At 45.4% G+C, this 142,015-nt stretch overlaps 10 protein-coding genes and 2 long non-coding RNA genes across 33 annotated transcripts; 7 read left to right on the top strand and 5 right to left on the bottom strand.

Annotated features, from left to right (window-relative positions):
• Positions 1-48,511: 48,511 nt before the first annotated feature.
• On the bottom strand, positions 48,512-51,076 carry LOC120702921. 5 transcript variants are annotated; one of them, XR_005686577.1, is made up of 6 exons: positions 50,930-51,076; positions 50,391-50,479; positions 50,178-50,249; positions 49,710-49,775; positions 49,495-49,604; positions 48,512-49,024 (listed from the first exon to the last, which is right to left on the bottom strand). It is a non-coding gene; the product is annotated as an uncharacterized LOC120702921 (long non-coding RNA). The 5 variants fall into 5 exon arrangements; XR_005686576.1 differs by having other exon boundaries at positions 50,391-51,071; XR_005686578.1 differs by lacking the exon at positions 49,710-49,775 and having other exon boundaries at positions 50,391-51,071.
• Positions 49,021-49,708, top strand: LOC120702922. The gene is made up of 2 exons (XR_005686580.1): positions 49,021-49,486; positions 49,580-49,708. It is a non-coding gene; the product is annotated as an uncharacterized LOC120702922 (long non-coding RNA).
• A 6,186-nt stretch (positions 51,077-57,262) lies between the features above and the next one.
• On the top strand, positions 57,263-59,442 carry LOC120702920 (phosphopantothenoylcysteine decarboxylase-like). Its single transcript, XM_039986915.1, has 3 exons — positions 57,263-57,418; positions 58,201-58,552; positions 58,637-59,442. The coding sequence occupies exons 2-3, from the start codon at positions 58,214-58,216 to the stop codon at positions 58,958-58,960; spliced, it is 663 nt and encodes a 220-aa protein (XP_039842849.1). The 5' UTR covers positions 57,263-57,418; positions 58,201-58,213; the 3' UTR covers positions 58,961-59,442.
• Positions 59,443-60,006: 564 nt separating this feature from the next.
• LOC120701836 (transcription factor Maf-like) lies at positions 60,007-75,524 on the bottom strand. Its single transcript, XM_039985648.1, has 2 exons — positions 75,000-75,524; positions 60,007-60,066 (listed from the first exon to the last, which is right to left on the bottom strand). Exons 1-2 carry the CDS (start codon positions 75,522-75,524, stop codon positions 60,007-60,009), a joined length of 585 nt encoding a protein of 194 aa, XP_039841582.1.
• LOC120702919 lies at positions 75,371-76,508 on the top strand. Its single transcript, XM_039986914.1, has one exon. The coding sequence runs from the start codon at positions 75,648-75,650 to the stop codon at positions 75,999-76,001; it is 354 nt and encodes a 117-aa protein (XP_039842848.1). The 5' UTR covers positions 75,371-75,647; the 3' UTR covers positions 76,002-76,508.
• A 3,005-nt stretch (positions 76,509-79,513) lies between these two features.
• LOC120702918 (polyadenylate-binding protein-interacting protein 7-like) lies at positions 79,514-83,950 on the top strand. Its single transcript, XM_039986913.1, has 6 exons — positions 79,514-79,797; positions 81,047-81,847; positions 81,919-82,306; positions 82,770-82,840; positions 83,075-83,199; positions 83,457-83,950. The coding sequence occupies exons 2-6, from the start codon at positions 81,116-81,118 to the stop codon at positions 83,734-83,736; spliced, it is 1,596 nt and encodes a 531-aa protein (XP_039842847.1). The 5' UTR covers positions 79,514-79,797; positions 81,047-81,115; the 3' UTR covers positions 83,737-83,950.
• Positions 83,951-85,362: 1,412 nt separating this feature from the next.
• Positions 85,363-93,340, top strand: LOC120702916 (pentatricopeptide repeat-containing protein At3g18110, chloroplastic-like). Of its 12 annotated transcripts, none has more exons than XM_039986905.1 (8): positions 85,410-89,095; positions 89,192-89,410; positions 90,063-90,153; positions 90,869-91,487; positions 91,619-91,715; positions 91,982-92,042; positions 92,816-92,887; positions 92,964-93,340. In XM_039986905.1, the coding sequence occupies exons 1-4, from the start codon at positions 85,593-85,595 to the stop codon at positions 91,403-91,405; spliced, it is 4,350 nt and encodes a 1,449-aa protein (XP_039842839.1). In that variant the 5' UTR covers positions 85,410-85,592; the 3' UTR covers positions 91,406-91,487; positions 91,619-91,715; positions 91,982-92,042; positions 92,816-92,887; positions 92,964-93,340. The 12 variants fall into 12 exon arrangements, with proteins under 12 accessions (XP_039842844.1, XP_039842846.1, XP_039842839.1 ...); XM_039986907.1 differs by having other exon boundaries at positions 91,582-91,715; XM_039986909.1 differs by lacking the exon at positions 91,982-92,042 and having other exon boundaries at positions 89,210-89,410; positions 92,756-92,887.
• A 428-nt stretch (positions 93,341-93,768) lies between these two features.
• LOC120701835 (pentatricopeptide repeat-containing protein At4g33170-like) lies at positions 93,769-96,343 on the top strand. Its single transcript, XM_039985647.1, has 2 exons — positions 93,769-95,708; positions 96,059-96,343. The coding sequence occupies exon 1, from the start codon at positions 93,769-93,771 to the stop codon at positions 95,503-95,505; it is 1,737 nt and encodes a 578-aa protein (XP_039841581.1). The 3' UTR covers positions 95,506-95,708; positions 96,059-96,343.
• Positions 96,344-96,397: 54 nt separating this feature from the next.
• LOC120702915 (pollen receptor-like kinase 3) lies at positions 96,398-98,645 on the bottom strand. Its single transcript, XM_039986899.1, has one exon. The coding sequence runs from the start codon at positions 98,574-98,576 to the stop codon at positions 96,489-96,491; it is 2,088 nt and encodes a 695-aa protein (XP_039842833.1). The 5' UTR covers positions 98,577-98,645; the 3' UTR covers positions 96,398-96,488.
• A 9,598-nt stretch (positions 98,646-108,243) lies between these two features.
• Positions 108,244-110,939, bottom strand: LOC120705028 (protein GET1-like). Its single transcript, XM_039989570.1, has 7 exons — positions 110,794-110,939; positions 110,506-110,585; positions 110,327-110,397; positions 109,937-110,007; positions 109,774-109,855; positions 109,160-109,209; positions 108,244-108,794 (listed from the first exon to the last, which is right to left on the bottom strand). Exons 1-7 carry the CDS (start codon positions 110,872-110,874, stop codon positions 108,708-108,710), a joined length of 522 nt encoding a protein of 173 aa, XP_039845504.1. The 5' UTR covers positions 110,875-110,939; the 3' UTR covers positions 108,244-108,707.
• A 4,778-nt stretch (positions 110,940-115,717) lies between these two features.
• LOC120702914 lies at positions 115,718-125,650 on the top strand. Of its 7 annotated transcripts, XM_039986898.1 has the most exons (6): positions 115,804-115,835; positions 116,002-116,108; positions 116,634-116,725; positions 118,758-118,972; positions 124,980-125,101; positions 125,174-125,650. In XM_039986898.1, exons 4-6 carry the CDS (start codon positions 118,825-118,827, stop codon positions 125,492-125,494), a joined length of 591 nt encoding a protein of 196 aa, XP_039842832.1. In that variant the 5' UTR covers positions 115,804-115,835; positions 116,002-116,108; positions 116,634-116,725; positions 118,758-118,824; the 3' UTR covers positions 125,495-125,650. The 7 variants fall into 7 exon arrangements, with proteins under 7 accessions (XP_039842831.1, XP_039842829.1, XP_039842828.1 ...); XM_039986897.1 differs by having other exon boundaries at positions 115,718-116,108; XM_039986895.1 differs by having other exon boundaries at positions 115,718-116,158.
• Positions 119,284-124,834, bottom strand: LOC120702913. The gene has a single exon (XM_039986890.1). It carries the CDS (start codon positions 124,252-124,254, stop codon positions 123,046-123,048), a length of 1,209 nt encoding a protein of 402 aa, XP_039842824.1. The 5' UTR covers positions 124,255-124,834; the 3' UTR covers positions 119,284-123,045.
• Positions 125,651-142,015: the final 16,365 nt, after the last annotated feature.

Here is a 142,015-nt window from a genome sequence, read left to right as displayed (position 1 = left end):
GTTCGAAGTATCATATCCGAGCCTTATTGGGAGAAGCAATGCAATGCATCAAATATTTTTATTGGAGTGACTTGAGCATTCAAGGACAGTTTTGCAAGATGATTTGGAGCTCTAAGTTGCTAGCTCAAGTATGGATTTGCTCAAAGAAATGTTGTGCAATATTGGAATCCCAATGGTGAAGAAAATCAAAGTATGGCCAAACTGAAATAATTCAAGACTCAAGTGGTTGAATAGTGTTTGAAATTTAATCAAAGTATGCAACATTGATTGATTGACACAGTCAAAAGTGCTCATAGGTCACCCCAAGTGAGAATCTTGAGAGAAAACCCCTGTGAACTAACTTTGTGCTACTTGGATGATCAAGTGTTGACTTAGTGGACCAAGTGGAGCACTTAAACTTGGGTTTGGGCTTCTCTGGCCCAGACTAGTCTGGCCGGTCCAGTCTGACCGGTCTGGGGTCTAACGGCTAGTTATCCAAACAGACCGGTCTGACCGATATGCACTGACAGTTACAACGGCTAGTTTTTAGGAGTGGGGTATTTATACCCCTTAGCCCCCTCTTGCGTGGGTTGCTGGTTCCCTGACTTTTCTTGAGCTTCTTTAAGCAATTTCTTGACAAGCAAGCTCTCCCCAACACTCTTTGTGAGTTAAGTCATTTAGATTGCATATCTTTGGATTGGGTTGAGAGATTGAGCAAGTGTGAGATTGGTGAGTATTGTGAGAGCTGCATTTTGAGCAACAAGTGAGCAACCACAGCTTGAGCACTTGAGATTTGTCAAAGCTTTCAAAGTTCGCATTTGTTACTCTTAGAGGTTTGCCTCCTAGATGGCTAGGCATCGCCGACTAGCTCCCAACATTGTGGTGAGCAGTAGCAAGTCTGTGCGGGCGTGATCTTGCCCTCTTGGTGGAAATGATCAAGATAGTGGAATCGGAGAAGTGGTTGAAAGAGACCCAACTCAAGGGATTGAGTTGAAAGAGACTCACACCCAACGAGTTCCTCAATGGAGACGTAGGATTCACGGTGGTGAATCTGAACTTCGAGAAACAAATGCTGGTGTCTCCTTTGTGGTTTGCCTCACTACTTTGAGTTCTAGCATTTGTTTTACAATTCCGCATCGATCTACTTTGGTGTGTTGTTTTTGTGTGTGCAGGGACTTGCAATACATTCAAAATCACCTGTAGGAACACTACATCAAGGTATATTAGTGCTAGAGTTCGAGGAGGGGAGAAACTCTGATATTTGTGCAAGTTCTGCGTAGGACCGGTCTGACCGGTCACTCCAACCGGTCTGACCGGTTGCCTGTACTACTCAGCGTCTAAGTGTTAGACTGGTCTGACCGGTTTGACCGGTCAGTGTGCTGACAATTTGGTTTAAGTGTTGTAATTTGCAGAATTTATTGAAACGCCTATTCACCCCCCTCTAGGCGACATCCAAGGTCTTTTCAATTGGTATCAAAGCTTTGATCTTCGAATTGAAGCTTTACCGCTTGGAGAATCACGATGTCGACTACTTGTGAGGTACCATTTGAGCCGCTATCTCTAGATGGCTCAAACTACTCTTTTTAGTCAGCTCATATGCTTAATGTTTTAAGGTCTATGGGTCCTTCCTTTGAGCAGATTGTTGAGTCGAGCATTCTTCCCGATGACTTTGACAATTTGTTCATATTGTCAATTGAGGAGTTGAAGCACTCGATTTGCAATCGTCGTGTCGTTAACCTCTTGTTTAGGAACATTGACAGAGAGCTCTCAGATCTCATAAACAATGAGGACAAACTGAAAGAGACACAAATTGATGCTCATCGTCTTTGAAAATTTATTGAGTCAATATGTGTAGAAGATAGCGACGATGAGGATCAAGAAGAAGATGAGGAGTTATTGGAGGAGTGTACTACCACAACAACACACACTCATCGTCTTGTGACTCCTCCAGAAGACCAAGAAGCAGTATAAATCAAGTCTGATGGTTCCCTGGTGGAACCAGTCATACCGGTCACCCTGACCGGTCTGACCAGGAAACAGAGGAAAAAGAGCAAGAAGTGCTCCCGAAGGCAATCAAGACAAGCAAGAGCTTCCGCAAAGTCAACATCTTCCAGTGATGTTGATCACAAGTGCTTGATGGCCAGAACAGATGAAAAGCCAAGGAAGATGAAGTTCAAATTGAAGCTATCAAAGCTCTAAATAAAGAGCTTGAAAAGATCAAACAAGAACAAGCTTCTTTGGCACAAAGGTATCGTGAATTGTCCAATGATTATGCTAATGCCAATAACTCAATTATTCGTGTAGCATCATTGGAGAAAGAGAATCAAATGCTCAAGGCTCAAGTTGAGAGTCTCACTATGCTAGAAGTTGCTCATGAGGTTGTAATAACATCGGTAAAATCCTATCAACCTCTCTCCCACACATGCACATGCTCACAAGCTTCAATTATGTTATCTTGTGATAAACTGTGTTGCTCCCAAGCGACAAATACTTGTGTTGAGTATGTGGTTGCAGAATCATGTGATGACCTTATCATGGAAGAAAACGATCAACTCAAGCGAGAGGTCGAAGTGCTAAAGATTGAAATCATCAAGTTGAAGAGCAAAGGTCAAGTGCAACCTTCTCAAGATAACCGTGATGATATGGTGAAGAATCTTGAGAAGGGTTCAAATCTCACTACCTCTGGTCCTCAGCAAGGTCAATCAAAAAGGAAAAGTCTTGTACAAGTCAAGAAGCCAAATATGGGACAAAAGGAGTTCACATGTCCCATGCAACCCAAGAACAAGAAAAAGCTTTCAAGAAAAGGAAAAGCAATGTGCAAGAACTAGGGCATGCTTCAAATGCAAAGAAAAAGGTCATTTTATTGCAGCATGTCCCATTTTAGAAAGTGAGGTCAGGTCTGACCCGACCGGTCAGACCGGTCACCCTAGACCGGTCAGACCGGTTGGTTCCCAGACAGCTCAACCTCATCCCTATAAGAGCAAGCAAGTCAAGGATACAAATGTGATGCCAAAAATGAAGCAAGTGCTGAGCAATGGAGATAATGTTGAGTCAAGAAAAGCAAAACATCGCACTTGCTACACATGTAGAGAAAAAGGGCATCTAGATAAGGATTGTCCAAAAGGTAACCCACAAACCTCAAATCTTGTCCAATATGATTTCACTAAGCTTAGGAATGACAAAGCAGGTACTTGTGCTATTAGAGTGATTAAATCTCCTCGAACTAGCATAAGAGCTATTTGGGTTCCTAAGCATCTCTTAACTAACTTGGACGGACCCAACAAAGTTTGGGTACCAAAAGATACTTGCTGAGTTTGTAGGGCAATGGAGATGCATTGGAGACTCGGTTGATGAAAGAAATGACATGACTCAAGATACAACCAAGTGCAAAGCAAAATTGATGAAATCCTTCTCCAATGACATCTCGGTATCATGTGCTAACTGACACACCTTTGTCACTATCAATCCTTGGTAAACAAGTGTGTTTCACAATTTTAGTAGTTGTGAGACATTTGAAAGTGACTTAGGTTCATTTCCATGAGTGTTAAATCCCTATGTGCCATATGATGCTTTTAATGTCTCTCTAGTAGAGAATTTGCCTTAAATGTGCAGGAAATAAAGATCATATCGTGAAATTCACCAAGACAAAACATTTGGAACAACATATTTTTGGAGATGATATTGTACAGGGTCGGATGATCTGATCCTAGGTCGGATGATCCGGTCCATGTGCCAGTTTGTCTCTGGAACATGTTGGATGATCTGGTCTCATGTCGGATAATCCGGCCTTGGGGACTTAGTATCTGTCTCTGAACAGACCGGTCTGACCAGTCTGACAGACCGGTCTGACCGGTTTGGCCCAGGGCAGTGCTGTGGTGTTGTGGATGTGATGAAAACGCTTATCAAGAATCTATTCAAGTACATTTTCATCCTTGACATATTTTTGGGTATACTAAAAGTGACAGTAAGCATCTCAAGAACAATTTTCATTGAATATTATTTGTGTGTGTGCTTTGACCAAATTTGTGAATAAGTCTTCTTATGTCCTTAATTGAATAAAAGTGCTTTGCATCTAAGATATTCAAAATCTTAAGCACTAATTAAGGGGGAGCTTATTCTCAAATTTGTGTTATTTTGGGACTAACAATTTCTTCTAGTAAATTTGAAGTCTCATGCAAGAGTCTCAAAAGCTCTCAACGTGGAGTATGCTATGATGTGCTCAAAAGAGAAAGTGGTAACTTGTTCACATCAATTCAATTTATATGTTACTAACTCTTGCATAGCTACTCTTCATAATATAGTTTAAATTTCTTGAGTTGTATTTATTTGACCAAATTGGTGCATATGAACTTGCCTACCATATATTCATACATGTGCACTAAGAATTGAGGAATTTAGCCTATATTGTGAGGTTTCATCTTTTGTGACCCTAATTCTTCCTACATCAAAGGATCACTAAAGTGAAACTAGGGTCTCGTGCAATTAACCTCGTTTGCTTTCTTGCGTTATGATCGACTTAAAAATTCATGAAAAAGAAAGTTGGATTTATTATTTAAAATTGCACATGACTCTTGGCTAAATGGCAAAGGTATGCTTTCTTGGACACATGTTTTACATTTGTGCATCTAGGCCATACTATCTTGCTAGTGTGTGCATTTTCATGCTTTGGGTGGCATATGATAGTTTCTTTCAAAATTCCACTAGCATGATAGAAAGTGTGAGTGTATAGGATAAAATTTAGATTTTGGTCTTTGTGACCCAATTGAGCCATTTGTGACTATTATTATACTTGATTGCTTATTGGCTAGTCATAATTGGTGCAATTTTCTCAAGTCCATAAAACTTCAAAATCTATCTCTCTCATTCTGTTGGAAGTATCAAGAAAAGCTTGGAACAATGGAATTATGATCTATATCTATCAAGGTTCTTAGCCTAGATCTCATCTCAAAATTCTTCTAAGAGAAAACAGCCTTAGGACTTAACTCCTGGCTGCTAGGGGGCAACCGGTCTGACCGGTCTGACCGGTTGGCCCTGGCAGTTACCATTTACCACCCTCATGGGCCACACAGTAAAAACCTTATCTCTTTCACCCTCCACCGACGCCTCTTCACCCAGCTCTCTCTCCCTCGCGCAGAAGGCGCCCACATTGGCGATTTGGAGTTTCAACCAAGGAGAAGGCGATTCCTTTGGGGATTTGGTTCACTCCACCGGCCTGACCGCTTTCCCAAGCCGATCCTTCGATTTCTCCTTCAAAATCCCGTTCAAAAGGTACCCTATGGCTTGTTTTGTCTCGATCTACTTATCTAGGCCATAGATTCAAAATGCCTCTAGTAGAACATCTTCTGCAACCCTATAGAACCTATATCTAGGAGATCAAACACTTTTGTTGGGTATTTTGGAAGATCCCACAACTTAGGGTTGGACTGGCATGACCGGTCTGACCGGTCTGCCTAGTGAAACCCTAAGTTGTGATTTCGTGCAAAATATTTGACACATCTTACCCTAGGAATGCTCTTAACCCCATGAAATTCACTCTTGATCAAATCCTAGCTCACAAATTGGTATTGGAGCCATTGGCTCTGTTCTGGGGGTGACCGGTCTGACCGATTGCCCAGATCGGTCTGACCGGTCTACCCAGAACAGACCCAATTGCTTTAATTTGTTCCTAATCTTTCTCTATCTAAAGCCAATCTTTTCTTGTGTCCTTATATATCTGTTGTACATCTTTTTGGACTCAGGACGAGTAGCAGGATGACAGGGGGTCATGAGAGGAGAACAAAGCGTCGGCAGGATCCTACTGATATTCACACGACCAATGCAGATGAGGGTGGCTCTAGCTAGGCAAATGTGGTCAGCGGCAGAGTTTTGAGGCCCAGAGGACAAAAGAGAGCAGTGGCAGATGACACCATTGGAGGGGGTAGTGACGACTCCTCCAGTGATGATGATGTTGAGGATGAGGCATATAGGATTGATCGGAGGCATGGGAAGGGCCTAGCTCAGGAGGAAAGTGAAGAGGAAGAAGAAGATGATGAAGGTGATGAGGAAGAGGATGATGGAAATGAGGAGAAATCAGCCAAAGCGGCTGTGTCCGTGGTTTTTAGGCCCCGATATGCTTATGGCACAGCACCGACAAATTATTTTAGTGATGGGATGACAGTGAAGAGGCTTAGGGGAGAGAATCCATATGCTAGGGATAGGACTGCCAGGGATCTCAGATTTTGGAGTCGGTTCCAGCAGGACTTCTACACCACTGTCATTATGAAGAAGTCCAAAATCACACATGAAGCTCAGTGTGTTGATTGGGAGTACATGAGAAGGAAGAACAATGTCATATTCAATGAAGTCCTGGCTGAATGTGAGGAGAAGAGAATTAGACATCTTATGGGATTCAAGCATGGGTGGAACAAAGAGATCATTGCTCAGTTCTATGCCACAATATTCTTTGGATATCATAATGAAGAAAGAGCAATGTTCTGGATGACTGAGGAGCAGAAATATCACATCACTTTTCAAATTTTGTGTCTCTACTCCGCCTTGGTACTGCTGATATTGATCTTCCTAAGCTGCATGATGAGGGAGTCTTGGAGATAAAGGATATGCACTTCATGTATCCAAAGAACATGAGAGGTAGCTGGGGCAAAGTGAGTGGCCTCTACACCTACTATAGGGTCCTGAACAGACTTTTCAGGAAGACATTGACTGTGGCAGAACCGCCATAATTAATCTGATTAAAGTGCATTAAACCTAACCATTAGAGATGAAATAATTAATACGCACTTCAAACGGAGTAATATGACAGTCTGTCGGGTAAAATCCCGATAAAACCACTATATTTCGGATCGAAACAACATACCTCACTCGAAGGTGAGCCCAGAGATTACAATAACCATAAATTTTATAAACCTCAACAGTAATTGTTATTACAAACTGAGTTTGAGAATTCAAACAGGGTACCTCAGAAATTTGAAGTAGATAAGTTCTTCAGAGCTTATAAACAACGAAAAAGAAACGATATCTAGCAACGATATATGACATCATGATGAAGCCCGTACATGACGTCAATCTCATCAAGCATTCCAAAGATTACCTGAAAACAAGGTCACGAGCAAGACTGAGTATACTAATACTCAGCAAGACTGACCCGTCTAAGGGTATATATTAGCCCTTTAACTAGACATGCAAGGCTTGTGAAGGCTCTGGTTTTCTTTTGCTGAAAAGCAATAAAGAGTAGGTCCTTAATTTCAAGTTTTAGCTTTCCGATTCTAGTTTCATTAATTATTCTAGGTTTGCACCTATCTATACAAACATGGTAGAGGAATTATTTGCATCCAACAAGATTGAGTATCATCATGGTTCCACTTCTTACTCTATGTGGCAAAGAGATTAAGCAGTCTCAATATCCGTGAGAGGCGGAACAGTTCGAACCGAATTTCAATCCTTGCAAGGTAAACCTAACACACACGCTTGGAGTACCATTGAGTCACTCTCAAGCAACCTTTGGCCTTTCATTCTGGTTCGTGGATCAGCGCCACTCTCCCCGACTACAGAGAACCGCCATTCTCTGCACCCGTGGTTGTTGTAACATAAATTAACTTTCAATATATTTAATTTCCTATCTCTAAGAGAGAGTGGAAGGTATGTCCACTTGCCGGGCCGATTGGTTACTAGGCTTGCCGCGTACCATATTTACGGCATGTGGCTAGTACTTTCAAACGCTTACTCAACACTACCACACACTGCGGCCTTATCAAGTTTTATCAACACATACGGATTTCCACCATGAAACTTGTATCTCAATCCGTCCATGGTCCTTATAGTGATTGCAGAAAATAAACAAACAACTCCTATAAAGCTTGCGAGTGACAGGCAATCACTCGACTTTTACCGGTTCTATTAGCATAGCATCTAGTACGGACTCAGATCTAGTGTTCAATCAATAGGTATCTAGGAATATGCATCTAAGGTTTTCAATCAACTACAATAACTTAAATGCACAGGTAAAAAGTTGCATAATTTAAAATAATAGAATTATGCAATGGGGCTTGGCCTTTAATGGTGTTTATAGAGTTAGTAGTCTTTGACTCTTCCGAATTGGAGTTCGGGACTTCAATTAATTCCACAATGTTGGTCTGGACTTCAGAGAAATCCCCGTCTGGTTCCTGGATGAGTTCATACGTTCCGTCGACTAGCGATATGGTTTCTATATGCAATGCAGTAGATGGATTTAGTGGAATGCTTAAGTATAGCTTTCCTTCACTAAAGAGTTGAAAGCCAATAAAATAAACATTTAAGACCAAGCTTAAAAGTGTTACTTTACTGGGCAATCGCTTGTAGAGTAAAAGTAAACACAAATAATTTTCATAAAATATCATGGAAAAAGGGAGTTTTATTTCCACACAACAAACAAGTATAAATCTAAACCTAATGCTAGACAGAGCTACTATTGTTGCAAAAATTACCAAAGCTTACACATGGCTAGTAGAGGTTAGCATAAAACTTTCAGCTACAAAAACTAACAGGAACAAGCCTCACAAAATAAACATGCATCAAGCATCATATATCAAAAATATTTAAGAACCCATGCTAGGGGCTAGTATTGGGCGTACAAAATTTATATAGTTCTACTCATAGCATGGACAACACATGGTTCAAAGATCACAAACAACATAGTGTTGAAACATGAGATATAAATAAAGCATGAAGTTCCAAGCATTTAAAATAAAACACATGAAATAACAAGCAAAAGTAAAGCATTAAAGCCACAATTTTTACACAAGACTATACATGGTAAAAGGATGCTAGGTTCCAAAAATCAAGCATAACACAGCTATGGTTAAAAAGATATAAATAAATCACTCATTTCTTAACAATTAAACTAGAGTACACAATACAAAGTTTCATGCAAACTTTAGTAGCCAAAGTTATAGATCAAGTTAAGAGGAATACAAGAAAGTTAATTTGGCATTTTTCTGATTTTTCTACATTTTTCTAGGATTTTTCAAATTTCACAGATTAAAAGAAAAGGGGCTCTGGAATTTTTGCAGAAAGGACCCTAGGAAGTTTTGTAAACCAAGCAATCAGGTCCCTGGCCATGGCCGACGGCAGGGGAGCTCTGTCCGGCCGGATTTTGGCAAGCTTAGGCCATCAGAGCTAGGGGAAAGTTAGGGGAAAAGGAGAGGGAGCCAGCGCGAACCTATAGAGGGGCTTGGCTAGGGCTGGGAGGGCGTGGGGTGGCGGCGCTACGGGAGCAGGCGGTTTGTGGCGGCGGCGCTCCGGCGAGACAGAGAGGGGATGGCTGGGTTTGGAAGGTTCAGTGAGGCAAGGGCAAACTTGTTGGCTGCTCAGTTTGGGCAATGCAAAGGAGGAGGAGCAACTCCACATGTGGCCGGCGAGCGGTGGTGCAAATGGTAGCCGGCGGTGTGGGATGGTCGGGAAAGGGGCTCGATCGGGCCAGTTTTATAGGCCGGGAGGGAAGGGGATAAAGGAGGGAGAGTGCTCGAGGGATTAACTCGCCGAGGGAAGCGAATCCGGCGGCGGAGGCGGCTATTCAGCGGCGGGCCGACGAGGTGGCGTTGTGCGGCGGAGGCGGCTATTCAGCAGCGGGCCGGCGAGGAGGCCATCGAAGGCGGTGGAGTGGCGGCGGGGTGCTTGTGGGCGACGCGTGGAGGCGGTGCTCCATGGCGGCGCAGTCATCCTGGGGGCGGGGAGACCGGCGGCGACCAAACGGCGGCGAGGGGCAGCGGTGCCCCTGTTTTCCAGAGAATGGAGGAAGAAGAAGCTGTGGGTGGACCTATATGTGATTTTCCAGAAACCCAGGGGTCTAACTGTAAAATAAAATTTCCCGTTGATCTAGATCTCAAATGAAAAAGTGTTCAACATGAAAGTTGTGTAGTTTTTGAAAATCTACAACTTTCATGTTGTACAAAATTCACTAGATCAAAGGATTTGAAATCCGTCAATTCTTTTAAAATGCAAAAGAACACAACTTAAGTTTCAAAATTGCAAGGGTAGCCCTAAGCATAAAAATGTCTCTTTATGAGAGTAAAAGTGAAAAACAAAATGTGCATTTTTAACCCCTCATAAAATTTAAAAATTTTCCTTTTGCAAAACTATTTTGTAAAAAGGTCTTTGCACTTTTTCAAAATTACAAAAATACCCTTGCTATGGAAAACATGGTTTAAATTTTTAAATCAACACAAAAATTATATTTTTAACCCCTAAAACCTAGATTGTCACATTGACCCCAGAGATGGAAACACCTCAGATGTTACACTTTTCCAGAGGAACTTGATGGCTGCAATGAGACCAGGGGAACCTCTGTTTAGTGTGGGGGATTTTATTTGGCAAGAGATCAAGAACGTGTCTGAAAATCCTCAGAAAATTTGCAGCTCTAGTCCTTACATTATGTTTTTGATCTGGAAAGTGACAGGGATAAAATTTCCAAATGATGTAAAGCACAAACCTCTGAGGCCTCCTGTGAACAAGAATCCTAGGCTACCATCACCTCCTGCAACAGAAGAAGAGGAGCATGAGATTGGTGAAGAGGATCAGCACCAGCAGCATTCACCAGCTGCCCAGACTAGGACCGGTCTGACCGGTCACCTATGAGGCAGCACACTCACAGGCACAGCACCTCCCCGATCAAGAAACTTATTAATCCGTTGGATGGGATGTGTAGAAGTCAAAGGGACATTGAAGTGGAGCATCAAAGGCAGTGGAGGGCCAGCAAGAAAGAGCGAGATTCAGTGAAAATGATGCACAATGCAATGAACCTTCAGCCGCCTCGCTCACCCATCTCTCCTTCACCTCCTGAGACTGTGATTCCATCTGTCGAAGAGAGAGTGCAAGGATTTGCTGATTCCGGATACTTTGAGCAATATGGGCATATCTTCTATCTGGATGTTGGTGGCTCTTCTTATGCTCCTCCACCTCCACTGCCTGATTTTTATGGAGCCAGAGCATCTTCAGCAGCTGCACCTTTCTATGCTCCACCTCCACCACACTTTGGCAGCAGCAGCTTTGGATCCGCTTCTAAGTCGACGATGGCACCTTTGCATGGATCAGGTCCTCATCTTCCTTCTGCAGGAGAGATAGCAGCTACCCGTCTATCTGATGCACTCTTTGCACCACATTTTGGTATGTCTAGCTCTATATCATCTTTCTCTAATCCTTCGCTAGACATAAGTCCAAATTCTCTTGAAGCCACTACTCTGCCTGAAAATGCTTATCTGGTTTCAAATCTTTGGTTAGACACTCATGATTGGAATAGACAATCTCCTTCGGGTGGCAATGGAAGTGGTGGCGGCAATGGACAGTAGAAGATGAGTTGAAGCTGCTTCTCCCAGGCCCTTTCTGGTGATAGATGACAAAGGGGGAGAAGAACATGGATTAAAGCTTCAAAGTGAGTGAAGAGGAGCAGTTTTCAAAGTTGGAGCTTCACTTTTTAGCTTGACCGATCTAACTGGTCTCCATTTCTGTAAACTCTGCAAGTCTGTAATAAATTATAAATCTATTGTTTGTGGACTTGAGAACTTTGTAATGTGTGCTACTGTGTGTGAAAGACTTATTTATGCTAATTAAGTGGATTTGTGTTAGTTTGATGCATAATGGTGATGAAATGTGTTTTGGCTGGCTGGCTGGGACAGACCGGTCTGACCGGTCTCACATGGATTAAAGCTTTAAAGTGAGTGAAGAGGAGCAGTTTTCAGAGTTGGAGCTTCACTTTTTAGCCTGACCGGTCTGGTTGACCAGTCTGACCGATCTCCATTTCTGTAAACTCTGCAAGTGTGTAATAAATTCTAAATCTATTGTTTGTGGACTTGCGAACTTTGTAATGTGTGCTACTGTGTGTGAAAGACTTATTTATGCTAATTAAGTGGATTTGTGTTAGTTTGATGCATAATGGTGATGAAATGTGTTTTTGGCTGGCTGGCTGGGACAAACCGGTCTGACCGGTCAGACCGAGACAGAGCCAAGTTCTTTTCTGTTTTGATTGATTTGATCTATCTTATCATATGCATCACGTGTAGTATTTTTGCAGGCACACATACACTTGTTGCACCCCATGAATTCTGAGATTTAGGGGGAGCTCCTATTTATTTTAAATATGTTCAAATGGCATTTGAGGCCTTGTTTCATGAATTCAATTCAAAGCACATATTTAGGGGGAGCTCATGATTATATCTGAGAATTTGAACTTTTATTTGATTCATTTGTAAGCTTTAATCAGGGTTGTTATCAATCACTAAAAGGGGAGATTGAAAGTGCATCTAGGCCCCTAATGGGTTTTGGTGAATTGAATGACAACATGATTAAAGGACTAATGTTTTATTTGAGATGTCATGAGCAGGGATTTACTTGTATATCATTATGTGTATTGTCTCATGTATCAAGGAATCAAATAAAAGAGAGCTTATTATTGAAAATCAAGCATGTTGTGATGAGAAATGAGAAACAAGTATTCATGCAATGACAATATACGGTTTCAAAGCAAGTGAGCAAGTGAGCAACCATAGCTTGAGCACTCGAGATTTGTCAAAGCTTTCAAAGTTCGCATTTGTTACTCTTGGAGGTTTGCCTCCTAGATGGCTAGGCGTCGCCGGCTAGCTCCCAACATTGTGGTGCGCAGTAGCAAGTCTGTGCGGGCGTGATCTTGCCCCCTTTGTGGAAAGGATCAAGATAGTGGAATCGGAGAAGTGGTTGAAAGAGACCCAACTCAAGGGATCGAGTTGAAAGAGACTCACACCCGAGTTCCTCAACAGAGACATAGGATTCACGGTGGTGAAGCTGAACTTAGGGAAACAAATCCTTGTGTCTCCTTTGTGGTTTGCCTCACTACTTTGAGTTCTAGCATTTGTTTTATAATTCCGCATCGATCTACTTTGGTGTGTTGTTTTGTGTGTGCAGGAACTTGCAATACATTCATAATCACCTGTAGAAACACTACATCAAGGTGTATTAGTGCTAGAGCTCGAGGAGGGGAGAAACTCTGATATTTGTGTAGGTTCTGCGTAGGACCGGTCTGACTGGTCACTCCAACCCCGGTCTGACCGGTTGCCTGTACTACTCAGCGTCTAAGTGTTAGACTGGTCTGATCGGTTTGACCGGTCAGTGTGCTGACAGCTTGGTTTAAGTGTTGTAATTTATAGAATTTGTTGAAATGCCTATTCACCCCCCTCTAGGCGACATCCAACGTCCTTTCACCGGCCAATGCCTATTGGAACAACCCAGGTGTTGCCGCAAAGGGTCCGTGCTACAATTGTGGTGGCATCGGCCACATCTCCAGGAACTGCCCCTCTCCGAGGCGTGGCGGTGCCTCCAATGCACCTAGACCCAATAATCCTCCGCCTCAAGCATCGCGTCAAGAAGCCAAGCCACAACAAGCTCCTAAGCGTGGCCGTCTTAACTACACCACCGCTGAAGAAGTTCCGGAGGATGCCGAAGTACTCATGGGTACGATCCTAATCAAGTCCCACCCTGCAATTATTCTTTTTGATTCTGGGGCAACTCTTTCATTCATCAACAAGAAATTTATGCTGCATAGTAAACTTGAGATGCAAAACCTACAAGTGTCATACCATATAGAATCACCGGGTGGAAAATAATTGCTAGACACTTTGTTAATGAGGTTCCAATTCTCATTGAGGGAGCTACTTTTCGTGCTAATCTTCTCATCCTTGATAAGATGGGCTTAGATGTGATTCTGGGGATGAATTGGTTGGGTAAGCATGATGGAGTTATCAAATGGCCCCGCACCATCGATCTTTTGCACCCCTCTGGGAGTAGCGTTCTTCTCTCTTTTTCCCAGATGGAATCTCATTTGTATACTTTGACAAGTACCAAATCCACTGTATTGGAAGATATTTCTGTGGTTTGTGAGTATCCGGATATCTTTCCAGAAGAATTACCGGGTATGCCTCCTGATCGTGAGGTTGAATTTGTCATAGAGCTCAAACCCGAAACAACTCCTATCTCTAAACGGCCTTATCGAATGCCTCCTAATGAGCTAAGGGAGTTGAAGGAACAACTCAAGATCTTGTTTGACAAAGGTTTCATTCGTCCGAGCTCCTCTCCTTGGGGATGCCCGGCTCTTTTTGTGAAGAAGAAAGATGATAGTTTGCAGATGTGTGTTGATTATCGTCCGTTGAATGAGGTCACTGTCAAGAATAAATATCCTCTTCCTCGGATTGATATCTTATTTGATCAACTCTCGGGAGCTCGTTATTTCTCCAAGATTGATTTAAGGTTAGGTTATCATCAAATCAAGATCCAGAAAGAAGATATTCCTAAAACGGCTTTCTCTACTAGATATAGTCTCTATGAATTCACTGTCATGTCCTTCGGCCTCACCAATGCACTGGCTTATTTCATGTATCTGATGAATAGCATCTTCATGGAGGAACTTGATGTCTTTGTGAACATCTTTATTGATGATATTCTCATTTATTCCAAGACCCAAGAAGATCATGCTCGTCACATTCATATTGTCCTTTAAAAATTTAGAGAACATCATCTTTATGCCAAGTTTAGCAAATGTAAATTTTGGCTTGAAGAAGTATCTTTTCTTGGTCATATCCTCTCCAAGGATGGTATTGCTATAGATCCTAATAAGGTGCAAGATGTTCTTGATTGGAAGCAACCTCAGAATGTCCATGAGATCCGGAGTTTTTTGGACTTGCAGGATATTACCGCCGGTTCATAGAGAACTTTTCTAAAATTGCGAAGCCTATGACCGAGTTACTGAAGAATGGGGTCAAGTTTGAGTAGTCCCCAGCCTATGAAGAAGCCTTTCAAACCCTTAAGGATCGTCTCACTACAGCTCCCGTTCTTGCTCAGCCAAATATTTCCAAGAGTTTCGATGTCTACTGCGATGCTTCTCGCATCGGTCTTGGCTGTGTTCTTATGCAAGAAGGCCGAGTAGTGGCCTATGCTTCTCGTCAACTCAAGCGACATGAAGAAAATTATCCTACCCATGATTTAGAGCTTGTGGCCGTTGTCCATACTCTAAAGATATGGCTTTACTATCTGCTTGGCAATCATTGCAATATCTACACCGATCACAAGAGGCTCAAATACATTTTCACTCAATTAGATCTCAACATGAGGCAACGTCGATGGATTGAACTGATCAAGGATTATGATATTGAAGTGCACTATCATCCCGGTAAGGCAAATGTCGTCGCCGATGCACTAAGCCGGAAGGCTCAATGCAACTGCTTGACCATAGCCCCTCCTTTGCATACCCTTTGTGATGATCTCCGGAAACTTGGAATTTCCATAGTCAAATAAGGCTATCTTGCTACTCTCACAGTCAAATCTGACCTTTATGATCAAATTAAGGAGGCTCAAAAGAAGACTAAAGGTATGGCTCGAATTCAGAAATTAATGAAGAAGGACAAAGCTCGATGTTTTTCTACTAATGGTCAAGGAGTTCTATTCTTTGAAAAACGTATTGTGGTGCCTAAAGATCATGACCTCAGTCGAATTATCCTTGATGAAGCCCATAGTTCTCAATTCTCCATTCATCCGGGTAGTACCAAAATGTATCAAGATCTCAAGCAAAGATTTTGGTGGACTCTCATGAAGCGAGAAATCCCTCTATATGTCGCCGAGTGCGATGTTTGCCAAAGAGTTAAAGCTGAGCATCTCAAACCGGCAGGTACCCTTCAGCCCTTACCTATTCCATCATGGAAGTGGAAAGGAATTGGAATGGATTTTATCACTGGGTTACCCAGGTCTTCTCAAGGGTATGATTCTATATGGGTAATCGTGGATCGTTTGACAAAATCAGCCCATTTTCTTCCAGTCAAGACTACTTATCATGCCAAGCAATATGCGGAGTTGTACCTTACTCGCATTGTCTGTCTGCATGGTGTTCCTAAGAAAATTACCTCTGATCGTGGTCCTCAATTTGTTGCTCACTTTTGGAGAAGTCTTCATGAAGCCATGGGAACCGATCTCACCTATAGTACTGCTTATCATCCTCAAACCGACGGTCAAGCCGAGAGAGTCAATCAAATCTTAGAAGACATGCTACGAGCCTATGCTCTCATATATGAGAAGAAATGGGTTACTTGCTTGCCATTCTCAGAGTTTTCCTACAACAATAGTTATCAAGCAAGTATAAAAATTTCTCCTTTTGAAGCTCTCTATGAAAGACGGTGTAGAACTCCGATCAATTGGTCCGAATCTGGAGAAAGACCTTTCTTTGGCCCGGATTTGGTAAAAGATGTTGAGGATCAAGTCAGAATTATTCGTGAGAATCATCGCATTGCTCAATCTCGCCAGAAGACTTATGCTGATCGTCGTCGCCAAGAACTCCACCTCAAAGTTGGTGATTATGTTTATCTCAAAGTCTCTCCATTCAAGGGCACTCGCCACTTCCAAGTAAGGGGAAAACTAGCGCCTCGTTATGTGGGACCTTTTCGAATTACTAAGAGAGTTGGAGCAGTGGCTTATCAATTGGAACTCCCTCAATCAGTCTCCGCAGTGCACAATGTTTTTCACATTTCTCAGTTAAAGAAATGTCTTCGTGTTCCAACCGACGCCATCGACCTTGAATCACTTGATCTTCAACCGGGTCTTACCTACGAGGAGCATCCCATTGCCATTCTTGATCGTGATGAAAGAAGAGTGAAGCGTAGTATGGTGAAGTTTGTAAAGGTTCAATGGAGCAACCACTCCGAAGATGAAGCCACTTGGGAGCGTGAGGATCGGTTACGTCAAGAGTACCCTGAATTCTTTTCTGATGAGTAAGTTTTCTCTCTACCACACCACACTTTTTGGATGAAGTTCATCGTTCTAGATATTATATATGTGGACACAATCACCATCACGGAAGCCCTAGGAATGTCTCATCATTACATCAGTCCTGCCTTTGTGCATCATCTCTTAGATGTTTATCTTATCTAGGTGAATATGGCCTTAGCCTAGTCTGAGTTTTATCCTTCCCCTCTTGTCTCCCTAAATCTCGGGACGAGATTTTCTTAAAGGGGGGAGTTGTCACGACCCCTGTGCTGAGCGCGCTGAATGCCAGCGCACGCATCGCGGCGTGCCATGTGTCAACTTTGCCGGCATCCATACTCGTAACACGCGTCGACCATCCTCATTCCACGCGTGCGCGACCTTACCGCAGCCGTCGTCGCCGGCCTTATCCTCCCCTCTGCCGCGTTCCCCTTTTCCTCATCTTCTTCGTCGCGCACGAGCCGAGCAGAGCTGCCCCCGCCAGCACCCTGACCATCCCCACCGCACCTCACCCCAATTCCCCGCGCTAGGGCCTGCCCCGCCTTGCCCTCCGTCTCCCCCGCCCCTCACCAAACTCGATTGAGCCCAACCCCGGCCGGAATCGACCCCGTACCGGCCGACCGCCATTGCCGCCGCCACTTGGAGCTCCGCTGTCGAATGTGATTCGCTACCCTCGGTGAACCCCTCGCCGATTCCTCGCATGGGGAGCATCTCCTCGTCGTCCTCGACCCGTTCCCCTCCTAACCCGGCCTTCCCCCTTGCCGTGCAGGGCCGCCGGCGCCGCCCACCGCCGCCCGCTGCCGTTGCGCCGCCTCCTCCCGAACGCTCCCCTGCTGCACCTTGCGGTGAGCCTCACCGCCCACTGGGACACGCCGTGCGCGGGCCCTATGTCCCTCTCCGGCCCCGCCTCGCCGCGTTGCCTTGCGCCGCAGCCGCCCGCCGTCGCCGTGCGCGATGCGTGCACGCGCGCACCGCGTGAGACACGTGCCATGGCCGCGCCCACACCGCGGACCAGGCCCTGCTTTACCTTGACCCGGCCTGGGTGGGCCGCTGACCCGTGGGGTCCGCGCATCAGCCTCTGTGCCGGCTAGATCTGGGTGGATCTAGCGTTTTCAAGTGTTTTTTGTTTGAGTAGCAATTTTGTTTAATGCGTAGAATATCGTACAAATCTCAGAAAAATACGAAACTTATTTTGTTGGGTTCGTATCGCTCAGATGTACTTAGGAAAAATATTGTTTTACATGTTTCTTGCTATAGATTTATCTATGATTTTATCTTGCAAAAATAATTAAAATGCTTAGTTATTTGTATATTGCTCTAAAAATGCCAAATTAAATTTTCCTAGACTCCTTGTGGAGTGCAACTTCTAATGGTGCAACTTGTTTATATGTTTCCCTGCTGTTTGTTAAGGTTTTAGCGTGTTTCCTTATGCTCTGTCTAAAAATGGTTTAATATAGAACTTTTTGCTTGAAAGCGATAAAATGATGAAACTAGTTTAGTTAGCTTTGTGTTCATGCCTAGTATCTATGATAATTTTCTTGGATTTGTTTAGTTAAGTTTGCATGCCTTTTCTGATTTATCTTGTTTAGAGTAGCTAAAAATTAATATATTTATGGTTAATTCTAGAAAAATGATTTTGATGCGAAAACAAGTTTCATGAGCTCTTTGTAATGTCCTATACATGCTCAAATTATTCCATGATTTATTCTTGTTGTATAAGTTTATTTCTTAATGCGTGCATCTCATTCATACATTATAGTGACTGAATCGTCAGAGGTCGAACCCGTGGAGCCCACCGAGTCCGTTGAGCCTGAACCCGGAGTCCAGTTCGTGGTCGAGCCCGAAGCTAATCAAGGCAAGCATCTAATCATGATTTTTTGCTCCTATTTAATCTAAGTTATTTAGTTATCTCACTGGGTAATATTGGGTTATATAGTACGTATGTATTGCATTCTTGTACCTAGTTTCTTGCATTATCTTTCTTGAATTGTTATCTCTGTTCTTGGCACCTGTTAGTCAATTAATTACTTAACTTGACTATATGCTTAGTCATGCTTAGAATATTTATATCGCTTGCTAGGAAGGAATGTCTTGGAGTATCGCACTTACTGATAATCCTTGATTGCACTGGTTTGGCTGGGTGGTGTTGGTTTGGTAGTATCGAGATTCGAGCAGAATGGTAGGGCCAAGAGAAGAAGTCACTTGGGCATAGTCCGCTTGAATCGTGTAAGGACCGTCCGTGGATGCCATCAGCTTTGAGCAACTTTCTGTGCTACCACATATCTAATATAATGGTATGGATGAGCCAATTACCTTCTTGACTTGACCTTTGATGCGCAGTCCTTGATACGTGGCCAAGGGGCTATGTAGAGAGGCTTAGGAGTGTCCCCGGTGGACCTAAGTAACTCTTTGCGTAAGCTAGGTGTGAAGTTCAATGGTCGAGCCTGGTTGAAAATGGTTGGCGTGAGTACCCTCTTACCCGACGTGATCGGTTGGGTGAGCCGCATGGTCCTCGCATCGTGTGGGTAAAGTAGTACACCCTTGCAAGGTTTTAATTAATTCGAATTGCCGCGCTCTCGGTTATGAGCAAGCTCTTGGTTCGTCGAATTCCTCGTAGAGAGTTTCGGTATATTGGCTTTGGTTCATGTCTCATCTATAATCATTTATATTTTATATTATGCCTTTAACCAACTAAAATTATCTGGGATTGGACAACAATAATTAATCCTGTTAGGTGTTAAGTTAGAGAGCTTATGCCTATGCAATAATTATTTAACCTTAAAGCCTCATTTGTTGAGCCTGTGCATGATCTTTGTTTAACTATTTGCGTAAGTCTTGCGAGTACCTTTGTATTCAGGTTGCTTTCTAAACCTAGTTGCAGGTGAGCTGAAAGTGGTGTTCGGCCACTTCTACCCCGCTGATCCAAATGCGGGGGAGGAGTAGGACGTTGTGGTTGTGATGATGTCCTTGAGCAAGACATCATTATCTTAGTATATCTTTATCGTAGTCGATCTCCATGAGAGTATGTAAATACAATAAAAACTTTAAGTTTCTTTTTAATATGGCTTTCGTGAGCCCAAAGCTTGTAATGGAAGTTAGTTTGAACCCTCCTATATCGAACCTGTATTGAACTTTGGTATTGTAAAACTGCTCTTGTGGTTCATCGGTATTGTGTATGCGATTGTATAACGGTACGTGTGCTTAATTCTGAGCATGTAGCAAACACGTACCAGAACTACCGGATTTGATGTTATTTTGGATGGATGACGTGTCGGTTATTCGTGTTTCTAAATGTGGAATAATATGTGGCCAGCACGTGCTAACTTTCATCTGAATGATAATTACCGACGGTTCATTTAAAATAGTATAAAATTGGACGGTTCTCACGACGTCGAGTGCATTTATCCGTCACTCCGCCGGCATACCTGCATGTGGCACGTGGCAGTGCATGTGTAGCCCGTAGCCTGCCACGCCCCTTGCTCCCTGGCCCATCTTTCACGCCGTGTTTAGTTTCCAAATTCAAAGTTTCAAAAAAAATTCCGCACCTACATGGAGATATAAATCTAGACGAAATAAAAAACGCATTACACAGTTTGCCTGTAAATTTCGAGGTGAATATAATGAACCTAATTAGGCCGTAATTAGACGCTAAATTGCTACAATAATGCTACAGTAAACAACATCTAATGATGGATTAATTAGGCTCATTAGATTCGTCTCGCGATTTACAGACGATTTCTGTAATTAATTTTATAATTAGTCTATGTTTAGTACTTTAAATATAGAAAGATGCTTTTTTAAAAATTTTACGGAGGCAACTAAACTGGGTCTCAGTCTATCCCTTGCTCCACTTTGCAGCATGCTACTCTTGCCATCTCTCTCTTTTGTTTTTGTTTTGTTTTTCTTTTTTCTTTTTTTTGGAAACGATGGCATCTTGCCATCTCTCCAACATCGATCACTGCTAGTAATTGCTAGTTGCTACTCGATCTGAATCTCTCATAAACCTTGCTCTTAATCTTACTCTTCTCACTGCATCTCTCCCTCTCGGTCAACTGCTCCTGAGCAATGGAGCCTGGGTAGTACGACACCTAGCTAGCATGCGCATGCGCATATACACTGCTGCAAGACAGCAAGAGTGAGCGAAGATGCGTTCGCATGCACTTGCTGCAATTCAGACTGAACCGCAGATAAGAAGAGTACGTGAGACGAGGAATTTTACATTGCGCGGTTGTAGAAGTACCACACCAATTACAGGTACTGCTTGAGTGCATGAAGATTATTGTGGCTCCTTTCGCTCTTTCGCCGGCTAATATTGTGAAACATGAGCAGTATTTTTCGCAGCAGCGAACTGATCAAAAGGTTCTTCAGATTTTTACAAGCAGAAGCTAGGGCAGCGGCCGGGCGAGAAGAACTGTGCGCTGCGCGAGCGCAGGAAGCCACATGACACGAGCGCAGGAAGCCACATGACCCACGGACTGCCTGCCACGTTCTCCAGTCTCCACCCACCTCTTTTTTGCAACCATCTGACGGATGAGGATTGGCAGTTGAGCACAACCTGAGAAGGCGGTCGACTGGTCGCGTGGGTCCAATAGGAAGTACAGAGATGCTTCCCAAGACAAAGCAATGTTTAGTCCATAAAATTTACACCCAAAACATCCTATCGAATGTTTGGATATATATATGGAGTAATTTACAAATTTTTTATACGGATAGATTGTAAATTGTGCGACGAATCTAACGAGTCTACTTAATCCACGATGTGCAATAGTGATGCTACAGTAACCAGCTACTAATTTTGAATTAATCATGAATTAATTAGGCTCGTTAGATCCATCTCACAATTTACAATCCATCTTTGCAAAAAATTTGCAAATAGTATTTAGTACTTCGAAATAGCAAAATTCCGTTTCAAATTTTTTACCTCTGGAGATCTAAACACCGGAGTATAGTACATGATTGTGTGACACTGATCTTCGAATGCTTGACTGATCCGCAATCAGGCCAACTTCTGAAATTTGTGTACATAACGAAACAAACACATATCACATCCACACTTTATTAAGGTTTTGCTGGCTTTTGCTAAGCGATAGATTGAGCATGAGAAATATATATCCTACGGAGAAAACAGTGGTCCTACACTTATGATTGTGTCTTATGCAATACTTCAGTGGAGGAAACTCTCTCTTTTTTAAATGTCCCTTTTCACAATGCTGTTGGAATCTTCTACATTTGCACATTCCACTCAAGGCTTAATTTTTAAGACCCTGGACTTTCTAAAAGCTGGGCTACAAACACCAATTTTTACGAGCATAATCGTCCTTCTCTGCTGGGTAATCTGGACCAGCAGAAATGGTCTCATTTTCAAGGGACAACAACCAACAGTGCAAGGATGCCATTTCACCTTCAAGAAGAAACTCGATCCGCTTCAGCACCGAATAAAGAACAAGCACAAACAGCACCTCGAAGAATGGCTGACCCATTTTGCATAGCTTGTGTTTTGTTTTGTTTTTTTTGTCTCCTACCCCCCTTTTCTATCTCTTGAGTTCTACGTACCTATGAGTACTTTGTTTTTAAAAAAAAAAATATATAACCAGTAGGGGCTAAACACCCCTCCCGTTCCATCAGAAAAAAGGTTGAGCTCCGGCTCAAGAGAACAGGAGAACAAATAATCTGGGTTGCACTGTTAAACTTGTCCATTACCCACTAATCAAGTTGCCAATGGGTACCCACTACCCTTACCCAAATCCATACCCATTGTATTTGGGTAGGGTATGGATTATCCATCTCAACTTGAATATGGGTATGGTATATATGAATAATATATGTTTTACCCACGTTCCCATTATTTAGTTCTTTTCTATTCTCTCATGTTCCGTAGCTCCGCACTAGACGTGGGACCCCGTGTATGTGTAGGTACACTGCTTTGCACAGAGTAGCTGCCGATCATACTGAGTTATCTCCAACAAATTTCAGTCAATTCTGATAAAATTTTATAGTGTAAACGCGAGTTTTTATTTTCAGGGTCTGGTTCTTGACATGAAACCTACGTGTAGGTCTAGCCACACTGCTCTGCACAGAGTAGCTGCCGGTCATACTGAGTCATCTCCAACAAATTTCAGTTAATTTTGATAAAATTTTATAGTGTGAACGCGAACTTTTATTTCTAGGGTCCGGCTCTCGACGTGGGGCCCACGTGTAGGTCTAGCCACGCTGCTTTGCACAGAGTAGCTGCCGGTCCTACTGAGTCATCTCCAACAAATTTCAGTCAATTTCGATAAAATTCTATAGTGTGAACGCGATATTTTATTTCCAGAGTCCGACTCTTGATGTGGGATCCATTTCAACCCACTCCACTTGGAGGCCTATTGCCTACCCATTGGATTATCTATACCCGTTGGGAAATTATCCACTCATTTAGATATGGGTTAATTGGGGATGGATAGTCTACGGGTATGGGCGTGGATAACCCGTTGCTTCCCCAACAGCAACGTGACTCACGAACCCTATCGGCTCAATTACCCTCGCTAAAATTATAATCGTAAATTTTTGGTGTCAACAGTTTCATTTACGTGATTACGTCCATCCATAGTCCATACTGGTATACTACTCTTCTAAAAGCAAGTATTATAGGTGGCGGGAAACGGGCTGAGAGCCTACGTGAAGAGAGAGAAGGAGGTGGGCGACTGCCCACGCGCTCGCTCAAGCCGGCGAAAAGAGCTTGGCCCTCCTGCTATTGGCTCAGAGTGTGAAGGAGGTGGGCGACTGCCCACGCGCTCGCTCAAGCCGGCGAAAAGAGCTTGGCCCTCCTGCTATTGGCTCAGAGTGTGGGGCCCACCACTATCATCACATGCATCCAGCCGACGGTCGGTGCTAGGGATGGCAGCAGGTGAGAAATCCAGTAGGGGGCGAGGGAACGTACCGCCCTCACCTGGGTTGAAATTACCCGCTGCCCGACCCGCCACCCGTCTCGGGTCTCAATTTCACCACATACCCGTCACCCGCGTGGGTAACAGGTACCCATCGGGTGACACATCCCCACATAACACTGTGGCGAGCAACGGTGTTGAGCATCGACCGCAATCTAGAGCCCGGCGCACCTTCATTCGCCGGCGGCGAGCTCGAGCAATAGGAGTCGGAGGGAGGCCTGGACGGGAAGGGCCGGAGGGGGGCGGGATGTCGGGTGCAGGCGAACGTCGGAGGGAGCCAGGATGGGGAGGTCCGGAGAGGGCGGGACGTCGGGCACCGTCGGAGTCGGAGGGAGGCTGGACGGCCAGACGGGGAGGGCCGGAGGGGGCTAGGATGTCGGGCGCCGGCGGCGTGTGTGCGGCCATGTAGGAGGGTGAGGCCGTGAGGGTCGGAGTCGGAGGGAGCGGCCAGATGCCCAGGCCCTCGCTCGCGGCTCGCGGGGTAGGGGCGCGGGGGAGATTTGGATTGGGGTGGCTATGTTAGGGTTTGTGGTACTTATATACACAGAGTTTGGAAGCTGGGTCCACATGTCATAATAAAAACGGGTGACCCATCGGGTAACGGGTCTGGGGTGTGAAAGATCGTACCCATACCCGTTATACCCGATGGGGGCAAAAATATACCCGTTAACTGACCCGTGGGGGTAAAAAATGCCCATACCCGCATCCTAATAGGGTTTTTACCCGTAGGTAATCGGATTGCGGGTCCCCATTGCCATACCTAGTCGGCGCTGCTATTAGCCATGCTCTAATGGAGTAGTAGTAGATGTAGCGTGCTGCAAGGCAGGTGGTCTGTGGGTCCCACCTACTGGGATACAATTTGCATCGGCACAGATGCACGGAGGGAGCGGTGGAGAGCAGACGAGTGGGGCTGCGGGCGCCGGCGCCGGCGCCTGTCCCAGGGGGGCCGAGACGTCTCGATCGTATTTATAGCAGCCACCGCGTCCACCCTAAAGCCTGAAGCAATTGAGACATGGATTGGATGCATGAGTGGTCGTCGACCAACAACAGCCAGACCAAGAGAGCAAGACGCGCGGGGATGCTAGTTTACGGTCCACCGCACAGAGTGTGGTCGATCTTCCGACCGTTGTGTTTTTTTTCTATTTTAGGAAACTTTTTGTTGCTTTTAGAGAAAACAAGGAAAAATTTGGAGATGAGAAAAAAAATTGAAAGAGAAATTTTTAAGAAAAAAATAAAAATCATTGAAGGAAAAACTTTTGCATCCAAAACCAAAAAACTCAGATAAAAAAATTATAAAAAACTTTTGCATCAAAAAAGCAAAAAAAAGAATAAAAACATTACTCAGGAGCTCGGCGCCGCCGCCACCACCGGCCTGTCGTGCCGCCTCCCCGCCACCTACCCCGCCGTGCTGCGCCTACCTGCCGCCAGCCCACCATAGCGCGCCCGCCACGCCTCCCCTCCCCGCCACCACCGGCCTACCGTGCCGCCTCCCCGCCACCTACCCCGCCGCGCCTACCGACTGCTAGCCCGCTATACCGCGCCCGCCGCGCCTCCCCTCCCCGCCGCCGCCGCAATGCACCGCGCCGCCTACCCCGCCGTCACGCCCCGCGCCGGCCCTCCGCAATGCACCTCGCCAGCCCGCCGCAACGCACCTCCCGCCGCCGGCCCGCCGCGTCGCTCGCTGCCATGGAGGATAGGAAATCTCGGAGCAGGGGCACGATAGGAAAAAGGGAAAGGGGAAGGATGTCTAGAGGAGGGGCGAGCGCGGAATCGACCGTAAGATTAGGAACTTGCTGTCGGCTGTATATTCAGCATTGGGGGACGCACGGCCGGTCCTGCAACGACCGAGGGATGGAGGTCAAGGTCGCCTCCTCGGCCGAATCGCGGAGCCCATCCGGCCGTACGTTTGAGATCAGGTGATCGGAAACGGCAGCAAAAGCAAACATTTGAGTCTCTATATCTATCCGTTTCCGTGTGGAAATGGAGCGGACATCGTGGGGATGATCGGATTCCATTCACACACGTGAGGCGATGGACCATGGCCCTGTTTGGTTTGTGATATGCTAGGAATTGTATCAACTTTGACCGCTAATTAGAGGTATTAAATTAAGGCAGTTTTCAAAACTAAGTTCAGATCCCATGCGCTAGGAACCCTGAAGAATCTAATGAGACCTTTGACCGCATGATTAGAGGATGGTACTGTAGCATCACTGTAGCCAGTCATCGATTAATTAATGTCATTAGATTCATCTCGAAAAGTTACGCCTATCCTTGAAAAGGTTTTGAAAATAGACTTCATTTAGTACTCCATGCATGCAAGATTCTCTTCTCGGGAATCGTATGCTAAGGATTCTAGAATGGAACCAAACAAGGCGCATATCGAAGCGGCCAACATCTAGGCGTTGTTTGGTTTGAGGAGTTAAACTTTAGATCATATCACATAAAAAAGAATCTTAACATTTAGAAGTATTAAATGAAGTATAATTACAAAACTAATTGCAGAACCCTGGGGTTAAACTACGAGACAAATTTAATAAAGTATACTAATTTATAATTAGCAAATGGTTATTGTACCATTACTGTAACAAATCATGGATTAATTAGGGTCATTAGATCCGTCTCGATAATTAGCACTCATTTATCAAGAATAATTTATAAATAGATTTTATTTGATACTCCTAAATAGTAAGATTACTTTTGATGTGACAGGGACTAAAAATAAGTCGCTAGCACGCAAGCACCTGCATTATTGTGTAATTTTTAATCGTGCTCAAAATTTTGGGTCGTTACAGAAGGAAAACAAAATTGCTAAAAGCTTGGATGCGAGGGCATGCAGCATGTACGAGTGCCCACGCCAATGATTTGTATGCTGTACTGTCCGCTTCAGCGTCACTGAGTGTGTATATACACTACCGCTTGGTGAGGAGCTAGCAATCGATGCACGAATGCACATAGAGCTAGCTAGCGCAAACAGTTGCAGGGTCATTGTGCATGCATGGCTACGGGCCGGGTAGGGTAGGCCCGTGCAGATTCATTCACACAGGAGCACGAGCGGAGATGCGTTGCTCTTGCACAGTTGCATCATCTATATATGCCATCGATGACTGATGTTGGGCATGGATATGTCTGATGGGCATGACTGACGTCTGATGAACCACAACGCTATAAGCGCGGGGAGCAGAGCAGTGGAGGCCGCCACCGCCATCGTGCTCTTGCCCAGCACGGAAGCACCTGCATCCATTCACTCGGCCAGTTTCCCGCAGGCGCGGTCGATCGTCGTCTCTATCCGGCACCCACTCGCCGGCGCCTGCTCGTCACACGCAGCAATGCCGCCTCCCCTCCCCCTCCCCGACCCGGCCAGGTTCGCGCTCTTCGTCGCTGCCGGCTGCGCCCACATCCTGAGGCCGCTGGTGGGCTTCGCGGAGAGAGCTGCAGCGGCGGGCAACGACTACGCCATCGCGGCCGCCTACTTGCTCGCCCTCGCCGCCCTCGCCGGCTACCTCCTCGTCGTCCGCCGCGTCGTCGCCGCCTGCGCCGGCGCCGCAGGTAATAATTAGCTGACCGGTGGCAAGCAATCGATGCGGCCTCTGGTGGTGTCGTAGGATGGCGGAGATTAGCCGTATGAACTGCAGCTTTGAGTAGCGTTGCAGATGGATCCATTAGGGGTGTGATGATAGATATTAGTAACTAGCAGAACCAGCTTAGATTACACATGAATGTACTGTAGTTTTGGACACCATTGCAAATGCGTCCAAATCCAATAGGACGGCAAACTCAAGGCTCAGTCAGCTTCATCGAGAAGGAATGAAATATTGTACTCAGTCAGCTTCTTTTAACAATATTGTACTCAGTCAGCTTCTTTTAACAATATTGTACTCAGGAACTCCTTAAAGCTTCATCGAGAAGGAATGATTCTTTCTTCTTTCTCAACACGAAGGATCAAAGAGAGCTCTGCATCTCTGTATTAAGAAAGAGTTTAAACTAAGATTCATGGAAAAAGGTCATTTGGATCTTTATTTACAAAATCCTTTTCTTAACCTTAACCATTAGAAAGGTTAGCAAGCATGCTTTGAGCCTGGCCACGGCAGGAAACCAAACGCTGCAGGCACTGTAGCAGAAGCTAGCTACCGCTGCAGCTGCTGCCACAGCAATCTCTTCTTTCTTTCTTTTTAAGGGGACACAGCAATCTCTTCCGCAGCAACATGCCAACACGAGATAAGGATTGAACCATGATGCCCCCAAAAGGTGGTGATGCAGCATGCTACTCTTGCCATCTCTCCAACATCGATCACTGCGAGTGCTTGCTACTCTCTCTCTCTCTCTCTCATCAATTACTCCTGAGTTCCTCCTGCTTGCTCCCCAACCCCTGTGTAATCTTTCTCCCTTGGTATGCCAAGAAACCTGCTTGTATTGCCCCAGCAAGTTTCAATGAATCGTAGGTGAGAATCTTCCCCCGATACCGTTCAAAAAAAAAGCTCCTGAGCAATGGAGCAAATTGTCGTCCTCCAACTAGCCTTTTCATCATCTGAGTGGAAGTGAAATCTTGCATCGGGACAGCACTACGTAGCATATATAACACGCGCATACACCGCTGCAAGCATGATGAACGAAGCTTGTGCATTCACATGTACTAGCTGCATGCAATTCAGACTGAATCTTCCAGGCCCCAGACAAGAAGAGCACGTCTGTCTGTGAGACAGAAATTTCGGCCATGTTTAGTTGGTGAAAAATTGTTAGTTTTGGTACTGTAGCATATTTCGTTGTTACTTGACAAATAATGTCCAATCATGAACTAATTAGGCTTAAAAGATTTATCTCGCGCTAATCAGTTAGACTGTGTAATTAATTATTTTTTTAACTGTATTTAGTGCTCCATACATGTGTTCGAATATTCGATGTAACGAGTACTGTATAAATTTTTTTTGAAACTAAACAGGGCCGTCACATTGCGCTGTTATGGTACCACAACAATACTACAAGTACAGCATGACAATTACTGCGGCTCTCTCTCTCTTTCTCCAGCTAATATTGTGAGCAGTTTTTTTTTTTTGTTTCTTGGAGAAAGACCAGTGGATTTTATTAGGTGGCCCCGTGAAAAGGGAGTACCGCGATTCAGATTTTTTTTTTTTTTGAAAACTCAGGTTCAGACTTTGAAACCGCAGAAGCGAAAAGGTTCTTCAGAGTTCAGAGTTCAGACTTTTTAACACCCACGCACTGCCACGGTCTCCATCCACCTCTGTTTTCACCGGCAGCGGCCTACAGATTTCCATTATCTGACGCATGGGCAGAACATGAGAAGGAGGCCGACTGGTCGTGTGGGTCCAATAGGAAGTGCAGAGTTGCTCGATTGCCAATTCCATGCACTTCCCCTAAGTCGATGCACCAGAATTGCTGGCTGCTTGGATTCGGGAGGATCGAGCCGAGGATTATCTGCTGATTTACTGCAAGCTAAATCAAGGCCCACGCCCAACCACGCTCGCATCGCATCCAAACAGTACGTTGAGGAGGAAGACTACGACAGCACCTCGACGATGACAAGCTGCACGGATGCTGAGGGCGGGGGGATCGCTCCAGGAATGGGGACAGCCCGGACAGGCCCGACGGGGACGGCGAGCTCGGACCAGGGTTTAAGTCACCGACCGGACCGGCCAAATCGCCGGGGTCCGGTACCGATATACCGGTCCGGTTTGGCCAGTAACCGGTCGATACCGGTAGAATTCAAAATTGAATTCAAAAACTTTTGTTCAACCGGTTCGTACCGGTATACCGGCCGGTTAGACCAGTTTACCGGCCGATTTGGCCGGTATACCGGTGATTTAAAAAAATCGACGGTTAAAAAATAGATCCCGATGTGAAATAAAAAAAATTCGGTATGAGCTATGCAAATATTAATATAAATGACCACACCAAAGTAACAATTTATAATCATGCATACAAATACAATTGTAATAACCGTGCATACAAATACTGAGTCATACACTTATACACAGAAAATAAAAGTTCAACGTAAGAATGGGAAGACCCCCATTTGTGATGCGGTTTGGTATTCGGCAGTGGACATCAAAGCGATACCTCGCACTCTAAGCAGCTCAGCCTTGTAGTGTTGCCAAGTTTGGCCCGTCCACGCCGATGTTGTCTCCCATTCCTGAACTAACATAGTGTAAAAAATAGGGGTCTTCCCATTCGTACACCCATCTCGTCGGTGGCTGCATGCTAATTTCAGGAATGGGGTAGTGAAAAGAGTGCGTGGAATCGCTGTAGGAGGAAGAAGAGTACTATGAAGTGTCATTGTCCGTCAGTCCACCTGTTCTCCTCTGCGATTGCGGTGCTCCATGGTCGGTGTCCTGAGTAGCATGTGTGAACTGAGTCTCCCCTGCAATCAACCATATATCATAATTAGTAGTAAATACTTATAGTCAGAAATATGTGTGCATTTATATGTGCAATGTATACCTGTGAAACGAACACCACGAGCACCACCACTACCACTAGCAGCACCACCAGCACCACCACCAGCATCAGCACCATCACTATCATCATCATCGGCCGAGCTGCTATCCTTGGACTCTTAATACAGAGGACTACGCTCATCTTCGCCATCATCAGTCTCGGTGTCGCTACTCACTGGTTTTGCTATTCCTTTGACTTTTCGACGCTTCGGGTGACCCTTTGTAGGTCCCTTCTGCAACTTTCTCTTCCCTAGGTGAGTGTCACCCACATTTTTATGTGCCCAATCGCTGATGGAATCATCCCACGTAGCCTCACGTAGATCTGACACATTTATTTGATCTCTGAAAATATGGGACGGGAGAGGGATGTCGCCGTCATCATCATCCTCGTCCAGAACTGGAGTCCGGTTAGATCTACCATATTCCATCCATTCCCGCACCGGATTATTCTCATCATAGAAAGAAAGATGGGCCAGCTGGTCAATGAAATCATCTTCTTCACGCATCGGTGGACCGGAGACCTCCTCAAGTCGGAGACGAAGGTTGTAGTTGACATAGACAAGCTTGTTAAGTTTCTTGTGCGACAACCGATTGCGAACCTTTGTATGCAGCAAGGCAAAAGAACTCCAGTTCCGCTCGCATCCACTGGACGAACAACATTGTGAAACAAGCCTCATGGCAAGGTACTGCAGCTTTGGAGTGCTTGATCCGAACATCATCCACCAGGACGCTGCATGTGCAACCGAATATGTAAGCAATATATTTGAATAGAGAAAACAACAATGTTGTACGGAGTAACTCTTACATGGGGATGTCTTTGGGTCCATCGCCATCCGCATTTCCATTTCACTGCCATACTCGCCAACCTTCTGCCGAAACACGTCAAACTCCTGCAATGCCTGCACGGCGCTCTGGATATCCGTCATGCACTGAAATGTATCCTTGAGTCCACGAAACATTTGTTGAGTTGGATCCATCATATATGCATACCTCGGATTTAGGACAGCAGCTGCAAAATATAAATCACTTTAAATAAGCATCAGATCAATAGAGCTTAAAAATAGATGACTCGTGTGTGCTTACCTGGACCCACATACGTGCCTATGAACACGTCACCTAACCTCTCGTCCACCACCTGAATATACTCCTTCAGTGTGGAAACATTTGTTCCAAAGAAAGACCGCAGCTCCTGTTTCATAGTCTGGTAGGCCATCACAACTTCACAAATGTTCGGCTTCTTGTCCTGATCAGCGAAGCGGAGGAACTTGTATATTGGTTGAATCGTGTCGATGATATATTTCAATGCATCCCACCACTCCATATTTGCAAAACTTGCATGAGTAAATCTACCATCTTCGGTATTCGCCCATTTGCTGTGTTGGAACTCAGTAGATGCCATCCACTGCATGAAACGATCACGTTTCCGATAGATGCTCTCTAGGAACATGTAGTTGGTTCCAAATCGAGTGGTATTCCACTTAACCAACTCACCACCGATTGCATCCCTCATCATTGTATTCAACTGACCATGATTGTGTAACCAATTTGAAATTCGCTTGCACTGCTTGATCATAACACCATGTTCAGGCCTTCGAGCTATATCCTTCAACATCAAATTGACGGTGTGTGCTAGACAAGGTGTCCAAGCTATGTGTTCATACACCTCACTTATTAGTTCCTTGCATGCTTTCTTGTAGTTCGAGCCGTTGTCGGTGACTACGTGCACGACATTCTCCGGTCCAATCTCTTCCACCACCTTTCGAATCTCCTGCAAACAAAGACATATTGTTTAGTAACATATGAAAACATATTCAATGTGAATGGAACATGTTTAGGGACTATCTTGAACAAATATGCAGCATCTTGAGTTCTTCCACTCGCATCAATAGACTCATGGAACCACATTGAACTCTGCTTCCGCTCTCGATAGATCCATGGCACGCTACACCTGAGCCTCCTCATCTTCTTCATCACCGGGATAGTTTTCCTCCGCTGCAGCCTTCTCCCGTCTCAACCTCTCTCGGGCCCGGACAGCAGTTGCATTCTTTGCCCTATCCAACTCACGCTGAAAGAAGTCCCGCACATCAGGTGGTACATTCCTGCAATGGATCACCTCTGTCCCGTGCCCAGCCAAATGTTGTTTCAATCTAGTCGCACCACCTCCTCCTTTCTGCGTATGACAATAGTTGCATCGCCATCCGAGATAAAGATTTTGACCGTATTCCCATACAACATCTCTCACTGCCATTGTCTATCTGCATACATGGACAACAAAAACATATCATCTAATATTCTAACTCCTAATTTATAGTGTCACAAATCATCTAATACACCTAAATCAAATCTACATAAACCCTACTACATAGTGCAAAAAATCATCTAATACAAATAAATCTTACCTACATTCTAAATACACCTAAGTCATACACCTAAATCCTAAAACAAATCATCTAATACTCTAAATCATAGGGGGGGAAACTTACCTGGCCGCGGCTTACCGCCGCTCGTGCCCGGTTTACCACCTCTCCGGGCCGGTAAACCGAGCTCCTCAGGCGGCTAACCGGTCGGGACTGGTAGAACTGCTACCGGCCCGGCTTACCGGCGCAGCTGACCGGCTAGCCGAGCGCCGCTGGCGGCGGATAGGAGCGTCTGAGGAGGGGGGGAGCGGACTGAGGGGGGCGCGAGTCGCGCTGAGGGATACTGGGGGAGGTAAACTGCCCGCTGCCGCGCGATGGGCCTTAATGGGCCGTCGGTTTTTTTCTTTTTCTTTTTTGATTTAACTTCAAAATTCCGCAAACTATACAAAATGAACGAATTTTTGAGAAAATTTGACACCATTAGATTCGTCGCACCTTGAAGTATTTTTAGGAATTTTTTATTTTTATTAATTCAAAATTGAATTTTGAATTTGGGCCGGTTTGGTACCGGCCCAAACTGGAACGTTCCCACCGGTTTTGCAAACCCTGGCTCGGACAGGTCGGGATGGTGCCGTGGTGGCCGGTAGTGGGGCGGCCGCCATGCCAGTTGCAGGAATGCCCGTTACTTGCCACGGCCCGCCAAACGGCTCGCAGGCCGACCCTAGCTGCCGAGGTCTGATGTGATGGTCCTCCGCAGCTGCCGGGTCCTGCTGGGCCCGTCGTCTATGTGCTGCAACACGGCTTTTTATTTTTATATTTTTTTAAAAAATGTTTTTTACAGAAATATATTTTCGGTTTCACATTTTACAGTTTTATACCCCTACCGCCCGGCAGGGGGGCGGCAGGGACCTACATGTAAATAAATATATTTTTTTTGGGCGGAGGCCCCTGGCGGGAGCCTGCCGCCCCCCTGCCGGGCGGCAGGCACCCGCCCCTCCGGTGGAGGGGCGGCAGGCAGCTCAGGGGGGCGGCAGGCTCCCCCCTCAAATATAAAAGCTGAGCCCCTTCCCTCGCACCCTCATTTTCTGTCCATGAGATCCAGAGAGGGGAGAGGGAGAGAGGAGGGGTGAGGGAGGTAATTCCACCGCTGAAGCCCTGGCGGATTTTGGATCTGAACCACAGGTAACCAATATTTCTCAACTATTATATACTTGTTTCTAAAATAATTATGAATTAGAATAGATTTAGTTTTTGGACAGTGAAATATAGAATAGTAAACTTAGAATGACAGTACCTTATTGCTACTCGCACCCTCATTTCCTGTCCACGAGATCTAGAGAGGGCGAGAGAAGGGGTGAGTGAGGTAATTCCACCGGTGAAGCTCTGCCGGATTTTGGATCCGAACCGTAGGTAACTAATATTTCTCAACTATTATAGACTTGCTTCTAAAATAATTATGAATTAAAATAGATTTAGTTTTTGGATAGTGAAATATAGAATAGTAAACTTAGAATGACAGTACCTACCTGCGGTTCGGATCCAAAATCCGACAGGGCTTCACCGGTGGAATTACCTCCCTCACCCCTCCTCTCTCCCTCTCCCCGCTCTGGATCTCGTGGACAGAAAATGAGGGTGCGAGAGAAGGGGCTCAGCTTTTATATTTGGGGGGGGGGGGCTGCCGCCCCCCTGTCGGCGGGCGAGCTGCATGCCGCCCCTCCACCGGGCGGCAGGTGCCTGCCGCCCGGCAGAGGGGCGGCAGGCTCCCGCTAGGGGCCTCCGCGCAAAAAAATTATATTTATTTAAATATAGGTCCCTACCGCCCTCCTGCCGAGCGGTAGGCCCCCTGCCGTCCCTCTACCGGGCGGTAGGGGTATAAAACTGTAAAATGTGAAACCGAAATTATATTTATGTAAAAAACGTTTTTTTAAAAAATATAAAAATAAAAAATCCGCAGCAAGCAGGTCCACAGCAAAGCAAACTGCCGCATGTACTGCAACGCTGCAAGACTTTGGAGGAGCCCATTAATCACTCCGTCAGCCGGATGAACTCTAGAGCCTCCATGGATCATCGATGTCCGTTCTGTTCGACTGGACTGTGGCTGGTGTCAGTGCTGATTTGCTATAAGAGAAAAGTATTGTTGGCTGTCTGGTGGTTGGTGGTTGGTGCTTTGGTTTGAGAGAAAAATACTATTGCTGGTTGTCAGTAGAACAGTTATGTTTTTGTTGTTTGCTGAGCCCAAGAGACTGTTTTTTAGCAAGGCCGTTGACAGATATTGCGATACAAGTTGACCGCTTCAAGTCTAGACAGCAGCTGTTGCAGGACATCAGCTTTGTCGAGCGCCTACATTTAGTGATCACTGTGTCTTCATATGCACATTTTTTTTTCTTTTTTGCACAGTTTGCTTCACTTTTGTCATACTTTAAATTTTAGAAACATACATATATTATCTTTTTTTTAGGAATATAGCAGGCGCTCTCTTTTGCATTATGTTATCTTTTCTAAAAAAATTGTTTGTATAAAGATTTAGACCATGGTGGGTAGTATGGTGCAACAACTTTGCCATCATACCAATTTATTGCAATTCTTATCTATCTTACTATAATCTCTACCTACGAATCCTGGCCAATTCCGAGGCCAGGGAAGCAGGCCACGTCGCCCGCAAATCCCGGTCGTCGGATCGGCCGGGCGGACGGCCCAGATCGTGCTTTCCCCGGCCATTTTGCAAAAAAAGCCCTCGAACTTAAGAGAAATCAACCCGCGGTCCAAGTTCCTCTCTTAGAAAATTTTGCGAAAAAAACCCTCAGCTTTTCTCAAAATCAACCCGCAGTCCAACAGTGCTGGTTGAAGGAAATTTGCAAATAAAATCTTGAGTTTTAATAAAATCAACCCGCCGTCCTTATCCTCTCTCAGGTTTTTTTCAAAAAAAAACCCTCAGATTTTAATTGAATCAAACCACAACTTGTTTTATCCATTACTTCCACACGAGCAATATTATACGTACAATTTAAACACCAAAACGTGTTGCAATCAAAAGTTGCTCAACATAAAATTTAATCAAGAATTCAAAAACTACAACTTCATTATAGAGCAAATTTTAAAATTCAAAATACTTTCCCAATTCATTTAAACAAATATTTACATGTGACCCATTGCACCTATAATTTTGACACCAAAATATCTTTAAATAAAAAGTGATCAATACAAAAGTTGTCTAAAAATTCAAAATCTACAACTTCACTGTATAGCAAAGTTTTTTAAATTCAAAGCATTTTTATAATTCGTCTGACATAACATTTTAATTTACTAAAAATATAATATCGCATCACCGTCCTTCTATAACTTCTCATGCTACCTCCATAATAACATGTCAAATTTTGTACAACCACCGCTCCCTTATAATAAAAATGCGCTACTAATTGCAATATAATTTCGCAAATACATTAAGTACGTGACTAATTGTGCTCCAACCTCCTTAATAAATTATCTAACCCTTCTTTCACCACAATTATTTCCATAATCCATTCAACATAGCATATTATATTGTTAAAAAAATATTGTACTACCGTTTTTTACGGTTCCTCATGCGATCTCCATAATAACATGATATATTTTAATATATCTACAACTTTTTTAAAAACATCACATCTATTAATTATCACATGATTTCACAAACTACATTAAGTATCCGACTAATTGTGCTCCGCGCCACCACCCTCCGTAATAAATTATTTTACCTTTTCTTTCACCATAATAAATACAGCAACAAATATCATACCTCCATTTCGATACCCAAAATATTATAGTACTTAAATATTAACGTCTTGACAATTGAATGCTCAAATCATACCAATTGCAACAACGGACTGCAGACCATGACATCTATGCGAAAATAATGGAACAGTGGATTCAACTTAACTACGTTGCTTGAAAAAAAATTATACATTTGCCTGTACACAACAACTACATGCATGAACTAAAATCGGCATCAACTACAGTACTACAACGAGGGATAAAGGTCCCACGCGGCAAGGCATGTCATTACTACTACAATAGCAATACTATACGTACAATTCGATCACCATTCTTCTATGGCTTCTCATGCTACCTCCACAATAACACATCATATTTAAATGTAACCACTACTTCCTAAAAAAATGACACCTCTACTAATCGCAACATGTTTTCGCAAATACATTAAGTATCGGACTAATTGTGCTCCGCCCTCCCTAATAAACTATCTTATCCCTTCTTTCACCACAAAAAAAACATTTCGATACCCAAAATAATATTCAAAGTTTCATACAATACAAATAAAAGTTAAAAATCAGGTCATTCCCAGATAGTTCCCAATAGTTACATAGCCTTTTAAATTTGCAAAATATAGCTTGCGCTAAAACTATCACACGGCATCCACTGGACCAGCTCAAACTGGCACACCAACGGTGCGCCCCAGTTTCTAGTACTAATTGGAACGTGGTAATCCTCATGAGATTTGCTAAAAGAGAGAAATGCTAAAAAAATTCACAAAAAATAAAAAACATCCAACCATTAATCAGGCAGACTATAATCATCATTGGTAATAAATAGCCATTAGATCTATTATGTTTTCTTTAAAAAATTATCTGCACTTGCCATTGTGGAAGTAGTTTAAAGCATCCCCTAATTTATATCTAATTACCCACCTCCAACATTACAAATAATTTAAAAATTATCCATAAAATTTGAATGTGAATGAAAAAGTAACCTTAAAATAATTTACTAATGCATTTGCCAGTACTAAAAGTAACCCTTGAATCTAGGTGCTATGCAAAGTGGAAAAACTATGAATATGATTAAAAAGTGCACATATTAATTGCAAACTGAAGTTAATTAGATCCGGATAAAGGACGTATAAGTATGAGTATTAGGTTAGAATGTTTAACAAATGAGAGAGGGCGGTTAGTATATAAGAAACTATTGTTTTGAACTGTCACTTCTCACCGTGCTAATTGTTTCTTGCCACTCTTGGCCTTGTTTAGTTTAGGCTAGGTTATTGTAGCAAACTTTGACTATCAATTAGGGTATTAAATAAATGCAGTTTACAAAACTAACTCCACAAGTCCTGCGCTACTTCGCAAGACAAATCTAATGAGGTCTCTGGCCGCATAATTAGAGGATGGTTACTATAATATTACTATAGCCAATCATGAATTAATTAGGCACATTAGATTCGCCACGCAAAGTTGAACTCATCTGTGAAAATATTTTGTGAATAAACTTCGTTTAGTACTTCATGCATGCAAGATTCTCTTGTAGCGCTAGGTGCGCTAGCGCGAACCAAACAGGTTATTTCCATTCAGGTAAGGTAAGTGGAGCTTATTTTCCTTCTCGCTTTCGTGCAATATAATGTACTTATGACATTTTTTTGGTTTTGCCTTACTTTTTTGCCTATTGGATTTTGTTCTGTTGTTTTCTGGATAATTTAAGAGACACGATACATTATTATCAAGGTTTGATGCGACTATAATCAATTCAACGATTTCACCCAATTAGACATCTCCTCTCATTTTTCTTTCAGCACTGCCGCCCCCTTTCAGTTTGCGTGCTGCAAGACTAAATTGCTCACCCAGAGCCTCACATGGAGATACTTTTATCTACACTTCACTTAGCTTCTCTCCACCTACACCAATGCTGTGATAATGTTATAATAATACCTGCAGGTGCATCTTCAAATTTGGTGGTCGGTTGAACTTTCTTGCATCTCCGGGGCATGCATGAACCTTCCAAACTGTCTGAGAGTTCCTTTCCACCTCCATTCTGCACTCACTCCTCTCCTTTTCTCCCCTTCCTCCTTCGCTACCGTTCCTTAGCCGAGTAGTGCTTTCTATCTCGTAGTTTTTCTTTGTTTTGTTGTTGTATGTAACCGTCCGTGTAATAGCGACATGTGAGAAATGGCACTGGTGGTCCTGTGATGCTGCTGAAACTGACACTTGATGGATCTTCGTGTCCCAGGAGAGAGAGACAGAGATGTGGGGATGGCGATGCACATCATAGAATAGAACTTCTCAAGTGCTAGCATGTGATTTCGTGGGGACAAAAGGTCGCTCGTCTACACAGCTCCTCCTCGGCTCCACGGCTCCACCACACTAGAAAAAACACTTGAGCACTCCCAATGACTCAATGAGAATGATGTTCTGATAGATTCTTCCTCTTTTTTCTTAGAAAGATACTGACCTTTAATTTAACCAATGGTCAAGTTAAACAAATAGGTCAAGCAATGGCCGATCGATGCATTTTTTCCCTTGATACAGGACCGCACCTTTTTATCATGTACTACATCTTCGATCGGACTTTTTAGTCCCTGAGTGGGAAGAAGTTTCATTGCAATTCTGTGCAAACAAAAGAATGTACAGAGCTTTTTCTTATTTTCTTTGTCTTTTTTTGTTTCCTAATAAATTAAAGTTGTATGTACAGAGCCTTTTCTTTTCTCTAATATTTATAACCAGTAGGAGCCCTGGGCCCCTCCGATACTGTTCCTTAAAAAATTGTTTTGAGATCCATAGAGGCTAATAACGCATATATTGGCACCCTTCTTGCATTATATCCTCATTGAGGCCGCATTGTTTCATATGCATTCTTCTTGTGGACCTCTCTTGTTGTGATTTTCTTTTCTTATTAGTTCCTGACCACTCAATAAATGCAATATCATGAACCATTGTATATATGGAACATGTTGTGTAAGGGAAGCCCCTGTGCTAACGCGAATCCAATTTACCGGCCAAAGGCTACCAACACTACTAGAAAATATGCTATCGATCCACCTCAAAAGTATCAGTAGGAAGGACCTGGTACTAATTCTATCATTGGTACCAGGGTCATCTTCATACCAATGCTTTTGAGGTGGATGCATGGAAAGTTCCAGTACCAAACGCTAGACATTGGTACTGGGTGGTCCCATCCAGTACCAATATTTAGCCTTTGGAAATACCATCCGGTACTAAAAGATCATCCATAGGTTACTTCAAAAGGAAAATTTCTCTCTTCCTATCACAAGTGTTGTGCAGTTGGAATGGTAAGTAAGGTACACCCGGTACTAAAGGGACTTTGGTACCGGGTGTTTTACCTAGTGACGAAGACCCGTAGTACCGGTTCAAGAAGCGGAGCCTAAAGGCCTTACCAACCTGTACTGAAATGCTCTTTTCTAGTAGTGTAAGCCACCCCTTGAAATTCTTATACAATTGGAGCCTATGCTATTTGATTAAATTTGGGCATACACCCGCTTACAGTAATTTTGGGAGTTCATAGGTGGTAGACCTTGTCCGCGCCAAACGCACAAAAAGTTTAATTATTTGAAAATAGGGCATACAAAGTCAACTTCAGAGCTTCTCTAGCAGGCAGCTCCTGCTCTAAGCTCTATGCCACATAGTTATTAAGAGAAAACCATCATGCCTCATTCCTTTTAACTAACAGCTCTTACGTGCTGCACCAATCTTTGCTTTCCACTGACTGTATATTCTACCTTTTTGCCCCTTCAGAATACGCAAACGAAAGGGAACTGCAAACAGATCGCCCCCTCTTATTAACCCCTTCGGATTGCTTTTGATAAGAAAGCCATGAATCCACTAAGACCAAAAAGAACCAGCAGTCCACAATACCTAACTACCTACCGGCGGTGAACCATACGTTACATAACCCCCATATCTGTTAGAAAAGGGGACAAATGGAATGGAAATGATCTAGTCCATTCCACTCGTAACCACAACCGTACTCGTTTGGGTTGAAGCAGCGTGCATGCTCCCCTCTTATACCTCGAATTGTCTAGATTGTCTAGAAAATCTGAATTGTGATAATTTTGGATGTCAACAGATACCCCAAATAAAAGGATGGTAAAGAAGCTCAAAATATAGACTTATTAGACACATAATGCATGCGGCTAAGTAGTTCACTTGTAGAGGGAGTATATTACATACGTACTACTACAATAGCATACTAGCAGTTAAACACGCATCAACATCTATCTCTAACGACAAATGGACAAGACTACCATGACACAAGCTAGGAGCTTGATGCCCTTAACATCTCTTATTAGCAACAGAGGTGAAGATTGATGTTCTCTGAGGCAGACCAACCCAGTTTACATGCGAGCTATACTAGATATTTCTTACAGTCCTTGGTAACAAGGTACTAATAAGATATATCAAAATTATTAGCTCACTTTGGTAAATGTGGTAAAAAAAATTGTAGAGGTATCAAAACTATAACTTCAGCCCCTCTCACCCCCATGACAATACCCCAAAAGGATGGTTAAAAGGGCAAAAGTTAATACATATTGTTGTGAATAATAGTGCATTTGTAGAGGGACGGGGTAGCTAGGTTACATGCCAATTTTTTCATTGCATACCTGTCAAATTATAATTTATGGTATCTGTTCAAAAAGATAAGTGTGTGTGTGTGTGAGAGAGAGAGAGAGATAGAGATAGAGACGGATTCAGGTAGAAAGTACGAGCAGAGAGAGAAACCCTTGAGTTAAACCATTTGAAAGCAGCACATGGTTTAGGACTGAAATGTAGCTCATAACAGAAAGATTTACATTGCATTAACTTATTCTTCACAAATTTACACACAGCTTACAAGATTACGACCTCATCGATCTTCCAGCATCCAGAAGTCGATCATGACCTCAATTACAGGCCGTTGCGCTTTTGTTCCTGCGCGCGGCCAGGCCAGGCCAAGTAGGAAAGCTTGTACAAGCACTTCAGAAAGAAATTGGTCCTATTAAAACCGTGGAAGCGGTCGGTCAACACTGCAGTCTGCAGCTCACCGGCCGGAATGATCAACAGTCAAGTCAACATGCCGGCTTGTGCCTTGTGACAGCCGGAGAATATCTCCTCCACTACCATGCCGGCGGATGGACTCACTTACGTGTCACACGCACACTGACACACGCGCAGAATCTTTGCATCAGCTGCCACACCCATTGTGTAAAACTAAGCCGTGACACTTTATTTTTTCATAGTAGAACAGTAAAGCTAGTATCTTTTGCCTTTTTTTGCATGTTTGTTCTAGTGGGAGCATGCCTGGATTTAGCTAATTTTAAGCTGCATCCTCACCCAATCACTCACCAAAACAAGCATTCCCTGCCCTGCCGGCTACGCGCTGCCGGCGGTGAGGAACAGAAAGGCGGCGAGGGGCACGGCGACGAAGAGAAGCAGCAGCGTGAATCCCAGTACGACGGACAGCCAGAACGCGACTCGGGAGACGGGCGCGGCCGGCGGCAGGGTGTTGTGGAGGGCGATGGGGAGGATGACGCCGGCGACGAAGAGGTAGGCCGTGGGGAGGGTCAGGAGGACCGCGGCAACCGCCATGTCGAGGACGGGCCCCCGCGCGGCGGACCTGTCCAGGAAGTCGAGGACCGGCTTGAGGACCTCGCGGCAGCCGAGGGCGATGTACAAGGCCGCCATTGCCACCTCCGGGAGGTCGGCCGCCATGTCTGCGCGGGAGGGGACGGGGTGAGTTCCTGTCCGCTGTGAGCAGGCAGCTAACGGGAACGGCGATGGAAGGAGAGCAAATGATTGGGAGCTAATGATGGGTTACCGTGGCCTAGGCTCTGCTTAAATAGAATTAGCTGATGCTGACATGGCGCGATCATGTGCTTAAGTAGAGTTGTCAATTGTGTAATGGAGACGGGGGCACGGGGGTGAGCTGAGCGGTGCTACAAATGGCTGGCCAACTTCATCGCTGGTACTCCCCTGCAAATTTTCAACAAAATTTGATGATTTTTTTCCTTGTAAAGTTGAACAGAGTGTATGCACGACCCTGCGAAAGCAGAGTTTGATGATCTGCAATAGACAAATACTCACTCTGTCCTAAATTACAATTTGTTTTTTATATACATTTTTTGCGATGTATATACACCCAAATTTTTAGTTTGGTACGTTGGTTTGGTCCGCCTGTGTTATTAATATGTGGGCCTTAGTCCATCCATTATGCGAGTCGGACCGACCCCCTTCATCCACGACTCGATAACATAGATCTCTACAAATTATTCACACAGACACTAATACATATCCGATACTTATATCAACTTTGTCGATAGCAACGTATGGGTATAATTGCCTAGTTTATATATATATATATATATATATATATATATATATATATATATATATATATATATATATATATATATATATGATGTCGTCGCTAGTCTTTCCCTCTCGCGCTACGAATGATAAAATTGGTATAAGTATCGGATACGTATAGTTGTCCGTTAGTTTGTAGGGATCTACGTGATCGAGTCGTGGATGAAGGGTTAATCCGACTCTCATATGGGATGGACTAAGGTCCACCTGTCAATTACACAAGGCGGACCAAACCAAAAAAATATGTGACCAAACCAAAAATTGAGGTGAAAACTTTACTCGCTTTAGAAATAGGTATAGATATAAATTAGGAACCAGCATTGCCCATACGCTTCTAAAATATCTTTCTAATGGAAATGAAAATATTCTAATAGAAATAAAAATATCATGACATTCTTAAATATGTAGCAATGGAACTGAAGGTACGCTACTGCAAAAACAATAGTTAGGAAACTCATGGTGTTCATCTTATTTCATCCAAAACATATATTTTAAACCACTTTATTTTAACATAATTACTAAATCTGACGTACTCCTGCTAATGGGGCGAGGTTTGATGGGTTTTTTGGGTGGGTTTTAATACGGGTATTATTGGATGGGTGAAAACGGGTGACACTATGAAATGGATTGGGGCGGGTTGGGTTGACGACATAGACGGGTTGGAACGGGTTGGGGTGCTATGGTAGTAAATCGGCACGTAAGTCGCATATCATCTTCCATCGTGACTTCGGGTTGGGGCGGGTTGGGGCATTGGGCCGACGGGGTGGGTCGGGGCGGGTGGTAGGTAGGGCTCTTGAAATATGGGTAGGGGCGGATTTGGGGTGGGTTCAACCCCATTAGCAGGCGTAATCTGACGGCTTTTGTGGAGCTAAGAGCTACAACACTCAGGTCTATCAGAATTTGTATGTGTAAACCAAAATCAGTCGTACATCAGACCATATCGCATACATTTTAGATGATGTTGTCCACTTGCACGAAAAGCACTGATGATACAGGCATGTAGTAATCAGCGTGTACAATTGCTTGAATCATTTGACCTGTACGGTGCCTCGCTCATGAATCAAAATGCTCAACTGTACACATGCTGTAACGGAGTACAAACAGGGATAGATAGTGTCCCTCCGATCCTCCCCTGCATACATCCAATGCTTGCAGGGAGGAGTGGAGGATTGAGCAGAACTCGCAGCGATCTGTGGTCATTTCCAGTTTTCCACCGTGGATAAATGAACAGAAAACAAATTAAAGTAAAAAAGAAGTCTGTTGCAGCCGAGCTGGGGAGCCCCTGCTCCACTCCACTATTCAAACTTTCAAACCAGCTAGAGCCCCTCCATCGTCTCTGAGGAATCCACCCCAAAATGGGAGGTCATCGTCGCCGGCTCATCTCCTTTTCCGCGGCGAGGATCGACCTCGAAACGGCCACAACATGGCAACATCATGCACGCCGCACGCCGCACGCCGCACAGCGACGCCGCTAGACTGTCGGACGGGCACATGCGCAAGCAGAGCAACCGGCTGCTGACGTGAGCAAGAACAGAACAGTAGTATTCCCTTCGTCCCTAAATAACCGTCGCTTTCGTTTTTCGAGAAACAACTTTGACTAAATATATATTTAAAAAATATTGATATTTACGGTACATAATTAGTATCATTAGAAAGATCTTTGAATCTAGTTTTTTAATAAATTTATTTGAAACAACAAATGTTGCACATATTTTTTATAAATTAAATTAAACTTGTGGCACGCATACCAACAACGACAGTTATTTAGGGACGGAGGGAGTAGAATCCAGATTTTGTGTGGCTGTCGTGCGGTCTGTCCCAGAGCACAACCGTTAGAGCACTGCTACAACACAGAACATGAGAACAAGTTCCAGACAGATGGCGTGATGGGGAGTGGGAGATGGATTGTGCATCAGCTAGCTGATGGCAGGCTCCCCTTGTTTGGGTCCCAAAACCTTATCACATTGGATGTTTCGATGCCAATTAGGAGAACTAAACATGAGCTAATTTTAAAATTAATTAAAAAAGTCTAGGACTAATTCGCGAAACCAATCTATGAAGCCTAATTAATCCAGAGAAACTTTGAAGTGAACCTAACTGGAGCCTTGGCTCTAGCATTGCTAAGTTAGGCCTTGCAGCATATATACGTAACCTGGAAGTAACGTCTCTTGGACATTTGATCAATCAACTTGGTGAGCAGAGGAAGGAAAAAGACCTAGCAGCATCAACGCGCAGTGCCACTACGTTAGCAGCGCGCTTCACCGAACTAGAGTCTGGAGATGAGAAATCGATGCTAGTAGAGAGGAGCCCAGCAATGTATTTCCCCAATCCCATCATGGCTGGCTGCCTCCTTTTCCCTTCTTCCTCACGTGGCTGCACATCCTGATGCTGCAGGGAGCCGGCGACGCACCCTTCTGGGCTCGTCTACGTGAGGCCCCGGAGCCGCTGCAGCGGCCTCACATCCCCATCGCCAGTGCCCAGTAGCGCTCGCAGAAGGGGACCCAGCTTCGTGTGCCCTTGCTTCAGGCTGCGGAACCGCCTTCTCCTTGCTCCTCTAAATCCTCCTTGGCATCACAGGGTATGGTGCGGCCGAGCGGACAAAAACGCAGCCAAGCAAGGTACCGGCCGGGGCGCACCCGCACATGCAAGGGTTTATCTTGTCCCCATGGTCGGCGTGGCATCCTTCTGCAAGCAGAGGCCTCCATCAGCCGCTAGGGCTAGCTATCGCCCGCGTGCAAAAACCTCATCCATCGCCTGAAGGGTTGCATCTCAGTTGGTGGGCTGTTTTCCATTAATTTATTTGGCCCAATAGTAATTACTAAGCTTTTGAAGCCGCAAAGTGTGTGAAGGATATCAGATGTGTATGCATGCAACAGACTAGATAACTTGCTTTATTTTTTCCCGTAAGAAGACACACCGCATGGCCTTTACATGACATCATGCGGAGCAATAAATGATCCAGGCACCTTTTTGTTATTATATTCCTTCTTTTTTCTTGTCACGTGTTTTATTTTCTATTTTTGTATTCTTTTTTATTTTCTTTTTTTCTAGGTCTATCATTTCATAACAGAAAAACATTTTATCATTTCATTTTGTTCTTTCTATTCTATTATTTCCTATTTTATTGACCATAAACATATTTTACCTTTTGTATTTATTATTTTCTCTCAAAATTACTACTTTTTGACCAACACTTTTTTTATATTTTCTATCATTATTCTGTTTTCTCACTTTTAACATGTTTTTCCTTCTGTTTTTTTCTTTTCCTTTTCATTTACCTTTCTTGTATTTGACGGTGACTTTTCTTAATTAATTTTCTATCTCTTTTATTCATACAATAGGTGACTTTTATATTTTAATTTGTTATTTGACTTCATGCAACTGATTTTAGATATATATATTCTTTCTTTTCTGTCACTTTACTTTTTAATTTTGTAATGTGGAAATTTTATATTTTATCATTACAACAGTTAATGTATTTGTTACTACTTAGTACATTTCTTTTCAATGCAGGTTCATTTATTCACGATCCAAATATGATGAGGCATAATATTCTTTTTCACATTTTTCTTTATTCTCGTTCCTTTCGGTGATACTAATTTTTATTTCTCTCTCCATTTTTATTATTTCTTTCCTGTTTTGATTAACAAACTTATTAATTATATTATAGTATTTATGTAAGTTGTATACGTGTCCTGTAGATTTTTTAAATAATTTATTTTCTTTCTATACTTATACAATTCATATAGGCCGAAGTGAAAAACAAGTTTGTGTTACCACGTGTATATATAATTATAAGAATATTTTTGTGATGTAGATGTGTTTGTTCTTCATGTGAAATTATTTATCTACATGTAACTAATTTGTTCGCTTTGTAGATCAAATTGTTCCGACATGTTGACTCATTTGTTTGTGATACTCATTTTCCATTATTTAGTCTATACAATCAAATGTTCGCAATCTTTAACATTTTGTTCGTTGTACATTATTTTTTGTTCGTTGTGTTTAATATTTTATTCATAAAAATAATTATTTATTCGTGTTGTTTAAATGTTTGTTCCCATTATCCAGAATTAATTATTTCATATTAAAAAAATACTTTTAAAAAATTTCGAGTAAACATAGTCAAGTGTGGTCTTGTTTTGAAGATCTTGTTGTAAGAAATACAATGGTGCGATCGAAATTTAATTTGGGTGAACAGTTCAAGATTTATAGATTTTTTTTAACTTGACCCCATTGCACATGGTGATGTCATCAATTTTATCCTCACCTATATGCGTGAATATGTTCTCGTGATAGTACTAATTGGATTTTACTTCTTCCAGTCAAAGCATTTGATTAATAAATGGGCTTGTGATACAGCCCAAAATTCCGTCCGCAATGGTGGAAAAATTAATTGCTCCTACTTTCAGGTGATGGTTAGCGCAACTATCACCTCAAGCGATGAATAACTGCGCCCTCCATCAGCGACGTGTTGCTGCCATGGTTGCTCCTAGAGGTGGAGCAAGGAGCGACGAAGGTGCTTCTGGAGTCTGGCAATGCGACGCTAATCTCCCTCCTAAACAAGGCATACGAAGTGCTGTTGCTGGTATTGTAATGGTGTGATGACGTAATAAAGCTCTCGGACTTGCTTTTTTTTAAAAAAAAACTTGCCGGCAATGCCGTACAGCAAATTTTCAGTTGCCCAGTCGCCGCATGGCATGCATGGTGCGACGAGCTGGATGCTGCGTATGGTGGTCTGGCTCCGTGCTAGCGTGTTGTTATTTGGGCTTGATTGGCAGTTGTGCTTATGGGCTGCAACGTGCACGATATGGGCTTGTATCTACGGGCCGTGGATCCAGTAGCCCACAGATTCCAAGCTCCCTTTTCTTTCGACATTGCTTTTCCTCCACGAGACCAAAACACGAAGGTGGCACGTGTCATTGAGGAATTAGGAAACACACGGTGCAAGTGAAATTGCTGATATAAGTGTGATGTGATGTGCCTGTTAAAGTGCAGTTTAGAGACTCGATAGAATTTGTTATCAGTTGAGATGAGTTGAGTTTGTTCAGAGCGGATATGATTTGTTATGGAGAGTTTGGCAGAGCATGATTTTCCATTTTGAATGGATAAGGTCATATGACTTCGTCGGAGCATATACAGTTCTGCATATCCCATTTTCAAAATGTTTGAACTCAATGCGCATGGAGTAATTGGTTGTTGCGTAGCTCGTCCGAGTTCGAGTCCTAGAGTTGGCACGGATGCTAGTATTTTTCTGAAATTATTTTAGGATTAAGGGTCGCTATTCTTTCAGTGGGAGGTTGGCGACTCTTCTTCAATCTTGAGAATCAACCCGTTCAATCTCTCGGATGTGCTCATATGAATAGGATTGCGTGCGTATATTCATAAGGATAAATGTTCAGTGTTCATGCTTGTTTGTGAACGTCAACGCCCATTCGTAGTGTTTCGTAAAAAAAAGTACTTCCTCCGTTCTAAAATATAATAACTTTTTAACTTTTAAAAGTTAAATATTTTCATCTTTTATCTGCAAAAAAAACATTCTCATCTTTAACCAATAATATCTCTAAAAATAATTACTTTTAAATAAAAAATATCACTATTATGTTGTCAATCTTTATATTTTTTTTACCATTTATAATCAAAGTTTAAAAGGTTTGACTTGAAGAAAGCCTAAAAATAGCTATAATCTAGGACGGAGATAGTATTTGCTTATCAATTTTTAGATGACATGGCTGCATTAAAAAAATAAAAACTATTTCTTATTTTCTAGGATAAAATGTTTTGTTGCTATGTGTAGAATGATAGCCACAGCTACCTCACCTTCATGAAACAAACTTTTGCAGTTTAAGCTCACTAGTTGAATGCCCGTGCGTTGCTACGGGTGACAAAAAAATTTTCATAAGAATTTAGAGTAATTCAATGTCAACTAAAAGGCATAATAAATAACATTGTTCCAAACAATTTAATCCACTGATTATCAATTTTCAACGAAAACTTTTTATACCCGTGTGCCTACTGCAACAAAAAAAGAGGAGAGAACAATATTCAGACCCTTGTAACACATAGTAAGAGCTTTCCTATCATGTATTACATCGTAGTTCCAACCAATTCTGCATGTTAATAAACCGGTATCCTTTCATCTCAGAACATTTCCATTAGTCACTTAGGCATCACAACTAAGCTAAAAAAATTAAACGGGGGAATCATCCTAAAGGGATCCCCATAATTTCATTCTCTAAGCTCTTAAAATCCATAAAGTCCCCTTGCATGCCCTTCTCCTTTCCCAATCCTAGAAACCTGCTGAAAAAGTAGGTTGCCTTACAATGATTTGGAAAAGGTAAAAATAAAACAATTGACTTGCACATGAATTTCTGAGATAACTTTGCTTCTCCTACCTGGACCGGCATTGCTCTCTTATCAATCCATTTCTCATGTTATCTTCATGCAATCTGAAAATAAATAGAACAATTCAGAATCATTGTTCCAGTCTAAACACAGCCAGCAAGTATAATATGGGTATATAACAATAGCACATGCTACAAAGAAAGTTTTTTCATTAAGTTTGTCAATGAAAAGTAAATTGCAGCTGTCACATTTGAAACTAAAGCGCCCGCGATGGAGCTATACGTTGCCAAACCTGGCAATCAAAGTGAGTCTTTTTCACTGACATGAATATCTGAATATCATGGAATGGACTGATTACATGGTAGTTACTATCGTGGCATCACGATTGGGAGGAGCGATGACTAACGTTGGATCTGTGCATGACCAGTTTTTTTGTTGCACCAGTACTGACTCTAAATTTGCAAATTGGTTGTTTTAGGCCAATTGATGCAAAACATTGTTAGTGTACCCATAACTGGTGATTTTATAAGGGACATGTTGATGTAGAAGTAGAATTGAGGGGGAAGGTATGAACCTTGATGCAGCCAATGTTGTTGGAATCAAATCCTTCCATGATCAATGTTGTATATATCATCGACTCACTTTAGGCTCTTTGACAGCTTTTTTCAGAGGCAGTATGCGGACCTAGTGGAAATTCAGAAACATTCAGAGTTCAGAATCTTGACACATATCAAGACCATGCTAGCAGACTATTAGAGGCAGTATGAAAGTATTAATTGTTTCATCTACCTTGTCATGGACCCACTGTCACAAAATTTAGATCATCCTAACAATAACTCAACCAATTTGACAAACCTGAAGTTACAGGAAAGGGGACTTATTTAGTTACTATTTCAGAACATCTGCACTTACTAATAAAATTATAAATACAATAGAAAGTGCCATGCTAGCTTAGAATAGAATATGTTAATTCAATACTTAAGTGAGGAGAACTTATAGCTCTTTTGAATGCCCGTGCGGTTAATTCAATATATTACCATATTTAGTTAACTTGCCGGGTCTGAAACTGTCGCCCTTTTCGATTAGCATTCACTTTTTCCAAATACATATTCGAACAATGATAGTACAAAGATACCGACAGGCAAGTTAGCTCCAATCAAACATTATAGTTCAATATAACATCACAGAGACACATTTTCAGAGAATTGATTTCTAATGGTGGAGTGGAAGAAGCAGAGAAGAAAGGGCATCACATACCTTTTAGCAGACAACTCACAAGCAATGAACTATAAGCTTGGTCAGTAATCTCGTATCCTCAAAGTCCTCAGCCTGGTCAGTGGAAACGAAAGAAGTAAGATGTGAGAGAGTGATCAATACCAGAGAATGGACGGTAGAAATCCCTTCTTTTGGCAACACATATACTGGGCAAATCATCATATCAAATAATCTGATAATCAGACAAATAGTTACCTAGAATCATGCTAAGCACTATTCAGACGAAGTGTTTGGTTCACAAGAGTTGTATTAAGCAAGCTGGCCACAGCAATGACATCACAGATCTGCATTGCAAAATCTCAGTTAAAATTTATGCAATGTAGTTTGAAGATTCATCCAACGAATTCAAAATATGCAGATTATCATCACAACTAATGGATAAGGATCACAACAGCATTCTGAAATCATGGTGAGAAGAAATAATTAGTCAATAACAATCATTATAGATGAGCTAACAACCAAACATCATGCATCTCCTGACAACCAAACATGCTGCTGCCCGCTGACTTTAAGTTCATCTTCTTGTCCTCACACCCAAAGGTTTGCAAATGCAATGTGTTCTGGAGCATGACAGGAAGTAATCGGCCTAGATCAGGCAGCATTAGAAACTGAAAAAGGGGGGTGAGCTCGATTTCACCGCATGGAAAAAAAACTAACAAGATTTGCATACAATCAGCGCTGAGATGTCAATCGATTGTTCGAACTCTCCAACACGAACAGCAAGAGGAACTCACCTACTCGGCGAGGAGGCACGTCGAGGACGCCACAGTTGGGCGCAGTGACGCCAGAGCGGAGCGGCGTGATGGCGCCGTTCTCGTTCAGCCGTGGCGTCGAGCTGGCCGCGCTGGAGTCGCGCGGCTCCGCGGCCCCGAGATGTACAACCGAGTAGGGGCGCGCCGGCTCGACGGAGGGCCTACCGGATGAGGCCCGCGGGTCGGTGGCGTGGAGCTCGCGACGGAGGAGGTGCGCGAGTTGGCGGAGGCCGGCACTGCAATAGGGAGGCGAGGGCAGCGAGGGCGTGGCGGCGGCGGCGGCGGGCGAGACAGACGCGAGGATCGAGGGCGGAGCTGGCGGAGGCTGGCAGCGCGACGAGGAGGCGAGGGCAGCGAGGGTGCGGCGGCGGCGGGCGAGACGGACGCGAGGGCTGAGGGCGGCGCGAGAGCGGCGGCGTCGGCGCAAGCAGGACAGCGGCGCGAGCAGGACGGCGAGCGAGACGGGGAGGAACTGCCAATTTGAGTTGGAACCGCCGATTCGTTTCCAGCGAACTGCCGATGCGGAAGGGGCGATTTTAGAGGCTGTTTGGGACTGCGGTCAAAAAAATCGCGGCACGCATAAGCTATAACCGGCGCGGAGCTCGCTTCTCGTGTTTTCCCCGCTTCTAGTTCAAACACTCGCTTATCGCGTGGTGGGTGGCCGACAAACGCGTGTTGGACGCAGATCGTTCGGCGAAATTTTTTTCTTCTTTCGCTGATACGCGCTGCAGCCGCCGTCCCAAACGGGGCCTTAAGCGAGCGGCGGGGCAGACACACGGGGGAGGCAGACCCACGAGAGATGACAGACACACTTCGTTCTTTTTATGTAATAATAGTAGGAGACATCTCTGTTCTGCTGTTCTGCTCTAGCACCAGCCAACAATATTTTTCTCTCATACCACTCCAACAGCAGCCTCCAGCCACCAGCCAGCCAGCAGTGTTTTTCTCTCACACCACTCCAACAGCAGCCTCCAGCACCAACACAGTAAATAGGGCAGAGAAACAACACCGCGTCCCTCGATCCCTAGCTACTTGCAAAACACTTGCCCCGGACTAGCCTTACCTTAAGGCATCTACTACGCTTCTACAGCTCACTCTGTCTGTCCGGGTATTAGTTTTTTTTGTGTGTGTGATCCAATCGCCCAAATCTGCACCGAAAAGGTCCATCCATTTCGTATTGTCAGGGTTCCTGCTTGCTTTTCCGACTCTTCGCATATCTGGCTGATGGCAAGCTCAGCAGGCCGTTGACCGGGCTTTCTTTTTGGGAGCCAAGTTGACGAAACTTCATCATCTTGTGTATACTTAACGCATTGACAAAGCATCAGATCAATGAAGAGAGAAACTCTTCAGATTTATATATGTTCCGTCTGACAAATCATGATGAGGATTGGGATACAGTTCAAACAATGCATTATGTAGTGGAGTTTATCCTTGAAACAATAAGAGAAGAGAGCTTATCTTGCTCGGAAGACGTCGTCATTCGTCCAACCCAGCCTGTTCCAATCAATCAGTTCTTAAACCTCTCTGCTCTCTCATTCAACAATTCCATGGCGTATGGCTCGTTGATCGATTATTTCATGACGTCTCCTTCCACATTGACTTGACGAACGAATGATGAAACCATCTCATGCTCGTCATACAATACCTGCACCCACCCATGGTAGGAGCAATTAATCTTTTGCGACCCTTCAGCACTCCATTGGACGCTGCCCTTCCAGAGAAAGAAACGCCTCGTCTTGGAAAATTAAACAGCACATATATCAGAGATCTCACATCTTTTTTAAAAATATATATATAATTGAAGTATTGAACTGAGACAGTTCACACTCACCCTGCACAGGTCATCATGGAGTACTATAACTAGAACACACACCTGCAAGCAAAGCAATCTAGCCTAGACGCCGAAAGCACCTCACACATAGCTTCTTGCAACGGCATTGTAGCTAATAAGTAATAACAGGATCGAGGCAGCGGGGAGATCACAGATCAGATAGGCCGGCCATGCAGTTCCGCGTGGCGGCGGCGTGGCGGCGGAGGGCGGCGCAGCAGGCGGGCGGCGGCGGCCGGAGGAAGAGGATGGCGGTGGTGAGGCTCGGTGGCGGCGGCGGCGGCGACGGCGACGGCGGGGGGAGGAAGCGGAGGCTCCTCGGCGCGCTGCGGCTGCGGCTGCGGCTGCGGCTGAGGTGGCCGTGGCTCGCGGCGGTGTACCGGCGCGCGCTGCGGCGGCTGAGGGCCAGCTACGAGCAGGCCCTGCGCGAGCTCGTCGAGGGCACCGCGCTCGTCGGCGCGCTGCACGCGCCCGCCGGCGTCGACTGCGCCCGGGCCGCGTCCTTCGGGCCCATGGCCACCGTCGGCTTCTGATCATGAACTCCGATGGATGGACCTGGCGATCCTGCACGGCTTGATTTTTTTTTTTGAAGAAACCTGCACGGCTTGATTAGTTACTGGCGTTTATTTTACTATTATTACTACTTGCTCACTTATATATGTGGACAAATACGTGTTGCAGGTTTAATTTGATGAGGCCATGCATGTCCACTCTGTGTGCGAACGTGCCCATGTACATAAATTCGTAAACACGTTTAGCTGCCTTTCGAGATCTATCTGAATATAATTTTCTTAATTTCTCGGGCATCTGTGGCTCTACTCCTGAGAGTGGATTGGGTCAAATCCAATGTCCAATTGGATTTAAGCACTTGGATTAGTTGGATTTGAACGTTCTGAATCTAATTTTCTTAATTTCTCGGGCATCTGTGGCTCTACTCCTGAGAGTGGATTGGGTCAAATCCAATGTCCAATTGGATTTAAGCACTTGGATTAGTTGGATTTGAACGTAATTGGATTTGGACATCCACTGATTTGAAAGTCCATTAGTGTTGGATACTGTAGGACACAAATCTTACGATTACTAATTGGAGGCTTCTTTTGAAGCCTCCAGGTGAAGCTACCTAGGATCCTAGGTGGACAGTCTAAAAAAATAGAAAAATCTTACAAATTCTCACAAAAATAAAAAATATTTAGCCATCAATTCGGCAACTCTAATCATAATAGCCATTGGATCTGTAATTTTTTTAATAAGAGCCTATTTGGCATGGCTCCAGAGCTCAACTCCACTAACTTCAACTAGTTTTCTAGCCAAACACTCCAACTCCATGGAGCAGCCCAAACTCTAGAGCTGTAGTGCAAATGAGGGTGGAGTTTTGGAGCACCTCTTTTCCAGCTCCAAAACCACCCAATATCGACATGCTCCTGGAGTTTGGGGTTATTACCCACCAATGCCATCAATAAGTGGAAAAAAAAACGATTCGTTCTAAATTTCCCCTCCCATCACCTCTTTCAACCGCGTCTTCCTCCACCTCCCGCCGCCGTCTTGGCCCTCTGCTCCTCTCGAGCAGCCGCGCCACGCGCCCGCTAGCCCCACGGCCGTGCGCCGGAGGCCACCAGGCCAGAGCTGCCACCCGTGCCCGTCTCCCTGCCGCCAGAGGCCTCCAGGCCAGAGCCGCCGCCACGGCACATACTGCCGCGAGTGGCTGCACCATGCTCCGCCGGCCCTCGCGGTCGTGCGCCGGAGGCCTTCGGCCGGAGCCGCCGCCCGCGCCCGCCTCCCTGCTGACGGAGGCCTCCGGCCGGAGCTGCCAACCACTCTCGTCTCCTAGCCACCGGAGGCCTCCGGGCCGGAGTCGCCACCGTGGCACCACGAGCGGCCGCGCCATGCGCCGCTGCGCGCTGTCCCTCGCGGCCGTGCGCCGCTCCAGCCACCCCTCGTGGCCGTGCACCGGAGCCGCCGCCGCCGCGGCACCTGCTGCCTGCAAGCGGCCGCTCATGCCGCCGGTTTCTCCTCCCGCCGGCTGCTCTGTTGCCCGAGAAAAATAGAGATGGAGGAACTTGGATTGTGAGGCTGACGGGTGGAACCCATATGTCATTGGACTGTGTTGCATTTTATTTCTGGAGCTGGTAGCCAAACACCCACTTTGGACAGCTCCAACTCCAACTAGAGCTGGCTTCACCTGGAGTTTTGGAGTGGAGCTGCTCTATGTGGAGTTGGAGCCATGCCAAACAGGCCCTAAATTACCCACATATGCCATTATGAAAATAAACTAAAATAACCCCCTAAATATGTATTTAAATAACCCACCTCTGCCATTATAAAAAATAATTTAAAGTAACCCCCTAATATTCATGTAAAATAATATCAAATAACACCCTAAATTTTTATATATATTATCCAATTATAACATAATAAATAAACCCAAAATCTGAATCAAAATTATATTATTATAATAAAATCTTAAAGCACATCAATACAAAATTTTAAATTACTATTTCTATCATTATTTATGTTATTATTTATATAAAAATACTAACCATAATGTGTGTGTCGCCATATATTCATGTATAAGAGAAGAGATAAGAATAATAATTTTCGTGTTGTTCACATAGCTCAAACAAGTTGTTCAACTAAATACATATCGAACATATATATATATATGGATGTGTGATGCAAAGTGAGAAAAAAATTGTTAGTAAATAAACCTATCATATTTATTATAATTACATAATAATAAATATGTATCTTTACAGTACTGGATTAGAATATTTAATTGGTTAAAGAGAGCGTGAGATAGATAATTATTAGATATCTCTAGTTGGTTAAAGAGCACGGATTGATAGACTAGTAATGGATAATCCAACTTGAATTGGATTTTCCTGAAGAGATGAATAGGAGTCGAGTAGAGTAGCACACATCCACCGCCGCATCGCTGTGCTGCCCTTGCCTTGCTGTGCTTGCTTGCACAATCCTCGCGCTGCCCCGCGAGACTCCAGCGGCGATCGATGTCTGCAAGGCCTACTCGGGGACAAGCCAGTGGTCAGCATCTACGACCCGCAGGTGACCAGGGAGCAGCCGAGCATGTGTCCCGTGACCTCGCCATGAAGAAGTTCAACTGGGAGTCTGGGACCACCCGCACGACCTGCGGTCGCTGAGCAAAGTAGGTGGGCATGGCGACGGACGCTTACAAGGCCGCACGCCATCTGCATGCTCACCGAGTGTGCTCCGTTCGCCGTCGAGGAGTGCTTCACCGCGTCTGGCCGCGTCGCCCTTGGGCGAGGGGGGCCATGGGGGCGGAGGAGGGGGGGGGGGGGGGGAGCGCTCCATCTCGAGGGTTGGTCGCTGGGTCGGGTGGGTCACCGGCGAGCGGCCGCCGGGAGAGCTGGAAGGGAAGGGGATGAGAGGGGAGGGGCATGCTGAAAAGGATGATTTGGATGGATTTGGATCTTTTGTAGTTGGATTGAATTGGATTGGACGCTACAAATTTTGTTTTGAGTTTGGATTGGATTGGGTTTGTTTTAGTTGGACTTTTTGTTGAATTCCAGTATTTGGATTTTGGATGGCAGTCCATTCCCAGGAGTAGTGGCCCCGCTTCCTCTTGATGAACAGTTTCCCCCTCTTGTAGTCTCTTGTACTAACGTTAACGTAAGAAAGCTGACGATCGAGAGGCACTAATGAAGGCTTAGGCTAGTTATTGGCGAAAGGAAGGAGCTTAGCACATGAGTGAGTGTGTTCATTTCGAACTTTCTTTATTTCTACAGTCGTTCTTGTTATCAGGCTGCACACGCATGCGCAATTTTGGTGGCTATCTGAATTCTGAAGCGCTCCTCTCACTGTGCTTGAATGCCTGAGATGTATCTATACTTCACTGCATCCGTGCAGGGTTGTAATTTGTAAAGAGAACGGGCCTTTTGCTCCTACTTTGTTGTGCTAGCTGGGCCTTGAAACATATTTTTTCTTTCAAACTGTGAATATATTTTCGATTCCGTTCTTACCACCGTCTTGTTGAGAATAAATATTAAAAAATAAGACCTAATTTATTTACATTTTTATTTTTTTTATTTATCGGAAAATTAATATTCATGCTGTACTATTTTAATATTTTGAGTCTAGATGTTCAATATTTCGATATAATTCTTCGCCATTTACATAAATTATTAAACTATTTTATCTACTAAAATGTTACATAAAGTTGGAATAGATGCTGAATCTTATATTTTAGAATGTTGAAGACATTAATTTAATATTTTGGATATGTTAGTTACAAGGTCCCTTTTAGTAAATGTAATAACGAGCAGAATTTTTTTTTAGAGGAAGGATGTACTAGTAACGAGCAGAATAAAAAAGGAAACATATAAGCGAAGCCCACCTACCACCGCCCACCTGCGTCAGTGGGCTTCTCCTGGGCCTCCCGACGACCCGACATGCGGCGCTCGCTCGGCCCGTTGCCGCCGCCTCCCTTCTCTCTCTCTCTCTCTCTCTCTCTCTCTCTCTCTCTCTCTCTCTCGCCCCCTTCTCTTTTCCTCTCTGCCTCTCTCGCAGTCTCGCTCGCTCGTCCCCCCTTCTTCCAAGCGGCGACGACAGGGGAGTGGCGACGCCCTTGCCTTGCGAGTTCTTCGTCGGGCACTTCGCCGGCCGACAAGGTATGTCCGCCCCTTCCCTTCCCTTCCTTTCCTGCTCTGCGAAATCGAATACCCATTACCCAAACCCCCTAACGTGTGCTATTTGTGTTCGGATCTGACCATGGATTTTACCTACTAACTTCGATTTTTTGCCAAAATTTATTGGGAGTACATGTGTACACCCATGTCCTATACTGGGTCCGCCCCTGATTGCACCGATTTACTATTAACAGATTTAGTGCAGTACAGGTCCACAACTACCCTTGTTTCTCTAGGCACAACTTGTGTCCAAAGTATCAGAAGATGAAGAACTGGATGTATGTATGCTGCGAGTAGTCATAGCACGGGATAGTGGAAAATAGTACGATTGTGGCGCTTGAACCCCTGGAATTCTAATTTATGTATACCTTTTGGCCGTTGATGAAGACAGTACTGTGCGCATTTCAAGTTTGTGGCAGCTACAGATTGTAAATCTTCACTGGACTCTCTGCACAACCATCACATTGCTTACTTTTGTCAAACTATAAATTTGTGCCTATCATAAAGAAAAGCACTTATTGTTGAAATTTAGAAACACACTAGTTTTCCATAGCAACACTAATAGAGTTAAGAGATTTTAATGCAAACATATGATTCCCTTAGTGATGCAAAGATAAAATTCAGGGCAGCATGAATGATGCACAAAGTTTTTTTTTTGCTTACTTGAAATGATACTTTTCCCCCTGTTTTTCTTTCATTTCATTCCAGACCTTGCGTTGTTGCACAAATTATTCGACTTACTGTAATCCTATGTGGTTGAGCAGTTCAAGCAGGCTGATGGCTACATCAGAGCCAGTACAAGAAAGTTTGATGCTGGACTACCCACAACGTAGTAAGCCTCGGGTCCTTCTTGCTGCTTCAGGAAGTGTAGCTGCTATAAAATTTGAGAGCCTTTGTCGTAGTTTCTCTGAGTGGGCGGATGTCCGAGCTGTGGCCACCAAATCATCCTTGCACTTTGTTGATAGATCATCTCTACCTAGTGGCATTGCCCTTTACACTGATGATGATGAATGGTCTACCTGGAAGAAGATAGGAGATGAGGTTTTACACATCGAGTTGCGGAAATGGGCTGATATTTTGGTGATTGCACCATTGTCAGCAAATACCCTGGCTAAGGTATCTTGTTTTTGTGTGTGTGTGAATAGCAAATTGGTTTCATTGCATACAAGAAGTGATGCTAGATTTTTGTTTTCTGTATAGATTGCCGGTGGCCTATGTGACAACCTCTTGACATGCATTGTGAGAGCATGGGACTACAGCAAACCACTCTTTGTTGCCCCAGCTATGAACACATTAATGTGGAACAACCCATTCACGGAACGTCATCTTCAGACGATCAACCAACTGGGCATAATCTTGATCCCCCCAGTTACCAAAAGGTTGGCTTGCGGTGATTACGGAAATGGTGCGATGGCTGAAACCTCGCAGATCTATACTTCCGTGAGGCTTGCATGCAAAACGCTACCCCATGATTCAAGCAGATCACTTGTGATTCCTGTCAGTAACAATCAGCCATCTAGCTGATTCAGCTATCAACCTCATCAACTGTTAAGCTTAAGTATTTGTTTCCTCTGCAGTGTGCATCTTGATGTTAGAAATGAAGAGCAGTAGATATTTAATCAGCAGTGTTTGTACCAACCAGAGTTGTAGTGTTGTACCTTTGTGTCAAAGTACTTATTGTCTGGGCATCTGTTAGATTGTTCAGATTGGGTAACAGCTGTTGTTACAGCCATAGCTTCCTCCCTATACAGTAAGTCCTATTCAAAGATCAGACCTTTGTTTTTGTGTTTTCACGTCGAGAATTCTTTGCAGATGAAGATGAAGAGATGGCAAAGCGGCTTATTACCATGGTAGCAATGACTGAGTCTGTTCAGTTTGTGTTGTCTGTGAAATTACTCCTATGCAGTTGTATCAAATGCTGCAGCAAACTTTTGTATTATATTTGATATTCCTGCTGCATACACTGGAAATTTGGAATGATTGTCCGACCATATGAGTTCTTCCTACTGGGTCAGCCATTGATGTGCTTCAGTCAGCTTCTTCGTTCTCAAATTCTTGCCTGTCCATGCTAATCTCAAATCACCTGGTGTTGCTGTCGCAAACTTGGACCCCATCGATTAATAAATATCTCTTCGATTAATTCTGGTCCTAGGACTAGGAGCACGTCGATAATATTTTCATGGAGCAGCACATCGCCAGATCCATGATTGTGTGTGCAAGCAGCATGAGCCGCTGCAAAGGTAGACATGACGGACTACCTGCGCCTGTTATCTGCACACATGTTTTCAGGTCCAGTGACTTTTAGATCACATCAAGCGGGTGGGAGGCATGTGCATTGGCATTTGGCAGGTGCAGGAACAAAGTGGGAGTGACATGGACAAGCAAAGGCCGGGCGAAAGCAAAAACCGGTGGCCAACAAAAGATAACGCCAGCTCGCGCAAGCTCCTATGGAGATAAGCATCGGGGGCGGAGGAGAATGGCAACAACCGGGGGGGGTCAGGTACTCAGGTCGGCAGTTGGGTCGTCGTCTCGCCCCCAGCTCACTAGCCGTGAAAGGACGTTTTCTTCTCTCAAGGATAGCCTGATAGGGGCGATTGGTGATGACTGATGAGTGGCTTGTCAATTGGGGTCTGAAAAAGGAAAAATGTAACTGTCAGTCATTTGGATAAGTAAGTATGTCCGTTCCACAGCATGAATTCAGAAATGCATGATGATCAAAAATTCAAATAAAAAATTCAAAATGCTTGATAAAGCTTACATAGAAGAGCTGAAGTCAGCTATTCATCTACAGAAACGCAACACATTGACCTGATCACAGATTTGTGCTGCAATTTTTTTAGGAATATTTGTGCTGCATTTTTTTAGGAGTATTTGTGCTGCATTTTTTTTTAGGAATATTTGTGCTGCAATTGAACGGCACCTGGCAGGCTGGTACCTTGGCTCAATGTAATTCCAGCCATTTGTTCCAAAAAAAATTGTAATTCCGGCCTAGATAATTTCGATACAAAGCAGATGAAAACAAAAGATCACCGGGTTAAAAAAAAGTACCGTATCTAAAAAAAATTATCGGACTTTTCGCTTTAAGATGGCGAAAGCGCGCGACGTGGACGTTCCCGTCGCCTCATAATTAAGATTTCGGATTGGGACGATGTATGCTCTTGCGTTAAAATCCGCGTCATGTCACCATTTCGCCTTCATATACATGTGCGCTATTCCGTTGGGAGAGAATTCGATTACGACGTGCGCAAAAAATAAATCGACTGGTTTTAAACGAATGCATACCGGTCCAAGATATCGTTTCAATCTGCAGCGTCAGGCCCAGAACTAGAAAATCTTGAGTAGAACTCAGAACCGATTTGGATTTCGAGATGCGGATCACGGGTGACGACGCATCCGGGAGCCGAACATCCGGAGAGAGAGAGAGAGATAGAGAGAGAGAGAGAGAGAGAGAGAGAGAGAGATTGGAGCCCTGAATTCGGTCGTCCCTCCTCTGAACTGATTTTTTTTTTTTTTTTGAAAATTACGGCAACTGAACTGAATTGTGATTTCGAGTCTGCGATCCCGTGAACATCAACGGCGGCGAAACGGGGGTGTCAGCTGTGGACCGGCACCAAGGGTGGCGGTCATGTGTTGTCTCCGTCGTCTCCCTTGCACAGCCTGCAACTGCAAGCGCTAGCATCGAAGCCGACAGGGAGGGTGCAGTGCTGTGCCGTCGTAGTACCAGCTGCCTCTCGTCCTGCACCGGTCGTTGCAGTGCAGGCCCTGTCACGATATCCGGTGTGGGCCGAACCGGGGCGGCGCCGTCGCTCGCGGCGGCTCACGTTTCGCTGTCGTCGGCCCCGCTCCGCCTGCCGCGGCTGGTGGAGCGGGCGCTCGTGTCCGCCCGCGGCCTGCACCTGCGGGGGGGGGGGGGGGGGGGGGGGGGGGGGCGGGGGAGAGCGGCGGGCTACCCGGCACGGATCAGATAGGACCCGACGGAATTTTTTTATTTTAAGTCTTTTTAATCTAATATTTTAATAATAACTCATGCAGATCTAAATTTTCAAAAACTAACCCTTTTGATCGCGCCAAGTTCCGTGGCGTGACTCCCTGAAGAGTCGCGCCACACCAAACTGCCACGCTGGAACCCCCGCGGCCAGACAACTAACGTGACAAGGCTGAATCGCACCGCATGCTTTGGCGCGACTCACTCGAGCCATGCGCCGTGGCGCGACTCAGGTTGATACACATTGGGCCCAACAAAAAACCCTAGCCCACCTTTCTCTTTCCTGTCTGTGTCTCCTTTCTTTCCTTGGAGCCGCCGGCCGTCGCCTCCCCTGGGCCGCCGCGGAGGGCGCGTCGTCCGCTGCCTCCTCTGGGATGCCGCGGAGGGGGCTTCGCTCGCCGACGCCGGCTGCCGCCGGCACCCGCGCCTTCGCCGGCGGCCCCTACTGGCACCAGGGTGTCGCCTCCCTCGGACTCGGAACGGCACTCGAGGCCCGCTTTCCACCGGCTCGATGGCGCCTGCTCCGGCGCGCCACCCCGGCCCCCCGCCGCTAGGAGTGGACCTCCTTCCCCTCCGGCGACGCCTCCCCGGTTTGTCCTTCCCATCCGGCACCCTAACCTGCCTACAACCGCTGGCCATGGCGCCTACAGATCTGATGTCGTCCCTGCCCCTCGCCCCTCCTTGCAGGACCTCGCCGGCCACTCCGGGCTCCCTGCAGGTCTCGGCTCCCCTGTAACGACCCGGCCCGGGAGAACGGCTAAGATCTACTCTTCAAGTTGAATAAACCACACCTACTAATTAATCCTCTTGCGCTTTCGTTCTCGCTTCACGCAAAAAAAATCGATCCGGAATTAACTAGCTTCCCGCGATCGGCTATTTAAGCTGGTATGTCCCTTTCTCAATTTCCAGTATGGGATCATCGGTCCCGAGCTACACTGCCCGTGATGAACAGTGCTCCAATGCTACAGTACCAGACGTTAGTCCCGACCCAATTCGTCTACAGTACCCGAGCTATAGTGCCGACTCTGCTATAGTACCGCGGCCCAACACTGTTCAGCTCGGCCTACTGGCCCACTTAACAAGGTTGGGATGTCACATCCCACAGCTGCCGTGCTGGCCGACTGGTCGCCTGGTCCCTGGAGGCCGGCGGCCCCTGCTGCCTGCCTGGAAGCCGACGCCCCCTAGCTCCTGCTCCCTCTGAAGGTTTGTTCAAATTTGTAGTCTATATGGTACATGATTTCGGTCACATTATTGATTATTGATGCACTTTCTTATTTTGTCTGTAATTGTTGAACAATTGAACTATGAAGAAGAATGGGGATATTGCTTCTCCTTTTAGGAATAGCTTCAGTCAAAGCTAAGAAAAGAAATAAGTTGGATGATGCTCTTTTGTATGATTGTCTTTGTCAAATTCATTGAGCGGGATAGTTTCTTTGAGGTGGATGAGAATGACATAATCGAGACTTTCATGAACTAGTATGTTTGAAGTATTTGTATTATAATTTATGCAACTTTGGAATTTAATTGTTGAATTTAAAATTTGGAATGTAATTTATGTTCTTGGTAACTGAATTTCTCAGTAAAGTTTAAATTACCGAATTATATAAGGATTATACTTAATTGCAAGTGGAAAAAATACAATAAACTAGTTCATTGATTAGCATATATCCTGATATTGGTCAAGCATGATTTTTTTTTGCATATGATCTTAAGGACCAGGGCCTTTGTATCTGTGTTAATTGTTTTGGAAAAAAATGTGATCTTTGATTTTTTTTTTTTTGAATGTAGATGGTACAGCACCCACTATATCCCCTCCTACAAATGGTTTATGATGAGCGGCACCGTGGCAAAATACATGAAGAGCGTACTGTGGTGAACTTGTGATTGAATTTTTTTGGGTGAAATTACTAATTCGACTTTAGTTGATTACAATGTTCACTGATATGTTTGTAGGTTTTGAGGCCTCTACATCCCCGCCTTCACAAGCCTCTCACTTGGGACGATAGGTACGCACCGTACCTTAAACGGGCTGGATTCCTCCCGTTGGCGTGGTTGGTCAAGGATGGGCTCCCCAGGATGGATAATGCAGCTCTGACAGCACTTGTAGACCGATGGAGGCCTGAGACACACACATTCCACCTTCCCTCCGGTGAGATGATCATTACACTGCAAGATGTGGCTATGCTCTTTGGACTTTGTATATATGGCAGAGCTGTGACCGGGACTATATGTCCAAATGGATGGAGAGATAGAGTGGAGTTGTTGTGTTGGAGTGCACCCACCTGAACCACCAGAAGACACGAAAGACAAGAAGAAAGCAAAGGGGTATGAAAAACTGGAAGGATAAGCACGTTGCGCATGTCAATACTTGGAATCTCCAGGCAAATAACATTGTTTATGGCGGACCTGTTCACCGTGAGTCCCAGTTCAAGACATACTTGGAGTGGTTGAAGCAACAGACAAGGCTGAAGCTAAAAGTTGCAATGGACGCTACCAACATCGAGGATTTGCCTTCAAACCCCAAAGATGTCTTCGACGAGTATGATGCTCACACGAGAATGGGTAGGCAACCTGAGAGATGACACTTTGAAGATTACATTGTAAGTTACAATTTACATTACTTGAATACAACGAATCAAGCAATAGATTGTGGCCTAGTGTGTATATGATCTATGCACCTGCAGGGTCATCAAATTGGTCGTTTTGCTAATGAGGCGGGACAAGCATTGAGCGTGCCAATAGTCTCTCCGGATGTGGCCACCGTGCTTAAGTCATTTTTGCAGGTAAATATCTAGATTTCACTCTGAACTGGCAATTAGTCTTTGGTGGAGAAATAGTACTCTTAAACGGATTTTCTTGCCTATTGTAATGCAAATTTATTTCCTCTTATGGATTTTGTTGCCTAATGTAATGTAGAGGTTTAGACAGGGATGCCGGAAAATGGCGTTCAAACTAAACTGCTTATCAGCACAAGGACAAGGTCCGGCGGATCATGAAGAACCTTCTGGATCGCGCCAACGTGGTGGAAGGAGCATGAGTTTAACAACTTCTTTGGCCACATCATCTATAGGTTACATTCCGTATTTCCAAAATGATTTCCATTTGTGGTACTTCTTGATTTGTGAGTAGCTATAAAAATATTGAATACATACTGTTTTGTAGGAGGACGTCGCAGCCAACTAGGGGCTCTCAATATGTCAACACCTCATAGAAAGGGCAAGGAGGCACCACCTCGAGACAATGTCAGCGAGGAGTCTGAGGACAATGACACCGACGAGTCCGAGGAGACATCAAGATCAGATGATGGCGATCCACCCTACGACTCCCTATTGAGTCACGCCAGGCCTACTGGCGCAACCATTTGCACCAGATTTGGCCAAGGGACAATCTGGTATGGCTGGCTCCTTGGCGTGACTCTCTACTGAGTCACGCCAGGCCTCTTGGGACACACCACTAACGCGGCATGCTGCAATCATATGCGAGCATGGTACATTCAACAGCTACGGAACACAACAGGTGCAAGTGATGCTTGTGAGGTCCACTTTGTACATGCGGCCGCCAGTCATCTATCCTCCTACAGTCAATGCAGTTGCTGTCCTAACTAAATACACATACGCTGTCGGATCAAACAGCTCAGCTGACATGCTTGCTGCTGCCTTACCTGCTTTGGTTAGGAGCTTCTTGGCACCTTTCCCCCATAGATTCTGGTTGGACCTAGAAGTTATTTGTTGCCTTGCTTTCTCCCAACTATGCACAAATTATGAATTTATCTTGTATTAGGTGTACTCCACAATGGTAGAGACGGACATAGCACGTACCCCTTTAAGAATCTTATTCAACACTTCTGAGATATTTGTGTTACATACACCATATCTAGAACCATCGTCAAAGGCAAGAGCCCACATAAACTTATTTTCCATTTGGTCCTCCAACCACAGCGTTGCCGGTTCGTTCATCATACCCCTTAGTTTTGCAAGCCTAGTTTCAAATGTCTTCTCCGCCTTTGATGCACATACTAACTTTAGCTGCTTTATGACCTTTTTACTCTTCTATCTTTGCTATATATTAGCGGCTAAGTGTCTCATACACCACCTATGCACGACTGGTTGGTAGCCTTCCATGTGGTCCTCAACTTTATTAAGAATTCATTGATGCCGGTCTGAAATAATGCACACCTTACGGTTTGGTCCAACAACATCTCTACGCACTAAATGCAAGAACCATGACTAGTTGTCGTTATTTTCACCCTCAACCAACGAAAATGCCAGGGGGATCAAACGATCCTTGCCGTCCATGCCTGTTGCAATCAACAATGCTGTGACAGACCCACCGAGTTAAAACGCTTATTTAAGTGTAACCGCCATCATTTGGCGCATTAGCTTAATTAAGTGTAACTTGACAGGCTGTTTACAACCCACAGGCCGATCGAAATACATCAGAAGTCTCGCACGAAGGAGAGTGCAGAAGGTACCAGCACAATATAAACTTACAAAAATAGTAAATTATAATAAGACTTTTACAAAATAGCTTTAAATATAAAATTTACAAACGAAGGGATAGCAGCGGAAAAGAATCTAACTCATAGAGCATTTTTACTAGAGAATAAATAAAACAAACTAAATAAATCGAGAACTACCGAGATGTGAAGACAAGGCGCCACATCGAGCCCACCGATATGACACCTAGTTAGCTCCTAAACCTGAAATAGGGTAAACAACGAACCATGAGCAACTAATACTCAGCAAGACTTACCCGACCAGTGGGTATAACTTAGCCCACATATCTAGACATGCAAGGCTTTTGGCTGGTGGTTATTTTGCAGAAAAGCGACTAATGTAATTCCTTACTTTCAGTATTTTAGCCCCAGATTCTATACAAATTAACTCTATTCTAATATTTGCATGAACCAACTATAGCAAACATGGTGGTGAAATCAACAATAATTCAAGGTGTTCATCATCATACGTATATGAGTATACTCATCATCTCGTCATCACACTACGATGCAACGCAGTGATCAAGGTGCTCATATCCGAGAGCGACTGACGGCGAATCGATCCGATTTAACCTTGCAACGTGGACCTAATTAACACGGCACGTATTTGCCCCGTCGGACTATACATGCCAACCATTCCCCTCCCCGCATCGAACTACAGGAACCAGCCCAACGACATATGCTCAGCCGAGCTCAACGTGAGACCACCAAAAGTAAACAATGCATCCCCATTTCTCCGCGACTACTCGACTACCCCAAGAGTTGGGTGCGGGTTCCTGTACTTTCAAAGCAAGGCAGTACTCGGCTTACCGGTTTCGACTATCTCCTACTCCCGGTATGCGGTTAGTACAATTCAAACATGATCGGCATGGCCAACAACGGTTCGGTCCTTAACCGACTCAGACGGGTCTACACCTCTCCCGCCCGGTCTCAAATTTCCATGCATTCTATATACATTCAGCAACTCATATGTCAAAATATAATTAATTCACATATCTCGCGAGTAACCGGAAATTGCTCGATTTCTAAACATCCTAAATCTCGCGGGTGACAAGAAGTCACTCGGCTTCTACCGGGAACACTTAAGTATAGCATTACTATCGTCCTAAAATACTAGTATAAACTCAAGGAAACCTAGGGATCATGCAATTAGGGTTTCAACAAATTTCTATACGTAATGCACAATTAATATATATATATATATATATATATATATATGTGTGTGTGTGTGTGTGTGTGTGTGTGTCATAATTTCAAATAATAGGATGTGCACCGGGGCTTGCCTTAGGGTAACACTAAGTCAGTGTTAATGCTATCAAGACCTTGAGCCCTTCCGACCTTGGGCCGGGTCTTTGGTTGCCCCTTAGGGTCCTTCCATCTTCTGGATATGTCCACCGAACACCATCTTGGGGTTTGGCTCCAACATCGCGTGCTTCACGTCCATGTTTTGCATATCTAGCATATCTAAATGAAACACAACAATATTGATGTATGAATGCATGGGTGATGTATCAAAAAAGACAAAGCAAGCTTAAAAGAAAAACGGTTCGACGCTACACTATGAGAGTTCATTCAATTTGTTTTAGCCTGAAGTGTGTCCTTTAAATAAAACTTACTAAACTCGTTTAGAAGGCTCGGCGTGTATACAAAAGCAAAAGAGAGTACTAAAGGATTTCATTTAACTGACTCACAGAACCCTCTAGTTTAATTTGAGATAACCCGACGCCCACACTTCTGCAAAAATCCGGAATATCCGGACTTTAATCCGGAATATCTGGAATTTCCGGAGTATCCGGATTAATACCCGGAGTTTTCGGGTTTCACACAGTTTTCGCCCCCAAAACTGAAATTTTGATGGAGACAAAACCAACCCACAAAAATTGAAACCCTCTTAGACTATAGTAGAGTGATTCATAAGAAGATGATTGACCCGAGAGAAATCACTCAAAACCTCCTAAAACACCCAAATCGGCTAGCCCTAGCTTTTAGCACCTTGAGCTCACCTTTCTTGCCCGAAGAACTTGAATCAAAGCCAACCCAAGGTGGAATATGTAGAAAAGATGATTTCCCCACGCCGGTAGAAGCTTCTTTGGCCTTGGAATGGATTTGGAAGGAAGGATTTGGAGTTTAGGGCCAAGGGGAGAGGGAGAGCACGGGGAGGGCGAGAAAGGAGAGTGAATAACGGTTTATAACGTTTGGGAACAGCAAAAAGGATCAAAATGTGTGATATAAAGAGTGAATAACGGTTTATAACATTTGGAAATAGCAAAAAGGATCAAAACGTGTGATATAAACTTCCAGGTCCGGAATATCCGGGTGAAATACCGGAGTATCCGGAAGTTCCGGGTTCACACCCGGAAGTTCCGGGTTCACAATGATTCCCAGAGATAAATTGCGATTGAGTCGACTTGATTTGTTTTGAAAATTTGTTCAAACATCAAAACTGAGTCATTTGGCACCCCAACTATATTTTTAGCTAAACATTCTTCTTTCCCTGTTCCTACCTTTTAATATTATTTGATTTAAAAAAATGACGCGAACCTTTATTTAGAAATCATTTCAAAAGAGATTTTCTCATTTCACAGGTTAAATTGCTAGCAAGAATTTCTTTAGTGGTATTGTTCAGGCAGATTTAGTGCTAACAATCATATTAACCATGAGATTAACTTTGTAGTTATGGTGATAAACACCTGGGGTGTTACAAATGCCCCTCGGTACTTCCCGATTAGAAACGTGCCGTCCACACAACAGGTTTGCAATGCCTGTACACATTGCGGGAAGCACCAATATGCACGTTTCATTACATGCTTCATGGAACCCTTGTGCATCTCCTGCCTGCCCGTGGTATGAGTGCACCACTTTGTTCCCGGGTTGAAGTGTGCAATTGCGCTTAATATTCTTGGAATCCTTCCATAAGATTTCTTCCAATCGCCCCATAACATTGCTATAGCATGCTGCTTGGCCCTCCAAGTCTTTCCATATTTTACCCGATAGTTTGTAAAACCATGAATAGCTTCAATAATAGCCGCCACAGAAACATCAGGGTCAGCATGAACCATTGCGGCAATGTGTCTCCCAATGTAACGTGCAGTACATTGGGAGTGCTCTTGAGAAACCTCACATGTCCTACATTTGTGAGGTTGTTTAATATTACTAATCCTCCATTTCACCCTATCATCAGTGACAGGACATGCCCAAACCTTCCAAGGACACCCCTGCTGGCAACGAACCGTGTACCTCAATTTAGCCAAGAAATGCTTCACGTCATACAGTCTATGGTGCAGCACAGAGTAGTCCCTCAAAAAAAATTTAAGGTCCTCAAGGCTATCAAATATCATTTCTTTCTCCATCAACTGCTCACCACTATCGGGCTCAAGACATGCACGACGCAGACCTGAATCACAAAAATCCTCCTTCGAAATAGAATGGAAAATAGGGACCTCTGGAATATCAACATACACAGCCTTCAATTGCCTCAACTCAACTGTAGTCAATTAGGGTATACGTCTTCCAAAAAGTGTTGATCTATGTTCTCTGTCTCTTCTGGCATTTCATTCCCCATTGGTGTTGGTGCCACGAACGGAGTTGCTTCGGTTTTTCTTGGAACAAATGTAGATGCTTGGCACACCCTAATCGATGATAGCACATGTGTTTGTTGCCCAATATGTGTCGTATCAGTTTCTGGAGGTACCATATCATTATCGTATTCACACCCTCATTTTCTTCCAAGTCCTGAGATATGTCATCATCATCGACCTCCTCATTCTCAAAGTCGCCTTCATCAAAATTATTATTTACACGACATATGTCAAACCCAATTTTATCACCACTGTATCATCATCTGAGTCATGAGAAAAATCATCACCACAACTTTTATCTTCCTCCTCCGGTGCATCGGAATCATGATCCGATAAAATAGTTTCTTGAGTTACATGTTCAATGGGATAATCATCACCATCTTCAGTAGGGACATCCATACTACAATTACACACATCAACCACTATCTCCGCACAATCCATTTGCGAATCTCTGACCAACTCTTTGTAAAACAACCAATCATTCTCACAACCAATTGGCATCACCACATAGTGAGACCTTTTTTTTCCAACATCAAACCTATCACGAAGTCTTAACTCCATTCGCTCATTTCTTAATTTGAATGATGAATTTACTCGACGCATTATATCATCGAATGAAGGTGCCACATCGAATTTTGCTACTTCTTGCCTCATTCTTGCAAACTCTCCATTTTCTTTAACCGTCCCACCAGAAAATAAATAAACTAAACGATCCATCTACACACATACATATACACAAAATGACTAAGACAAAATTTTACTATTATAACTACACCACACTTCATTACTTCATACATGAAGAAGATAATATAACTATATATATAGCATAACATAAAAATCTTTACCAAAATACACAAAAAAAAGGTTTGCTACTATGAGGATTATTCAACACTTTATAGCTCTTTGTACTAAAAAAAATCTAAACAACACTGTCACCTCCAAATTGATACATGCAGCAATTATTACACGATATAAAAGTGTCACCATCGTTCAATTGCACGATACACCACAACCTCTTCTACCTGATTCGTACTCAATCCCCCATTTCAACTCAAATCCTACCTAAACTCTGCCCAACTCAAATCCTAAAAAATCCACGAAATGGAGGAAAACCAATCGGATAGAGTGGAAGAGCTACCTTCAAGGATCAATTTCTCTTCGTTTTCCCTTCGAATTGGGTGGAAGATCGAGTGGATCTAGAGGGGGAGAGGGACAGGCTGCGTCATGGAGCTCAGGTCGGGTGGAGAGTGAAGGAAAAAAGAAAGAGATGGGGAAGAGGTCGTCCAGTGGGTGGGCCTATATTAAGCTGAGTCGCGCCACGGCGTATGGCGCGACTCAATCGCGCCAAAGCATGTGGCGCGGCCCAGCCTTGCCACATCAGCTGTCTGGCCGCGGGGGTTCCAGCGTGGCAGTTTGATCGCGCCAAAGCATGTGGTGCGACTCTTCAGGGAGTCACGCTACGGAACTTTGCACGTCCAAAAGGGTTAGTTTTTGGAAATTTAGATCTGCATAGATTATCATTAAAATATTAGATTAAAAAATATTAGACCAGACGGGGGAGGCGACGGGCGCCGGACGCGACCGCTCCGCCGCGGCGTGTTGCCCGCCTCATCGGCACGTTCGCACCACTGCCGCCGTTCCGGACAAACGAGCCGCCGTCATCTCGCTCTCTTCCCGACCCCGCAGCCGCAACCGCAGCCGCCGCGCGCGCCAACTTGGGAGGCACGCACGGCACGCCCCCCGCCCGGGCGCTTCCCTAGCACGCCTCCTCTTTTCGGAGCGCCGTCTGTCTCTTAGGCCGTGTTTAGATAGAACGCAAAATTTTTTTGCGACGGAATCTTGCTAATTTGAAGTACTAAATGAAATATATTTATAAATTTTTTTACATAGATGGGTTGTAAATCACGAGACGAATCTAATGATGCTAATTAATCCATAATTAGCGGATGGTTACTGTAGCATCACTGTTGCAAATCATAGATTAAGTAGGCTCATTAGATTCGTCTCGCGATTTACAGTCCATCCATACAAAAAAATTTATAAATAGACTTCATTTAATACTCTATACATATGTTAAAATATTCGATGTGATATTTTTTTTTATATTTACAGAGTTTATGGGTAAAGATCTAAACACCCTCTACGCGAGTACGCGACGATGGGCGTGCGATGCGCCGACGCCGACGCCACCGCGTCTGCTCTGCGATGGCGACGATGCTGGGCAGCCACGGGATCGCTTTCGTTCACCGGCAGCTAAGCTAGATCATCCATGGCGCTAAGCCGCTAAAGCCAGCACGAATCCTGCAGCAGATAGAAGCATCGAGCGACGATGACGCATCGGCATGGGTGTGCTCGCGCACCCACGTGAGCCTCGCCTTGTCCCCTTGCGGCGGCGCCTGCTTCCAAACGCACAGTGGCGCACGGTACAGTGCGTGGGCTTGATCGGACGGCCGGGCCACCGGCCACGCCGCACGCTTATGGAGCACCCCCATGGACATGTACTCCTCCCGTGTTCCACCAATCGCCGTGCTCAATTTCCGTCACGTTTAATTTGCTCAGTCTTCCTTTGTCATGGTGGATGGCTTTTCGTGACGGTCGTGTGACGTGTCATGCTTAGCCTACCGTGTTTGGAGCATCTCCAAGAATTCTCAATATTTTTTTCTTAAATCTTATTGATTAGCAACTCTCTAAATAGGTATGAAGAAGGAAAAAAGAATCTATCTCCAATAACTTTTTATTTTCACTTCCTCAAAATAAGAAATTGTGGCCCCACCCGCGAATCCTATGGTCGCGTGCCTTCTTTTCCGTCCGCCGCCGCCTGCGCAGCTTGCCGTCCCGCACAACATTTACTGTAGCAATTTTGATCAAAAATTTAGAGTAGCAAACGAAGTCTAATTATAAAACCACCTCCACAACCCCCGGTGTAAATCGCGAGACGAATCTAATGAGGCCTTTGACCGCGTGATTAGAGGATGGTTATTGTAGCATCACTATAGCAAACCATTAATTAATTACCGTCATTAGATTCGTCTCGAAAAATTACATCCATTACTAAAAAGATTTTACAAATAGATTTCATTTAGTACTCCATACATGTGAGATTCTCTTTTCGAAAAACGTGTACAAAAAATTTACCGTGTATCCAAACACGGCCAAGGATGGGCGCTGTTAGACCGTCCACAGCGAAATGAGCAAATGAAGGAGTAAATACACTGTTTGACACTGTAGATGCACTGTTTGGCACTGTAGACAGAGAGGGCGTGGGAAACGAGGAGGGAGCAAATTTGCTCTTGCTCCCTCCGCTGTGGTCAGCCTTAGGCCTCGTACTGCCGGCACTACGGGTGATGGGATGGAATATGAAGAGGGAGGCGTTGTCGATACCCAATCTCCTCCCAACTTTCCAAATTTTTCATCACATCTCATCACATTGAAATATTAAATATAACAAATGATCCATGCATGGAGTACTAAATATAGATAAATAAAAAAACTAATTACATAGTTTTGATGTACATTGTGAGACGAATCTTTTGAACCTAGTTAGATCATGGTAGGATAATATTTAACACAAACGACGAAAATGCTACAGTGTGCTACAGTGACAAACTGCCGCCGTTCACGCTGAAAAGGCCGCTCGTGACAAGCTGTGATGGCCTGATGGTCTCGGGCGGCAGTGACAAGCGAAATCATGCAGTGAGCTACTCCGTCAGTTCTAAATTATAAATCATTTCAAGAATTTTAGAGAGTCAAACTATTTCAAAGTTTGATTAAAATTATAGAGAGAAATATAAAGATTTATGACATCAAATAGGTGCACTATAAAAATATAGCTAATAAAAATCTAATTATACTTAATTAGTATCATAAATATTATTATTTTGTCATATAAATTTGATCAAATTTGAAAAAATTTGACTCCAAAATTCTTAGAATGACTTATAATTTAGAACGGATAGAATACTAGTAGCTGCCTCTGCACTCATGACAAGCCGAGGCATGTGCGCCCTGCTGGCGCAGGTAGGGTGAGAAAGGGGTGACAAAAAATCGGACGCGGGGACGCGGGGAGGCCGATCGGGAGGGAAGCAGCCATGCGCATATTTACGCATAAGTATTCGTCAATTTACGCATAAAAAAATAAAAATGAAAAAGAGAGATTGAGAACTTTGAAGATGCTCTTACGCGCGTTTCTTCTTTGAACTGGAAGTGGCTGGAACTTCCACCGTGATCGTGCGTGCGCATGTCTGAGCTCGATGACACGATGAGGCAAGGGTTGAAAACGGTCGGAAACGGTAATTATTCGGTAATCAATTTTTTGATCGTTTTTCTTTGATTGTGAATAAATAGGATATAGAATCTTGTATACAAATTTGTATTCTTGTTTTGACCATTGAGCTTGTAAAGATTCATAAAAGGTAAACCTCAAATTCATCCTATATTTTCTCAAATGATAGATATAAAATTCGGTATGGATTCGGAAACAAATTCGGTATTTTTTTTCATTTTTTTTGTTGTAGGGAGCAAATAATGCATAAAATAATTTATGCAAAATTTTATTCTTATTTGTAATAATGTGCTTGATAATATAAGAAATAATCACCATCTAATTTTATACATATCTATTTTAAAATATTAAATTTGTTCTAACAGTTCAGATTACCACTTTCATCCCTCGCAACCGAATGTGTCGTCGTACATTCACGCTCGACTCGTCACATGTGATACGTACCGTGCGTCCGGGATCATGAGCGTAGTACGAGATGATCGGCGTCACATGATCCAGCCGAGCATCTTTCTGCCTCCGGGAGGATGACCACAGGTGTTCGCTTGGCTGCTTCTTCAACCCAGCCAACAGTATTTTTTTTCACATTACTCCAGCACCAGTATTCAGCCACCAACCAGCCAACAGTATTTTTTTCTCACACCACTCCAACACCAGCCACCAGCATCGGCGCAGCAAACAGGATGAAGGCCCACAAATGGATGAAACCTTTTTTTTCTTTTTTCAAGTGGAAAGAAATGCATGAATCTTCTTCACAGGTGGCCAGGGTTCTGACCGCAGATGGTGAAACTCCTTTTCTTCTTTTTTTTTTTGAGAAAACTCCTTTTCTTCTTTACGAGCAGTCAAGAATGCGTATTGTAGTTGGAGATGTCCGAGAGGCTCTTACGAAATGTAAAACCGGATTTTCTTTTCTTTAAAGCACGATCTAGAAAGTCACTAGTTCGCTCTGACAAATACTCCTGGAGTTTTTTTTTAAAAAAATGGACTAGGAATGCAACAGCAGACGATGCTTCACTTTCTTTTGAATTCTCCAAGAGTAAAAAATAGAGAAATCGAGCTATATACTGGTAGGATTATGATTGGAGGCACCAACCCAAGACAAAACCAGCAGAGGCGACAAAACTGTTTTCCCCGTTTTTAAATTTGAATTTTTTTTTAAAAAAAAGCACGAAAGCAACAGGAAAATGGCGAGCGGGGGCCCAGCGACAGCGACGGCCCAGCCGAACCTGCACCGAGTCCCACCCGCCGCCGCCGCCGCCGCCGCCGCCGCCGCCGCTCCCCTCCACTCGCTTCCTGACGGGGCCCCCCTTCCCGGCGTCGCCAGCTGTCACGGCCCACACCCTGGAAAGGGCGGGCGCGCCTTCCAGCTCGGCGCCGTGACGTGGACCTCCTCCTCCCCTCGCGGCCCTCGCCGCCCCTCCTGCCGGACCGCGACCTGCACGAGGCGCCGAAAGAACCCCTCGCCTGCCGACGTGCGGGGTCCAGGGCGCGGTGGTCCGGCGTGTCGCGGTCCGGGGTGGGCGCGGGTACGATAGCGGCGTCGCTCTAGCGCCGGGGGACCCCGCGGCTGCCACGGCGTCCACGGATAAATACACCTGGATGGAGAGACGCTGGGTGTAGGAGCAGGAGATAGCGCGCGCGGCGGCCGGGGAGGAGAGCAGCTGCGGCGAGCAGGCCGAGGAGGAGGGAGCGAGAGGGAGGGAGACGTCGCCTGCGATGACACCGGCCTCATCCGCCGCCGACACCGTCATCGTCGCGAGCGAGCAGAGCAGCAGCAGCAGCCGGGCCGCGGCGCCGTCCGTCCCGTCGTCCTACGCCGTGATCTGGGAGAAGGAGCGGTAAGAGACAGAGAGCTACGCGTCTCCTGCTGCGGCATGGAGGTGGAGAAGGCCAGGTGCGAGTGCTGCGGGTTCACGGAGGAGTGCACGCCGGCGTACATCGCGGCGGTGCGGGCCGAGTACCTTGGCCGCTGGGTGTGCGGCCTCTGCGCCGAGGCGGTGGGCGACGAGATCCGGCGCGAGGACGGGGCGCTCACCACGGCCGAGGCGCTGGACCGCCACGTCGCGTTCAGGAAGGCGGCGGCGCCGTCCCCCGACGACCTCGTCGCGGCCGTGGCGCGGCTGCTCCGCCGCTGCCTCGACTCGCCGCCCGCGTCGCCAGCCGCGCCCGCGCCGCAGGGCCGGAAGGTTGCCGCGGGGCCCGGGTGCCCCGACGAGGCCGACGCCTGAAGCCTCGCTCCGCGCGCGCAACGCTGGATGGCGAGCAGCTTGCTCGGCGGCGGCGGCAATGATTGCGGCCATTAGTTGGTTCAAGCTGATAGCGAATTGAATATTGTGATTACTTGTAGCTGTGCTAGAATAAAACCCTGGCGGCATGTGAGAGTAGCAGTGCTCGTGTAGGCCGCCTTCGTCTCCGCGATCGATTGATGATTGCTCGAGAGAGGAGCAGCAAATCGCGCTCCGTATGATCATCGAGCAACGAGCATGAAGTTGTTACGTGCTTGGGGTCTATCTAGCTATGGTACTTCTATAATCTGGGGGATTCATGTGGAGGACAAGGACTGTTCCATTAGCTCAGTACTGAATATTCAGCTAGAGAGCTAGACACTGTAGTCAGGTTGCGATAACATTGTACTGGACTCCTGGAGCCGTCCTTGGCCTAGATGCAACTGTATTCATGTAAATTATCTTGCAATTTGCTTGTGTAATTCATGGGTCACATCGACACTTGGTGTTGCTCGGACCGAATGCTGCTTACTTGCTTAGCACAAAGCTTTGTAGGTGAAAGATCAGTCCAATTTCACTACACGAGTTCCACATGGCTCAAGTAAATCCCCTCTAGATCGTTCGGGCCAGCACATCAGTTTGCCAAAGCAAACCTGCTTAGCTCCGCGCGCGGCTAGTTAGCTCCCTCATTAACTTCTTTTTCTTTTGTGTCTCAAAAAAAACTTATTTTTCTTTTGAAAAAGTGACATAGGGTGGATAACCAGAGCTGGCTTGCTTCGGCTCAGACCCTGTTTAGTTGGTGCTTCGGCTCAGACCCTGTTTAGTTGGTGAAAAATTATTGATTTTGGTACTGTAGTACATTTCGTTGTTACTTGACAAATAATATCCAATCATGAACTAATTAGGCTTAAAAGATTCGTCTCGTGCTAATCAGTTAGACTGTGTAATTAGTTATTTTTTCAACTACATTTAATGCTTCATACATGTGTTAGCGAGCTGGTTAGGCTCGGCTCGTTTACGTAGTGAGCGAAAACCAGAGCTCGGCTTGGCTTGTTCTAGCTCGCGAGCCTATGCCACTCGTGATCGCGCATGCAATGGAATCATGCATGCGATACCCACACCCAATCGTATGTCACCTCAACAAAATTCATTCAGTCTCAACTCGCAGCTTTGATCGTAGGAGAAAGAGTAGAGACGACACGAGCGATGATGCCCTTGGACGAGGAGGTTGGCACCCAGGCCGTGAAGCTGCGCAGGGTGATGAGTGATGACGAGCCGCTGGAGCTGGTCCGTCTGCTTGTGCATCATCTCCTTCGCCGCCACGGCGCCAGGATCACGGGCCCTCACCCGTCACCGGCTCCAAAGTGCGCCTGGATGAGCTTTGCTGTCCGCGGGCTCGAAGGGGATGAGTTCACGCCAGCTCTATCTATAGCCCAACCGAGGGGAGCTGAACATCAAGACGCTACCTTCTCCGATGCTCTCGTTGACTTTGTGGTTGGGGAAATCAATCGGCATTGCGCCGATACGCGAGGAACGGAGCGGGGAGTGGTGGTGGCCGATGCGATCTGACGACGCAAGTTTGGAGAGGGCGAATGGATAAGGTTTCTGCCAGATGGAGTTGTGAGCTTGTTTGGGCTCAAGCTGCTTCACTCGTGGCCTCGTGGGCTCTTGTTGGCATATCTTGTCTGTTATACCTCCTCGTCTTGTTGAGCCAGCTCGTTATAATTACCGAGCTAAAAGTCTAGCTCAGCTCGTTAAAAAAAGTGCAACGAGCCGAGCTAAACTAGTTGCGAGCTGACAAGCCATGAGCGAGGATAGTGAGCGCGCCTGCTGCCGGCTGCAACAGAGCGAGGGGTGACGTGCGAAAGGATAGACCCCACTAGCATTAATGCACAAACAATCTCAACCAATAGCAATTGCGGCAGCTTCTCACCGTCAGCTTCAAGCAGACGTGTATCACGTCAGCTTCTCTCTCCTCCTTCTTGTGCCGAGTTCATAGGTGCACTGTTGTATTTAATTATTGAATGATACTAGGATCAAATATGGCATGTAAACTATGTAGCCCTTTGTAATACCAAATTGCAAGAAGGGAAAACTCAGAAACATGACATGTACTAACCATCAATCGCTAGCTACGAGTCAAATTCAGACTGCATCTTCATCAGATGTATAAAGAAAACAAATGACAGAGCACATAGCACATAGCTACGAGTCAAACAAATCAAACAAATGACAGGAGCTCTAACACCTTTGATGGGTTCCGTCCTCCGTGAGCAGTGAGCCTCTTGTTGAGCGTGACCTCCCTGGCGCTGAGGCAGGCGGACCGCGTCGGCGGCGCGGCTGAGAGTTCGTGACGGGCGTGGGCTGGAAGGGATGGGAACAGCTGGGGCAGCAGGGCCAGGAGCATGGGAGACGAGCCGAGTTCCCGGCTGAGCCACAGTCCACAGAGCATGGGACCAGCGCGGCCAGGCGGGAGCAGCGCGCGCGGAAGCAGGCGAGGTCAGCATTGACATCCATGGCGGCTGCGTCGTCGTTTCAGTTGAGAGGAAAAAAACAGCAAGAACACGGGGATTGATTTGGGACCAAGAATATTCGCGAGAAATCAAGAGCGCCAAGAACGTAGAGATGAAAGCCAAGAGAGGAGAAATCAAGAACACGATTTACGAGCGAGGTAATTGGAGGAAGGGAGCGAGCGGTGCTTGGATGTTTCTGCGCCGCGAGCAGTGGGATCGAGCCGAGGGGGAGCGCGCTCGAGGATTCGGCGCGGCGAGCAGTCTGGACGAGCGCGAGGAGCGCGGGGATGCAGGGGCGAGCGCTGCTGATCCGCTCGTGAAACGGAGAAGCCCTCAGTGCGGGTTTCATCGAGTTTCAACCGACTAGGTAACTGTGACAAGCCCGTGCCGTGGTGATGAAACGCATTATACTTCTCTCTTCTTAATTAGACTTTGCTGATATTTTAATGCTCATGAAATTTTCATAAAATTCCACTGAGACTGGCCTAATGGAACATCGCATTATTGAGCCCAAAACCACTTGCCGTCACGTTTGCCGTCCCTGCACGTACTGACGTACCCCTACCCTACCTGGCCTTTCTCCAACTGTGAAAACACCTCGAGCCCGGCAGACCTCGAAACAGAAACGAGCAACCATGCCTCACCTCGGCTCAGCCAGCGCGGGAGCGACCAGCACCAGAGAGGCAGCCCGGCGCGCGGCGCCACCCGAGGGCGAGGGCTTCCAGAGATTTCCCAGCTCGGCGAGGCAAGCGCATATTCGCATCGCGCGCACGCCTGCCCGCCTGCCAGGTGCGGCTGGCCGCCCGCGCGCCCGTGCCAGCCGCGGATCCCGAGGCCACCACCGCGCCGCGCCCTTCCCCTCCGCGCCACCGCGCCCCCACAATGGCCGCGCGGGCGGGACCCACCCCCCGCCGCGTCGGGTCAAACTCCACCACCCCCTCCGTCCTCCCTCACCTTCACCTCACCTCACCTCACCCATCCATCCCACCCACCCACCAGCCCGCCCCCGCCTCCATCCACAGCGGCCACGCCCGCTCCCCCCTCCCCTCCCCTCTCCCTAGTCCCTCCTCGTCCCCGGACGCGGCGTGCCCGTCCGTCAGCCACCGACTCCCTCCCCCACCGCCCCGATCCGGAGCCGAGTCGCCCTTGCTCAGGAGGCAGAGAGCCCCGAACCGCGGCGGGAGGGAGGGCGGCCTTCCTCTTAGCTTCCACCCCGCCGGAGGCCAGCCGCCCCATGGGCCGGTCGCCCGCGCGCGCTACGTACCAGCTCATCGACCGCCGGAAAGGTACCGCCGGTCTCCTCGCCCGCCGTCCCCAGATCTGGCGGAATTCCGCCTAGATCTGGTCCGGATCCCCTGCTCTGTCCGGTGCACTAGCTCCGTTGGTTGGCTGGTAATTCGCCGGTGGTGTCTTGTCGGTTGTCGCGTGCGTGCGGTGTAAGAAAAAAAAGAGGGGTCGGTGTCTTCTTTTCTCGCCGCTTTAGCGTGGGCGCGACGTCGCGAGCGGGCGCTGCCCGCGGGGGAGCGATTAAGCGAAGCAAGGTGCACTGTTCGCTCACTTTATTTTATATTTGCTTGCTATTTTCGCTTCGCTCGAGTGTAATTAGTGTGATTAGAGCTGGGGTTGCGATTAATTGGAGGGTTAAGGGGGCTGCCTTGAGAACGGCTAGCAGAGCAGCGTCCTAAGCTTTTCCGTTTGTTATTTCTTGCCTGCTGTTTGGTATCTCCAAAAAATCTTCTTTTTTCCGTCTCTTGTCTGCTTCCCTTGCTGTTTTTGTAGATTCAGCTTTGAAACTTGAAAGAGTATTTCCTTTGAGTGGATGAAAAAAAATGCAGAGTGATGAATTTGGAGAGTGGAAGCTTGCACCATGATGGGAAGCTGCTTCTTTTATGAAGCACAAGTAGTACCGTTCTGCAACTTGTAGTAAAGGAGGCATGCGTATGAGCGACGGGGCGCAGCTGCTTTTGTTGCAGCAGGGAACACGCCATCAGCAAAGAAAGCTACAATTCTTTTGGTCTTTTGGGATTGTGAGAATTGTTACCATTATAAGCTAAGCTGTTGCTGGTGATGATAGAACTGCCTGACACTGTGACTGGGATAATAAGGAAAGTTCCTTTTCAAGCAATAGTGTGGGGGCGTTGCTATTCTAGCAAATCCCTGACCACTTTGCCTAGCCTGATTTGATTGGGCTTTGCATTTAAGGAATCAGGAAGTCAATTCATATCCTCTTTATATGGTCCTAATATAAATAGCTAGTAATAAGAGCTATGAGCTGCTTTGCAATTACTCCTAATCTTGTATGAATAACTGGCTGCAGTAAGGGCCTACAAATAGGGTTAATTTTGTGGAGTAGCATAAAATGATCCTACTGACGAAATTTCTATCTTAATTTTGTGGAGTAGCATAAAATGATTCTACTGACGAAATTTCTATTTTCATTACAATAAACAATCATATAAAAGTGTATCTTTTAGTATTTGTTTAAGAATTGGCAGCCAATTTGATTCTAGTGACTTCTGTTTCATGTCTTTGCAGGGCTTGGGTAACTCTTTGTTGAAAGAACCTCTCTTGTACATGTAACATTGCATGTAATTTCTGTTAAAGATGAGTTCTCTGAATAAAGTTGTTTCAAATAGTGGGGATGTGTGTTCGGTGTTACCTAGTAAAGCAACATCATTAAATCCCAATGCAGCAGAATTCGTACCTTCGTTTATTAAACCATCTGTTGGAAATAGCACAGCTCCAGATGTAGCTAAGTCAGATTTTAGGGGGTCTTCTGGAAAAACAATCCTAGATAGGTCCGAGTCTTCAAAGTCTAATAACTCGGATGATGAGGCGCACCAGTTTTGGCGCAAGCAGCTTCCAGATGACATTATTCCAGACTTCTCTGCATTTGAGAAAATTGAACTAGGGCCTGAAGAATTGTCTCTTGCTGGATTATCCTTGAATGCGCCGCCCTTTTATGGGACAACTTCCAGCCGTTTCTCAAGAGAACATCAAGAATTATCTTCTCCAGCTACCAAGGGCCTGGAACTGGAACATACTAATCTACTGTACGAAGATAATTATTTGGGTTCAAGCAACTGGGAACAAAATTATATTGGTGATCTTCATATTGCTAATGGGAACCAGGACCTTCATTATGAGTCTGAAAGCGCTGCAGGCTTTTCTGACAGTTTTGCTAGTGAGTATGCTGCCGCAGTTGATGGTGTTGTTGACCCCCTTGAGTACTTGGCATCTCAGTTCACTGGATTTTCAGCAGAGAGCCTTGCAGAGCTATACTATGCAAATGGATGCGACTTCAACCATACCATTGAAATTCTCACCCAGCTAGAGGTAACCTCCTGTCTCGGTTTACACATAAAATACCTTGCTAGTATCCTTAAGTGAGTCTCCTGATTTTTCAGATGCAAGTTGATCCTACACCCAATCACGCAATGAATTTGACCCCCAGAGCACCAAACTTTAGCATGGGGGATTTTCCTGCTCTGCCAACTGCTGAAGACCAGAATGGTTTCAGTAAGGGGAATGTGGATGTCCTTGGCATCTTCAATGGGCGTGGTTCATCCACCATATCAGGTGGAGCTGGTGATTTTGTTTCAGCTGTCCGCAAACTTGCATCCCAAAATTCAGGCCACTGGAAGTTTAAGAAAGGTCCTGAATATGGAAATGGTGTTTCGTCTCATTCTGTACCGAAACAGTACGGTACTAGCACCAAACAATCATCTGGGAACAAATTTCAAAGTGTCAGCGGTGCAAGAGTTGCTCCATGGCTCGAGACTGGTGATGCTGTGGGTAATGCTTCTTGGAAATTTGAGTTATTTCTTGCAGATTGCACACACACATCATGTTTAATAATGTTGGTGGTTATTGATTTTTCATCGTTCTACTTCTACTATGCACTTGAATTAATAATCACCCGGACAGAGCAATCATATGGGGTGTTTGGGTGGGGCAGACCACTCCTGGAACTTCATGAGTACAAATTTAGATCTGAATCATATATTTTCGTTTTCAAATGCCCCTATCCAAATAGACTGTAAGCTGGCTAGCTAGTTATGCTTTGCAAATCACAACTTGGTGTGGACGCTTAGAAGCATATATTTGTTTGTTATAATCTTCCCATTTGACAGTATGGCTGGGAGCAGTGGGAAAAAGAACTAAGAATATATCGAATTATTCAGCATTTAATGTTTGTTTATCTCGACTCTGCTCCAATTTGCAAACTGATCCATTGTCTTTGTATCCAATCTGCCAGCAAATATGTACTCCGAATCAAGGGGGGAAGCTCGGGATTTTGCTAGGGTCAGAAATGCTTGCTTTGAGCAGGTAATTTTTTTTAATTGTTGCCTTACATGCAGGTCACGTGCATACGGAGAAGATTATACTAATGTGGCATGCCACATGTTTTTACATTCGCTTTTACCTTTGCTTGTGCTGGTAGTACATGTTGCTTGTGCGTGAGTAGAGTTTTCTGGCATAAAAATGTATCATCCTAGTTGTTGGATGGATGTTTCATGACATGAGTTTGTCAAAGTATTCACAAAAAGCTATACCTGACAGGCTAGACAGGCTTACTTAGTTGGCAACAAAGCTCTGGCCAAGGAACTGAGCATGAAGGGTCAGGCGTACAATGCACAAATGAAAGCAGCTCATGAGAAAGCCAGAGAAGCTATTTATCGACAAAGGTCTCCTACCCTTTGCCTTTCACCAGATTTAGTTGAATTCCTTATACAGATTATTAGTTATCACACATGATAGCTGTTCACCACATTCTATTCTGAGTTCCAAAGTTTTTTTGTTATATATAAAACTGAGTTCCAAAGTTTAATTGTTCTGAATCATGACAACTTTTTTCTTTGGGTTGTGTTTTCCAAATAGTGTTTGGAATCATGACATATTAAAGTCTAACTCAGTTGTGTCCTGAGCTCGCTAAATTGTGCAGGAATCCTGTTTCGCAACGGGGAGGTGATGGTCTGATTGATTTACATGGACTGCATGTGAGTGAAGCAATCCACATCCTAAAGGTTGAGCTTGCTGCCATGAAGAACGCAGCAAGGGCTGCAGGGGAGAGGATGCAGGTCATGGTATGTGTCGGGACAGGCCACCACACCAAGGGCTCGCGCACCGCAAGGTTGCCCATCGCCGTGGAACAGTTCCTCCTGGACGAAGGCCTCCACTACACGCAGCCTCAACCAGGTCTTCTCCGCGTCATGGTGTACTAACATCTCTTAGGTAAGACACCACGGAGGAAAAAAAGGACCGCCCAAAAAATCAAGAAAAGAGATGTACGGAAAACACAAAAAAAAGCGTCGTTGGAGCACGCACTGTAATTTCCTTGTAGCTGTATATTAAAAGAGGCAGCAGGAGAATAGCCTGACAACAGAATACAGTGTAAAATTATACATAGCTTCATTCAATTCACATTCCATTCCCATCCGCGCCTTTACGATCGAGGTAAGCACCTAGGACTCAGCTGATGGCCTGATCCTGAATCCTGTGAAATGTGATGCATGTGGATTGGAGTTGATTGCAATTGTCGCTAAAAAGTTGAACTAAGTTCGTGAGATATGATGGAAAGAAAATAAGTGGCTGCAGTGCTGTAGAAATTGTTGGGCCTCCGTGGCATTACACGGGCACTCTGGTAGACCATCGCCGACTGTGGGTCTGTGGCTGCTAGTATTATGTATGTATCGCAACGAAGCAGCAGACTACAAGTGTCCGAGTCGTTATGGACTCCTCCTTTTACGTACCCGTAATTTTATACGTTTAAATTGGCAAAAAAGTGAAACATTTAAAGTGAACGGGTGCAAAATATAAGCAAAGATACGATCATATGTATGCCCTAAAAAAAGATATGATCATACGTAATGCTGATGCACTTTGTATGAGAATGGAAAGGCTTGACGACCTATCATCCATAGTAAGTAATTTTCACCAGCGGTCCTTAAACTTGTTTCGAGCTCCCATCTTGATTCCTGTACTTTTAAAATATACATAGTAATTTTTAAACTTGTCCCACGCTGTCATAATGGTATTTAAACTTATCCCTCGCTTTCAAATAAGTCCATATACTTTTAAAATATTTAGATTTTTTTACGAATTGTTCAAACTTCTAGAATCTTAAGTAAGTCAAGTTCTAAGCTCACTCAAAATTGATAAAAAGTTTATGAGGCAATCATCTTGGATACAATATTTGATATTTTCTAGTTATCATTTATTTAATAGTTGATTTTATTGTAGAGATTTAAATAATATAAAATCATTTATCCTTTTCGGTCTAAAAATCATGAGAAAATAAAAAATAAATTCAAATCTAAGTTATTTAAATATTTTGATATTTCACATTCAATTCGTGATAATTTATTTATAAACTTTGGATCAACTTTGAATGGGAATTAAACTTGATTTGAAATTCAAATAATTTTAAAACAATTCGTAAAGTTTTTTCTAAAGAAATAATGAATTTTAGATGCATATGAACCTGGATGAGATTGCATGATGAGTTTAAGGACTGGGGTAAGAACGTATTTACAGACTTTGTGCATGTTGAGAGTATGAGGATCAGGACAAGAACTCCGAATAAGTTTAAGGATGAAGATAAAGTGCGAGACAAGTTAACTATTATGTGCATTTTGAGAGTACCGGAATCATGATAAAAGCTTGGGACACGTTTAAGGGCTGCTGGTGAAATTTACTCCTCCCTAATTCTATTTCCTCACTTTTACACTGCCGTCATGACCTTATCATGTTTTTCTCTTGCACAGTGTCTTTTTAAAAGTGCACTTACATTTGTTTAGTGTTTTCAAAGCTCGAGTATTCAAATACACACACATACGCGTACGGACTAGGGGAAAAAATCTGCTTGAAATATCTTCCTCAATTGCCCGCCCAATTCAGCAGACGTTATCGTCTCCACGGACCACGGGGAAGGGGAGCAGCTTCGAGCTCTCCCTCCACTCTCGCCTACGCCCTTGGTGCCGCCGGAGCCACACCCCACGGCTTCACCTCGGCACCTCCACCTCCGTCCTCCATGCTCGCCTAGTCCCGTTCCCACCCAGTCTCCCACCCCAAACCCCCTATGCCTCTGATGGCTGTCTCCTCCCCACCATTCCCCTTCCCCTCCTCTTCCTCCTCCACGCGCCACCTCCGCCGTGCGGCCATCGCCACCGCCTCAGCGGCTCCACCTTCCTCCGACGACTTCGACTACCCCCTCGCCGACCCCACCGTCCGATGGCCCCACCTCCGCTTCCCGCACCTCCCCGCGCCGCGCTTCCCCTCCACCGTCAGCGCCGCGCCTCCGGCCCCCGCCAGGCCGCCCCATGGGGAGGACGGCGACCCCGCGGAGGCCCCCGCCTCTGCCGCCGCACTCGTCGAGCCGCTGGACGCGCGCGCCCACCGCGGGAGGGTGAAGAGGCTGAGCAAGCTCGCGCTGCGGCGGGCGCGGGACTGGCGCGCGCGCGTGGCGGGGCTCGCGGACGCCGTTCTCGCGCTGCCCCCTGGGGCGCCCGTCGACGACGTGCTGGAAGGCGCGCGGGCCGCGCCCGACGAGGTCTCCCTCGTCGTGCGCACCGTCGGGGAGAGCTCCTGGCGGCGCGCCCTGGATGTCTTCGAGTGGCTCGCGCGGAGCGGCGCCCCGGCTCCCCGCGCCGTCGCTGTCGTCATCGGCGTCCTCGGACGCGCGCGGCAGGACGCGATCGCGGAGGAGCTCTTCCTCCGCTTCGCGGGCGAGGGCGCCACCGTTCAGGTGTTCAATGCCATGATGGGCGTTTACGCGCGCTCTGGCAGATTCGATGACGCGCGGCAGCTGCTTGACACAATGCTCGGCCGGGGAATCGAGCCTGACCTTGTGAGCTTCAACACTCTCATCAATGCCAGGGCCAAGTCTGGGTGTTTGGCTGCAGGAGTTGCTCTTGACCTCCTACTCGAAGTTCGGCAAGCGGGGCTGAGGCCGGATGTTATCACTTACAACACGCTCATCAGTGCTTGCTCACAGAGTTCTAATCTGGAAGATGCCGTGACAGTGTTTGAGGAGATGATGGCTTCCGAGTGCCGGCCGGATTTGTGGACGTACAATGCAATGGTGTCGGTGCATGGCCGTTGTGGGATGGCTGAGGAGGCCGAGCGGCTGTTTATGGAGCTGGTGGAGAAGGGTTTTATGCCTGATGCAGTTACTTACAATTCTCTTCTCTACGCTTTTGCAAAGAATGGGGATGTCAACAAGGTGGAGCGCACCTGTGAGGATTTGGTTAAGGCTGGGTTCAAGAAGAATGAGATAACTTACAACACCATGATTCATATGTATGGGAAGATGGGCAGGCTTGATTTAGCAGTTGGTCTGTATGAGGAGATGAAGTCTATGGGCTGTACTCCAGATGCTGTGACGTACACCGTATTGATCGATTCTTTGGGGAAGATGGATAGGATTTCTGAGGCAGGTAAGGTGCTCGAGGAGATGGCGGCTGCGGGATTGAAGCCGACTTTAGTAACTTTCAGTGCTTTGATTTGTGCATACGCCAAAGGTGGGAGGCGGGCTGAGGCGGAAAAGACATTTGATTGCATGGTCGCATCAGGTGTCAAACCTGATCGTTTAGCGTACTTGGTTATGCTGGATGTTTTTGCTAGGTCAGGTGAGACGGAAAAATTGTTGGATCTGTATCGGACGATGATGAAGGATAGTCATAGACCAGATGATGGCCTGTACCAGGTCTTGCTTGCCGCACTTGCAAAAGAAGATATGTGCCAGGAGATTGAAGAAGTTATCCAAGACATGGAACTACTTTGTCAAATGAATCCAGGAATAATATCTAAAATACTCATCAAAGCAAGGTGCATTTCTCAGGGCGCTGAACTATTAAAGAAGGCATGTCTCCAAGGGTACGAACCTGATATTAAAAGCTTGCGGTCTATTATTGATGCATATGTAACGACGGAGAAACACGAAGAAGGTCTCTCATTGCTTGAATGCATCCGAGAACATGTACCTGGTTCCCATGATTTGATGTCGGAATTTTCCATCATGCTTCTATGCAGAAAACAGACGAGCATTGCTGCCTATGAAGAGTACAATAGAATGAAAATGTTAAAATATGAATCTTTTGGTCGAAACTGTAACTTGTATGAATACTTGATTACGTGCCTTGAGGAAGCTGAGTTATTTTCTGAAGCTTGTCAAGTGTTCTGTGACATGCAGTTTATAGGCATAGATGCTTCTAAAAATATATATGAGAGTATGATTTCCACCTACTGCAAACTGGGATTCCCAGAAACAGCACATCAGCTGATGGATGATGCTCTGCAATCTTGTATTCCGCTAAATGTTCTCTGTTCTAGAGTGCTTATAATTGAAGCATTTGGGAAGATAAAACTCTGGCAGCAGGCAGAAATCTTGGTGAAAGGGCTGAGGCAAGCATCAGGTATTGATAGAAGGATTTGGAATGCTTTGATACATGCATATGCAGAGAGTGGACTTTATGAGCAAGCAAGAGCAGTGTTTGATAATATGATTAAAACAGGTCCTCGACCAACTGTTGATTCTATTAATGGAATGATGAGGGCATTGATAGTTGATGGCAGATTGGATGAGTTATACGTGGTTGTGCAAGAGCTTCAAGATATGGACTTCAAGATCAGCAAAAGTACGGTACTCCTTATGCTTGATGCTTTTGCAAAAAAAGGTGATGTATTCGAGGTAATGAAAATCTATAATGGAATGAAAGCAGCAGGATACTTGCCAAATATGCACCTATATAGAAGTATGATTTCATTGCTCTGCCGTCACAACCAATTCAGGGACGTTGAGTTGATGATTACAGAGATAGAGGAAGCAGGGTTCAAGCCAGATGTTGCCATACTTAATGCTCTTCTTATGATGTATACCGCCACTGGGAACTTTGATAGGACTATACAAGTATATCAAAGTATTCTGGAAGCTGGCTTAGAGCCGGATGAGGACACATACAATACATTGATAGTAATGTACTGTAGAAACCTGAGGCCAGAAGAAGGTTTTACATTATTGAATGAAATGGGTAAACGAGGTCTTACACCAAAATTGCAATCCTACAAAAGCTTGCTTGCTGCATCTGCAAAAGCGGAATTGAGGGAGCAAGCTGACCAGCTTTTTGAAGAAATGAGATCGAAGGGTTATCAATTAAACAGATCTATCTATCACATGATGATGAAAATTTACAGGAACGCTGGCAACCACTCTGAAGCTGAGAATTTGCTGGCAGTAATGAAAGAGGATGGCATTGAGCCAACAATTGCCACTATGCATATCCTCATGACTTCTTATGGGACTGCTGGGCACCCACGTGAAGCTGAGAATGTACTGAATAGTTTGAAATCCTCCAGTTTGGAAGTCAGCACGCTACCATACAGTACTGTCTTTGATGCTTACCTGAAAAATGGTGACTATGAGCTTGGTATCTCAAAACTGCTGGAAATGAAAAGAGATGGTGTAGAACCAGATCATCAAGTTTGGACATGTTTCATTAGGGCTGCTAGTTTGTGCGAGCAAACTGAAGATGCTATACTTCTTCTAAGCTCTTTACAGGATTGCGGATTTGACCTCCCCATCAGGTTGATACAATGATCCTGTACTTTATTATGTTGAAGAGATGGACACTTCACATGCCTATTTCCCCCTTCATTCAGATTTAGATCTTTGCTTGTTAGTTATTACATCTTTTGCAGGCTCCTGACTGAGAGGACACCGTCAGTGTTAAGTGAGGTCGCTGATTATCTGGAAGAGCTCGTAGCATTTGAAGATTCTGCTGCTTTGAACTTTGTAAATGCACTAGAAGATCTGTTGTGGGCATTTGAATGTCGAGCAACTGCTTCATGGATTTTCCAATTGGCAGTAAAGAGAAGCGTATACCGCGATAATGTCTTTCGGTACCTATGGCAACCTCTATCTGTTCCAAATAGATGCGGTTACAATTCCTTGATTTTAAATATCAGCATTTTATGTGCATATAAAATTGTGTAACCAGTGTAGGCATCACTTTTCAAATCACACATTAAGCTTTTGCTCAAACAAACAAAGCATTTTTTTTTTCAAAAAACAAAGTGAGAAACTAATTACTACTAAGGATGATTTTGTAAATAGAACTATTAACATTGTTCCAAGAAATATACACGAAAAGCCATATTCTGGTGATGTTTTAGAACTTTGTTCTGATCGTAAATGAACCAGTCTAATTCTAAAAATGCCTATGAACAAACAATTAATTTCTGATAAAGAAGTTCTACCTTTTAGTTGCCCAAGAAAGTTCAGCGGGATGACCCTAGGCTTGAGCATAAGTTTGCCAAATATCCTGATTTTTTAACGATGCTACAAGAGTTAGGCATTTGAGTAATAATGTGTATTATTTTTCTATTTTTATCTCTTTTCACTTATTCATCTCTGAATATTTTTATGACACGTTATCTCATCGTGGCATTTTGTTGTTTTAAGATGTTCTACTTTTGATTATGATTAACTGCAAAGTGGCAATACATAATTAATTTTACCTATCAGCTAACTTTTTATTGGTGGATGACTCAGTGTGGCAGAAAAGGACTGGGGTGCTGACTTCCGGAAGCTTTCTGCTGGGGCTGCACTTGTCGGTCTTACATTGTGGCTTGATCACATGCAAGTATGTGCTTAAATATCTTTGCATTCATAGCGAGAATGTGTTAAAGAAACATCTTTTCTTTACTCTTTAACAAATAATCTTTTACTATCAGTTTTAGATTCGTTATCTAGTTCTCTGAAGTCTGAACTTTGGTCATGATTATTGCCAGTAAACTAACCGGATACACTGAGAATCCCACTAAAATTGCATGTGTCTATTTTCTGCCAATTGATTTTTCAGCTATCGCTTCAGTGATGCCACATGAGTTACAAAGTAAGAAGAATTAAATGAACAAAGTGAAGTTTGAAATGAGGATGGACACATGCGACTTATTTTGTTTATTAGTTCCTATCAAGCTAGTACTGGTTCCCCCTGCAACCTTGTAAATATGCCAAACTGCCTATAGGTAATAGATTGGTAATTCCTTCAATCTAAATCTAGGATATATACTGGGCAGAAGATGCATTTGTTTGATATTTTGGTATGCTTTTCAATGTTTCGTGTCATTATAGGTTTTCTAGTCTATCAACTTTTAGCTCCAGTAGAATTGGAAACATCAATTAATAAAACCTAAAAACCGCCCTAAAGAAATTTGATAAGAACATCTTTGAATGTTCACAATAGGTTTCTGAACTTCATCGATTTTTGTAATCCTATATTCAAAGTTTTCGTTTGGATGGCTTCAGTTTAATTTGTTTATGAACATGCCACCTGACCTACTCTAGTTTTAATTCAGGATGCTTCACTCCAGGGTTCACCTGAATCACCCAAATCTGTTGTACTGGTCACAGGGGAGGGGGAATACAACATGGTATCCTTGCGTAAAACCATTAGAGCCTACCTTTTGGAAATGGGCTCCCCATTCCTGCCATGTAGAGCCCGATCAGGTCGCTTTGTGGTAAAGGCCTACTCTCTTAAGATGTGGTTGAAAGATTCTCCTTTCTGCATGGACCTGGAGTTGAAAGACATTCCAGCTCTTCCTAAATTAAACTCGATCAAGTTGATTGATGGATATTTCATGAGAGCTGGCCTTGTATCAGCATTTAAAGATATACATGAGCGGCTTGGGGAAGTATGGCCAAAGAAGTTTTCCAAATTAGCTCTGTTGTCAGAAGAAAGTAGGGATGAGGTCATCAATGCTGAAATCCGAGGAAGGAAACAAAAACTGGAGAGAATGAAAAAGAAGGGTCTTGTGGCAGCAAGTAAATCTAAAAGAAGACCACGAAGAGCGAAATTTGTTAGGGAACAGGAAGAAAGCATGAAAGCAGTATAAACGTTATTGGTGTCTATGTTTGCTTCATCATGGAATTTCCTTACATGGCATCTGGCATCTGCATGATAACCAGCTCATACTGGTAAAACTATTGTTTGATCATCTCTTCTTTGAACTTTATGACCTGGACCTTTTGGCTTCCTGTACATAGTTCTTTTTCAATCAATCATTTGCAGAGATGTACATAGTTCTTTTTCAATCAATCATTTGCAGAGATGAACAAACTTTGGGTCATAACTCATATTTCCCTAATGATGCCATCATCGGGTGAAACCAAATGCAAAGCAATCATGCTTCACATGATATTGAGGTAAGCTCTTTCAAGTGTTAAAGGTAGCTGCATTGCTTTCCTTCAAGGGATTTATCCAAGTTGTTGGCGTCTAATTACTAAAATTGCTTTGCGTCTTGTCCAACAAATATTTTATTTGATAGTACTATGACACTGTGTTCTGGTATATTCTCCTGATTGTATGTCTAGCTAATTGATGAGGGTGGTAATGAATGCTTGCTAGACTTAGGATAAAAACCACTTTCAATCTAGTTATACCTGCTTATATGTTGCACTACTATTGTCAGGAATGTGAGAACACATGGTTTAATTACAAAAGCAAGCAGGGAATCAATTCTTACTTCTAAGGTTGAGCTTTTTTCACGATTATTGTTAGTGTTGTATCTTGTTTAGGACCTTCCAATTATGGAATTCTTTTCTCGATATTTGGAACCATTAAATTTGTTGATTTCTTTGTTTTATGGTAACGTGCATAGTTATGAGAGACGTTCCTAAATGTCAGTAAAGAAGCTGAGAAAGTACATTAACTTTTTACAATCTATCTTTCAAAAAAAACTTTTTACAATCTAGGATAGGATTTACATCCAAATCCTGAAACCATCATCTATGCCATTATTGAAGAGGGACCTAACATTGTACACGTTTCTTCTGAGACAGAAACTTTGTACTGTCGTGACTTGAGTGATACAGACTCTAAATTACAGAAAAAAGTATGTGAACTGGCTAGCCCAGTGCAATATTTCTTGCACCTCACACGAGTGGTAAATATTTCAATATATATAACTAGAGCTGCAGATGTGACAAGTATGGTGAGGAAATGGATTACCTTGAAGCTTTGTTCAACATCCATGTATAGTCCATGTGAACCACGAGCTAGGCCTTATGTGGTACATGTTGCAGTCTCCACGTGACTTTATGATCATCACTAATTAACAAAATACCGCCTTCTCAAATACACTCTTGGCAATCTGTTATTTTCCCTCTCATCCCTTTCTTTCAACTACTGTTAAATGGACTGGAGGTGTAAAATTCACCACTGAGTTTGTGGAATTTGATCCTAGGTAATGTGTAGGGATACATATGAATATTCAAGAAGACTTGATTTACATTCTGATATACAGCCGACGTCATGAAATCGCTCAAGATGAGTGATGGTTATGGTTTGCAGTTGCAGTCGGTGCCACTTGCTGAAGGTAAAACAGATCGCCCTTCTATACGTACATGATACATAATTCCAAATCCGATGGTTCTATCTTGCATTTCGTGCAGGTGGTGCCACTCGTGCTGATTACAGTCAGAACTGAGAAGTTACGTCGCCAAGGATTTGTACAGCTTTCGCATCTTGGGTCGTCCACCGCGAAAATGTCTATACCTGTAATGGATAAATTGTACGGCATCCTTTTTTTACTTGGTCAACTCAAACTCACAGTCTACGTAGTTCAGAAGGTTTCACTCTGGAGTTCTGAAACCTGGACCCATGCGACTAGTTTACGCAGCTCAGGGCTTCAGGCGTTCAGCCAAGTTCAAGTTTGAAATCACAAATGTTGAGCGGACTCATTTTGTACAGTCATCATTGCTCGTGCAGAATTCTGAAACTCCAGTTGTTCTGTTCAGGCTTCCGAAAGTCCCAAGGTGTTGGTTTCTGCTCGACTACTCGCCACAACTGTGGCTGCATTTTTTTTAGATAACACAGTACAACTCAGACACTCATAATGCACGCACACTCACACCTCTATGAGCACACGTATGTAAACCCTACTTCTATGAGTATCTTCGAAGACTGAGCCGGCAAATTCTCGAGATTGACGAAGTCATCACAGTCGCCTCGCTGTCTACGGGAACGTCGCCTACCACTTAATGCATAACGCCGTTAAATTCTAGAATATTGACTTTGCCATTTAACCATTTCAAATTTGCCAGACCAAAAATTAACGTCCGGTCCAGACCAAAAATTGAAATGAAACACACTCGAGTTCGCAGCTGACACGAGCTGGGCCGCCACCAGCCCACCACGTTGAGGGCCAAATCGGCGGAGTAGTGGGCTAGTAGCTAATCACACGACCGTTCAACTTGAATGGGCAGCCAGACGGTTGCTCGAGGCGCCCTCACCGTCTCCCGAACCCACCCGCCGCCGCCGACGCGCGCCTCCCCCAGCGGCCGCGGCCGCGACCACTCCCTCTCGGCGGCCGCCGCGCGCGTCCTGCGGCTCGAAGCCCCCGCGGCCGCCTCGTCCACCTACCTATGGAACAGGCTGCTCGGCCTCCTCTGCTCCGGCCGCGGCGGGGCCGGGCCGCCCGCCCTCGCCCGCATGGTGTTCGACGCGATGCCCGAGCGGGACGCCGTCTCGCACAACACCCTGATCGCGTGCCTCTCGCGGGCCGTCCCCGGGCACGCGGCGGAGCGCGCGCGCGCCTACTCGCGGATGCTCCACGAGGACGGGGTCAGGCCCACCGGGACCACCCTCTCCGCCCTCCTTACCGTGAGCGGCGGTGACCCGGCGTCGGCGTGCCGCGGGTTTTCCCGGCAGGTGCACGCCCACGCGGTGCGGCTCGGACTCTGCTCGAACGCGTTCGTGGGGAGCGCCCTGGTGCAGGCGTACCAGCGGTGCGGGGACGCTGACGCCATGCTCGGCGTGTTCGAGGAGATCGACGAGCCGGACGTCGTGTGCTGGAACGTCATGATCGACGCGTGCGCGCGGAGCGGGAGTGCGTGGCGTGCTGTGGAGGTGCTGTCCAGGATGTGTAGGGGTGGAGGCGTCGCTGATGGGTTCACGCTGGCGAGCATCCTGAAGGCGTGCACCCGCGGCCTGGATCTGAGGCTTGGCCTGCAGCTACACGCATGGGCGTGGAAGATTGGCTCGGAGTCAGATACGGCAACGTGCAATGCTCTCATCACGATGTACCTGAAATGCGGTGGCGGGGTGCATTCAGCTGTCAATGTCTTCGACGGGATCTCTGAGCCAAACATAATTTCTTGGACGGCCATGATTGCTGGGTTGGCGCAGAATGGCCTTGCCATGGAAGCAGCCGGCTTTTACAAACACATGGTGAGGGTTGGGGAGAAGGAGAATGACTTCTGCTTCACTAGCGTGCTCTCAGCATTCAGCACCCTTGCGAGTCTGGGGCATGGCAAGATGGTGCATTGTCGCGCTGTGAAGGCTGGCTATTGTTTTGATACGATCCTTGGGAACGCCCTTCTTGACATGTACTTCAAGTGTGGCAGCTCTGCAGATGCTCAATTTGTCTTTGACACAATGCGAGCACACGATGTGGTGTCATGGACAGCTATGGTGGTCGGGTATGGGCGGCATAGTGAGGCCAGAAAAGCTGTTGAATGCTTTAGAGCAATGGTTGGTGGTGGATTTAGGCCAGACAGCATTACATTTCTTGCTGTCCTTTCTGCCTGTAGCCGAGGAGGTATTGTGGATGAAGGACTTAGCATTTTTCGCTCCATGGCTGAGGATCATGGCATTAAGCCAGAAAGAGAGCATTGTGCATGTTTGGTGTATCTGCTAGGCCATGCCGGTAGGCTAAATGAAGCAGAAACACTGATTAGGAAGATGGGTTTGCAACTTGATACATTTGCGTGGGAGTCACTTCTGGGTGCCTGTGGAATACATGGAGAAGTTGAGCTCGGGAAGAGGTCAGCAGGGAAGGTCATGGAACTGGAGCCTTGGAAGGATGGACCTTATTTTTCACTGTCGAACATGTATGCTGAACAATCCCAATGGCATGAAAAGGAGATGTTGAGAGGGAGGCTTGACTACAGCAATGTCAAGAAAGATGCTGCTCTCAGCTGGTTTCCAGTTTGAGAAGTAAATTAAGAACCTCATGTGGTTCTGTGTGATTACTCAGACAATTTGTGCGAAGACGAGGAAACAGTGGGGATGAAATCCATATACACTTGCTGAATTTACAGAACTGGAGCCGTCAGTCATTCAGCTCGTGAGGATTTGCAGGTGCAAGGACATGAGCAGTCCGCAGATATGAAGAAACACAAGTTACAATGATCGAGGTAACATTGCTATTCCCTTCTACATATGCAAGGGCAAACTCTTCATGCAAATGACATCAATCAAGATCAAACCCCCATTAGGTAAACATATCATGAAACTTTCATGCAACCCATCCTACAAATGGGGTTTGATTTACAACTGCGCACACATATATGTGATGAAATGTGCCACTGGTGCGATGAAATTAAGATCAGAGTAACAATTAGAACTGCTTAATCCTAAGGATTCCTCCTCTGTTGTCAGGAATACCCCCCCTATTTCTCCTTTATGCACAAAGCCTTTCCTGTCCTACCTCCCTTTGCGCCCTCCGTGTTGATGGACGTGTGTGTGTGTTCTATTTTCGCTGCAGAACCACCTTCCTCCGCAGCCTACACGAACAAGAGAAGACATGCATCGTCAGAGATCAACTAATATGTTTACGAAATCTGGTTCAACTCCAGGTTTTTATTGCCAATTGTTGATTCAGAGACACAAGTATGTAAATTTTGTCTTTAGTTGTTGATTCAGATCAACAATGTGAATATTTTGATTAAAAATTGTGCATTTTAGTGAATGTATTATTTTTGTGAGGATTTACTGAATGTATGTACATTTAACTCTTATGGAAATCTCTACCTTAAGTATAGGAAATTTGAAATTCTTCTGTACAATATTAACTTCTGCTACATTTGCTATATACATACTAGCTAGTAGGATTTAAATACAAGTTGAATAAGAGGGAGAAATGGTTGAACTTACAAAATCTGATTCTGGCCAACTAGCTGCCCCTCCCTGCCGTCTCACGAGATGCCATACGCGTAGTCGCTGCTGCCTCGCCGCGACGACCGCTCGCCGACTTTCGTGATCCGCTGTATCGACCCCTCGCGCACGTACGCGGCGCGCGAGCTTCTGCTGGCCGCGTCATCGCCGCTGCTCTCCCTCACCGTGGCAAGCGCCGTCGCCACCACCTCCTCCACCCTTGCCGCGACCGCTTTCATGTCCGGCCGCTTCTCCGGGTCCGCCTCAACGCAGTCCACCGCCACCTTCATGAGCCGCTTCATGTCCGGCAGGGCGAACTTCCACGCGGCCATGATGGCTGGGTCGAACAGGTCGCTCTCGAAGCCCTCGGCCATGGCCGACGTCGCCCACACGACGAGGTCCGTGCCGCCCTTGGCGTTCTGGAGGTACTGCGCCGGGAACTTGCCGGTGAGGAGCTCGAGGAGGACGATGCCGAAGCAGTAGACGTCGGCCTTGGCGCTCACCGGGTGGCCGGCGACGCACTCGGGGGCGCGCCGCGCGAACGCCGCGTGCGGGGACTGCGCGTGGTTGATGAGGCCCGAGTAGCCGAAGCCGACGAGGAGCGGCTCGAAGTCCGGGGCGAGGAGGACGTTGGCCGACTTGAGGTTGCCGTGGGGCGCCTCGTGGCCAGCGAGCTCCGCGTGGAGGTACGCCATGCCGCGCGCGACGCCGGCGGCCACCCTGAGCCGCGTCGGCCAGTCGAGCGCCGCGTAGTCCATGCCCCGGTCGCCGTGGAGGACGTAGAGCAGGCTGCCCTTGGGGATGTACTCGTAGACGAGGAGCTTCTCGTCGCTGCGGTAGTGGTAGGCCAGCGGCGGCAGCAGGTTGGCGTGGCGCACCGCGCCGAGCCGCGTCATCTCGGCCTGGAACGCGTCCTTGGTCGCGCGGTTCATGTCGCGGGAGCGCTTGACCACGACGGCCACGCCGTTGGCCATCACCGCCTTGTACGCCGACCCGAGGCCACCGCTCCCGATCACCTCCGCCGCCGCCTTCATCAGGTCGGCGAGCCCGAAGGTGCCCTTGCTGGTGTTCACCATGACCAGATCCCCGGCGGACCGGCTGCTCAGATCTTCCACCTTGGCGGCGGACGCCGACCGCCGGTGGCCGAATCCCAGCGACGAGCCGGCCCTCCTCCCTAGCCACGACGCGCTCCGCTTCTGCGGCTGCTGGGTGCTCGACGCCTGCTTGACCATGTACGCCGGCGGCTTCTCCTCGACGCCCTCCATGTCGCGGCCGCTGCTGGGCTGGCCGCCGCCGCTGCACGCGCACAGGGCGACGAAGGCCACGACGAGCAGCGTGGCGAGCACCATGACGACCCGCCTGTGCGACGAGCCGGCCGCCACGGCCTGCTCGCGCTTGCACGGCTTGGCGCTGGTCGGCACGAAGCAGAGGTACTCGTTGCCGGCGAACATGCCGGCGTCGAACCTCCGGAGCGGCTCCGGCACGACGCCCTCGAGGTCGTTCTCCGACACGTTGAACGACTTGAGCGCCGGCGGCGGCGCCGGCGGGAGCTCCCCCGTGAAGTCGTTGCGGTCGAGGCGGAGCTCGAGGAGGGACGTGGCCTGCGCGACGGACGCCGGGATGGAGCCGCTGAGCTGGTTGCCGTCGAGCCAGAGCTTCTTGAGGTGGCTGAGGTTGGCGAAGAAGCCGTCGGGGAGCGGGCCGGAGAAGTGGTTGTCGGAGAGGTACATGGACTTGAGCGCCTTGAGCTGGTGGAAGGCGGGGAGCGGGCCGGAGAAGTTGTTGCCGGCGAAGGAGACGGACCTGAGGCGCGGGAAGCTGGCGAGCGCGTCGACGTCGATGGTGCCGCCGAGCTCGAGGCCGTTGAGGCGGAGGCCCGTGAGCTTGCCGCCGCCGGAGCACACCACGCCGTGCCACTCGTGGGAGCCGGGCGCGCAGGGGTGGTTGTCGCCGTCCTTGTCGGTGATGAGCCACGAGGAGAGCGACGAAGAGTTGGTGAAGGACTTCTTGAGCTTCACCAGCGCGTCGGCGACGGGCATGCTGTTGTTCTCCGCGACGACGGCCGCCGGGAGCGCCGCGGCAATGGTGACGACGACGAGGGAGAGGAGGCGGTGAGGAGACGGGGCCATCGCGCGCGTGAGGGCGCCCGGACGGGGAGGCCGCCGTGTCGGGCGCGAGCCTAAGGTTGGGGAGGACGGTTGCGCGGGTGATTTGGCCTTCTCGGGGCACGGTTTCTTCGGCAGCGGGCGAGCTTGCCCGGAATAGGCAGGCGAGGATGGCGGGATGGCGCATGCGCGCGTGTGAGGACCGGATTTGATCAGGTCAAAAATGTGGTAAAACTTAGTAATCCTATGAAAAAAAGGGTTTTAGCTTTGGAATTGCTATATTACACTCGAGTTCCTCTTCCTCACGCTCGATTTTTTTTTTCTTCTTCTCATCTCTTTTCTTTCTTCACTATCTCTGGTGAGCCAAAACTTTTACGTGCTATTTGCTTGGCAAATCGCTATGTTAATGCAAACGTATCAGAAGACCCTGTCATCGGTTACAATGTAACAGAATACAAACTTTAATTTGTTTTGACTCGAGAAAATCGCGCACCGCTGCAAAGGCCCATACCGAGATGTGATACACCTCGTTTTCGAGGGTAATCAACTTTTGTATTGGACTACGATTTTTGAGGAAAACTACGGCAACCATGGGGTTGCCTGAACTTTATTGCAAATTAAGACAGATTTTACACAGTAAATTACAAAGAGCACAAGAGCCTCAAGAGAAACACGAGGGAGGGAAGATTTACAAACTACACAGGAAAAAAAAAACTACCCCAAGCTACCAGGTTCATCTTACCTGCTGAAGAAGAACACCTATTTAACCAGTGGGAAAGATCTTCACTACATCTTCTGGAGATCATCAAATTTGTTTCACCTTCTTATCTGAAGACCTTTGCATTTATGCACTGTTGGAATTGATCTCCACCAGTTGGCCCAACGGCCAACTGGCCCCTTGACCTTGCGCCCTGATCGGGGGCCCAGCCCAAGACGAGGCTGGTGGGCCCCCGTCGCGCAGCCTATAAAGAGGAGGTGGGGACTGACGGCTCGAGACATGAGGTTCGCCTGTTACCGCAATTCCCCACCTCAAAACCCTAACCCGATCAGAGAGGGAGGCTGCAGCGGCGGGAAGTGCCACCATGCCATCGCCGGAGCGTCGCATCTCCACTGCACCGGCCGTCGCCGCCCCTGAGCGGATTTTCAGTGCGGGACACGCCATGGAGGGGCTACGAGCAAGGTGATTTCACCAACAGAGAACACTCTTTTCCACTCGATCTACGCCCTAGTCGATCCAATAGTTTAACAATGGTATCAAGAGCCTACTCTAGTGAGTAGATCGAGAACGAGATGGACCCGATCTCGAATCGGAAGAACAAAAAAAAAGGAAAGAATGGATTCGATTCGATACCTATCGAAGTCGAGACAACCCTAACCCTAGTAGAAAGAGGCGGCGGCGTCGACCTACCTGGTTCTCGCCGCCGGCACCACCGCCGGCCATGGCCATGCGGGAACGACCCAGAGGCGCTGTTTTCGCCAGCGCTCATACCTCCATCGAGCGGAAAGGAGCCGAACCGCCGCTCCTCATGTGTGCGCGTGCTGGGGCTCAGACCACCGCCCCAAGGCCGGTCGACGGCGGCGCGTTTCCCCTCGGGCAAGCGCGCGCGCCGGCGAAGGGCCTCTCGGCGGCGCAGCCACTCCCCTCGCCTCCAGCCGCAAATAGTGCCGCGGCTCCTCGCCGTCGTTGCGAAAGAAAGGTAAGGGGAAGAGAAAAGAGACCGGACCGAGCGCGGGGATCGCGCGGCCATGGCGCCGACGGCCGGACCGAGGAGGCTTGATGGCGCGCCGCCGCCGCCAGCCGAGAAAAACGGGGAGGAAAGAAAAATGGTTTAGGGTTAGGGGAGCAACAGCCGGCGCCGGGTTTTGCCTTGGCAAAATCGACGGGCGGCCGTTGGATGAAATCCGACGGTTAGGAGCGCCCGGGCGGATGGCGGGCCGAATTCGGCCCAGGAGGGGGTGAACGGGCCGCGCGGCACTGCAGGCCGCGTGTTGGCGGGCCGCAGGCGGCCGGACTGCTAGCGGGCTGCGCAACTGACTGGCGGCGCTGGGCCGAGCCGCAACATGTGGTCCGTTGCGCGCACAGTACAGGCCGCGGGCTATTTCTCCCTCTGGGCTGCATACAAAGTTGAAATCACAGAAAGGTTTTTATTTAGAGGTCATGTTGATGAATTTGATTAGAATTTGTTCTCTATTCAATATTGCACCAACATATATATTGCTTATAGAATTAAAGTGTGCAATAGTGCATCTGAGTATAGAATGTTACATGTGTCCGCTGCAAAGTTTAAAGGTGTTACTCTTAATTTTAATTCAAACAAAAGGGAGAATTAATTTTAAGAGCATGGTTAAAGAACTTGCTTTGAGTAAGTTTGTACAGTTTTATCTCTATTCAACTTTGAACCAACAAGATAAATTGTTTAGAGAGAAAATGAGTACAAAGCACTGTTTCTGAAAGAAAGAAAAGGTTTCCACTGCCATAAAGAAAGGAAAAGTTTTCTGCTGGCTTAAAGAAAGTAAAGTTTTCCGCTGCAAAGAAAAGGTTTAATTTTTCAATTAAGTCGGAACCAACGAGAAGATTTAATTGGAAGAATAGTTTTAAAAGCTTAAATGAGTTTTTCCCTGTGGGTAAAAGACACATTTAAAGTTTAAGATAGAAAAGCTTCCGCTGTTTAAAGTCAAAGTTGAGTTTTGGCATAATTCTGCCATTTGAAGTCTCAAAGTTGAGCTTTGCTGAACTCAGAAAGATAATTCTCAAAAGAGAGAAATTAAAAGTTAATTATATATTTTGTTATTTTCTGACCAACGTTGATGATAACAATATTATAATTTTTTTTTATGAGTCATAGCTTAAAGTTTAAAGTCTCTGGTAAATATTGCATCAAAGTACCATTTTCAGAGAATAGATAAAGCACTGCTCCTGAACTAGAAAAATGTATTTTCCTAGTTTGCGCTGCAATAAAGTTGTTTATCCTCTAATTAAATTCGAACCAACGGGAGAATTTATTTTTGAGGAGCAAATATATGGTTTTAAAGTTATTGAGATTTCCATACGTTAATTTTGTTTCTGCCCAACGGTGATATGAAATTAATGTAAAAGATTATTCTATTTCTGCCCCACGGTGATATAGTATAGAACTTAAAGTTTTAGTTGTTTTCTTTTCAGACAAAGATTTGTATGTAGTCCTTCTTGAAGGGACAAAAGAAAATGAACTGAGTACTTGCGACTCATAAAGAAAGAAGGTCATCACAAGAGGAAGTATATTCTCTTTAAAGAATATCTTGAAAAGAAAAATACTTATGGATATTGATCCAAAGAAAAGAAGATAGAGCAATAAGAGATTGTTTTGAGAAATGTCTCTTATGTACTCTCCATCAAGTAGAATTCATTTTGAGTTCGTTCAAAGTTGTGATAAGTCATACATATTTAATTTGACCAACGTCGGATTAAGCATGTGTGTTATGGAATATTCAGATTTATTTCTGAATTTGATATGAGCCAATTCTGACATTTATGTCTGGAAAAAGTATGAAATAATACCCGCATGACGGGGTAAAGTTGGCATAGTGCCAATCCTGTATGGCAGGAGAAAGTTGTGATGACTCATGTGCTGGTTTATCTCATACTGGAAGAAAAGTTAGGAGTAGCTTTGCTATTCTAGAATTGATTGGGCACTTCCATTGTGTCACAGTGATTAAGCACTCAATGAGTTTTAAAAGAATGAAAAGTTACATACGAACCTCAAGGTAAGAGTGATATGCGAGCGTGATTTGCAAAAGGTCTTAAAGTGAAACGAGGAAAAAGAACTGTCATATGAAATAAAGGACTATGTTGAGTTCTTAAAGTGAAATGAGTTAAAAGTACTCCCATACGAACTAAGAATTACTTTGTTCTACATGACGTAATCATGTGAATGAAGTAAGTAATTGAAATTTACTCATTCACAAAAGTTGTAAATAGTTTTCGAAATTGTGGCAGAAAAGTTCAAGCCACATTTCGAGGAGGAGAAATATGAGTCAGTTAATACAGATACTCCCCTGTAATGTGCATTGAAAGCAAGAGATGATCTATTAAAGAATGAATGTGACCGTCAAGGGGAGTGCAACAGTCACTATACTGATACCCCTATATAAAGAAATAGCTAAATTTTAGTATTCATACTGGATACGTCAGGGGGAGTGCAACGGTCACTATACTGATACCCCTATATAAAGAAATAGCTAAATTTTAGTATTCATACTGGATAACCCTCAAAGATAGTAAGACGGTGCTTCAGAGCATATATAAAGTCTTTAACAGATGGAACCCAAACAAGAGATTTACTGATATGCCATCTTTACAGAAGATGGAATAGTCTGGGGGAGCATGGTATGTAGAGACCTAAGCCTTGAAGAGAAGTAGGAATGTGTGTCCACTTCGATGATTCAGGAGCAATAAGTTTCTCATACTTGTTGATGTTGTATACAACACATGTTGTTAGTTTTTTAAAGAAAATGAATAAAGTAAAGAAGGGTCTTGTTATGCAAGAGCCTATAGAGTCCATTGCTTTTTGGCAAAGAGCAACAACAGCCCTATACATAAAACAATGTGCCAAGAAAAGAAATGGAGGTTGATTCCACCTCATTTGAAGAAGTCACGAGAATTCTATGGGCTAAGTCCATGGAAAAGGAAAATGATTCCTAAAAGAGTCATCACAGTTGGTTGTAATGGACCTACAAAGAGAAATGTGACTCTAGAGGGAATGGTGAAAGATATAACGTAAGGCTTGTGACAAAAGTTTCACACAAAGAGAAGAAATGTTTACATGACACTACTTGACGTTTTGTCATGGAAAGAAAGAATATATGAGATACCACAATAAGAAACCCATTTAAAGCCTTGAGATGGTGGTGTCTAAAGTTCATAGAAATAGTAAGAAAATTTGGGTTTAAAGAGATTGAGGAGGACAATAGTTTTAAGGAAAATTTTAAAGAAAGTTAAAGAATGGGAAATTTTATTTCCACAACTTAAAGATAACACCCTACCCAATAGTAGTGGTGTTAATATGCTATTTCAGATAAAGAATTCTTGTCCTCAAGTTTTGATCTCGGTGGTTGGTTTTCGTTCTAAGAATTGAAACTCATTGAGATAAAAAGAAAGGGGTATTGTGGTTACAACAAATGCATACTTAGAAAAGATTCTAAAGAGATGAAGTATGCATATGAGTAAACCTACGCCTGTTCCTATCGTCAAGGGTAATAGTTTTGGAAATGTTAGTGTTCCAGGAACCAATGAGAGACGGAAATGGTTCCATAAGCTTTAGCTGTTGGAAGTTTTATGAGCGCGCAAGTAAAGAATTTACCCTGACATAGTTCATGTATCCGGGTTATTTTGGCAAAAGCTCAATCCAGATATAGATCACTGGAATGAAATTGAGAATATCGGCCTCATGCTAAGAAAGAAATAACTAGTGCTCTCAAAGGGTTGTGAGTACAAAAGTAGAGCTTGTGAAATATATAGCGAAATCCACAATTGTCGCTAACTTTCACACTTGGAGTTTTTGTGTGGAAAATCTCCAAAATTAATCAATTAACATCAATGTGATGCAAAGACATGGTATAGCATGATACGAGGCCGAGGGACAGGCAAAATGGTTAAAGGAACATGTACCCGGAGTTTTGATAATGGTTGACAATAGCGATAACCATTTAAGTAGTTTGCTCCTATGACAACGAGTCAAGTGTGGTGCCAAACACATTGACACAAAGTTATACGTTGTAAAGGAGAAAGTCCGGAATTATGTTGAAATGCATTGAGTAAAAGAATGACAGACATGTGTTTGTGGATCCACTTATTAAAGGCTTGCCGCCCAGTGTGTACAAAGAACACACAGTCGACATGGGTTTATGGTGTAGCCTATATTTTCCGGACAATAAAGGGCCCCAAAGTTAAAGTATCTATTTCAGAACAGAGACATGTATTGTAGCTGTTGAATCTATCGGCAACCGACTGTGACGATGAAACTGCTCTATGCATTAATCTGTGATGAAATATAAAAAGAAGTAAAAGATATGAAGGTGAAAGTATAAGAGGAGATCAAGGGGGAGAATGTTGGAATTGATCTCCACCAGTTGGCCCAACGGCCAACTGGCCCCTTGACCTTGCGCCCTGATCGGGGGCCCAGCCCAAGACGAGGCTGGTGGGCCCCCGTCGCGCAGCCTATAAAGAGGAGGTGGGGACTGACGGCTCGAGACATGAGGTTCGCCTATTACCGCAATTCCCCACCTCAAAACCCTAACCCGATCAGAGAGGGAGGCTGCAGCGGCGGGAAGTGCCACCATGCCATCGCCGGAGCGTCGCATCTCCACTGCACCGGCCGTCGCCGCCCCTGAGCAGATTTTCAGTGCGGGACACGCCATGGAGGGGCTACGAGCAAGGTGATTTCACCAACAGAGAACACTCTTTTCCACTCGATCTACGCCCTAGTCGATCCAATAGTTTAACATGCACTTCCAAATGTTCCACACGACACAAACTAGGACCGTACTTCTGACTCTGAAATTGCTTTCTTGGAAGGGGTTCTCTATCCAAAGCTGATCCACATCGAGAGCTGGAGGTAATGACACGAGATCAAGGCCGATGAAAGACCAAAAGCTGCTGCTGCAAGGACAAGAGACAAACAGATGGAAGCAATCTTCTTCAGAAGTGCAGAAAGGGCAATGGCCATTGCTCTGCAACTTACAATACAACGGACGAGCCTTTGTGCTCAACCGTTTCCCATGTAATAACTAGACGAAGAACTTGCACTTTTGTGGAGATAGTTTAGCCAGATGGCGGGGGCAAAAGGATCATCTAGGTAGTTATGAAAGAAGAGGTTGTAATGGTCCTTGGAAGTTGGAGTTGTACCGTTGCTCCCTTCTCCTCCCCCCACCCCTCTTCTTTTCTCTTCTTCTCCCTCCTCTTTGCCTCTTCTTTACATGGAGTTCCTAGGGTGTGTTTGGGGGGGGGGGGGGCTTGAGCCCCTCTATCCCCATGCTGGATCCGCCCGTCGGTGTAAATAGATAGTACCAATTTTGTACGGAACCAAATACTACCTTAGGTCAAGGATCTACCGGTGCCGGGTGGACCTAAAGAGACTGCTTCAAAAAAATGCAGGCCAGTGGGAAAGATCATTACAATGCATCGTCGCATCGAGCTTCAATCGGTTAGCGTCAGCGAAAGTGCAGGGTGGCCACTAAGACAGCGGGGACTTACCTACGCACGTTAAGCTAGCGATTTGATAAGGCATCGTCTGTCATGTGGGATTAGGAAGGAGATGAGGGGGTGGAGGATTTCATCACATTTGTCCACCTTTTCTTTGGTGCCCGTAAAAACTGATTTAGGCCCTTCAAGACTTGAGCATTCAATAGACAATCATTTTAGTTTTATACTAAGTCACTATCATCTATTATATCAAACAAATACATATTAAGATAAAAATTACAAGACTTCAATAAAATAGATTTAATGCAGTATATGTTAGTATGTTTATTCTATAATTTTTGTTAAATTTAGAGAAATTTGTTTTAAGACAAACAAAAACCTCTAAGATTTTATATGAAGGGTGCGTGCTAGAGACTCAATGTTTGAGAACAAGAGAGTCCTTGAGCTCTTCCCAGTCCATCAAACTTAGCCGCTAAAAGTTTAATCTATTGTTAAACAAATTTAAAAAATGGAACATATCTGGTGCAAACCATAACTTTGTGAAAACCCGTGCAAACCACGGCAAAAAAGTCCTCTAAATTCACCCAAAAAATTACACATGTAGATGATATGATGCTATACAATCTTGTAAAATATCTTGTCCAAACTTGACTTCATTTGTGAGATATAAAAATAACAAATTTCAAGCCAGAAAGTTGTCCAAATGATTTGTTAGAAATTTGTTATTTTTATATCTCAAAAACGAAGTCGAGTTTGGACAAGATATTTTACAAGATTGTGTATCATCATATCATCTACATGTGTGATTTTTTTTTGTGAATTTAGACGACTTTTTTTACCGTGGTTTGCACGGATTTTTATGAAAGCTGTAGTTTGCACTAGATACGCTACCTTTAAAAAAATGCGGTACTAAATAAGGATGTCTTAACTTCTCTCTCTATATATAAGTTGAACTAATAGTGTGTGATGTTTATTTTGCACAACTTCTAGATTTCAGATGCCTTCTGTAATTGGAGACAACAAAAATAGCAAGCAACGCAGCCCCTAGTAGAGAATGCCAGCTACATTAGGAGGCTTTGCGTTTGAGGGTGTGTTTAGTTCGCGAAAAATTCGCAAAAAAGTTGTTGTAGCACGTTTCGGTTTTATTTGGCAATTATTGTCCAACCATGGAGTAATTAGTCTCAAAAGATTCGTCTCGTCATTTACAACCAAACTGTGCAATTAGTTATATTTTTAACTATATTTAATACTTCATGCATGTATCGTAAGATTCGATGTGATGTGCGTCAGTGAAAAATTTTGGAAACTTTTCGCGGAACTAAACACAACCTGAGATGTGCTCTGCATTGACGGATCCGGATCTAGAGGGGTCACTAGGTAGGGGCCGGATACGTAGTGGGTTGGCGGCGTGGCAAGGAGCCGAGGCTATACCAAAGCCACAGGTGATGGTGGGTGGTGTGCAAGCACACAAATAGAGCGATCATGGCTAGATGAAGGTAGGGGCAAGATAAGAAAAAAATAAAGCAGCGGTAGCAACCAATTACCGCTACCGTCATGAGGTGGTACCCATAGGGTAGCGGTTGGAAAGTTACGGCAATTATTGCAGTTTTCATGACGCTATTACGGGGATGCTGCTCATGCGATGCTTTTACAGATCGATTTACAAATTTTGAACCCTATCATGCTTCAGATATTGATTCTTTGAGTGCAATTAGATGACTATATATTATATTCTTAAATTATAAGTGTATTGAACTGTTAGAATTTTGTATTTCAGTAGGTTTTTAATGTGTTAGAAAGTGATGTTCCATTTCATTACATATTTAACTCAAATTTATGAGCGATTTTTAAATTATGTTATTGAAACTTAGTGTCCACAATTGTGCCTGCTATCTATTATCAAACCACGATTTGCTATTTGTTATCTTGGTAGGGAACAACCGTGCGTCGGTGGGCGTCGGTAGGAGATGGGACAGCCGTTAGGAAGAATGATGTGAGCACAACTTCCTTTTTGCACACCTTCTGGACGTATATTTTTTGTTTTTTTTCTCCGTCTTCTTCCACAAAATTGTTGATTTATCATTGTATACTGTTGCTAAGTATGGTGAAATTAGTTCAGTGTCGATTTCAATAAACGAAGAGAAAAAGATCTCGAGCAGTGCATGATTAAGCAATATGGCGACAAGTAGATCTCAGCGGATGCAGACAAACTAGGTTGTTTATTTTGTGAGTAGTACGTTACAACCGCATCCTTCCCTTCTGGTTGTTTTACTAACGTAATATAACGTTAATGTACATAATACAAAATATGCAACTCTACTACGTATTTGAGAAAAAAAAAGAAAATGGTTTTGAATCCTAGTGACATCAACTTTGTGTCATATAAAATTATATTATATATTAATAAAGTTATCATTGGTTAAAGTCTGAACCTAACGAAGCAAAATTAACCTTGTAACTTTAAACGCAAGGGTACTCTAGTGTGGTGAAAAATCTACACTCAAAGTAGTTACATAAAGAATACTTTGGGGGCATAAGAATAGCAATATTTTACAGGAAAGGAACAAGCATGATTTAAGGATAAAGAAATATGAATGTGATCATAAAAATTACAAAATAAAAGCAATAAAAAATGCTATCAGAAGGACCTAAGGGCGAGGGCAATATATGGCTCAACCAGTCCTTAAGATGGGCCTTCGTGCCAGTAGACCACAAACTAATGTCATTGCTACAATGATGAAAGGCCATAGATGAAGGGCCCACCCACAAATAAAAAACCCCACCAAGCTAGTGGTGGCAGCAGCAAAGAGATGAGTGAGAGGAGATGGCAGGTGAGACGAGAGAGTTTAGTATTTTTTATTCCTTATGGGTGGTCTTTATAGCTTTGAGTACCTGTCCCTATTGCCACCTTCCACAATGTTGAGCTAGTCTTTATAGGACTATAAAGATCACTTTTGATTCGCATTGTGGCTGCCCTAAGGATGTAGAAATATGGGAGCAAGTTTCTCACTCAGCAGCTTGCTGACACGAGAGGTCAAAAATAGCCATGGGAGAATTCCAACCTGCATCAGCAAGATGAGGGATTAGGAGAAGATAAAGCTTTCACTTTCCAGCCAAAAAATAAGAAAGGCTGACCCAATCCAAGAAACTGAAGAGGGTTAAAACTAGGGAGTTTGTATCCCAACTAACATATAAGAGGATTAAAACTTGTTAGAATTTAGAAACAAAAATAAGGCATCACTATCATTGTTTTTCTAGCCTACCATTTACCTAATTACCTTATAATTGGAGTGACCCAAGAGAGACTCCTCAATCTAAATCGGTAAAACAAGAGAATTAAGAAGATTAACGTACATTCGCTCAACAGGGATCTATGTCGAATCAATCTATATACATTGGGGCCCCTTAAAAGTTTGACGAACCTTACCACAACACGGCCTGTAGCAGCATCTACACCTCTCCAAGAAAACAATCTTCCTGCAAATCACTTGCAATTATTAACCTTCAATTCTAGATTATTCTTCATTGTAAGAAAGGATCCGGTGAAACAAAAAGGATGGGGAAAAAATACTTTTGTTCCCAAGACCCAGATTGCAAGTACAAAGGAACAAGAATTCTTTAGTGAAAAAAATCCAAAAAATGTCATCATGACAAAACTACAGCAGTGTAGCGTGATAACAGTTACTTAAAGTCATGATCTGAAAATTGTTAATTGCCCTAGCTTTTTTCAGTACTTCTCTGTGAAGACTTTGCAGTTGCTAACAGACCTACTACTATGGGTTGATTTTAATCTTCTCAAATGCATGAAATAAGTAAGGGGAAATAGTGAATAATGATGATTATTGTGCTGAAGGAACACTTATTTTAGAGACAAAAATTATCCAACGAATGTCACCAGTACATCAAAGCAAAGGTCAATTTTTCCTTAGTAGGCAAATGGAGTAATGGAACTATCCCAGAGCAGTGAGCAAACATATAGGCATTCAAGCAGACTACAATGTTTTGGAACAAGATGATATCTGATAAGTGTCAATAACGTACCGAAGGGCTGGAGAAGGTGCTTAGGAACAGTAGTTACAGGAGTACTCCAAAACCACAGAATGAACACACCATAGATTAGAACCTAGCAGGTGAATTTGATGAGACACTGCTGAAGTTATACATACAAATAGGAGTGCTAGAAAATAAAAATCACTTGAGTCACCTTGCTGATCAACAAAACCTTGTCATATTGCTCATGTAAAGATTGCTTCCCTTTAACGTTCAGATCTTGTACTGTAAATTGGACACAAGAAGAGAGATTTAAACAGTTGTTAATTGCAACTGTACTTTTGGACCAACTATTTCCAAGATTGGATTTTTCCTTGACACCAATATCAGTGAGGGCACCGGGAATAAGGTAATATTGAAGGAAATTTCAGCTCCACTGATGCCAAAGCAAGGCACTGTATCGTTTTCTTAAGAAAATACTAACACATACATATGATGGGGGCGATCTTACCGTCTTCTATATAAAAAAAAAAGGTGAATCGGCACACGAAAAAATTCAAGAATTCAAAATTTTCTAAAGCATTTCCAAGAATTGAACTCTTACTCTTAGCCAGCTCCTTCTCTTTAGCAGCAGCCAGTCTCTTGAGTTTTGCGGCCTGCGCAAACGTCGAGGGCCTGCAAACAAATTCCTGGAAGGAATCAGAGATAGGGGGGAAAAGAGAGGAGAAGAGCTATACCAAAATTGCTAAATCACAGGAAACCAAGTGTATCCGAATTGCCTACGTGGATAGTGCACTAGCCTCCTTGAGAAGTTGCGTGATCTCCATCCGTAGTTTGAGCTGATCATCAGAAATTGATCCCCTCTGGAACATCATCAACAGGTCAGGGCAACATTATCGCAACAGACCTACTGAAAACAGACGGAACTGTAGCAGCAGCAATAGCTCCGATGATCACAGGAGGCATCATCATAGTTTCGATACAGGCTCCTCGATTCGCCCAAAATCTAATCTTTTGTTCGCATAAGAATAATCCTGGACAGGGAAAGAAAAGAACATTCGTGGCACCGACCCTTCTCGCGAGATCGAGGACGCACTCGAGCATCTGCACCGCGGAGACAAGGAGGAAGACGAAGATGGCCGCCAGGGACATTGTTGCCGGCAGCGAGATAGGCGGGCCGCGCGGGGGAGGTGGCGGCGGATTGGTCGGGTCGGGTTGGTTCTGTGCTTGTCTCCTCTGCGTGGCTACGGGCGCGTTTGGTTGCATGCATCTCCCATTGATCACGCTCGGCAGATGCATGCCCGAGTTGTTTGGTTTTGTGGACAACTGTTCGGACCAGGTTCAGATCGAACGTTTCTCGGGTCTGGCTGACGCAGGACTCACGCCGTAACGGAATGAAAGCGTTAGTTGCGGAAAACGAAACTGAAATCTATCAACTAAATAGCTGCTTGATGGATCTGGATGCATACATGCGTAGAACCAATCGTACTAGCGTTGCATGTAATCAGCTTGGCTAAATAATCTTAATTTCTGATACAAAGATGTGCACAAATATGGATCCTCTGCAGTATTTCTTGGATTTACATGTGCACAAATGTGGACACGTGAGGGAACACTGCTGCTGAGAAATTCTATCCACGCAGACCGAGAAGATCCAGCTATCTAACAGTCCTACCGCGCAGACATGTAAGAGCAAGTTTTATGGTTGCGCCGGCACAGGCGGAAAGGGAACCAGCGCGGCATGCGTTTAATGCAGCTGCAGCAACGGCAGCGAGCGGCGCAGTGGCAGCGGCCAATCGGCAGCAAACAGCGCAGCGAATGGGAGCACCCCGCGCGCGCATCTGCCCGCTTCAGCCGGCGTCTCGCGAAACGTCCGCTTGCTTCTCTCTCATGTTTTCTCTCTCTCCCACGTCGGATTCCCGTCGCCTATAATACTTGCTCTAAGGGAGTACTGCTGGAAAGAACTCTCGTCCACACAGTCTGAGAAAATCCAGCTATTCAATAGCCCGACCGGGCAAGGTCCCTTGTCAATTTCCCTCCGGTTCTGTATATCTGGCTGTTGGTTCTGTATCCTTTCCACATATCGACGGCTCACATGAAAAAACCTGCTCCAAAGGTATGAGCTAGTACCTGCTCTAAGTACTCTAAGAGACAACTCTTAGAGCAAGTATTATAGTAGGCTGTAAGTAGACTGAATTCTACGTGGAGGAGAGAGGGAAGAAGAGAGAAAAAAATGGGCGTCTTGCTTACCGCCGGCTGAGAGAGATGCTGCGACCTCTGCTCGGGGCCTGACTGCACCCAGCCGTTGGCTTGCAGCCTGTTGTCGGTGCCGAAGCGGGCGCATGTCAGGGCATGCAGCCGGCCGGTCGGCTGGGTTATTAACCCTGCCTTTAGCAGATAGCTCATAACATGAATGATCCTGCATGTTATTCTCTTTTAATTTTGAATTTTGTATATGGGACTATCTCTTAAATAAAATATAGCTCCTTACTTTTGGCCCTGTTTATAGATTAAAAGATTCTATGAACCCGCTAAGCGCCAATCTTTGAAGGAGGCCTTTGCCTAGTTTGGTTAGGGGTGAACTTTTCCACTTTGACCACTAATTAGATGTATTAAATAAAATCTAATTACAAAACAACCTCCACAATTATGGTACTGTATTATGTGTTGTAGCTAATAAGTCCTTTGACTGCAGGATCAGAGGATGATTAGGGGTGGTTACTGTAGCATCACTGTAGCCAATCATGATGGAACTTGACTCATTAGATTAGTCTCGCAAAGTTACACCCATCCGTGAAAAGGTTTCGCAAATAAACTTCGTTTAGTACTTCATGCATACATTCGTCTTTTTGTGAAAAAAATTTCATGGTGCTAACCAAACATGGCCCACTCTAACGTGGCCAAGGAGCCATGCATATACTTATGTGGATTGGAAGTTTTTACAATTTTTACCATTATTACGAATGTCACTCATCAGATTGTCATCTTTAAAATGGCACCTACAACTATACCATGAAAGGATCTAGGTGATGCCTAAAGGGGGTGAATAGACGAATTTGTTAAAAAACTGAAAAATTCTTCGCAGCGGATTAGTCTGAAAGAAGTTCCGACACTTTTGTAGGAAGTTCCGATGGATAGGAACTTCCAACAATTTTGAAGGAACTTCCTACAATGGTAAGAATTTGAACGAATTACAAGTTTTTAGATGAATCTAGGAAAAGTGTTTGAATCAAAAGTTTGCCAATAGATTCTAGAGCAACCTGCAAGTGATCTCCCACAAAAAAAACACTCCACAAAAGTAGATCGGGACAAAATGAGCTCAAAGTCAACAAAAACAAGTTAGAAACAATAAGAAGAGACACTCGATTTGTTTTCCAAAGTTCACACCCAAATGTGCTACGTCTCTATTGAAGAAGGATTCAAGAGTCGATGCTCAAGAATTCCTATGCTCCACACCCAAGGGCGAGATCACCTCTCTAGCTTAAGGTCACTTACTATGAGTTCCTCGGAGAGGAATGTAGATCCCGGGGCACACACACGCGAGAGGACCCTCCACGGGCGACGCCTAACCGTCTAGAAGCAGGCTTCAAGAGTAACAAACGCGAATCGACGGTTGGAGATGCGTCAAGTGCTCATGAGACGGAGATGGCTGCTCTCAAAGTCGAAGGCTCAAGTCTCACACTTCAATCTATCTCTGACCCAAGCCCTAGCTCAAATCCTCTCAAAGATTTGCTCAAGAATGGAAGTGGGAAGTGGAGTTTGAGTTCTTGGAGGTGTTCTTCACGAGTGGAGTCAGCAGCAAATGAAGGAGGGGGTGAAGGGGTATTTATACCGAGCCCCCAAAACTAGCCGTTACAGTGCTGTTATGTACTTATCGGAACTTTCTTCAATCTTGTCAGAACTTCCTAAAAAATAAATTAGCTGGCCGAGCATCCCTTGTAGGAACTTTCAAGAAAGTTCCGACGGGGGTCGGAACTTCCTTCAACCTCGAAGGAACTTCCTAAAAAATAAATTAGCTGGCCGAGCACCCCTCGTAGGAACTTTCAAGAACGGTCGATTCAAACTCCGCCGGCGCCGATTCGAGGCGGGGCACGGCGACTCCTCTGTCCCGGCCGGCCCCTCCCTCTCTGGCCCCCTCGATTCGACTGCTCGAGGTCCGGCTCGAGGTCCGGCGCGAGGTCCGGCACGGCGTTCGGCGGCGGCGGCGGGCCGGCGCGAGGCGGAGGGAGGAGCGAGGAGGCGTTCGACGCGGGTGCGCAGCGCTACCGCCGGCCTCCGCGTCTGTGAGGCGCGCGCGGAGCAAGGCAGCCTCGTCCCCGGCCGCGGGCCAGGAGGCGGCGCTCGGCCTCCATTTATGCGGCTCGGTGGCCCGTGAAGATCTCGGCGGCGCTGGCATTAGCGCGGGCGTCCTCGCGGCGGCGGCGCGCGCAGCTGGCGGAGCTGGTCCTCGGCGTCGAGCAGGCGCGCGGCGAGGAGGCGGCCGCGGGACTGGAGCGAGGCGACGCGGCGTTGCACTCCCTCTCTCCTCTAACGCAGTTTTCCTCGCGAGTATGCCTCATCTGTTGGAAGCGATACCTCGCGTGAACAGTAGGTGTTGCCCACGCAAAATGCATTTGCCTTACTCTATTGAAGTCAGTCTAAAGAGGACATTCTGCACCCCTGAGCTGACTGGACGCCCATGTGTTATGACTCACTGGCTTGCTACATGCGCAAAAGTGGTAAAAATCACGAAGTTCTCCGTGAGTCTGCCCGCCGCTTACGCAAAAAGGTCGGCCCGCATCGGCAGTTCCCCGCTCGGGCAAAAGGCCGGACGGCATCGGCAGTTCCCCGTCTCGCGCTCCTCCTCGCGCCGCCGTCCTCCTCCCCGTCGCCCTTCGCCTCGCCTCGCCGTTCGCGTCCCAGATCGACGCCGCCGCTCCCGCGTCGCCCTTCGCCTCCCAGATCGACGCGGACAAGCCGGCGCTCGCGTCGCCCTTCGCCTCCCAGATTGGGCCCCCTCCTCGGCCGCCGACTCGCGCTCCTCCTCGCGCCGCCGTCCTCCTCGCGGCGTCGTCGCCCTCCCCGAGTCGCCCTTCGACTCCCAGATCGGGGCAGCCAAGGCGGCGACCCTCCTCGGTCGCCCTCGGTCCGAAGCCGACGACCTGCTCAAGACGAGGCGGCCCCTCCCCGCCGTCGTCCTGCTCCTCCTCGCTCTCGTCGTCGCGCCGCCGTCATCCTCGAGCCGGAAGTTCCCCGCCTCCCCGTCCCGGTCAACGTCCTGGGAGCGCCTCGCCGTCCCCGATTCGCCTCCACGCAGCCGCCGCCCACGAAGCCCGCTCTCGATTCGTTCCCCGTCACCGCGGCCCCGCTCGACGGCGCGTCCTCCTCCCCCGCGAGGTGCCCGCGGCCGCCGCCCTCCACGCCGCCGCCGCCCACGAAGCCCGCCCGTCGCCGTGCGCCGCGCACTCGTCGTTTGCGGCCGGGGTGCCCCTCCTCTCTTCAAGCCTGGTGCGGCCCTCCACGACGGCGGGCTCGTCGCGCCTCCCTTCCCCCCACTCGACGCGGGCTCGTCGCGCCTCCCTTCCCCACCTGAAGCTCGGACCCCACGCGCCTCACGGCCCGCCGCTTCCGAGACCGTGCTGCCTCCAAGCTCCTCCACCGCCCGACTTGGTGAGTAATCCAGCGCCACCAAGCTCCACCGTCCCCTCGTCGTTGGTGCTGCGGACGAGGCCCGAGCGCTTGGACGCGTCGGGCGCCCGAGGTCTTCGAACCCGGCAGGTGTCCTCGTCGGAATTGCTCCAGAGTCCAGACACGGTTCCATCACCGCCGGCTTCGAGTCCTCAATAATAACTGATTGCTAACGTCTCTTCTCATCTGGTGGTTCCAGAGACGGCGGCATGGCCATCGCGCCCGGCAACCTGCCAGAGACGGCGACGTGGCCATCGCGGACGGCAACCTCGCAGGCATCGTCCCCACCCCGCCGCTCTATTCCTCAACCGGGACGAGCCGCCAGTGATTTGGCATGGTGCGTTACTCCAGTGCTGGTTCCCTTCTGCATCAGTCAAGATTTTTCCTTTGCAGTTCCACGCAAACGCAGGGAGGTGCAACAAGGGGGGATTAGCAGCGGTAGCAAGGTCAGTTGCCGGTGGTATTCCATTTTATTCCATTGATCCTTCTTTGATGCCTGTGCATTCCTTGAATGTGATCCACCGTGACCTTAAGTCTGACAACCTGGAATTATCAGTCAATGCATGCTCCAATTTATTTCTCCTTGGATTGGATGGTGCATACTGATTTCAGGCTATGGAAAGTTGGCCTGATGTCAGGCCTAAACATGAGCAGTGACGGCTGAAGCTGACGGCAAAGGACACTCTGGACTACATGGCGCGTGATATCCTCGGCCCATGGTTCGACACTGCCTGCTGCATCATGTGCTCGTAGCTTCAGTACAATTATGGTAGGAAGTGTGAAGTCATATTCAGTGACATGGTCCTAAGTCTATTGATCATTCCTTAAATCTAAATCAATTTGGTTCTCCTTTCCTAACTACTTCTGCACCTCTCGGTGTCTTCTGGTTAGCCTATGGTCCAACTCTACCTTATTTTTCTCCTATACTGAATTGCTTCACTTAATTGTTAACTAAACTTGGAGGCATTGCAAAAAAAAAAGCTTGATTTAGATAGTCCGATTGTTGATTTTATTACAGATTATATTTATAATTGTGGAACTGCTCACTTTGTGCTAATAAGATGCTGCTAATGCATGTTTACCATATATGTATGGAGGATATATGATTGATTATATCATGATTGCAGGCAACACTTTTGATCCCTTAACTGGAATTCTTCAATGCAGGAGTACATCTACTGTTATTTTTTTATTGTACTATATAAGAGAGTTTAATGACTTTGTCTCGTTTTTTTCTCTTTCAGAATATTTGTTGAGTTATGGACATTTTTGGTATAGTAAAATCATATTTTGGAGTGGTGGAGGATGAAGAAAAAATTGCTTTGCCTTTTATCTGGTATGAGCCATTTCATTTTCTTGATTTTATTGTCATGTGTGAACATTGTAGTATCTTGAAGAATGAGTGTCATTGTGCTGTAGATGTTGCAGAACAATGTGCCTGCAGCAGCACCGCATAGCCTTAGTGCTGCATCAGTTCTTGGCTATGCTTGCTTGGTTGTTGATGTGGAGTAATTAATTTAGCTCTAAATATCTGAAATAGAAGAGATTTATTAAGGGAGAAACACGAGAAAGAGACTCTAGATGCATTGTTATGGAGTGGTTAATTTTATTGCAGAACCTGAAGAAATTTTATAATTCATCATTCTGTCACAAATGCTTTGGTGAGATACCATACTATGATCAAGTAAGAAATGAAAGTAATTACCATAGTACTATCTCAGCTATGATATGATAATCTGACCCTCATGATGTGAGCAGTATATCCCCACTAGCCACATGGTGGGTAATATAACATTGTCGAATGCTTGGAACACTGAGTAGAATTAACACTATAGCTCTCTTCAGTTCTGTTACAACTGTACCTACTAGATATGGCTCTGATCGATGATGTTGTGAGGCAATGAACCTGCATATTTCATTCTGGAACTTTCTCAGCCGGCTAGATAGCGAGTGGCTTTGGTCTGAGGGTATATTATTGTTATGTCTGAGGGTAATTCGATGTTGTGTTAACTCATATTGTAGAGCCTGTAGGTTCCAGTTTCCACTTTTCTGCCATTTTGCTGCAGGGAGGCCGGAACGATGGTCTGCCTGCAATTGCAATTTCATTGAATTGGTGAGCATGCCTCAAACTGGGTGAGGCTAAGGCTTTGGGTGCAATGGGCTGCTGGGTATAATTAAGGAGCGGCTGAGCAGAGAAGATCGAGGCGTGGGAGATGACTGACTGCCAGGCTTGGCAAATCTATGGTCTGAGAGAACATTTCAAATATTTTCATTACAAAACAACAGCTAGTTGTGCCCCGAGAATGTATCAGAATTATTCATGTGGTCAAGATGACGAGCTTAATTAGCAGCAGCATTTAGCTAAGCAGTACTGCTGGAACTAATACTATAATTGTACCATTGGGTATAGCCGTGGAAAAATCTGGGGCTAGGCATCCGAATTGCCCAATAGAGAATCCCTTCCGATCAGCTGAGTGATTTTGTTTTTTTAATCTGATTAAGTGTATGCATCTGTCGCTCTATGTCGTTAGAGTTACAAACATTTTATACTATGAATATTGATGCTTATATAATAAATTTATTTTACCCGTAGCACGCGCGGGTATAGAAGATGATGGCAAATTAAGTCTCTTTTGCTATGGTTCAGCGGTGAAAGTCCATTTGAAAGAGAGTTGGGTGAAGTTGTATATCATGGTGTATCGCTTAATTTATTAAAAAAATACTACCTCGATTAACTATCTTCGGGTGCTACATTCATGTCTTTTATATTATTAAAATTTATGCTTGTGGTTCTCAATTTGCTTCAAAATAATATGTATGTTGTTAGGATCCATACCATGTTATATATGTTCTGTGGATATACTAAATCTTTTTATAACCTGTAGCAACGCACGGGCATGAATTGTTTGTAGGATGCTCGCACCATGCGTCAGAACATCATCAATCTGTTGACATTGGACTTGAATTCTTATAAAAAATTACTTCCCGCGGACATAAAATATTATCTTAGCCGCATCGAAGGAAGAGTTATAAAATAGAATATAGTGTACACTTGTTTGAATATTCAGTTGGCTTTGGTGACAATGGTGAATATTTGTTGGCATATTTGTATCTTTTTATAATTGAATTTTTAGCTCAGACTATTGGTATCCAGTTGGATGTTTGATTTGCATCATGATTTGTTCTTGTATACTCTTTTTCCGCATTAAGAAAATCGACTCTTGTAGCAACGCATGGGCATTCAACTAGTGTAAGTTAAATTTCTTTCTACTGGTATAATTGTATATATTACTGTAAAGATGATAATTTGATGAGTGTCATTTATAATAATGGTAAAAATGTAAAATCCCCTGTGGATTGTTCATCAGTTGACTGTTAAAAAAGACACCTGGGCTGAACGAATAAGGCCAAGGCGAGCCACCAACCAGATAATCCATGGCGCTCTCGAGCGCGGAGGAGAGGAAGACGGTGGCGGAGATCGTTGCCGCGCTGGATCTGCAGTGCCACCCCGACGGAGGCTTCTACCTGGAGACCTTTCGCGACCCCTCCATCGTTCTCCCCACCTCCGAGCTCCCGCCCCGCTGTAAGCTTCACGCGTTCCCCTGCTTTATTATTGCCTTGTTGCTCTCGTGTTTCCTTTGTTTAGATCTGCTTCTCGCGGCGGATATAGAGATACTAGAGAACGGTAGAAGCCCCTACTGAAAGTGGTTCCTTGTTGCAAGTAGTTGTACATGTCCTCGGTGATGTTTCGTGAAGGCCTGAATGGGTGTCAGAAGTTCAGAGTTAGTTTAATTTAGATTAGATCAGGAAATGGTGTAAAAGGTGTGGAGTAACAGGTAAATTCATGATTGCTGCTGAAACAGGTAAATTTTGATCAGGAAATTTAGTATAATGTTTTTTTTTGAAGGGGAAAACAGTAGGGGAAAACCCCTACTGTGGTATAAATATATATATTAAAAAAGGAAAGAATACAAGTTAGGGTTAGAAACTGTACAAACCGAGAGAAAGAGGGAGGGGATTGAAAGAAAAAAGGAAGGAAACTAAATTGAATCTAGCCACGCTAGCACTACAGAACGCTCTGATTCTTTACACCTAAGCAACTGCCATTTAATGGTATCGATGAAGCAAGTCTTCCAAGCTTGAAAACTAGGAATTTTGTTTCTAAAGATGTAACCATTTCTTTGCTTCCATATTTCCCAGGCTGCAATAGAGAAAACCTCCATGAAGAAAGGTTGCCCAAAATCCTGTTGTGCTTTGATCATGGTTTGGAAGAAGTCTAGAGTGTGGTCCCAGCCAATATGCAGAAAGTCCCAGCAAAGTTCACTGAAAGGGCATTGGAAAACGAGGTGATAAGTTGTTTCTTCTGGTGCCGGATGACACATCACACAGTTTGCCTCCTCATTCTCATCAATGAAGTGCTTTCTCTTTAGAAGGTTTCTAGAATTAATTCTGTCTCGGAGAAGTAGCCAGATGAAAACTTTTATTTTTTTACTGAGTTTTGTCCTCCAGATCCACCTGAAAGGATCAGGTGGTGTGATTGATGTGAAAGCTTTCTTGTATAATTTTTTGTGAAGAGTAGATCGCATTGCCCCAGCTGTAGGTCCAGACATCATTACCTTGTAAATTTTGCATCTGACTATGAATGTAATCATTGAAACTGTGAAATTCTTCCATTGCCACTTGAGATAGAGGGAGCTGGAAGTTTGCTTGAATGTCCTGGTTATTCAGATAAGTGGCTAGAGTGATATTGGTGTTAGTAGCATAAGTGAATAAATGGGGGAATTTAGACTGAAGCATTTGCCCATTCCAGATATCCTGCCAGAGCAGGAAAGTACTCCCATTTCCAGTCCAAGGAGCTGCAATCCCTCTGAAATGATCAATCGATTCCATAACATCCTTCCACCAAAAAGACCCTTTCAATCTGGTTGCATGTGGCACTGCACCATTACCATAGTAAGCTGTCCAAACAAGCTGAACCCAAGGGACTTCCATTTTATTCTAAAATTTATGCAGATGTTTGATGAGCAAAGCTTGGTTTTGGATTCTTAGGTTTTTGACCCCTAGCCCTCCATTTTTCTTGGGAGTAGTTACTTTAGACCAAGCAATTAGGGGTTTACCAGAACCGTCATTCTTTCTCCACAGGCAATCTTTTCTTGCTCTGTCAATGGCTTTGATGACTGTAGCAGGAAGCTTTAAAGTGCACATAGCATAGGTCGGCATTGCCGTTAGAACTGCATCAACTAAGGTTAGCTTGCCAGCGGTAGACAGCCAATAGGAGGTCGCAGACAGTCTTCTTTCCACTTTGGAAATCAGTGGTGCATAATCCTCAACCTTCGGTTTTGTTGTGCCCATCGGTAGGCCAAGGTAGGTGAAAGGCATAGATCCTAGTTGACATCCAAATACCGCAGCCAATTGCTCAGCCTTTTCTTGGTGAATATTTATGGGGATGAGGCAAGATTTGCTGTGATTTACCTTGAGGCCTGTTGACTCCGAGAAAGAATGCAAGATTCCTTTTAGACAAAAAAGCTCTTGCTGAGAGGCTTTCATGATCAAGATGGTGTCATCTGCGTACTGAACAACTGGGAAGTCATGTGCAGAAGTAGGATGAAGGGGGTTTGACAGGAGCCCCATAGTTGCTGCCCTATTGACTATAAATTGGAGAAGCTCTGCTGCAAGAACAAACAGAAGGGGGGATAGGGGGTCACCTTGTCTGACCCCTCTTTTGCAGTGAAAAGTTTTCCCTGGCGTTCCATTTAAAAGAATCGAGGAGGATCCTGATCTCAAGACAGTCTGCACCCATCCAATCCATTTTTCTGGAAAACCAAGACTATTAAGCATGGCAGTGATTGTCTGATGCTCAATCTTATCAAATGCCTTCTCAAAGTCTAGCTTTAGGATCACAATTTCCTTTTTGGACTTGTGACATTGTGCAAGATACTCATAGGCCCAAGCTAAACAATCTTGGATTGTTCGGTTTCTTATAAAACCATATTGGTTTTGGTGAACCATCTTTAGAAGAAAAGGTTGTAGCCGGTTTGCCAAAAGCTTAGTCAAGATTTTGAGAACTATGTTTAGAAGAGAGATTGGCATGTAGTCATTGACCCTGGAAGGATTGTTGATCTTTGGTACCAAGGTGATATAAGAATTGTTGATGGGCTGTAAGTCCACTATGCCATTGTAGAAATCAAAACAAAGCTTATAGATATCCTCCTTTACAATATGCCAGCATTTTTTGAGGAAAAAACCATTGAAACCATCTGGTCCTGGAGCTCTGTCTGCAGGTATGGACTTAACAATATCGTCAATCTCTTCTTTAGTGAAAGGCTCCATCAGGGAATCCAGATTCTGAAAACCAGTGATGAGAGCGCTCAGATCAAATAACAATTCTGGGTTATCACTTTGTCCCATTCTTTCCTTGAAGGCTTCCCATAACAAGGCTGCTTTTTCATTATGCCCAACCACTAAATTACCACTAGGGAGTTGTAGACTTGAAATTGTGTTAATTCTATACCGTTCAGTTGCAGCGGAGTGAAAAAAATTTAGTATTCTCATCCCCTAGAACCACCCATCTGCTCGTGTACCTTTGTTTCCAATAAGTATTCTTGTACCTTATCAGCCTAGAGACATGATTTTTCAAGATATTTCTGAAATTGGCCTCATGTAAGTAGAGCCTTCTATTTTCTTCAAGCTTATCCAGTACTTCTAAAACCCTGTTGCAGTTCTGAATTTTGATTTTGAAATTAGACAGCCCTTTACTCCATCTTTTCAAAGCTCTCCTCAGATTCTTGAATTTAGCAGCCACCATAGTTGCACTAGAAGAGGATCTGACTTCAACATTCCAGGCCCCTTGAACCACATCAAAGAAACCAGGATGCTCCACCCAGAAATTTTCAAATCTGAAAATCTTTGCTTTCGGTATTGAAGTGCCAATTTGAACCATGCATGGGACGTGATCTGAAGTATGGTGAGCTAAAGGCAACATCAAGGTGTTTGGGAAGGCCATTGTCCAGTTTAGAGAGGTGAAGCACCAGTCCAGCTGCTCCAAGAGAGGATTGTCCTGCATATTACTCCAAGTATAGTTTCTTCCCTTGAGTGGGATCTCTATGATGCCAAGATTGCTAATGATGGAGTTGAAAGTATTCATATCTTGGAAATTCCCCCCCGGTCGGTTTCTGTCTTCTGGGGATCTGTAAAAATTGAAGTCTCCTACAATAATCCAGTTTTCTGAAGGGCTGATGTTTAAGTTATTTATCCAATCTATGAAGGAATCCCTGTCAGGTCCATGACTTGGGCCGTAAACTGTGGTTAGGGTCCATATGTCATTGTTGTGGTTGGAGGTGAAATGGACTGTGATACCAAACAAATTGATTTCCACAACTTGACCCGTGAAGATTGACTCATTCCAGCCCATAATAATGCCACCTGATGCCCCTCTAGAGGGGGAGTAAACGAATTTGTTGAAACGTCGGGGAGCAAATTTTTTTACAAAGAAAGGATCGAAACTTGTTCTCTTTGTTTCCTGGATGCAGTACACAACTGCCACACTTTCTTCTATTTTTTCCTTAACTGCTTTACATTTATCCTCTTCATTTATCCCTCTGATATTCCAATTGAGAATGTTCCAGGACCTATTATTATTGTTAGTCGCCATGGCCATCAACAATCTGTTTGTGACTTCATCAACAAATCTAGGGACACCTCCACAGGAGGTATGCCATATGTCTCCTTTGCCACAACTTGGATGGCCTGTGGAGGAATCATAGGGTAGGGTGCCGACAAATTTTGGAGATCAGCCAGTTCAGGAAATTTGACAGGGCCAGGGAATTCCTCCGATGAGAAGTTGTTGATATTGCTTTGATGTTGCTGAGGTGATGCTGATGGGGAGGATGGCATGACAGGTGTCTGATAATGTCGGGAACCTTGTTGGGTTGTAGAACCCGGCTTGTAACCTTGATTCAAGATCTGCAACCTGTGGCTTCTTCTAAGGTCTGTTGTGTCCATTGGAGTTCCCTCATTTACTTTTCCTTTCCCCTTGTTTTGGTGTTCTTGGTCTTTGCTGTGAACTGGGACAAGCTGAAGCAAGGCTGCAATATCTGCTGTTGTTTGCCGTTTCCTGATGACTCTGCTTCTTGCTCTCTTGTTGAGCTTCAGTTTTAAGTCCTGCTGCAGCTTGAATCTTCTCTTTTGGTAAACCTTATCTTCAGTAGCAGGAGCAGGGGTACCCATCTCCAGTAGAGAGAGAGCCTGTGGCTGCGTGGTGGACTGGTGAGTAGCAGGATGCTCAGCTTCTTTTGAGGAAGAGGGATCAGTCAGGCGAATCCTTGTTACTGCCAGCAAATATTCTTTGGGGTAGTCATATTCTACCCTTTGATAAGAAGAAGATGTAGATGCCTGGCCAGAAGACATTGGAGCTTGTAGTGACAGGCTTATGCTTTGTTGATCCGGCCCCATAAGCTGCAAATTGATTCTGACTGGATTGAAAGGCAGGTTGTTCCACCATGCTTGATCCTTATTTGCTGGGAGAGCTGTGTTCATGAGGTCCTTCAACTTCTGAGTTACAAAAGAAGGGATCCATTGCGGAAATTCCTGGGGCTGAGCTTCATCTATCAGCATCAAATCATGTTTCTGAAGCACCACTTGCTGCGCCGATGTGCCACCCCGAATGAAAAGGGCAACAGACTGGTTACATGGTGAGATCGATACTTCTCTTTCTTGCTCATCAATTTGGTTGATGGTCACCGGGTCATCTTGCTGTGGGAGATGATGCATATTCTGCTCCACTAGGTTGGCCATTATATTCTGCTCCACAAGGTTGGCCATCTTATCTCCCTCTGGGTCGTGCTGTGGAGCAGGGAAGTTGGTCATCAGAGTTGCTTTTGAGTGGGGTGGAGTGTCCTGAGTAGCGGTGTTGGGCGGAGCTGGAGGAGGAGACGAAGAGTTTGGGGGCGGGTAAAGGCTTGTCGACGCTCTCCGGATTGAAATGAGGCTTCTGCTCGCGTGTTAACTCCAGCTCTCGATTCTCACGTGAGGGGTGTACTGCACTGTTTAGCTGCATTTAGTATAATGTTAGAAGCTGGGCAGCTATTGTTGCGCTTAGGGTCTTAGGGACTCAGGTTCTCCCAAGTGATTGGGCAGTGCAAACTGTTGCTATTAGCTTCGAGATGGTTCCTTTTTTTTCTTTTGAGAAACGGAGAGGGAAAATATGGTTCCTGACATTTTGTTTTGCCTGGAAGAACTCTTAATCCTAACTGGCTAACTTCCAAAATTCAGCCATGGCCTCTTGTTACAGTACTCATGCAAGAGGTGTGTGGATATTCATGACTTAGCTGTTCTTCTGAACAAGAAGATATCCTGAATATGTATCAATGCGCTCTTAGCTTATCTGCTTATGGGATATTTACGACTTAGCTGTTCTTCTGAACAAGAAGATATCCTGAATATGTATCAATGCGCACTTAGCTTATCTGCTTATGGGATCTGATATTTCTGCAGTGTTTCCCAAATATCAAAAGGTTAATACACTTATGGTTAGCTTGGATACTTTGCAGTGTTTTTCCAAATTCATGAATTTTGTGTTTCATTTGTTCTAGATAAGGTGGACCGAGCTGTGAGCAGCGCCATCTATTTCCTACTGCCTGCTGGGGAGATTGCTCGGTTGCACCGCATCCCTTGTGCTGAAACCTGGCACTACTACCCAGGAGAACCTCTCACGGTCTGCAAACTTACCTGAAAAATGACATGTTTGATTCTCTGAGAACACTGCTCAGATCATCTATTCATCCAGGTATTTGAGGTGCATGATGATGGACAAATCAAGATAACAGTGGTTGGTCCTTATCTACGACAAGGCCAGAGACCACAGTACACGGTTCCTCCAAATGTATGGTTCGGGGCCTTCCTGACCTGCGACATTGAGTCATTTACTGAAGATGGAAGTGTCTTTGTCAAGGCTCCTGGAAGAGACCCTGCGGTGCATTATTCCTTTGCTGGCGTAACCTGCGCTCCAGCGTTCCAGTTTGAGGACAATGAACTGGCTACACGTGAGGACATGAAAGCTTTGGCTCCAAAGGCTGAATCTTTCATCAATTACCTTGTACCATCTTAAACTGCCTTGTCAGTGTAAGTGGCTTGTTCTTAATGAGGAACTTTTCATGTACCAACTTGTCCTAGTAGCTTCTGAAATTCACTGTATGATATCAAAACGACTTATGGCTCAGCGGAATCAGTTCCGTATGAATTATGGAAGTTGATGTTGCTGCTATGCTCGCACTAGCGCTGAAGATTGAATGTTCCCGCATGGTTGGCCATGTCGGGAAGATTTCATTCGCTGAGAATCTGGATGAAATTAACACCATGTTTAACCAGCTAACTCATTACTTTTGGCAGGTTGTTCCAACTTCCAACTTCACATATTCACTGCAGCTCTATTCATTGTGGTGCTGCAACTGTATTTCGTTCCAATGAAAAAAATTAAGCGTTGTCCGGTTTCATCGTCAACGTGAATACGTGATCAATGACTATACAGCATGAAGCCCCACCAGCCGAAACAAAACTCCAAAGGAGCCACTTCCGTTCCGTCTCCTCCGAATGCCACCAAAATTTGAGCGTTCAGTGGCGAGAGCACGAGCCACCACCAGAATCGAAGCTCCAAAGGCCAGGGCAAGGACGGTCTTCGTTCTCCTCCGAGTCGTCTGGTGGTGCCGCCGTCGACGAGGTCGATCGGCAGGTGCGTATGGCTTCCCGTCACGGTTGGAGAGCAGAGCGGCGGCGGGTTGCATTGGCCACAGCTCGCAAGCCCCGATCGAGCAATGGCTGCTCCGCAAAAGCCACTGTGCATCGCAGGTAGCTTGACAGCTCCAGTCTGCAGGGCTGCTGCTCGAGGCGCTCTCGTGCCCGGCTGCCGATCCAGTGAGACTAGAGATGCAAGTGGATACTGTTAACAAAAATCGCGCCAAAACACTCGAATACGTTAGAACGCGCAGGAGATCGTTAAAACGATCTAAACCAGCGATGCTTTGGCGGACCGGTCTAACCGGTTCCGTAGACCGGTCTGACTGGTGTGGAGCAGAGAACCGCGAAGACCTAGAAATGTGAGCTCGGGAGGGACCCCGTCAGAGCTTGCGCGGTTAGGGTTGGTCTGAGGTCGGCAGGCCACTCAGAACGTCTTCAAATGTCGTCGAAACGAAAGAAGAAAGCAATCTAGAGTTAGAAAAGACTAGGGTTTGAGAGATAAAATATAATGCGATATTTTGATTGATTCGATTGTGAATACCTCAATCGGCCTTAGTCTTTATATTTATAGGCCGGGGAAGTCGTACTCATCTCCAAGTCGGTTTATACAAGAATTTCCAAAATAAAACGAAGCCTACTCGGATTACAACTGGACAGACCGGTCGGCTTCTGAACTGCCAGAATTGGCTGTCAACATATGCCCCCCTGCTTTTTGGTGAGTTTCACAAGCCAAAAAGCAAGAACTATCCTGATGTACATGTTTTACACAGAGCATACAAGTCTAAAAAATAAAACTAAGGGCGATATCCAATACCGGCCATCTTCGTCCTCATGCACTTTGCCATACGCTAGGACAAAACTTCTTCAAATACCTCACATTGATAGCCCTTGGTAGACGCTCACCTTGCACCGTCTCCACCATATACGAATTACCGGAGATAACTTTGATAATCTTGTATGGACCCTCCCAACTTGACGACCATTTGCCAAACTTGTTGCTTTTCATCCCAAGATGCAAAATTATCTTCCAAACCAGATCCCCAACCTGAAAAGATTTAAATTTTAACTTTTTGTTGTAAGCTCTAGCCACTCGAAGCTTGTCTTTCTCAATCTCCTCATCAATATTATCCATCATCAAATCATGGTAATCAACAGCGGAGAGGTCATTTTGCTTTGCCAATCTATATGCGTCCAGATTTACCTCAACGGGTAAAACGGCCTCTTGACCATACACAAGCTCAAAATGAGTAACCTTATTAGTACTATGTCTAGATATACGATGAGCCCACAATACTTCGGATAACACTTCATGCCACCTCTTAGGATTTTTTTCTATTTTCTTCTTGACAAGTTTGATCAAAATCTTATTACTAGACTCGGCCTGCCCATTGGCCTGAGCATAGTATGGAGATGAATTGAACAACTTAATCTTATAAGATTCGGCAAAGTCACGCACCTCTTTTGATATAAATAAAGAACATTGATCCGTTGTCAAAGTTTGTGGAATGCCGAATCTATGAATAATATGCTCAGTAATAAACTCAATTACCTCCTTATGTGCCATATTGTTCAAAGAAACCGCTTCGGTCCATTTAGTGAAATAATCCGTAGCAACCAACACAAAGCGATGCCCCTTTAAAGATGGAGGATTAATTTGTCCTATGAAATCCAACCCCCAACCTCGGAACGGCCATGGTTTAATAATAGGATGCATTAACGCAGCAGGCACCAATTGCAAATCACCAAACCGCTGATATTCTTCACACCCTTTATAATATTTGAAACAATCGGATAGCATGGTGGGCCAATAGAAACCGGCACTTCTAAGTAACCACTTCATTTTGGGAGCCGATTGATGAGTACCACAAATACCTTCATGAACCTCACCCATAGCAATCCGAGCATGATCCGAATCTAAACACTTGAGAAATAAATCTTCGGCAGTTCGACGATAAAGCTCATCGTCAATTAAAACATATTTAAAAGCCAAACGCCGAATATTTCTCTCCGCTCCACGACCAGGATCTCTCAAATATGATATAAGAGGGACCCTCCAATCCTGAGCTTCGACCGAGACAATTGAATTGCCTTTCTTGGCCGAATCAGAACCAACAGCTGCATTACCGGTCAGACCAGTCTCTGGACCGGTCAGACCGGTCTGGGCGGTCAGACCAGTCTCGCTGACCGGTCAGATCGGTGCATCCAGAACTAGACACTCGGCTTTCGTTTACATCGACTTGCGAATATTGAAATATTTTTTCGTAACATTATAGCCAGATGCTTGCTGAGTCAGAGTATTTGCCTTTCCATTCTCTTCCCTCGGAATATGTTTGATAATAAATTCATCGAAAGAAGAAATAATATCGAGGCATTTACCAAGATATGCATTTAGAGAACCATTATAGCACCGGCATACCTTAGATACTTGCTGCACCACCAGAAGAGAATCTCCAAAGGCTTCAACATGCTTCACGCCCATGGATTGTAAGAATTCCAAGCCAAATAGAGGAGCCTCATATTCAACTTGGTTATTTGTGCACTCTTCTTCCAATCGGTTTGAAAATTCAAAAACAGCACCATTCGGAGAAATAAGAACAACACCAATCCCTTGACCATCATCACAAACCGATCCATCAAAGTGCAACTTCCATGGTGTGCAAGTAATATAGCCGACTTCTAGATCATGCTTGTCATTAATCCGATGCTCAATAATAAAATCTGCTACAATTTGGCATCTCATAGATTTTAAAGGTTCACAAGCCAAATCTTATTCAACTAAAGCATAAGCTCACTTGCCGATTCTACCACTCAAAATCGGTTTTTGTAACATATATTTGATTACATCGGTTTGACATACTACTATGCAAGTACTAGATAGTAGATAATATCTTAATTTGGTACAAGCATAATAAAGAGACAAACACAACTTCTCAATAAATATATACCTCGTCTCCGCATCAATATGTCGTCGGCTTAAATATGTAATGATATACTCCTTCCCTTCGGTTTCTTGAGTCAAAACAGCCCCAATAACCTTGTCTTTAGCAGCCACATAAAGTCTGAAAGGTACTCCTCTCCTATGTGCTTTGAGTACGGGTGGCGAAGACAAATAAATCCTGATCTTCTCAAACGCTTCTTGTTGTTTTGTCCCCCAAGTAAATTCGGTTTCATCTTTTAACCGAAGAATAGGAGTAAAAGCATCGATCTTCCCGGACAAGTTAGATATAAACCTTCTTAAGAAATTTACCTTGCCCAAGAACTTCTGTAAATCCTTCTTGCATGTAGGGGCTTCAACCTTCCTCATGGCTTCAATTCTTTTAGGATCAAACCTCTATTCCCTTCTCATGAATAATGAAGACAAGAAACTTTCCAGCCGATACACCAAAAGCATATTTGAGTGGATTCATCTTCAAACCATACCGGCGCATCCTCTCAAGAGTAAGTCTCAAATCGGCTAAATGATGATCCAAACCGGCCGATTTAATGACAATATCATCAATGTACACCTCCAAGATGACACCAAGCAAATCATAGAAGATTAAATTCATAGCTTTTTGATAAGTAGCACCCATATTTTTCAAACCAAAAGTCATAACAACCCACTCAAACAAGCCGACAAATCCTGGACATCTAAAGACCGTTTTAGATATATCTTCTTCGGCCATGAATATTTGATTGTAACCGGCGTTACCATCAAGAAAACTAATGACACGATGTCCGGAAGCCTCATTGATCAACATATCGGCTATAGGCATAGGATATTTATCTTTGGGAGTAGCTTTATTAAGATTTCTAAAATCAATGCACACTCTAATTTTTCCCGAATCCTTTTTCTCAACAGGCACAATATTAGAGATCCAATCAGCACAACGACAAGACCGAATAAATCCAGCATCAAGTAAAAGATTAATTTCAGTTTTAATTCGGTCATAAATAATGGGATTGAAACGCCTAACCGGTTGTTTATAAGGTCTAAAACCGGCTTTAATCGGTAAACGATGCTCAACAAGATCACTGTAGCAGAACCGACTAAATTAAACTGGCTTAAGTGCGCTAACTATCATCTTAATGGTTAATCAAGTTACTGTGCACTTAAAATGGTGTAATCTGGACGTCTGTCGGTTTAAGGATCGAAAAACACTGGAAGTCTCGCACGAAGACGAGCACAGATGATTACAAGCAGACAAAAGTTCTCAAGGTTAATTTACAAAGCGGAGTTTTACAAACAAGTTTACGTAAAATATCAGAGTTCAAAATGCAGCGGAAACTAAATAGAAGTTGAGTTTAGAAAAACAACGATTACTACGATGACGTGAGGACGTCACATCGAGCCCACCGATGTGAATCCTGGTTAGCTCCAGCCAGCAGCAGTTACCTGAAAACAGGGTGACAACAAACCCTGAGTATACTAATACTCAGCAAGGCTTACCCGACTATGGGTATACTTAGCCCACTATCTAGACATGCAAAACTTTTTGGCTCTGGAGTTTGTTTTGCTGAAAGGCTACTACTAATGAATCCTTACTTTCAATATTTTAGCTCAATTTAATTGACCGCTATAACTTAGGTTTGCCTAGTACTCTAGAGCATACATGGTTGATCACATTAATCTTTAGAAACATACAACTCCATTTTTCCATTCCAGTCTCATTCCACTTCTTTACTACGATGCGACGAAGTGACCAAGGTTCTCTTAACCGAGAGAGATGGCGAATCGATCCGATTTAACCTTGCAAAGTGGACCTAACACACACGTCACATATAGGCCCCGTCAGACCCTACGTGGCAACCCTTCACATATGCACACCGAATAGGCGAACTGCCCTGCGACCCGGGACTGCTAGCCCCACCGATACCAACGAAGGGTCAGCCATGAGTTTGTATACTAGCTCCACTGGTGAAGACAGTATCAAGTCCGCCTACCGGTGCACATATGGTACTGAGCTTACCGGTTTCGACTACCTCCTACTCCCGGCATGCGGTTAGTACTGTTCAAACTCGGTCAGCACAGGCAACAATGGTACGGTCCTTAATCGACACAGACGGAGGCTTACTTTTCATCCATTCCATATCCATAACCAATTCATCTCCGCCCGGTCTCCAATTTTCCTTTCTTTTCTCAAAGATTCCTTCTTCAGCAACTTTTCCATAAGTAACAAGACCTAAATCTCGCGAGTGACAGGAATCACTCGACTTCTACCGAATCTCTAATTAGCAAAGCATTTCTAACGGTGCCTGTATACTAGTAGAGACTCAAAGGTACTTAGGGAGAAATATGCATACTAGGGTTTCATTCAACTCCTAAACTTAATGCACAATACTTAAATAATAACCTTGAATACTTGAAAATAAAGGTTATGCTCCGGGGCTTGCTTGGGATTAACACTGGATTAGTTAGTGTTGGTTAGATGATATTCGCTTGGGGACATTTTCCTTTGGGTAAAGCACATCGGGTCCATCCATCCATCTTATGGGTGCGTCCACCGTTACACCACCTTCTGGCTCGGCTGCTGCTTCGGCTTGCGGTTCCCCTGCTTGCGGCTCCGAGATCGTATCAGCAACCAACTCGTAGACGGCTTCGCTCGCAGTGTCTACACGTATGAAGGATGCCATGCTAGAGTCAGAACCACAGCAATGCATGGATGCTCATGATGCGATGCATTTCAATACAAAGCAATTGAGAGAAACGACAGAGCTGACATGCATCAACTGAGTAACCACCACAAAGAAAATAACAACTAACGATTTGAGTACTTAGGTGCAGTTCCAAAGTTCAACTCGTTTTAGCCTGAAGTGTTTCCTTCAAAACAACAACTACTAAACTTGCTTAGGGTAGCATGGATTAAAACAGGGGTTTGTTTTGTTGAGGTTACACAAGCATGAAAGTAATTAACTAACAACAAGGAAAAAGGATAAAATTGAAGCTAGGAACTAATTAAAGATCAAAACTTAACATGCCACAAAGATCTATTAGCACAACTTTGATATCATGAAAAACTGCTGATAAAGAGTGCATAAATAAATTACCAACAATTGTTGATATTGAAAAGTATTTCTTTTAGCCCTAGAAAGGAAAACAAACAACAACAGATCCACAAACATACACAAGTGCTATACACCTGAAAATATTCCAGTGGACTACACACACAAAGAGTAATTTACTAGATAAATTTCATAATTTTTAGAGTAGCGAAACAACCGGTACAAAATAAACTAGCTCAAGCACAAATCAAAATATTAACAGGGGTAACGGTGACATAAATCATGCTTGAGTATTTTTCATTTGAAGATCTCGATTTTAGAAACCTAACAAAATTTAGTTTGCATTTTTAGGATTTTTCCTTGATTTATTATGCAATTACAAAGTTTTAGTCGAAATAAAATAAAAGGAAACTAAATCTACCCTAACCTCCCCCTTCTCCCTGACCGTGGGTCCCACCCGGCAGTGGAACAGAGAGGGGAAAGGGGAAGCTCCCCTGCTCTGCCCGCGTGCCCGGCCGCTCACACCGGCGGCTCGCCTGCGCGGCTGCGCGCGCGCGGCTGTTGGCCGGCCGGCTAGAGGGGTAGCGCGAGCGGTTCGCCGCAGGGACTAGCGCACCCGCGGCCGCGCATGGGTGCGTGTGGGGCAGGGCGGCGGCGCGCATCGACGGCGGCGTTCCGGCCGTGGCGGGGCAAGGCGGCCGCGGGAGGGAGCGGCACTGCGTCCAGCGCAGCTGGGCGGGGCCAGGGCGCGCGGCAGCGCTGCGGGGGCCCGCTCAGAGGCGTCCCGCGGCGTGCGCGCGGCGACAGCGGGCAGGCACGGCGGCGTGGCGGCTCACCGGCGGCGGCGGTGGCGGATTCCGGCGGGAAAGAGGTCGAGGAGCACGAGTGGGTCGTAAGGGAGCTCACCGGATGTTCGATTTGAGCGGAGGGAGGCGGGAAGGTGGAGCTCGACGGGAGAGGGCGGAGCTCGGGGTAGCGGCGATGGCGGACGGCGGCGGCGGGCTTCGATTCCGATCGGTAATGGCCCAATCAAACTTGGGGTAGGCGTTGGAGGTGCGGGGTGTGGCGAGGAGGGTTGGGTTGCAGGAAATCGAGAAGGGGCGCGAAGAACAGCGGCAGAGGACGGCCGGAGGACGCCGGCGACGACACTGAGCTCGAGCTCGGCTCGGCATGAACGCAAGGAAGGAAGGAGATAGAGAAAACGGACACGACTCCGTGGAGATAAGGACGGGCGCGTGAGCACGATGGGCGAGGTTCGTCGGCGCGACGCGTGGATACGAACGTCGAGAAGCGGCGACGGCTTCGGCGGCGTGTCGAGCTGCGAACAGGGGAGGATATGTAGCAATGGCATTTCTGTAAATATTTCAAGGTTCCAAAATCCAGTTGGTAAACTCACCTTTTCTCCTTCTTCATGGCCTCAAATGAAAAACTTTTGAATACAAAAGTTGTTCAAAATTTTGAGATCTTCAACTTTTGTTTCTGGCACTTTTTCATTTGAACAATGGTTTGAAAGATAAAATTTAAAACTTGGGTGCATTTGAAAAAGTCCTATTCAAAGCAAAATTAAAGATTTTCTTTAAATTTCGTGCTGAAACTTGAATTTTTAGCCAAAATGAAAGTTGCAGAGGAAGAACAGTTCTACAACATTAATATTGGGCAAAAGTTGATTTAGAACTCGGATTAGAGAGAAAAACTAGATCGAACGTAGCTCAGTCGAAAGCTACTATGCGAACTCAATTAGCGCTAATGACGATGATTAGCCTTAACTTGCAATCAAGCACAATGTTAGTGTCAAAATTAAAACCGGGGTGTTACAATCACGACTTAAACCGGGCATTTCATGATACTCCCAAGCAAAGCAATCAGCATATTCCTTCAATAAATTAACCAAACTGGCTTTATATTCAGCCGATAAATTTTTGTTTACAAAGGTCAGCCTAGGGATAGTTCCATCACCAATGTCTACTTTTTCTAAAGGATCGATCGATGCAAACCCTTGGCCCAGCTTGTCTAGATCATCAGAATCTTCAATGGCTTCATGCATATCATTCGTACACGCCCGATACTGATCTAGCCTCTTCTGTAACCACTCTGTGTTGGACCGGTCTGACCGGTCGGGGTGTCCGGTCTGACCGGTCGGCTCTGTGCACCGAACGGGACCGGACCGGTCTGACCGGTCGGCACAAGCGGTCTGACCGGTCGCTTCTGGAGCTTCTGTTGTACTCATCTGATTTACATTAAATGATTTAGCTGATTATCCATCGACTTTAGTACAGCAGAAACAAAATCATCCTTAGTGCAACTAATCAAATCATAATCGGACAGATCCACGCCCGATAAACACTTGACGTTGTCGTGTGCACTAATAGAATCCGAATCGGCTAAAGCAACAAAGGATGAAGTGTCCCCATGGACAATCTCAACCTCATCGCCGATCCACTGAACAAGAAACTGATGCAAGGTAGAAGGAACACACTGATTTGCATGAATCCAATCCCTCCCAAGAATCAAATTGTAGTTACCTTGCACCTCCGAGATGAAGAAAACCATCTCAAGCGTCTTGCTCCCAATGGTGAGCTCCATGGAAGCAACTCCCTTGGCGCTAAGGGGCTCGCTCCCTCCAACACCACTGACCGTTATGTTTGTCTTGATCAAGTCCTCGTCTTGGCCACCGAGCTTCTTGTACAGCGAGTAGGGCATAAGATTTACAATGGCCCCACCATCCACTAGCATGCGAGTCACCAGCTTCCCGTTGATGTGTCCCCTCAGATAAAGAGCCTTCAGATGGTTGTCCTTCTCGCTTGGCTTCTGGAACACAGCTTCACGGGGCCCAAACTGAAGATGAGCCAAATTCTCTTCTGGAACCACGAAGTAATCCGAAGACAAGTGCACCACATTAATCTCCAAGTTGGTGCGCTCCGGAGACACTTCATAATCCACCAATTCCTCGTCTTCTGCTGTCAGAGGAACTGCTGGGGCTTCGTCTACAGAAGGAACCGAAATGGGCGGTGCCGATTCGGCTGCTGGCTCTATAGTAGGTTCTACCGGTCTGATCGGTTAGTCAGAGCGGTCTGACCGGTCTATCTGACCGGTCTGACCGGTCGGCTGTGGCGGTCCGACCGGTCTGGCTAGCTGATCAGCTGTCTTGGCCTTCCAAACTTTGCTCTGAGGGAACATGAGTCTGTATCTGTTGAAGTCCTCATCCCTCATCTTCTCTTTCTCCTGCTCCTTCTTTTCTTTGTTGCGAAGGCGCTGCAATTTCCTCTTCTGTGTATGAGTTAAACCTGAAGGGCACCACCTAGGCTGATGGTACTTGTCCGCAGCGCTCTTGCTGCTACCGGCCTCATGATCATTGGCCATGACCGGCTTTTGTGAAGGAACCTCAACCGATTTCTCTATGTCCATCGGTTTTTTGCCCGTATCCTTTATGGGCACTTTGACTTCACCGATTTGAACAACATCGGTTTTAGGCTTCTCTGGATCAGCAACAGGCTTCTGCTCCTCTTTCTTTTCCTTGATGCAATACTCGAATCTTGGAGCAGGAACCTGGCCCGGCCTCTGGTGTGACCGGTCTGACCGATCAGAGGTGACTGGTCTAACTGGTGCAGCCTGCTACACTGGACCAGATTGGCGTGGTCCCAATCGATCGTGCACGGGCCCCCTGGAGCTTTCCCCTTGATAATGTGGAGGATAAGGCATCGGGAAACACTGCATTCATATCCCTTCATGCTCCCATGCCGGATTTGTTGCACTTGACGCCGGTGGCACCCATGGCATGGTAGCATACATCTTCTGGGGAGGATACAATGTGACAACATCACCTCTGTGCCTGCTGGATTCCCTCCTTGGAGACACTGGACGATCTTGGCGCGGTGGCGATCGCGGTCTCTTTTTAGCGGCCGATCTTTTTGAACGGCCTTTGTGTACTTGTTCAACAATTGGTCGAAGGTGGGCTTCTGATTAGCAGCCCTTCCCTACACCTTCACCTCATTGGTCTTCCCAGACGCTTTGGCTTGAAAGTCCGGGGATGGTCACCAGAGCGGTCTGACCGGCTGGAGGAACCGGTCTGACCGGTCATGCCTGATCAGCAGACCGATTTTCTAGTGTTGAACTTCCTTGCCCCCTAGTCTGGAATTTCTGACAATGATCTTCAGAGTATTCTTGCCATCATCAGTATTCTCTTTGATAACTTCCCGGGCAAGGATCTTATCACTTGTATTCATCGGTCTTGGATCACCGATGACAACATGCTTCCCCTTAGCTCCTTCGGCTTGTTCCGGCCGAATGAGTACCTTTGGATTGTTCTATTCCAGCGTATGAACAGAGAAAGGAGCCTTGTCAATTTGCATCTCAGAAAGTACCAACCATCCTTCATTAATGGCCGATTGTACCTGTCAACGAAAAACATTACAATCATTAGTAGCTTGAGATGTAGAGTTATGCCACTTACAATATGCATGTCGTTTAAGTTCGTCGGGTGATGGAATAGCATGTGACAATCGGATGTTACCATTCTTAAGCAATTCATCAAAAATCCGATCACACTTAGAAACATCAAAAGTAAATTTTAGCTCCTCTTGCCGATTCTTTTGAATCGGCTTGAGAGACGGAACTGAACCGGGTTTGGCCATTGATGGCCAAACAACTCAGCAGCATATACTTCCTTGCTATCATCGTCCGAACTATCCGAATCATGATCAAGAATATGTGTGTTGGACCGATGAGGCTTGAAAGTAACTTTGGCATTTTTAAGTTTGAACTCTAAACCCATGACTTTGACTTGCAAGAAATTCACAGTATGATATTCAAAGCCCTCGAGTTTCCCTTTCAAATAAGAACGTAAACCATTAAACGCTAAATCCGCCAAATCCTTTTCGGAAATTGTCAAACTAAAACACCGATTTTTAAATTCTTTAAATCTTTTGAAATAATCCAAAGAAGATTCATCACGTCCTTGCTTAATCGATGTTAAGTCCAACAATTTTGCTTCGGTTTCCCCACTAAAGAAGTGATCATGAAACTTATGCTCCAACTGAGCCCAATTGCGAATAGAATTAGGAGCAAGCGAGGAAAACCAAGAGAAAGCCGTTCCAGTCAAAGATAAAGAAAATAAACGCACACGCAAAGCATCATTGAAACCGGCTTCTCCTAATTGCAAGACATATTGACTAACATGTTCCCAAGTTGTACAAGAATTATCACCATTAAATTTAGTAAACTCAGAAATACGCCAACCAGTAGGAAAATGAGTAAAATCAAACTCATCGGGATATGGTTTTTGATATAAACGTGTAGTACCCATATCCACCCAAAGCTTACTTTTAATCGCATTTGCCAGATCCTCTTTGAACTTAAGGAGATCGGCCTGATAGTGCTGACTGGTATAAAACTCAGAAAAATGATGTGCATTAGAATTTCCATGCGCCATCGTCTGTGAAAAAGTCGGGATCGGTCCTTGGTTAGGTCCAGATCCTCGTGACCCTCCAGCTACAGTAGTAGTGCGAGGTGGTGTATACAGTGACAATTCATTAGTTCGGCTAGGGGCAGCCGAACCTGGAATTGTCTCGAGAGGCGTCGGCGACGGTACTGAGCAACCGGTCTAGCCGGTCTGTGGGACCGGTCCGGCTGGTGCTGTGTGCACAGTCGACGGTGGCGGGGTTTGCCCTGAGAACGAGTTTGGCGGCATACCATAGAGTGGTTCAGATGTGAACTCAGGGGTAGACGAACTCGGATCTAATGACTTAGGATCTGACATGGGTTGTTTACCTTTAAGCGCATCAACATCACTACTCAATTTAATCAAAATATCACCCGCAACAGCTTGTGCAGCAACAATCGTTTGATCCATTATGGATGACATTCTATCAAACATATCAGAGGGAGAGAGGCTTACATTGGGGATCTCTTCAATCTTATCCTTGCTAAGCTTGAGAGACGGCAGTACGAACTCCTCCACCCTCTTGATGAGGACACCACGATCCTTCTTGAAGCCTTTCAAGAATTGTGCCTTAACTTGCTCCTCCACAAGAAGGTATGCCATGCGCTCCTCTTCGGTGAGCTCCTCCATTGTAGCTGTGATGATGTTTTCCTTGTCGATCTCTGAAGAGCCCATCTTCTTTAAGGAGTAGATTAGATCGGTTTTAAAACCATATTAATCTTTCCCCAGCGGAGTCGCCAAAAAGTGTGTTGACACAGAATTGCGCCAACACACTCGAATGCGCTAGAACGCGCAGGAGATCGTCAAATCGATCTGAACCAGCGATGCCCTGGCGGACCGGTCTGACCGGTGTGGAGCAGAGAACCACGAAGACCTAGAAACGCGAGCTCGGGAGGGATCCCGTCAGAGCTTGCGCGGCTAGGGTTGCTCTGAGGTCGGCAGGCCACTCAGAACATCTTCAAACGTCGTCGAGATGAAAGAAGATAGCAATCTAGGGTTGGAAAAGACTAGGGTTTGAGAGATAAAAACTAATGCGCTATTTTGATTGATTCGATTGGGAATACCTCAATCGGCCTTAGCCTTTATATTTATAGGCCGGGGAAGTCGTACCCCTCTCCAAGTCGGTTTATACAAAAATTTCCAAAATAAAACGAAGCCTACTCGGATTACAACTGGACAGACCGGTCTGACCGGTCGGCCTCTGAACTGCCAGAATTGGCTGTCAACAGATACTCATTCGTGTTTTTGAGTTTTTTTATTTTAGTTTATTTTCTCTTTTAAAATAATTACATAGTATACCATTCATATTAAATTTTGGGTCGACCTAGTGATCTAAAAAAGTGGAACTTGCATCCTAAGTGGGACCTGACGTCACGTGCACAGGGGCTTGCCTTGCTGTACGTCCAAGTTGTGCGGGGGTACGAGGGTGCATGGGGCCACGTCAAAGTTTGATACTGCAAAAATGATGTTATCTACCACAGTGTCTAACTTTTTCTCTTTGGAATAATTTGAAAGTACTCCCTCCGTTCTAAAATATAGGTCATTTTGGTTTTTCTAGATTCATAGTGTTTGCTATTGAAACGATTTGGGTTTCCGAACAGAGAACCCGAATCCCTATGTCGTCGTGATAGTCCCTGGATGAGTAGTTATCACATACAAAACTCATTTCAATTAGATATCATAGACATACAATGTTGAAAATCATTACATAGATTTAATTATTACATAACTCAGAGGGTTGTATTACGAAAATCAGAGTACAAGCCCCTTAGGCTAAAGGAAAACAAACAAAAACCAAAAGCGGTAGCTATTCTTCAGGGCATCCCTCGTCTTGATATCTTTCCTCCACAGGCAGCACTCAAGCGTAGCACGAACCGTCCTTAGCTTCGTCCTTCGTCTTCGGGCTTGATCCGCGAGTTGAATCTTGCATCTACGAGACTATCCCCAAGGACGGGATAGATTCACGTCACTATCCGTATGCAAGATTTAAGTGGATGCAAAGGTATAAAAGTAGTCAAAGGATAGGCTGAGGTTTCCTATGCAAGCATATACATATATATCCATAATCATGTCTCTCACCCATCCTAGGTCGGTGCAGGAAACTCCCTCTCCCTGCACCTCATCTGACTCCACAGGGGAAAGTGGACTAGAGGGAGGTAGAAATACTAGGGTTCACTACTCTATGAAAGTGCAGCCGGATCAAGAGTTGTATATGACCGAGTACGTGGCTATATGTATAGTTTTCACCCTGCAGGAGTTGTACACCTGTACCCACTCGGGCTGCAAGCCGGGGATCAACCGACTGAGACACAGCCCACAACCATGACTCCCTAACCATGACGATACCATCCTGCATTCCCGGGGTGGGATACATTCGCCGCAATGAATGTCCCGAGGCTGTGGATCTCTAACCTGGCCGTTGGCTTCGAGAATCTCGGAGACTGGGGTCGGAGAACCCGACTGGGCCCACACACCCCGAATTGGGCGTGCGCGGTCTACCCTCTCCTGGAGACTAGGGTCGGAAAACCCGACCGGGCCCGACACACCCCGAATTGGGCGTGCTCGGCCTACCCTCTCCTTAAACACAGCCACAGTCCTGGTACTGCACAGCTAGGAATGGCTGGAACCCCTGCCCATACGGGGGTAAGTGGTGTGCACGTTTGACATAGTTCCGTCACCAGGGGCACTATCTCGAACTATATTATCGGGGCAAGCATCTTCTCGCGCAGTCCTCTGCACAGGTCCACCAAAGGCACCCATAACAGGTATCGCCTCACCTTAGGCAACCACAACAGGTATGCCCCTCCTCATTCCGCACCCGCCACAAGTGCACCTTAGGATATGCCCACCACACATCCCCGGCTAGTCGCTTGCCCCTGCTAAAAACGCTATCACTGGCTCCGCACATGGTGGATCTCATGTATGCCAAGACTATCATATCATGGAATTCCCATATCCATTCAATCTCATAGTAACCAAAGTATCCAATAATCAATCAAGGTATAATAGGGATGTAAGGAATACAGTAAACAAGTAGGCCATGCAGGCTTATCTCACATACACAAGTAGAGCAATAGCAATTCAAGCAAGCAATCCCTAACAAGAATTCAAGTCGTAGATGGGCAGGAACCTGGTAACTCTTTGTAGTCCTCCGGGGTCTCGGGGGCTTCTCGTAGTCCGGGATGTTTTTCTGGGTCTTCTGGGCGTCCGGGGCGTCGATCAGCTTCTCCTCACAGGGACATATTTGTAATTTTATATTACTACAAGGGCCAAAGTGCAAGAATGCACAAAACCATTCAAATAAGATCCAACTCACAACAAAACCTAGTCTAACGCGTAGGTCATGATTTTAGAAGAATTATGAAACTGGTTTCATAATTTTCGGAGCTCCGGTTAATTTATTATGAATTTTTGAAGCTTAAAACAATTTTTGGAATTAATAAAAAGGTTTTCGGAAAACAAAAAAGGAAGTCAGTGACACATGGTAGCCTCTGGGCTCGCCACGTGGCATGCTGATATCAGCATGATGTCATCCAGGAGGGTCGGCTCTGCTAACGTCAGCATGGCCCACTGCTGACGTCAGCGTTGGCCAAGTCAACGATGACCATTGATTGGTCAACAGGTCCACGGCTCAAGGGCCCACATGTCAGTCAAATAGTGTCACCAACAAGTGGGTCCCACGTGTCAGTGCTGTGTAACGAAAAGAAAGGAAAAAGGGAAAAGGTTAGCGGCTCTGCGAGCTCAAAGGCGATCTAGGCCGGCTCGGCTCGGCCCAACGGTTCGGCTTCAGCTGGCAGGCCAGCTCGGGTTGCTCCATGGTTCGCAGGCCGGCTCACAGGTGGCTCGGCTTGGCGGTTTGGGCTGACGGGACATTGGCGGCCCATCTTCTCTCCTTCTCCTTTTTTTTCCTTCTCTTCTCCCTTCTCTCAGTCACGCTCTAGTCCCGCGCATCAGTGGCGGTGGGATCCCGTGTGGCTCATCCAAGATCTGGTGTGGCCTTGGCTCGTGTTTGTGCACGTGTGTGTGTGCGCGCCCAGGTGTGTGTGCGTGTCCGACGCCTGGACACGCACGCGCAACGTCGTGGCGGCGACATCAGGGCGCGGAGGCGGAGTACGATGGCGGCGAGGTCGACGGGCTCCTGGTCAGGGCAAATGCACTCGGTGGGGCTCTTGCGGCGGCGGCGCAGGTTCGACGGGCTCCGGGTCAGGGCAAAGGCACCCGGCGGGGCTCTTGCGGCGGCGGCGCAGGTTCGACGACGGAGGTTCTCCGAGTGGCGACGGCGGCGAGATGGAGGCGGAGCGAATGGTGATGGCGTGGCTAGGTGAAGAAAGGCGGCTCGACGTGCGCGTGCAGATGAGCCAAGAGGGCACGGGCGCGTGCAGGTTGCGGCGTGCGTGCGCACGGTTCCCTGGTAACCCAGGGTTGCGACGGGACGACTGGTAGGGCACAGGCGGAGGTGAGGTCAGGGCGCTCAGG

This window comes from Panicum virgatum, chromosome 4K, assembly GCF_016808335.1.
Source record: "Panicum virgatum strain AP13 chromosome 4K, P.virgatum_v5, whole genome shotgun sequence".
NCBI classification, from domain to species: domain Eukaryota; kingdom Viridiplantae; phylum Streptophyta; class Magnoliopsida; order Poales; family Poaceae; genus Panicum; species Panicum virgatum.
The sequence above is the reverse complement of the archived record's forward strand: the minus strand, read 5'-3'. Positions and strand labels throughout refer to the sequence as shown.

Coding starts and splice junctions, on each gene's coding strand:
- LOC120702920 (XM_039986915.1), top strand. CDS start 58,214: ATGGCTACATCAGAGCCAGTACAAGAAAGTTTGATGCTGGACTACCCA. Junction 58,553..58,636: donor CAGCAAATACCCTGGCTAAG/GTATCTTGTTTT, acceptor TTTTCTGTATAG/ATTGCCGGTGGCCTATGTGA.
- LOC120702913 (XM_039986890.1), bottom strand. CDS start 124,254: ATGACCAACTTCCCTGCTCCACAGCACGACCCAGAGGGAGATAAGATG.
- LOC120705028 (XM_039989570.1), bottom strand. CDS start 110,874: ATGTCCCTGGCGGCCATCTTCGTCTTCCTCCTTGTCTCCGCGGTGCAG. Junction 110,398..110,505: donor GAGGCTAGTGCACTATCCAC/GTAGGCAATTCG, acceptor ATTTGTTTGCAG/GCCCTCGACGTTTGCGCAGG. Junction 109,856..109,936: donor AGGTTTTGTTGATCAGCAAG/GTGACTCAAGTG, acceptor TTCACCTGCTAG/GTTCTAATCTATGGTGTGTT.
- LOC120702915 (XM_039986899.1), bottom strand. CDS start 98,576: ATGGCCCCGTCTCCTCACCGCCTCCTCTCCCTCGTCGTCGTCACCATT.
- LOC120702919 (XM_039986914.1), top strand. CDS start 75,648: ATGGAGGTGGAGAAGGCCAGGTGCGAGTGCTGCGGGTTCACGGAGGAG.
- LOC120701835 (XM_039985647.1), top strand. CDS start 93,769: ATGGGCAGCCAGACGGTTGCTCGAGGCGCCCTCACCGTCTCCCGAACC.
- LOC120702916 (XM_039986903.1), top strand. CDS start 85,593: ATGCCTCTGATGGCTGTCTCCTCCCCACCATTCCCCTTCCCCTCCTCT. Junction 89,096..89,191: donor GGATTTGACCTCCCCATCAG/GTTGATACAATG, acceptor TTTGCTTGTTAG/TTATTACATCTTTTGCAGGC. Junction 90,154..90,868: donor TGTGGCTTGATCACATGCAA/GTATGTGCTTAA, acceptor GTTTTAATTCAG/GATGCTTCACTCCAGGGTTC.
- LOC120701836 (XM_039985648.1), bottom strand. CDS start 75,524: ATGACGGTGTCGGCGGCGGATGAGGCCGGTGTCATCGCAGGCGACGTC. Junction 60,067..74,999: donor GCGGGTGGGACTCGGTGCAG/GTTCGGCTGGGC, acceptor TTCCTTTTTCAG/ACCCCAATTGACAAGCCACT.
- LOC120702914 (XM_039986897.1), top strand. CDS start 118,825: ATGGCGCTCTCGAGCGCGGAGGAGAGGAAGACGGTGGCGGAGATCGTT. Junction 118,973..124,979: donor CTCCGAGCTCCCGCCCCGCT/GTAAGCTTCACG, acceptor CATTTGTTCTAG/ATAAGGTGGACCGAGCTGTG. Junction 125,102..125,173: donor ACCCAGGAGAACCTCTCACG/GTCTGCAAACTT, acceptor CTATTCATCCAG/GTATTTGAGGTGCATGATGA.
- LOC120702918 (XM_039986913.1), top strand. CDS start 81,116: ATGAGTTCTCTGAATAAAGTTGTTTCAAATAGTGGGGATGTGTGTTCG. Junction 82,841..83,074: donor GAAATGCTTGCTTTGAGCAG/GTAATTTTTTTT, acceptor TATACCTGACAG/GCTAGACAGGCTTACTTAGT. Junction 83,200..83,456: donor GAAGCTATTTATCGACAAAG/GTCTCCTACCCT, acceptor TAAATTGTGCAG/GAATCCTGTTTCGCAACGGG.